The sequence below is a fragment of the Eubalaena glacialis genome, chromosome 11, assembly GCF_028564815.1.
Source record: "Eubalaena glacialis isolate mEubGla1 chromosome 11, mEubGla1.1.hap2.+ XY, whole genome shotgun sequence".
Classification (NCBI taxonomy): Eukaryota; Metazoa; Chordata; class Mammalia; order Artiodactyla; family Balaenidae; genus Eubalaena; species Eubalaena glacialis.
Window position 1 is genome coordinate 64,805,437 of NC_083726.1, and position 135,318 is coordinate 64,940,754.

At 40.2% G+C, this 135,318-nt stretch overlaps 2 protein-coding genes across 7 annotated transcripts in view; both read left to right on the forward strand.

Annotated features, from left to right (window-relative positions):
* Nucleotides 1–6,692: 6,692 nt before the first annotated feature.
* Nucleotides 6,693–92,509, forward strand: LIMA1 (LIM domain and actin binding 1). Of its 5 annotated transcripts, XM_061204520.1 has the most exons (12): nt 6,693–6,806; nt 9,431–9,464; nt 36,319–36,460; nt 49,314–49,359; nt 58,901–59,365; nt 70,685–70,769; nt 71,894–72,042; nt 74,699–74,806; nt 79,297–79,354; nt 80,887–80,999; nt 88,523–88,656; nt 90,160–92,509. In XM_061204520.1, the coding sequence occupies exons 3-12, from the start codon at nt 36,342–36,344 to the stop codon at nt 91,166–91,168; spliced, it is 2,286 nt and encodes a 761-aa protein (XP_061060503.1). In that variant the 5' UTR covers nt 6,693–6,806; nt 9,431–9,464; nt 36,319–36,341; the 3' UTR covers nt 91,169–92,509. The 5 variants fall into 5 exon arrangements, with proteins under 5 accessions (XP_061060503.1, XP_061060506.1, XP_061060502.1 ...); XM_061204523.1 differs by lacking the exon at nt 49,314–49,359; XM_061204519.1 differs by lacking the exon at nt 9,431–9,464.
* A 3,108-nt stretch (nt 92,510–95,617) lies between these two features.
* CERS5 (ceramide synthase 5) overlaps nt 95,618–135,318 on the forward strand; it is a 41,489-nt gene continuing 1,788 nt past the window's right edge. The window contains exons 1-10 of one of the 2 annotated variants that reach the window (XM_061204308.1): nt 95,618–95,940; nt 122,325–122,430; nt 123,040–123,170; nt 123,876–123,933; nt 126,170–126,220; nt 126,909–127,001; nt 128,641–128,769; nt 128,871–128,977; nt 129,784–129,940; nt 132,449–132,593. In XM_061204308.1, the coding sequence (XP_061060291.1) occupies nt 95,744–95,940; nt 122,325–122,430; nt 123,040–123,170; nt 123,876–123,933; nt 126,170–126,220; nt 126,909–127,001; nt 128,641–128,769; nt 128,871–128,977; nt 129,784–129,940; nt 132,449–132,593 (1,174 nt within the window). In that variant the 5' untranslated portion in view covers nt 95,618–95,743. Of the gene's footprint in view, nt 95,941–122,324; nt 122,431–123,039; nt 123,171–123,875; nt 123,934–126,169; nt 126,221–126,908; nt 127,002–128,640; nt 128,770–128,870; nt 128,978–129,783; nt 129,941–132,448; nt 133,313–135,318 lie in introns of those variants that run through there. The other variant, XM_061204309.1, reaches the window with a different exon arrangement.

Below are 135,318 nucleotides of genomic sequence, written 5' to 3' on the forward strand. Positions count from 1 at the left end.
GGTGGGAATGTAAATTGATACAGCCACTATGGAGAACAGTATGGAGGTTCCTTAAAAAACTAAAAATAGAATCACCATATGACCCAACGATCCCACTACTGGGCATATACCCAGAGAAAACCATAATTCAAAAAGACACATGCACCCCAATGTTCATTGCAGCACTATTTACAATAGCCAGATCATGGAAGCAACCTAAATGCCCATCGACAGATGAATGGATAAAGAAGATGTGGCACATATATACAATGGAATATTACTCAGCCATAAAAAGAAATGAAATTGAGTTATTTGTAGTGAGGTGGATGGACCTAGAGTCTGTCATAGAGTGAAGTAAGTCAGAAAGAGAAAAACAAATATCATATATTAATGCATATATGTGGAACCTAGAAAAATGGTACAGATGAACTGGCTTGCAGGGCAGAAATAGAGACACAGATGTAGAGAACAAAAGTATGGACATCAAGGGGGGAAAGTGGCAGGGGTGGTGGTGGTGGTGGTGGGATGAATTGGGAGATTGGGATTGACATGTATACACTAATATGTATAAAACAGATAACTAAAAAGAACCTGCTGTATAAAAAAATAAAATAAAATTCAAAAAAAAATAAAACAAACAAACAAGGTCTTGTAAGAAATTAATCTTAGCTAATCTCTTTGCCAAACCAGAATAAAAAGAATGAGAAAAATGCATATATGATGAAGTATATGCCTGACATAGAGCAGTGGCAGTTTGTAAACTACATGCCACCCATCTCAATCTCAGTACTAGATCAGTTTTTTTTTTTTAATTGTAGTTGATTTACAATGTGGTGTTATAGACCAGTTTTAATAATCTCAATTTCAAGGTCTTTAGCTACAGTTTCCAATTTTATTTTTGTTAGATTGGTGATAAATAGAATAAATTTTATCCAGAATATTTTTAAACGATTGACTTCTATTTCAGATACTGAATTGCAATTGATGACTTAGTGCCAAATAATGGCTTCAGGAAAATTTTCTAACAAATTTGCAGCTATTCCAGACTTCCTTTCCACTATTGTACAAGCACCATTAGAACAAAATGCAATTAAGTTTGCTTTCAAATATTATCAAGGCCACAATCATTTAAAGTAGACAATAATGTATTCGAAATACACTCTGTTGTGGTTGACACAAGCAACAAATACCATTACCAATACAGAAATTGATTCAACTGTGCACTGGAGATAAATCACTAGGTGCTTTTCTTCAAACGTGTAGATGCCTGATCAATTATAGTACCTATTTGGCATTCTCTTCTATAATATTCTTAAATATCTTCATATAATTTCTTTTGCAATATGGTCTGCTGTTATTGTTGCATGTAAACAATTGTCTGTGCCTATTCCATTTTCCTCTTTCAACTTTATTACTCCCCTCACTATCAGATAAAGGCCTACTATGTTTTACTAAACTGTAAAGAGTATTAAAAACATCTATGATAGTATCAATATTTTTATTATTTAGTTTATACACTAAATTGGAAATTGAGTCATTAGTTGATTCTTTTAACAAATCTTGAATTTTAGTACAGTCTTCAGGAAAATCATAGTCCCTAATTTTTTTTTTTCAGAAAAGTGTGCCTAGTAGTTTTATTAGTACCATTTGGGGTTACTCCATATGCCCTCCATTCCTTGGACATATGAACATGCTTTTCTGCTCTCCCTCCCTAACGCTGAAATATCAAACAGTCCTTACATACTAGTTTATATTCTTTTATTTCAAGCAATTTGTACTGCTCTGAAAACATAAACACTTGTCTTTTCATTCCAACAATCTGGAAGCACAAGGTTATCTACTTCCTTTGCTAACCATGATGGTGTTTCTTCAATGACTAGTTGTTCAACAACTTTGAAATTTTTTTCCCTTAGCTTAGGTATCCCACAATTTTCACTCCTATCATTTTCTGTGTCTGTTTTAAACTTCATCAGATTTAAAAAACTTAATAAGTCACTGTTACTTTGGCATTTTAGGGATCTGAATCTGAAAAATAATTTTAAGTTAGTAAAATTCACAATAGTACTTGGGGGTTAACAAAATTTTTTTTAATAATTTTAATATGATTTTAGAAATAGCATAAATTTTATTTTTTAATTAAATTTTTTTTTACTACATTGTAATTAGCTAAACCAATATTTTGTACCCTGCTTATAAATGTAGAGCTGAGTAAAAATAAGTCACAGATGGTATTCTTAGCTTTTGGTGTTTTTTAATGCAAACTTCTAAGAATATGTTAATATTTGGTTTCATCTAAAAGATTTAGAAAGTGATATTTTGTTTCCATTATTTTAGAAATAATAGGTATGCATCTGTGGTTTATTTATTTATTTATGGCTGTGTTGGATCTTCATTTCTGTGCGAGGGCTTTCTCTATTTGTGGCAAGTGTGGGCCACTCCTCATCACGGTGCGCGGACCTCTCACTATCGCGGCCTCTCTTGTTGCGGAGCACAGGCTCCAGACGCGCAGGCTCAGTAATTGTGGCTCATGGGCCCATTTGCTCCGCGGCATGTGGGATCTTCCCAGACCAGGGCTTGAACCCGTGTCTGCTGCATTGGCAGGCAGATTCTCAACCACTGCGCCACCAGGGAAGCCCTTTATATATATTATATACCTATGTCATATACATTAGTATATATAAAAATATGTGTATATATAAATATGCATATATATGCCTGTTTTACATCAATTTTTTTTTTTTAACCTTTTGACCCTCTTCACCCATTTGTCCCCCATTCCCGCCTCTGGCAACCATTAATCTGCTCTCTATATCTATGAACTTGTTTTTTCGTTTTTTTTTCTTAAAGATCCACATGTAAGAGAGATCATACAGTATTTGTCTTTTTCTGTATTATTTCACTTAGCATAATGCCCTCAAGTTCAATCCATCTTTTCACAAATGGCAAGATGTCATTCTTTCTCATGGGTGTGTAATATTCCATTGTATATATACCACATTTTCTTTATCCATCCATCCATTGATAGACACCTAGGCTGTTTCCGTATCTTGGTTTTTGTAAATAATACTGCAATAAACCTGTGGGTGCATATGTCTTTTTGAGTGTTTTCATTTTCTTTGGATAAATACTCTGAAGTAGAATTGCTGTAATATACAGTAAGTCTATTTTTAATTTTTTGAGGAATCTTCATACTGTTTTCCACAGTGGCTGCACCAATTTACATTCCCACCAGCAGGGTACAAGGGTTCCCTTTTCTCCACATCCTCACCAACACTTGTTATTTCTTGTCTTTTTGATAACAGACATTCTGACAGGTGTGAGCTTTTGATATCTCATTGTGGTTTTGATTTGCACTTCCCTGATGATTAACGCTGTTGAGCATCTTTTCATGTACCTGTTTACCTTCTGTATGTCTTCTATTGAAAAATGTCTATTCAAATCTTCTACCATTTTTTAATTGGATTTTTTCTTTGCTATTGAGTTGTATGAGTTGTATCTTTATAGACTTTGGATATTACCTCCTTATCAGATATGTATTATCTCCCATTCAGTAGGTTGCCTTTTCATTTTGTTGATGGTCTCCTTTGCTGTGCAGAAGCTTTTTAGGATGATATAGTCCCACTTATTTATTTTTGCTTTTGGTGTCAGATTCAAATAATCATCACCAGACCTATGTCAAGGAGCTTACTGCTGTATTTTTCCTTCTAGGAGTTTTATGGTTTCAGGTTTTACATTCCAGTCTTTAATCCCTTTAAGTTAATTTTTGTTTATGGCGTAAGACAGTTTCCCCAACACCATTTATTGAAGAGACTATCCTTTCCCCATTACATATTCTTGGTAACTTTGTCATATGTTAATTGACCATATATGCATGGGTTTATTTCTGGGCTTTCTATTCTGTTCCACTGATCTATGCGCCTGTTTTTAGGCCAATTCCATACTGTTTTAATTACAATAGCTTCATAATATAAAGTCAGGGCGCGTGATGCCTCCAGCTTTGTTCTTCTTTCTCAAGATTGCTTTGGCTATTCAGGTTTTTTGTTTGTTTTTTGTTTTGTTTTGTTTTGTTTGATTCCATTCAAATTTTGGATTATTTCTATTCCTTTGAAAAATGCCATGGGGATTTTGATAAGAATTGCACTGAATCTGTAGATTGCTTTGGGTTGTATGGACATTTTAACAATATTGATTCTTCCAATCCATGAGCATGGAATATCTTTCCATTTATCTGTGTCTTCTTCTATTTCTTTCATTAATGTCTTAGAGTTTTCAATATATAGGTTTTTCACCTTCCTGATTAAATTTATTCCTAAGTATTTTATTCTTTTTGATGCAGTTGTAAATGGGACTGTTTTCTTCATTTCTCTTTCTGATAGTTCATTGCTACTGTAGAGAAACACAACAGACTTTGTGTTTTAATGGAGTCTTTAGCATGAATTTTAAACTAAAATGCTAACTGTGCTTTTCGGTGTATACCTATACCTTCAGTGTGACTTGCTATTTCTTGAATATCTACTATCAGTTTTAATTCTTTTTCCAACAATATCTCACAAAATCAGACTATGAATAAATTCTTGATTATGTTCTACAGTAAGACCCAACTGTACTAGTACAACGATTAATCCTAAAAAGAAAAAATTCTTGACTATGATTTCATTCAGCAAAAAAAAATGCTCACATCACTGCCAAAGAAGTGTAGTTTGGACATGGATGCTGACTGATATTTTTGTTTAATTTAGTAAGAAAAAAGCAAAACAGTGAACTTCACTGTTGGAGCTTCATTCATATGTCAATGACATAAGCAACTTCTTTACTGAATTGGATAACAGTTTTTGAATACTGGAACAATACTTTCTTAACCTTTTGTGCTACTCACAACGTCAAGGCCACAGATGTGATACACTGTTAAGTTTAGTTCTGCATTATTAATATTTTCTCCACTAGCCTACTGCCTGTTTTTATAAACACAGCTTTATTAGAACATAGCCATGCCCACTTTTAATGTAAGAGTTGAGCAGTTGTGACAAAGACCATATGTACTGGAAGGCCTTAAATATTTACTAATCAGCTGTTTACAGAAAAAATTGCAAACACTTGGTCTAGAAAATCAACAAAGCAATAAACCAAGCCCTGATTTGTAGCATTTGCCAATTTCCATGGTGTAAATACTCCTATTGCAGCCAATTTCATGCTACATATGTGACAAACATACAAACATGAACAGAGTTGAGCAGAAACACATACAACATAATATAGTATTTCCATCCTACAGATACCATAGACAACCTTAAGAGTAATTAGTAAAATGAAGTTTAAAAAAGTGACGTTTTGAGTATTTATTACCTGTTTTTAACATATTTGTTAATTTATATAATTTGATTTTAATAGTGGTTATGCTTAACAACTAGCTCATAAAATCCCCCCCCAAAATAGCAATCAGCCTTGCAAACTGGTAAAAGCCAACTGTGGTGTACTACTAGCTCTATTTTCAAGAGGCCAGGAGAGCAAGGAGCAATTTGCCTGACAAGTGGCTGAATCAAGATTCAAATCTAGGTCCAAATTTCTGACCCCGGTTCGGCTTCTTAATCTTCTTAGCAGAGAATAAGGGCCTTTATTGGCTTGTTTAAAAAAAAAAAAAAATGGGGAGTGATATATACTAGGGGAACTCCACACGTAATAGAATGCATTTTCCGGAGTACCATCCTATATATTCGCCAGGAGTCTCTAACAAAACTGGCAGGCAGCACGGGAATATGAGTCTTGACACTTGATAACTATTCAGAATCAGTCTGGGCTGGGTATCTGAAGGAATAAGAAAAAAACTGATTGGTCTATCCATCATCTGCCGTTGGAAATTTATTAGAAATCTTCGTTAACTGCTTTAGGAAGTGTGAATACAGGTGTTTACTACCACGAGCCCCGCATAGTGCTTATCGACCTACATGAATTCTGAAAAGCTTAAGAAAACTTGTGGTTTGAAACCTTACTACACGTGGGGCAAAGGAAAAGGAAAAGGAAAGGACATTCTCGAAGGGCCCTCATGCAGCCACAGGTACCTGGGGCAAAATGTGCGGGCAGAATGGCCAAGTGCTAGGCCTCCTGAAGTACTCTAAACCTTTAGAGCACAGCTCTAAATTAAGGAATGATAACGGCTAGAGCTGCTGGAGAACTTGGAGATCTGCCCTTGTCCAACCCCTGCATTTACATGAAGAAACTCTGCTCTAGTGAGGTGAGGCGACTTGAACTTCAAGCGGTGGAGCCAGGATGAATTTATAGCTCTTTCCACTACACCCCACGGCCTCCTCTAGAACACCCTCCCTGCGCACAGAACTTACCCCCAAAGCACCAGGAACCTGGTTGGTGACTGGCCTACACTTGAACCTAGGACAAACCTCCTAGTCGCTCTAGAGTCAAACTGTGGAAGCTCTAAGTCAGCGGGTTAAAGCCAAAGTACAGAAGCACAGAGCTCTCGGTCGCGCAATTGCGTAGACCCCCTCAGAGAACAAAGAGTGAGACACGGTTCCTAGAAAAAGCAGCCACGCCCCTCACCACGCCGACGCCGCACCGCTGAGCAACGCGAGCAGCCGTGAGGAGGAGCACGCAGCCGGCGGCACGCACGCTCACCCCGAGGCCGCGCGGGAGACGGTCTGACGTGCGCGCCCCCGCGCCGGTGGGCGGGGTCTGGGGCGGGGCTCTGAGCAGGACCGGGGCGGGGCCGCAAGGAGCTGTAGGTGTTGCAGCTGGGTCGCGACAGGTGCGCGAGGCAAAGCGCCAGGGACCCGTAGCAGGGCTGGTAGCAGCGCAGAGAAAAGACCGCTGTTAGCCAGGTAAGGGCCTTCTTTCTCCACATCCTCCACAGCCGGAGGGTGCGCGGAGACCTCGAATTCCCTCCACACCCTCTTTCTCCCGCGACTTTTGGGGGTGGGGGGAACACAAGGAGCGTGAACCCCTCCCCCTCGAGAAAGGGAGTGGAGGAGCTGCTGATCCTTTGCTCTTTCCTCACTTCTGGCTACTGCGCTGCGGTTGGAGTAATTATGTAGAGCGGAGCCTTTGCTGCCTGAGGGCGGGAACTGATAGGACCCCCTCCTCTTCCAACAGGAACACTCCTTTCTAACTATATATAACAGTATATACTTTTTTGGTGTGGTGAAGGAAGACGGCAGTTCATCAAAATTCAAAATAGTCTCCCAGGGAAATATTCTGATAATTCAACTGCTCTTTTCCATTCTCCATTTTTAGCCATTCTCTCCCTCTTCGATTTTTCTCCCCTTCCATTCAGCCTTTTGAGATATGTTGATAATATAGCAGTCCTTACAGCTGGATGTGTCACCCCAGAATCGCTATCGTGTACATATCGCTGGCACCTGTCAATACGTGGGTGTTAATATAAGGTAACTGTACACCCCTGGCTACACCTACTAAGCCTGAAGCTGTAGGTGCTAGGAGCTAACCATCTGGCACCCTTCCTTACCTCCTTACTGGTGCTTACAATCCTGGTGAGAGATATTTGAAATACTATTATCTTTCACCTAATTCCAGCTTTCAAGAGTCTGCCTAATCCAGATGGTTCTATTGACTTGACTTTTCAAGTTAGTCAAAGATACTTAGGGAGTTATCGGCCTTTAAGACAGTGACCCTTTAAAAGGGGAGAGGTCTTCTTTTGCATTAGGTGTTCTTTCTTTTGCTCTTGATTTAAGTGGTTAAATAGAATACTTTTCATTTGCATAGTTGTTAATACTATTCACAAATAAGTATTTTAGAAACCATGAAATAACGCTTTCTTCTGAGGTCTGATGTAGGCACAAAAGAAGATGACCCTCAATGAGCATTTCCTAAGCTCCTGTGGAGTTATAGCCTGGATGAAGGATGATCATGTTTTAGGTAGACCTTCAAAAACGAGTGTGTGCATATGTATTTCTTTGTTTTGCATTGATAGAACAACACATAACATGGTACTAGGTAATCGCTTTAAGAACTCATTTCATTTTTTTGGACAAAACATTTATTGAGTGCCTCTTGTATTGTCAGCCCTGTGGATTCAAAGTTCTAAATGTTCTTACTCTAAAATAGCTTAAAATCAAATGGGTTAGGCAGGACAATAGATACAACTTAGAGTATTAGTGAGGCCAGTGCTATACTAGAGATCAACCCAGAGTGCTGTAGGAGCACAGAGAATACAGTTTAAAAAAAATTCCCTCTTCTGCTTTTCCTTGAACACAAAACAAAATAAACAACAACAATAACAAAAACCTTTGAGCAATAGTGAGTGATTCTCTTCAGTCCATGTATTTGTGTCAGTCATATTCCTTACCTTATGTTCTGTCAACATTATGGCCTTTTGATAATGGGATTAGGACTTGTCATTAATTCTATGTAGTTCAGTAAATAGTTGGTGGAGCTATTTTCACAGTTCTGAATTGGGCCTAGAAGTGTTGTTATCATGTAGTCCCTGAACTCTAGAGCCTCTGGGAAGAGAATAGTGTATTGGCAACATTAGCAAAGCAGTGCCATTTTGTAAAACTTGGTCCATTATGTAACTTTGTTTAGCTTGGTACATTCAAGTTTTGTTCCAGATTCTGGTTAAAGGTGGGCCAAATTTTAACCACCTAATAATTCTAAGAAAAGAAAGCTTCAGAAGTGAAAACAATTCTATTAACAGCACATCTTGATGACAGAGGATACTTTTTCTTGCTAAGGTGCCCTCAAAATGTCTTTTTCTTTCTCTTTCTTTTCTTTTCTTTTTTTTTTGGAGCAGGGGACAGGGTGGAGGAGAAGAGGGTCAGAAATGTTTGAAGATTCTTTGCAGAGTTTTAATGATCTGAAGTCTGTGGTAGTCTGCAGTGTTCTTCATAAACTGCAGGCATTTAGTAACTGCTTACAGTGTGCCACTGTTCTAGTATATAGAGGATGAACATGCCACAGTCCCTTCTATATGATTATGTTTTTAATATAGAGATTTTTTTTAAAAATGGTTCTGATGAACCTAGGGGCAGGACAGGAATAATGACGCAGACGTAGAGAATGGACTTGAGGACACGGGGAGGGGGAAGGGTAAGCTGGGACGAAGTGAGAGAGTGGCATGGATATATATACACTACCAAATGTAAAATAGATAGCTAGTGGGAAGCAGCTGCATAGCACTGGGAGATCAGCTCGGTACGTTGTGACCACCTAGAGGGGTGGGATGGGGAGGGTGGGAGGGAGGCACAAGAAGGAGCGGATATGGGGATATATGTATACATATAGCTGATTCACTTTGTTATACAGCAGAAACTAACACAACATTGTAAAGCAATTATACTCCAAAAAAGATGTTAAAAAAAATAAAATAAAATAGAGATTTTGAGTTAATAGTACAGATGATGGTTGTTTCATTTGGCAACGAGCCATGGTACTTGATGAACACATTTCTTACCTCCTTTGACATTGTTTCTCTCTGTTCACACTCTAGGAAAGTGGTCCCACCAGGAATTTTTGGAAAGACAGTATGTATTTGCATGTATTTTGTGTATCTACGATGATTTTGTTGTTTACTTATGTTTTCAAGTACAAATTTTAATTATTGTGCCTCTTAAGGTTTCAAATATCTGGATTTCCTCTGGTATTTTTCTTTCTTTTTTTTTTTTTTTTTTTTATAAATTTATTTTATTTTTTTTGGCTGCGTTGGGTCTTCGTTGCTGCACACGGGCTTTCTCTAGTTGTGGCGAACAGGGTCTACTCTTCATTGCGGTGCGTGGGCTTCTAGTTGCGGTGGCTTCTCTTGTTGTGGAGCACGGGCTCTAGGCGCGCGGGCTTCAGTAGTTGTGGCTTGAGGCTCTAGAGCGCAGGTTCAGTAGTTGTGGCTCACGGGCTTAATTGCTCTGCAGCATGTGGGATCTTCCCGGACCAGGGCTCGAACCCGTGTCCCCTGCATTGGCAGGTGGATTCTTAACCACTGCGCCACCAGGGAAGTCCCTCCTCTGGTATATTTCAACATTTAGAGCTTCTGTATCAGAAAGGTTCATCAAAGACATATATACAACACAGACACAAAAGAATGTTGAGAGTGTGGGAGATCATTAGACATCTTTGCCATAAAAGGCCACCTAACCACAAATTGGGAGAATTTGTCATTATTTATGTTGACAGCAACACTAGTTTTCAGGCATTCTAAATTCCATACACTCATAAATAGGTGACTTTCACTGAGATTGGAATTGTACTCTTTCTGCAGATAGGAAAAAGTGTGCCTTGGTTCCTAAGTCAGGAATTTCCATAAGAAAAGACTTTTTTTTTTTAAGGTTGGTATGGTCTTTCACTGTATGTTTTTTGATAGGAAGTTAAAGTACTTTATTTTGGATTGTGTACAGTAATCTCCAGGTGATGTTAAATTACTTAACACAGACTCTTCAAGGTTCTTTAGTAACAAATGAGTGGTTGTAAGTTGAGTAGTTTCTACTTAATTGTTGTGGAATTGAGATTCTATGGTAAATGGTACTCTTGGTAGGGCCATACTGATTTGTTTATTCTGTGGCTGGAGGGAAAGTCCTTGAGACTCAGTCAAGTTATTGTGCTAATGCAGACCTCTTTTCATAAACAGGACGAAGTTTGACCCAACAAGAAATCCATTATTTAGCATGTCAGATGATTTCTTTATATTTGAAAATGTTTCTAGAAACTTCACACGTCCAGTCATAAGAAGTTAACATGGGGAATTCCTTGGCTCCACACTCTCACTGCCTAGGGAGGGCCCAGGTTCAATCCCTGTTCGGGGAACTAAGATCCCACAAGCCGTGCGGCATGGCCAGAAAAAAAAAAAAAAAAAAAAAGGCAAAAAAAAAAAAAAAATGTTAACATGATACTATGAAATTTTACATTATTTTTATTTTTAAAGAATTTCTTTAATACTGCTCTGAAACTAAGAACTTGCATGTTTAGGGGAAAAAAGATAACACCTTTTTGGACTTCTGGTAACGAGTGTGGAGCTGTTTTTTCCCTTATTTATCCTATAATGGAGCTCACTAAATGGAAACTTTACAATCCCTCAAATATGCTTTTTCTTGTACACCAAAGTATTGCCAATTTTTGTTTCATTACCCATAGATTAGTCATCCCGATATGCTTTTACTTGGTTTTAGATTTCCACAACCTTTTTCCACCATAAACTGAAGCTTAAGCAAATAATTTAAGCACAGGACTTCTTTTCCTCACAGTCAATTTTATTGAACAGGTAATATTTGCTCAGATTTGGTTTCCACCACCAGCACTAGAGGAAACTGATCTGTCCATGCGTAGTACCCAGAGATTTCCCTCTAATGCCCCTGTCACTGTCCTCCTCATCACTTGACAACATTTGACCAAGTGGACAACTTTTCTGTCCACTTTCATGTGGCTTTCTTGATGTGACTCTACCTCGTTCTCCATCTAACCATTTCCTTCCATGCTCCTTCACTAATTCACAGTCTTTTTGCCCCTTAAATGTGTGTGTTTGCCATGGTCCTGTCCAGCATCCTGTTCTCCTTATACTCTCTCCCTGAGCAATCTGATCTATTTCCATGACTTCAGCTGACACCTGAATGTGAGTGATTTACAAATTAATCATCTTTAAAACCTCTTTTCATATTATATATATAATTCTTGTTTTATTTTCACATATACAAACATCCATACATATTTTGAAAATAAGAATTATATATGCTAGTTACAGAAAACCTGGGAAAAAAATAAATTATGAAGGAGTCAAAATAGTCCATAATCTGTTCTGGAGAGAAGTACTATTTGGTGTATTTCCTTTCAGTCTTTTTTTTTTTTCCTTTGATACACACAAACACACATAAACACACAGGTAATTGGGTTCATTTTATTACAGTAGATAGAGTTTGTTTTTTTTTTAAATTAATTTATTTATTTTTGGCTGTGTTGGGTCTTCGTTTCTGTGAGGGCTTTCTCTAGTTGCGGCAAGCGGGGGCCACTCTTCATCGTGGTGCGCGGGCCTCTCACTATCGTGGCCTCTCTTGTTGCGGAGCACAGGCTCCAGACGCGCAGGCTCAGTAGTTGTGGCTCACAGGCCTAGTTGCTTCGCGGCTCCGCGGCATGTGGGATCTTCCCAGACCAGGGCTCGAACCCGTGTCCCCTGCATTAGCAGGCAGATTCTCAACCACTGTGCCACCAGGGAAGCCCCCAGTAGATAGAGTTTTGTATCTGCTTTTCCACTTTACATTATGCCATGATTTTCCATGGCATCAAAATTATTTGAAAACAATTTTAATGGATGTTTAACACCCTATTGTATTGATGTTGCAAAATTTAACTGTGTACTTGGGTGTTTTGATTTTTACACCATTATTAATAAGTGAAAAACTGAGAACAAATTTATGCATAAATCTTTGTACGAATCACTCATTATTTCCTTAGGTTAGATTCCTAGAAGTTTAATTACTGGGTCAAAGGGCATGAAAATTAAAAAATACTGCTGTCAAATTGTGTTTTCATAACGACTAGATTAATATTCTCACCTATAGTGATTGTGAGGGCCTCTTAGTGCATCCTTCGTTAACACTGAATCTTATTTTTTTATCTTTACTAATTTGATAAGCAAAAGTGATTTAATTTGTATTTCTTTAATTACTAGTGAGAGTGAACATTTTTTCATACCTTCATTTCCATTTCTGTGAATTGTCTTTTGGTTAATCTGTTCCCATTTTTAAATGTCTTAATATTTTAATTATGTTTTTTATTTGTTTGTTTGGAGTTCTTTCATTTATTTGGGGCTTTGGGGGAGGGAGTACAGGTTTTTATTAGGCCAAACTGAATGAGTGGAGTGATTAAAAGTGGAAAGTGTGTAGAAGTTGACATTATGGTGTTTTACATGTCCATTATTTTGAGAATCCAGAGCTTGTGATGGCTGGAGCAGCACTGCAAAATGGAAAGGGTGCTGGCTTAAGAGTCAGGACTCCCAACTTAGTGTTGGGAACCAACCACTTAGGTGATCTTGGGCAAGTCATTCATCCTCTCTGAGCCTCATCTGTAAAATGAGAGGGTTGGGCTATTGATCCCAAAGTCCATACAACCTGTGTATCGAAAGGATGACTTATGAACCACTGGTCACTAGACATTGTGAAATTGTTTTCTGTCCCATCCCTAACCCTGCACACATTTTAAATAGATAGAGCCAAGGAAAGACTGGATGCAATAAAGGCAGTTTCCCTTGGGGTATCAAGGCTTAGTGGAGCTTGGGGGCAATTTAATGTATTTGTACCCTCAAGACAATAGAAGTTACAACAATCGGTATTTTTAGGCACTCCCGTAGATTGACACTTGATTACCTGGTAAAGTACATCGAATGAGCCCTGCTGATCTATGCCACAAAGCCCGATCATCTCTAGTGCATATAAAGCAAGTCTCTTTATGACAAGATGTTTAAGCTACCAAGCCAAGTTATTTAATAACTTCCACTATTCCATACAGAAACTATTCTTAGTGTTTTTTTCTTTGTGATTTGTATAAGCTCTTCGGTTTTTTGTTTGTTTGTCTTTAATTCTTAGTTCCGCAACCAGGGATTGAACCCGGCCCTGGCAGTGAAAGCGCTGAGTCCTAACCACTGGACCGCCAGGGAATTCCCATATAAGCTCTTCGTTTTAAGAATATTAATTCTTTGTTCTATGGTCAAATGTTTAGTTATTTTAATTTTGTACGTGGTATATTATTTCTTATCTATAGATCTTTTTCTTTGGTATTTCTTTGTTGCTTTTATGTTCAGAAGTCTTTTGCCATCCAGAGATGGGTTAAGTATTCACTTCAATTTCCTTCTAAATTTTATGGTTTTACTTTTTATATTCTTTAATTTGTCTTGAATTTACTTTGGAGTACCTAACCAGTATGTTTAGTGCCTTTGCATATCTTCTGAGCCCAGATTCATATTTCCAACACCTGGTAGACCATGTGGACGGTCCCTCTGCACCAGGCACCTGTGTCCACCTAATTTCCCTAAGGACAAGGCTAGAAGTTGTGTTGAACACTTCCGTCTTTCTCTCCTCCCACATTTAATCACCAGCTTTGGTTGATACTATCCCAACAGTGATAATGGCTCTTTTATCACTCTTCTAATTCAGCTCCCCCTTTTCTTTTTTTTTTTAAATTTATTTATTTGATTTCTGGCTGCGTTGGGTCTTCCTTGCTGTGCGCGGGCTTTCTCTAGTTGCAGCAAGCGGGGTCTACTCTTCGTTGTGGTGTGCGGGCTTCTCATTGCGGTGGCTTCTCTTGTTGCAGAGCATGGGCTCTAGGCACATGAGCTTCAGTAGTTGTGGCTCACGGGCTCTAGAGCGCAGGCTCAGTAGTTGTGGCACACGGGCCTACTCGCTCCGCGGCATGTGGGATCTTCCCAGACCAGGGATCGAACCCGTGTCCCCTGCATTGGCAGGCGGATTCTTAACCACTGCACCACCAGGGAAGTCCCCAGCTCCCCCTTTTTTGTTAGAGTCCTTGAGCAATCCTTAGAGTTGGCTTCAGTTTTTCCCTTTCAGTCCAGACTTGTCATAAAAAAATAGAACACTGATTTTCAAAGTATGGTTTCCTGATTATCTGTTTCAGAATCACCTGGGATGTTGGTTTAAAAAGGAGATTCTTAGGTCCCACCTAGACTTACAAATCAATGTATCTGGAGGGATGGGGCATGGGAATCTGCAGTTTTAACAAGTACCTGAAGAGATTCTTTTACATACTTAAGGGGAACCAAAGCCCAAGTAAATCAAGTCTGAATTTCTCTGCATGCCATTCAAGACCCCAACTCCCACACCCTGACAGCCTATTTTTTCCAAGCTTATCTCTCACATCACTACCCACCCACCTGGCACTGTAGCCATACAATGATTCACGGTTTCCTGGACCCACCCTGTCCCTTCCTGCCTCTGTGCCTTTGCTCATGCAGTTCCCACAGCCTCAGACTCCCCCCTCTTCCCCCCCGCCTCCCCCACTTAAATCCTTTTTCCTTAAGAGCTCAAATAAAATGCTACTTTAAAAAAATGAGGCCTTTTCTAAAGTCTTCTATTTGAATCAGTGGCTCCCTCCCCAGCCTTCAGTTGGCACTTTATTTTTACTTCATTTTTTACCTTAGTGCTGTCACTATTTATGAATTATTGCTTCCTTAATAGATTGTAAACCTTCTAAGTGTGAGAACCTTGCGTTTCCTTTTCATTTTGCAACCATTATACATGTAATAAGCAATTAAATACTCATAGAATACATTAAACATATCTCATCTTGCAAACACTATTGTCTAACAATGTTTGACTTCACATCACACTTAGAATAAAATTAAAATCTTCTACCATTCCTTGTAAATCCTATTTAAACTGGCTCTGTCATCATTTCATACTTCTCACTCACTCCCTAGCCATATTATTCCTGCCTCAGGGCCTTTGCATTTGCTATTTCCTTTGCCAGGAAAACTCTCCCATCTCTTCTCTTCACCTGGCTGGCTGCCTGTCTCCTCCCCATCATTCAGGTTTCACCTCAAATGTCATTCACTCAAATGAGAGGCCTTCCCTGACCAGTATCTAAAGTATCTGCCCCCTTTCCTACCACCACTCCAGTTACTCTCTTTGTATTTCCTTCACAGTACTAATCACAGTGTTTAATTGTCCAGCTTCCCCAGTGGAATGGAAGCTTCATGAGAGCAGAGACCTTGTCTGTCACTTTTAGTGTTATATCCTGAGCAAATAGAGCACTGCTTGACACATGGTAAGTGCTCAGATATTTGTTGAATGAATGAATGAGCCTTGAAGAGAGACTTCTCCTTTTAACAAGTCTTGTTTTGGTTTGCAATCCAAAGTTTTGTTGTTTTTTTTTTTTTTAATGGACAACAGCTTGAGATAGTTCCATCAGGGTTCAAATCAGGTAGCAGTCTCTGAGGATTTCTGAAGGTAGCAGGACAAAGGTTTGGATACTGTGATAGGCAGGATTCAGTTCCACCTGAGTGCAGGTTTTCCAAGATGTTCCCAGGATCCAGGCCACTATTTTACTACCACTGTCAGCATCTACTTTCAGGGTTATTACTGCTGGCCAATACTAGTCTATTAGCTCTCATTACATTTTTAAAAGCAAGTATAGCAAAACTAGAGCCAACTGACTAGAATTTTCAAGCAACCAGAAATTTTATTCTGCTTTCCTTCTCTAGGAGAAAAATAAGAAAGCTACCTAGAATCCTCAAGGAAAGATGAAATTATTTTCATTATACTTACTACATGCCCTGAAATAGGACAGTGTATTGATTAGAGAAGTTTTTAGCAACAGTCTTAATTAACCAAGGGGTTTCTTGTTAACATCTAGCCAAACCAGACAATGTTAAGTAATCAGTTCTAATTTTTTTCCAATTTCTCCTCATTGGGTAGAATAATTTTTAATCCCATTAATTTTTTTCCTTGAAACTGGCTTGAAATTTTATTAAAAATTATAATAGTTTTTATAGCAATTTATACTTTTCAAAGTAGTTATACTTTTATTTTCTCACCTAATCCTCATAACCATCCCTTGTGAATTATTATCTGTTTTTGAGATAAAGAAACTGAGACCTACCCAAAGAAGCTGATTGACTTTCCCATGGTGAATAAAAGACCACTACTCAATAAATGCCTCTCAATGGCTTTTTAAAAACAGCACTGTAATTTGATGTAATTTTAGAAGGTAAACATTAAAATGTAATTAAATCATTAACATTAATATGTTTGTAACCAGTCCTTAAGAAATATGATGCATAGCATTGGTTCACATAAGTAGCAAAATTTTATCACTTCCGTGACTGTGTGATTTGGTAATTCTTTATGTGACCAGCCTCGGCTATGCTTGTCCTTGATTAAAGCATTGTTCTGGGTTAGCTTCTCAGATTTTTACAGAAAGGAAAGATTAGAGAACTTGCCTAGAGAAGAGTCACTTTTCAGTAAACCCGTTTTAACTCTCCTACTTGAAGAGATTGGTTAAATTGATCTGAACTGGCTTTTAAGATTGAGCAAGTCCTGAAAAAAATACATCATCTAAAATTTCAGATAAGAAGAATGGAAGCCAGGCCCTTCCTGGAAATGGCCAGGAGTGAAACTAAGAAGCCCTGTATTTGGAGAAAACTTGATTAATTATTAAGGACAAAGGACTAGTATAAGGAGGTTATATCTTTAACAGATGCAACCTTCTTAAATAAGTGTATATATTTCTTCTGCTTTGACATTGCAAAGAAGACTCTTTAATTAGCCACTTTGTCTTAATTAGCATGTAATTTTCAAGACCTGGGAGTATGTAGTTCATAGGCAGACACTCAATTATGTAGGTGGGCCTTTGTCAAGATATGTGGGAACTGAGAACTAGGATAATACTGTTTTTCATTCATATAACAGATATTTATTGAGCTCCTGCACTGTACCAGGAACTGATATTTGATGCATCTGATGTTCAAGTATGAAATGGTACAAAGGTTAAAGAAGAAACAGGAATTCAGAGTAAATCCATGTTTTGTGTAATGGCCTCAGTCAACTCTAAATTTCTATATTCTTTTTCCAATTAACTGTACTTTTCTCTAATTTTCACTTTAAATTTGAAGTTATTGACATCATTATCTGTGGGGGTTTTGTTTTGTTTTTTGGGTTTTTTTGTTTGTTTTGGTTTTTTTTACTTACTTGGAGAGATTTTCCTTGCTATGTGTGAAAAAATAGTGGAAAAACACCTCACTGCATTGGACTATGTTTGTCCTTACAGTGAGTTAATTATCAACTGGGGTGAAGGGGGAAGAAGAACCTAGTGAATAAATAACAAATTAGATTTGAGAGAAGAGATAGAATGAAAATTGGATTAGATCTGGTAATTCCTTAATTTAAAGAAAAAAAAAAAAGATTAGAAAGGTTCTTGGTCGGTTCTTCATGACCTAAAAATTGTAGAATGAAGTCAGTTTGTAAAGGCCATAATTGGGGGTTACTCTTTAAACTATCTAAATAAGCTTTGTGAAGATTACCGCAATTATGTAAAAAGCTAATGTGGGTTTCAAAAGTACAAGAAGATAAGATATTCAAATGAATGAATAAAGTAATAGAAGCATGTAAGAAAATGATAATTATATCGTCTTCAACTTAGAGTTTTTACAGAGGTGTTGAGAACACCTAAAATTTGGCCCTTTCAAGGTACAATTTGACAGAGGTTTAGACTTTTTGGTGCAGAGAAATGGTGTCAGGGTTTTGAGCAGCTGTAGTTTTTCTGGTTGTAACTACCAGTTTCTCAGAGACAACATCAGAGATGCTCTTTTTTTTAAATTGCTGATTTAACAAAAATAAGTAGACCATGAAGTACAGTGTGCATTGGAACTGCATTTCTGGTTTATCCTTTGTGCCTGAGATCATTTTGTTTCCATCCCAGCCTTCTAAAAAATGAGTAAGAGCTAGGATTTATTTAACCTCTCTGGGCCCCAGTTTCTTCATCTGTAAAGTGGGACAATACTATTCTGAGTGTGTTACTATGAGGATTAATAAATTTATATTTGCAAAACAATTAAAACAATAGTACATGGTAAATGTTCAATGAATGTTAGCTATTGTTATTACCACCACTACTGTCAATATTTATTAAGCACTTATTTTAGCACTAAGCTAAAAGAACATCTTAGAGATGATGAAACTAAGGCTTAGAGTGATTTTCCTAATTTTACTTAATAGATAAGTGGTTGGGAATTCCTGGCAGTCCAGTGGTTAGGACTTGGTGCTTTCACTGCCAGTGGGCCCGGGTTCAATTCCTGGTTGGGGAACTAAGATCCTGCAAGCTGGGTGGTGTGGCCAAAAAATAAATAAATAAATAGATAAGTGGTAGGCTCAAGATGTGGACCTGAGCTGAAAGAAACTGGGGCAAAATTGACTTAGAGGTGGAACAGGCTGGGGTATGTGGCCCAGCCGTTTCCATTTCTAGTTTTGAGACACTTTGAGACTGGCCCAGACCACCCCCAGATACAGGGAGGATGTGATTTTCAGTAAATCGTCAGAACACAGACATTAGGGTCTGTCAGACTTTTTCAAATCCTGGCTCTGCCACTTACTAGCTGTGTTACCTTGAGCAAGTTATTTAACCTTTCTGAGCCTCTTCCTCTGAAAGACGAGAATAGTATTTATTTCATGGTATCATTAAGGATTAAGTGAATAAGATCAAATGGAATGAATGTCTTTGCATATAACTGATCCCTATGCTAAGGTGGCTCAAACTTTTACCTGATTCTGACACAGTCATCTAGATGGTGGGTGATTAAGGTCAATGTCTGCCTCCCTGCTCTGACCTAATGACCCCGGGATCAAGCCAAAACTGCACTCCCAAAGCTGTTTTTACATTGGAATCATAGGGGACCCTTTTCAGAAAAATTAGACGTGTTTGGACTCTGCATGAGAGATTCAGATTCCAAAGATGATCTTGATATTCAGAGCACCTTTCCCCTCACACGACTAAGAAGCCTTAGACTGGCTAGTTGAGGGTAGCAGCTGAAGCACAACCAGAGAGAGTGATCTTAATGCCTGGATTGTCACATAGTGTCAGTCAGGCTTCTCACAAGGTTGTGCTGTGCTGTACTGTGTGGGTGCCCTACAGAAGAGAACTCTACAGAAACGAAGATCTCATCTGTATAGTGAAGCAACATTTCTATTTGGAAAGAATATTAATGAGATCTGGATAGGAATCAGACACCAGGAAAGACAGCTGCTGTGAGAGGCAATTTGAATTGTACAAGGAGTTACACATGATATTCAGAAGGTCCTTGTGCAAATTTAAGAAGTAATTAAGTTGTAGAGATAATAAACAATTTATAAATGACCTTTTAAAAATAAATGTAGTTTCAGAAAGTAAGTGTATTAAGTGGCCAATATATATTTAAAAATATGCTCAACTTCCCTTATGATTAAAAGAATAAAAACTAAAACACTGATGTACCATTTTTCACATATCTAGCAGATTGGAAAAAATAAAAGTGATTAATAATGCTCAGTATGGGACTTCCCTGGTGGTCCACTGGTTAAGACTTTGCCTTCCAGTGCAAGGGGTGGGCGTTCAATCCCTGGTGGGGGAGCCAAGATCCCACATGCCTCGCGGCCGAAAAGCCAAAACATAAAACAGAAACAATATTGTAACAAGTTCAATAAAGACTTTAAAAAATGGTACACATTAAAAAAAAAAACTTAAAAAAAATAATGCTCAACATTTACAAGGATGTAGAGAATAAGCTTTCTCATATAGCTAATGGTTCAAATATACATTGATGCAAAATTATATATAAATTGATACAACTTTTTGTGAGGAACATTTGGAAATGTCTATTAAAAATTTTAATACATAGGTCTTTTGAACCTATGAAATGCTGTTTTAGGAAGTTACACCGTAGATGCACACCTAAAAGTAGGCAATAGTAGAAGCATGTTCACTGCAGTCCTGTTCTTAAAAATGAAGAACCTAAAACAACATAAATGTTCATTGGCACGGGCCTCATTAAATAAGTCATAAACTGTTGCAGAGTGAAATAGTATGTGGTACTGAAAGGTTGAGGTAGATCTGATCTGTACATCTTAATGTGGGAAGATGTCCAAGAAGAAATAATTACTGAATAGCACATCAACATAAAACCATTACAATTTTTTAAAATGTATGTTCACGTGTGACGTGTGTTAACTTCTCTGTGCCTCAGTTTTCTCATTTGTAAGATAGGCATAGTGATAATAGCTTCCTCATGAGCTGTTGTGAAGATAAAATGAGATAATGTGTACTGAATGCTTAGAACAGTGACTGACACATAGTACTATGTGTTTGCTGTTATTAACATATAGAGGCAATATCAGAAAATCTTTACTCCAAACTGTGACAGAGGTTACCTTTGGGAAGTAGAATTGGCTTGGGAGAAGGGGTGGACAAGAGCAGGTAGAGACTTCTGTTTTTTTTGGAGTTAAGCCAGCATTTTATTTATTTATTTATTTATTTATTTTTTGGGCTGTGTTGGGTCTTCGTTTCTGTGCGAGGGCTTTCTCCAGTTGCGGCAAGCGGGGCCACTCTTCATCGCGGTGCGCGGGGCCACTCTTCATCGCGGTGCATGGGCCTTTCACCGTCGCGGCCTCTCGTTGCGGGGCACAGGCTCCAGACGCGCAGGCTCAGTAGTTGTGGCTCACGGGCCCAGTTGCTCCGCGGCATATGGGATCTTCCCAGACCAGGGCTCGAACCCGCGTCCCCTGCATTGGCAGGCAGACTCTCAACCACTGCGCCACCAGGGAAGCCCAAGACATCTGTTTTGTATGTTGTATATTTACACCTAATTGTTTATGATGAGCAGGCTCACCCCTTGACCAGTCACTCTGACCAAGGAAGCTAGACAGTGAAGAAAATGGCAGCTTGAAGTGTTTGTTGGGACCAGCGGAGGAGACGTTCCCCAAAAGGAAGGAGGAGGGTGAAGGAGGGTGGCGGTGTGGGGAAATGGGAGGGACGCCGATGGATTACATCTTGGCTGCTGGAACTATTTTTGAAAACTACTGACCTAATTAAAGAAAAAAAATTTTGATTGCACATTCCAACATTTATATATGGACTCATCCTTTTTGCAGTTTAGTTACGTTTATACTAAAAAAGTGAATAATGTTTAATTTGACTTTTTTAAAAATTTTATTTATTTATTTAGTTATTTTTATTTTTGGCTGCGTTGGGTCTTCGTTGTTGCGTGTGGGCTTTCTCTAGTTGCAGCAAGAGAGGGCTACTCTTCGTTGCAGTGCGTGGGTTTCTCATTGCGGTGGCTTCTCTTGCTGCGGAGCATGGGCTCTAGGCACTCGGGCTCAGTAGTTGTGGCTCGCGGGCTCTAGAGCACAGGCTCAGTAGTTGTGGCGCACGGGCTTAGTTGCTCCGCGGCATGTGGGATCTTCCCAGACCAGGACTCGAACCCGTGTCCCATGCATTGGCAGGCGGATTCTTAACCACTGTGCCACCAGGGAAGCCCCTAATTTGACTTTTTTAACTTTTTATTTTATATTGGAGTGTAGTTGATTAACAATGTTGTGTTAGTTTCAGGTGCACAGCAAAGTGATTCAGTTACACATATACATGTATCTATTCTTTTTCAAATTCTTTTCCCGTTTAGGTTGTTAAATAAAATCTGGTATGTATTTTACACTTAAGGAACATCTCAATAGAAACTAGTCACATTTCAAGTGCTCAATAGACTTTTTTTTTTTTTGGCCACGCCGTGAGGCTTGTGGGATCTTAGTTCCCCGACCAGGGATCGAACCCATGCGCCTTGCAGTGCAAGCACGGAGTCCTAACCACTGGACCACCAGGGAATTCCCCTAATTTGACTTCTGAATAGAAACTACAAAAAGTAATTGCTCAAAGTGCCCAAAACAAACATTTGAGAAGAGATGGGTAGCTTTTCTAATAATTATGAAATTAAAATTTCAATGTTTTAAAGAGACCACTAATTTCTTTCCATTATACAATATTATAAAGAGAGTAATTTTTGCACTAAAAAAAGTCAAACAGCTGAAGCAAAAATTACATTTATGAATTATTTTTTATCAGAGTCTAATGACATAGGCCTTGTTAAGACAATGTGACACGTAAACTAAGCCCAAATATGGATCCTGTTAATGAAGCCTCTGGAATAATGTTTATTGAATGTGTCTTAGACACGGAAGCATACGGAGACTGACAAGATCTGGCTGTGACCTCAAGCTATGTGCCAGGCATGGTATACATTTATTATCTCCTTTTATGTTTAGAACAACCCTGTAGGGTAGGTTATCGTCCTCATTTTACATAGAAGAAAAGGGTAGTACAGAGAGGTCACCATGTATCTGGTTAGCACTGGAATCAGAATTGGAGTCAGTTGGTGTTTCCATGATAACTTACTGCCCTGCCTCCAAATAACCATTGTGGGAGGATGGGTGAAGTGAGCCCTGTATGGGGGTACACTGAGAATTCTCAGGGACCTCAGTGATATCTATCATCTAGTCTAGTGACTTTCAAACTATAAGTTTTTAAAATAACAGTTTTATTGAAACATAATTCATGTAACATACAATTTACCTATTTAAAGTGTGCAATTCAATGGTTTGTGGTATATTAACAGAGTTGTGCAGCTATCACCACAGTCCATTTTACAACATTTTCATCACTTCCTGGAAAAAACCCATAACCATTAGCAGTCAGTCCCTTCTCCCCCACCCGCAAGTGGTAGGCCACCACTACTCTACTGTCTGTTTTCTATAGATTTGCCTCTTCTAGACATCTTATATAAATGGAATCATACAATATGTACTCTATTGTGACTGGTTTCTTTCACTTGGTATAATTTTTTCAAGGTTCATCCATGTTGTAGCATGTATCAGTACTTCCTTTTCATTGGCTGAATAATATACCTTCATATGGATAAACCACATTTTGTTTATCTGTTATCAGTTGATGAACATTGGGAATGTTTCCACTTTCGGAAACATTCGTGGACAAGTTTATATGTGGATATGTGTTTTCATTTCTCTTGGAGATACACACACATACACACATACATACATACCTAGGAGTGGAATTGTGGAATTGCTAGGTCATACAATAATTATATATTTAACCTTTTGAGGAACTGCCAACTCTTTTGCAAAGCAGCTGCACCATTTTAGATCCCCATCAGCAGCGTATGAGGGTTTCAGTTTGTCTACATCCTCGCCGACACTTGTCAAACTATAATTTTTTTTTAACCACGTGCCACAGTAAGAACTATTTTACATTCTTACCCAGTTTATACACACACAAACTGAAACAAAAGCTTTATAAAAGAATATTTACCTCTACTATGTGTGATGCACTGTAACATTTTCTGTCTCATTCCATTTTTCATTAATATAAACAAACAAGCATGCTGGTTCTGACCCACTAAAAATGATTTCATGACTCATTAATTGTGACCCACAGTTAGAAAAACTAGGCTATTTTAACCCCTTCATTTTACACAAGAGGAAATTGAGGCCCTGAGAGATGACTTGTTAAGCAGATGATAGTGTTAATTAGTGGCAGATTAAATAAAGATTAGAGCTCAAGCCTGTTGGCTTCTTGCTTTAACTTTAACATGTCAATAAATTTTAGTTACCCTCATATTCAGTAGATAAAAATAAATTGGAATTTCTATTCAGATACCGTATTTTTAACCATGTATATTTTTCTCAAGCAACATTTTAAATTCAGCAACAAACCAATCTAGAGAGAAAAGAGTAAAAAGAATTCAACTTTGGGAAGTCCCCAGTGGTCCAATGATTAAGACTCTGGTGCTTTCACTGCGGTGGGCCTGGGTTTGATTCCTGGTCGGGGAACTAAGATCCTACAAGCCTCGAGGCATGGCAAATAAATAAATAAATAAATAAGCCGTTAAAAAAAAATCTTCAGGAAAAAAAATGAACTCAATTTTATTATCATGAGTTATTGGTCTGCACAATATTTATTTATTTATTTATTTATTTATTTATTTATTTATTTATTTTGGCTGTGCCAGGTCCCAGTTGTAGCACGTGGGATCTTAGTTGTGGCATGCGAACTCTTAGTTGCGGCATGCATGTGGGATCTAGTTCCCTGACCAGGGATGGAACCCGGGCCCCCTGCATTGGGAGCATGGAGTCTTACCCACTGGACCACCAGGGGAGTCCCTGCACAGTAATTTTGTGCCATCTGGGCAGGGAAGTTCTAGATGAACCTAGATAATGGGCAACAAATTTATCAGTTCAGTGACCCAGGTTCATTCTGTCCAAACCTCAGTTAACCTTTGAAGGGCAGCCATTTTTCTTACACTGCCAAATTTGAATGACAATGTAAAATTTGAAATGAACAATATAAAAACATTTTATGCTGCTGTTTTTCCATTTTTCTTGGAATATGTATAGATCTTAGACCTTTTTACTTCAGTGTTTTCCAGCATATGATGGGGAGAGACTTCCAACACTAGAATCACTTCAAGGTTCTTGTTAAAATGTGGTCTTCCTGGACCCTACTCCAGACCTAATGAATCAGAATTGTGGCATGGGACCTGGAAATCTGTATTTTAAACAAGCTTCCTGGGCTTCCCTGGTGGCGCAGTGGTTAAGAATCTGCCTGCCAATGCAGGGGACACGGGTTCGAGCCCTGGTCTGGGAAGATCCCACATGCTGTGGAGCAACTAAGCCCGTGAGCCACAACTACTGAGCCTGCGCGTCTGGAGCCTGTGCTCCGCAACGGGAGAGGCCGCGATAATGAGAGGCCCGCGCACCGCGATGAAGAGTGGCCCCCGCTCGCCACAACTGGAGAAAGCCCGCGCACAGAAACGAAGACCCAACACAGCCAAAAATAAATTAATTAATTAATTAATTTGAAAAAAAAACAAAAAAACAAGCTTCCTGGGTGCTTCTTATGAACACTTGAGTGTGTGACCTACTGAATTAAGTCCACCCCCCTTTATTTCTCATCTTAGCTCTCTTTTAGTTTCTAGAATTACTATTTAGCTTTATTACCTGAAGAGCCAGTTATTTGTAAGAAATAGCGTTTGTAAGAAAATACCTGAAATATTCCAACAGAGAGAGTGAACTAAAACAATCTATACAGATAAGGTTACGTTGTATTCTGCCTGAGTTTAATGCTAGAGACCATTTTTTCGGTGGCTATATCCACTGGTTTCCCATTATTTGGAATGATTTATCGTGGAATAAACAAACATAACCCACTGTTTTGTTTCACTTTCTTTCCCCCCAAAGTACTAGTTTATAAAAATAGGTGAATCCAACAAATGATTTCAGATACTTGGTAAACCTCCCTTCATTTAACAAATACTTGAGTACCCACCCATGTGCCAGGCACTGTTCTGAGAGTTAAAATACAATGTGATCCAAAAAATACAATGTGATCAATGTTGGGGTAGGTATAGTCCCTTGGAAACTTGAGGAGCTTCTTAGCCCAGTCTTCGGGGTTAGGGAAAGCATCTGGAGGAAAGTGTCATCTAAGCTGGGATCTATATCGTAAGGCCAGGGAGGGTCTGAAGTATTTTCAGACAGAGGGAGCAACATGTACGGAGGAAGGCCCAGGCTCTTAGCCCCTATGCCATTCTCTCTTCACTATGTGTCACATATTAGGCATTTTTGATGAGCTAAGGTTAATGATGGTGTACTCTTCAGAGAGGTGAATCAAGTGCCTGTGGTCAACACAATTAGAAAGAGGCAGAGTGAGACCCTGGAAGTCCTCTTGTTGACTTCAGACCTTGTACACATTTTGTTACCGTTATACTGTCTTTCATGCTGTATTATTTATTTTATATAAGCAAAAATTCATATGCCAGCTCATCTTTGGAGAAAAATTATCTGTGGTTAAGTAAACTTAATTTGAAGGGTAATGGTAAAAGGATGATACATATGATTTAGGCTGTATTATGTTGTGTATTTATGTGACACATGAAGCTATCCATCATGCAGTGGAAAGTCAGGAAGGTTAGGGCTTATGATACAGCTTTGGGAATCATTTGGTGTAAGTGACCTTTGATGACTTCAGCATAGGTGAGCTTACCCAGAGAGAGGAGAGATACTGACCCTTGAGTAATGCCTAGGAACAGGGGTGAGTGGAGAGAGAGAGGGAGAGAGGATTCCATGAGAAAATTGTGAATGATTTAAAAGATAGGAAAGGAAGCAGGAGAGTTCCATTTAAGAAAAAACAAGGGGAAATACAATTTCAAAAATGAGGGATTAATCAACAACTCAAATGTCAACAGAGAGTGGTAAAAACTGAGACATGGTCCTTGGATTTGATAGTAAGAGATCTTCAGGAGAATAATTTCAACAGGATGGTGGGAGTGGAAGCTACACCCAAGTGGGCAGAGGGATGAATAGAGGATGAGGAAGTGGAAACAATGAGGACCCGGAAACTAAGGTTCTAAAGATGGGAGCAAGGTGAGATGGTAGTTTGAGGGGGGAAAGGGCTTAAGAGAAAAAAGGATTATTTCTTTAATCCATATATACAAATTTCCACACACACACACCCCAGAAATGTGAGCATGTTTTTAGGGCAAAGTCAGAGGTGGAGGTAAAGTTAGGGTCTGGGGAAGATAGAAGAGTCAGTATTGTGACACTTACTTTTCTCCTGACATAGGTCAGGTAGGGGGAAAGATTATATCTGAGGGTACTTTCTTCTTCTTTTATCTCTGGAACAGTAACATGTGGATTGCTTAGGGTGAATATTTGTAAGTGCCTAGTGAAGATTGCTCTGATTCTTTGGTGAGCAGTTTCCAGTGAAATTGCTTCTCAGTTTTACAACTTATTTTTTCGTTACTTTTGCCCTGGATCTTAGTGCTTTTCTGTTTTGTTTCGTTTTGGGTTTTTTGGGCCGGGCCATGCAGCTTGAGGACCGACCAGGGATTGAATCCCGGCCCTCAGCAGTGAGAGCACGGACTCCTAACCACTGCACCGCCAGGGAATTCCCTTAGTGTTTTGTTTTTGTTTTTTTTTTAATAATACTTTTTTTTTTTAATAATGCCTTTTTATTTATTTATTCATTGGCTGAGTTGGGTCTTCGTTGCTGCGTGCGGGCTTTCTCTAGTTGCAGCGAGCGGGGGCTACTCTTTGTTGCGGTGCACGGGCTTCTCATTGCGGTGGCTTCTCTTGTTGCGGAGCACCGGCTCTAGGCGCGCAGGCTTCAGCAGTTGTGGCACGTGGGCCCAGTAGTTGTGGCTCGCGGGCTCAGTAGTTGTGGTGCACGGGCTTAGTTGTTCCACGGCATCTGAGATCTTCCCGGACCACGGCTCAAACCCGTGTCCCCTGCATTGGCAGATGGATTCTTAACCACTGCGCCACCAGGGAAGCCCTCCCTCTTAGTGTTTTTAAGAATAAAATATTCTTATAGAGGATATAAGAAAGAGGCTAATGTTATTGAAGTGACTCTGTCCTTATGCAAATATCCATATCCTTGCTGACCTGTGGGAATTTGGTTATTGTTACAATTTCCCTATTGTCTAGGATATATGTTTCTACAGAGACCTGTCTGAAGCTCTTCCAAGAACAGTAGCAATGATTATTCTAACATGCTATAGACTTGTATGTCACCATGTTGCGGAATAATAGAGTAGTGAGCCTTTTATGTATAGTATTTGAAGTTATTTAGTGGTTCCATTTTCTTTTTTCATATCATTTGAGTGTATCTCAGAGTTTGAATAAGCTAAAATTACTGACTAATTCACAGTTCTGAAAAATGATATTTACCATCTCAACTTGCCTTAGGACTATATAATGGCAGTCATTTTTTGTACTAATAGTGTTTTGGATAAAATTTGAACCTTCGTGCAGTTTTATTCAAGACATATTTATAGAGTTCCTTCTATTTAAAAAAGCAATATACTAGATACTAAGAGGGCAAGAGGCAAAGTAGATCTGTCCTCTCACCTCAAGAATCTTGCTTTCGAGTATGATTTATAAAATTATTATAAGGCAGAGGAAGTGACTATGCTGATTGGGGTAAGGCTAGGGCAGTTCAGGAAAGGGTTCTTTGAGGAGGTAGTCTTTTCACTTGAGTCTTGAAAGGTGAATATATTGAGGAAGGGATAACTGTCTAAGTGTAAAGAAAAAATATATGGTGTATCAAGGGAGTAGAAACTGGCAATGGCATCATTTTGGAGATTCTAGATCTCTCTCCACATTCTATGAAATTAGGCTTCTCACCCTCAGAGAAAGAAGTTACAAATAAATAAAAGGGAATACTAGAATGAATTTTGTGATGCTAAATTGGAGTCAGAAGTATCACTATGAATTTATAGTTTAAAAATATATATATATTTATAAATTTATATATAAATATAAATATATATAGGTAGATATAGAGATAAATATAGAAATATAGATGTGTATATATGTGGGTTAATATACATACATATATTTCCTAGTTCTGTCCCCTGAGAGCCTAGAAGCAGTGACATCTCAGTAGCAATGAGTACACCTAATGTCCAGGTCTTGGTTTCTCCAATAAAAGGAACCAGACCTCCTTGGAGAAGTGGTTGATTCCAGAGCTGGGGCAGAGCAAGCACAAGATGAATCTGGAACATCTTACAGAGCTAGAAAGTGAGGAAGTGCTTAAAAAAAAAAAAATTTGATGGCATCTTGAAAGACACCAGAGCCAAGCTGAAAGAGCTCCAAATGGCCAAGGTAGAATAATCTATGCAACAAAATAACATAACCCAGGGAATAAAATAATCCAGGAATTATCATAACCCAGAGAATAAAATAAATATCCATAAGTCTATACTAGTATATATAAGTGATTGAATAAATAAATGAGGGAGAAAGGATAATTCTTCCTTATAGAATAATTCCAATTAATAAATGTAGAAGGAATGAGGGCAGTAGAAAATCACCATTGGAACACCACAGTATGGGACTTCCCTGGTGGTCTGGTAGTTAAGACTCTGTGCTTCCACTGCAGGGGGTGCAGGTTCGATCCCTGGTGGGGGAACTAAGGGATATAAAGGGAAGAAGATAGTCACTGTACAGTGGAGAAGCGTGGCAGCTACCACCTTCACCAAGTGATCAAGGTTAACATCATCAGTAATAAGATATCAAAATCATGTATCTTCTGATACGATGCACTGAGGAGGCATATCAGCTCTGTAGCATTCTTCCCCAGATTCTATAACCTCAATCTAATCTGAGAAAACATCATATTTTTTAAAAAAACAAACTTTTTTTTGAGCATTGAGAGATGTTCCAGGCTTATCTTGTTTTGTTTCATCTCTTTTTTAAAAATTAATTAATTTATTTGGCTGTGTTGGGTCTTGGTTGCGGCATGCGGGATCTTTTGTTGTGGTGCGCGGGCTTAGTTGCCCCCTGGCATGTGGGATCTTAGTTCCCCAAACAGGGATCGAACCCGAGTTCAGCTGGAAGGCAGATTCTTAACCACTGGACCACCAGGGAAGTCCCTATCTCTTTTTTTTAATTGAAGTATAGTTGATTTATAATGTGTTAGTTTCAGGTGTGCAGCAAAGTGATTCAGTTATACATTTACATATAATATCGATTCTTCTTCAGATTCTTTTCCCTTATAGATTATTATTAGATACTGAGGATAGTTCCCTGTCCAGGCTTATCTTGTATTTGCCCTTCCCCAGCTCTGTATCAAGCACTTCTCCAAGGAACCCTGGTTCTTTTTATTGGAGAAACCAAGAAACCCAAATTAGGGACAGTCTACATAATATCTGCCAGTACTCTTCAAAGTGTCAAGGCCATTCAAGGCAAGGAAAAACAGAAGAACTGTCAGAGATTGGAGGAGCCTTAAGGAGGCACAACAACTAAGTGCAGTATAGGGTCCTAGAATAGAAAAAGGACATTAATGAAAAAACTGGTAAAATTTGAATACAGTTTATAGTTTATTTGGTAGTACTGTACCAATGTTAATTTCTTAATTTCGATAATTGTACTGTGGTAATGTAAGATAAAGCTAGGTGAAAAGTATATGGAAACTTTTTACTATCTTTGCAACTCCTGGGTAAATCTAAAATTATTTCAACATCAGGACTTCCCTGGCAGTCCAGTGGTTAAGACTCTGCGCTTCCACTGCAGGGGACTAGGGTTCCATCCCTGGTCAGGGAACTAAGATCCCACATGCCGCACGGCCCGGGTGAATTTAGTCACTATTTTTTGTACAAAAATATACCTTAGAAATAAATGTAGTTTATATTCTAAAAAAACATTATGTGGGAACACATTTCATGTTGCTTTTGCTTACAATTTCCCTTTGCACCTTGAAGTTTTTTAGATTGTTTTTTTTCTTTTAATTAAGTCTACAATCTATTTCTAAAAGATAACATTTTTTCTTAACAAGTGAGTTTGTACTTTGTTCTCTGTTTTGAGGTTATATTCAAGCAACTGTGCCTCTTGCACAAGCAACCATCTCAGGAGCAAAAAAAAAAAAAAAATAGAGAGCAAGAAAGATATGACTGAGATTGGATTTTGTTTTTTAATTGGGGTATAGTTGCTTTACAATGTTGTGTTAGTTTCTGCTGTACAACGAAGATAATCAGCTATATGTATACATATATCCCCTCCCTCTTGGGCCTTCCTCCCACCCTACTCCCGATCCCACCCATCTAAGTCACCACAGAGCACCGAGCTGAGCTCCCTGTGCTACTGTACAGCAGGTTGCCACTAGCTGTCTATTTTACACATGGTAGTGTATATATGTCAATCCCATGAGATTGGATTTTTAAGAACAGGATTTTATTAGTGGCAGCTCATTTGCTTTTGTCCCAGCCTTGTTTCTGGGAGACAATTTGCTTGGTTAGATAAAGCTATAGATGAATTTATTAGAGCTGTTTCCCAAGCAGCTCCAGGCCTCACCCTAAGCAATCTCTTGAGGAAGCAGATACCTGGGGCCAAACTTCCCAGTGTGTCATTGCCCAACCCTTTATTTTCAAGGACCTTTGTTCAGAGATCTTTATATCCAGGCTATAGCTCACCCAAAGGGGTTTAGCTGTTCCACCTCAAGCTACCTGGTGTGATAAAAGAACTTTGAACTGGGAATAGCTCTGGCTCTCATCCTGACTAGCTGGTGAGTTTGGGAAAGTTATTGGGTGTTTATGTGGCTTAATTCCCTTACTGTAAAAAGGGGGATTTGATTACTTGATTTCTAAGCTTCTCTCTTGATGTAAAAATCTGCCATATGTATCTGAAACTGAAGGCATCTTCCTCTTAACAAATAGTTCCCCTTTCTATGTATGCCATTATTACTTGCTGTACCACTGTCCCAGTCTCTGAGGCTAGGTTAATCTTAGAGTTATTTTTGTTATATCTGTTTCCTTTAACTCTTGCACAAAGTTCCACCAATCCAGCAGTTCTTCCTTCACGGTTGAAGTTTGGGTTTTGGAGTCTGAACACTGGATTCTGCCTGGGCCATATGTTAGCTAGATGACCTTAGGCAAATTATTCAACCTCAATAAACCACAGTTGGCTTTTTTGTTTGTTTGTTTGTGTTTGTTTTTTAATGGAAATAGTCTGTCTCCAGGAGTGTTGTATGAATTAGAGTTAGTAAGTGCCCGATAAGTGATAGCTGCCGTCATTATTTGTATATGACAATGCAATGGATTGGATCTTAAAGTCCACTGGGCCTCTGGAAAAAATATTCAAGGATATTGTAGCCCAAACCGAATACATCCTTCTGGAAGAGTTTTTTTAGGTGTTGTACATGCCCTTTTCACTCTTAACAGGATTTCTAGGATTAAGGAAGTTGTCCTAAAGTCTGAGAATGGGACTGTCATCTGAGACAGAGTGGGTGAGTTGGGGGAGATATCACACATTTAATGCAAGCCCAGAAAGCCGAGATATTCATGATGGGAGAGTATTTCAAGCAGGCCCAAGGTAACTAAGTTTCTCTGAAATTCTTGTCAGAGAAACTTAAAGTTACCTCTGATGCTAAACTTAAAGTTATCTCTGATGCTAACCATTCTGGGAAGATACTTGCCACCACACTCTTACCGAAAGATCATTTGTGTGGGTTGCAGCTAGGTGAGTTCAGAGATTTTGCTGCCCGGTTTTCGACCTTGGCTAAAGGTGATGGTCTTAATCATTACTCATACTCGTAGTGGAAAGAAAATTGACTTTGGAATCAGACAGAGTATGAATTCCAGCTCTGCTACTTTATAGCTAAGTAATCATTGTAAAGTTATTTAATATCTCTGAACCTCGGTTTCTTCATCACAAATGTAAGCTAATAAAACCAATCCTTTAAAGTGGTTGTGAGGATTGAGACGTGTGCTTTGCATAACTAGATGTTTTTAGATGTTTTAAAATGTTCCTTTCCTTCTAAGAGTCTGATTTTTAACCTTTCAGCTCCCTGCTGTGTATCACTAGGATTTTTCTTGCTGACATGTAGATCTCAACATGTGTAAAGCACAACTCTTCATTCCCCCTCGTCTTCCTCTGTTTACTCTCTGTTAGTGGCATCAACAACCTTCTAATGGTTCAAGTTCGATGATGCCACCTTTGATTCCTTCTCTCACCCTAAGTCCATTTTATTCTAAGAACTCTCAATTCTTTCTTCCCACTTTTCCATTCCCACCTATGCTAATTTAAACCTTGATTACCTTTCACTTAGACAGTTTTAGGATCTTCTTGACTACTAAATAAGACTCCAATCTTTTCCTGTCTTATCAAGTTACACACTGCTGCAGAATCAGCTTTTATTTTTCAATATTTTATTTATTTATTGTATTTATTTGGTTGTGCTGGGTCTTGGTTGGGGCAGGTGTGCTCCTTAGTTGTGGCAGGTGTGCTCCTTAGTTGCGGCTCGCTGGCTCCTTAGTTGCGGCACGTGTGCTACTTAGTTGTGGCCAGCGGGCTCCTTAGTTGCGGCAGGTGTGCTCCTTAGTTGCAGCTCGCTGGCTCCTTAGTTGCGGCATGCATATGGGATCTAGTTCCCTCACCAGGGATCGAACCCAGGCCCCTACGTTGGGAGCACAGAGTCTTAACCACTGCGCCACCAGGAAAGTCCCAGGATCAGCTTTTAGAACATGGCTTTTATTATGTTACTTGCTTTTTCAGAAACTCCCAGTGTTCCACCATTGAGACTGGGTAATCCACTACAGAGCTCTTTTCTTACAGATGTGGATGTTGAGGCTCAGGGAAATCTTTTTTTTCATTTGCCATGAAGGTCACGCATGTGCTAGGGAATGACACATGACAACTAGACCTCATCTCTGCTCACCCACAGGCTAGTTCTTTCCGCTGTTGGAATATGGTCCAGATTCCTTAGCATTGTTTTCTTTGTTGTTGTTGTTGTTGTTTTGGCCGTGCCGCTCGGCTTGTGGAATCTTAGTTCCCCAACCAGGGATTGAACCCCGGGCCCATGGCAGTGAGAGCACTGAGTCCTAACCACTGAACCACCGGGGAATCCTATTAGCATGGTTTTCAAGGCTGTTCCCAGTATGTCCTCATTCTGTCTTTCCCTACTTTAACTTCTCTTGCATCTAGAGTCTAACTCCATTAAAGTATCTTTTGTTGTTTCAGCTCCCTAGCAGTGTAATGCTGTTCCCCCTATCTGAGATGCACTTTCCACCTCCTGCCCTCACTTGATGAAATTCTGCCAGTTTTGTAAGTCCCTAGTCTTCCCTTCTCTCCCACCATGCCAGGAAATCAAGTCCTGTACTCCGAGACCATTCATTGCCTCTAACCACATTCTGTCTTGTGCTATAAGTATTTGTGTGCATTAGCAAGCCCGACAGATTATATACACAATTTGGAAGTAGTTACTCAGTAACCTGGTACCAGAGTCTATCAAAAATCATGTACTGATTCTCACCTTTGTATGTTTCACAGGGTGGCTAATCACATTGCTAAGACATAACAGTATGCTTCTGTGAAGATGTGGTCAGGGTGTGAGCCACCTCATTCCTTGAGTATAAAGTGTGCTTATCCTAGCCTTATACCAAGATAGTTGTTCTGATTTACCTTGGCTTTCTGGCGGAGAGTAATCAAAATCACAAAATTGGACTTGGGAATTAAAATCCTTTTTCTTTATCACATTCAGTCCCTCAAATAATTAATGCTTTTCCTTTTTTAATGAACAAGTATGAGAACATATATTCTGTATTTTGTTTTTTTTGATACAGAATTGATCCCTTTAGAACTGACAACATTTATACCTGTACTTACGTTGGAAGCATAATTGTACCAAATAATGTCTAAAGGTGTTGTTCGGTATTTCGTGGACTTGGCTTAAAGGGTCATTATTGTGGTTATACATAATTATGTTTAGCTGAATAAACAGCTGTGTCATTTTCTTGTTAGAGAAAGGCCTGGCAAGGTCTGGTAGGTCTGTCAGTTACAAACTGGAAAGCAGATAGACAAATGTCATATATTATTTGATACACGCAGGTTTATTTCAAAGAACATGTGTAGAATTAAGGTTATTTTATCCAGGGAGAAGAGATAATACAAAAAACTAACACTTATTGCTTACTTATTCTATGTCAGGGTCTTTTTTTCTTTATCTTATTTATTCCTCATAAAGATACCATGAAGTAAGTACTGTTGTTATGGATGAGAAATCTAAGTTTTAGGGAAGGACACACAGCTTTAAGTAATGGGGCCAACACTCCCATTTAGTGCATGTGTCTCTTGACACCAGAGCTCCTTACCATAAGAGGGTTCAATGTTGTCTTACAACATGGGGATTTAAACAAACAAACAAAAACAACAAAACTAATGTTTTCAGACAAGGCTTTAGTGGGGAGAACAGGTACTACAAATGGGAAAGTAGTGTGGTCTTTTTGGGTCACTTATCACTTACTTTGCATCACAGGACTTTTAGTGTGAAACGGTAGCCCACATTGCTTGGTTAAGCACATTGTGTGTTCTGCTGTTGTCAAGGCTGTTGGAAGCAGTGCCTGATGAACCGTATATTCTACCAGATAAGTTATGCTCTGTGGTTGTCAGGAGAGCTGCAAGTAGCACTTTCATTTATATTGTTCAATCTTCAAATAAGGAAACTATTGACTCATTTCTAATCTCACCTCCAACAAAGGTTGGAACTCCTTTGATAACTACTGGGGCAAAAACAAATAATCCAGTTAATGGATAGGGTCTAGGTGATGTCAAGGGCATGGCTTTATGTGTTCTTTGACTTGAAGCCAATACTAATATATTATACTTAAAATGTTCTTCATACTACTATAATATGCCTAGTATTTTAAGTATATTAGCTCCTTAAAACCCACATCAAAAACCCTGTAAGGGTAGGTATTCTCATTTTACAGTGAGGCAACTAAAACTGAAAAGGTTATATAATTTGTTCAAGGTTACAAAATTTTGATTTCATTTGAAGTCTACCTTGCCTTAAAGCCCATGCTCTTTGTATTATTCTATGCTGTATCCACAGCTCTCTCCCCAGCACCAAGTGGTCATTGCTACAGAACTTGGGGAGAGAGGGCAGCCAAAAAAACTTGGATGTAGGTAGAACCTAATTTGGACCTGACTCTACAGAGATGCCAGTTGTACTTCCCCTGGGATGTAACTCAGAAGAGTGGGACATTTCACTCCAAATGTGACTTTGGAACAGGCTTAAGTTCAGGGAAAGGCCAATCACTGTTTGCACAGTGGGGTCAGTCATAAAATGATGGAAACTGAAAGGGACCTTAGAGATTACCTGATCTAACCTTCTCGTTTTACAGGAAACTACAACCCAAATTCAATCATCTGACCAAGGTTACAGTTTTTGAGAGAACCGGTAGAGGACTACAGTCTGCTGCTCCAGGGCTCTCTGCTCTCTCACTTAACACCACACCGCTGCCAGTCCTTGGATGCTGGAGAATCCTCTTCTGTGTCTGATATTCTGACTTTCTTTATCACATAGGTATTTCAGTATCTGTAGACAAGATGGAATCAACTCCATTTACTAGACGGCAATGGACTTCACTATCATTGAGGGTTACGGCCAAAGAACTTTCTCTTGTCAACAAGAACAAGTCATCGGCTATTGTGGAAATATTCTCCAAGTAAGTGCTGATCCTGGTCCAAAAGGACCATCTGTCTTGAGCAAACATTACCACCTGTCAGGGAGATTGGTAAAGGAAGTACATGGTGTAAAATGGCTTTTCTGAGCACCTTCTGGATTTTAAGTACCATGCAAGGCTTTGTGGAGAAGGAAGATGATAATAATCAGGAGACACATTCTCTGTATTTGAATTTTTGTTCAGTTGGGGAAAGAAAGAGTTATAAACACAAAAGATAATTATCAAACACATTAGTTATTAAGCAAAATGTCAGCAAGTCCAGAATGAACAGGAGTAAGGACTAGATATAAAATAAGAGAGGGAGAGTGACCACCATGGGCAGAAGCTAGTCAGGAAGGCTTTCTGGTTGAGATGAATTTTGAGGTAAGTTGTTTGTTTTTTTTTAAATGATTCTTTTTAATTATTATTTATTTATTTTTGGCTGTGTTGGGTCTTCGTTTCTATGCGAGGGCTTTCTCCAGTTGCGGCGAGCCGGGGGCCACTCTTCATTGCGGTGCGCGGGCCTCTCACTGTCGCGGCCTCTCTCGTCGCGGAGCACAAGCTCCAGACGCGCAGGCTCAGTAGTTGTGGCTCACGGGCCCAGTTGCTCCGCGGCATGTGGGATCCTCCCAGACCAGGGCTCGAACCCGTGTCCCCTGCATTGGCAGGCAGATTCTCAACCACTGCGTCACCAGGGAAGCCCTTGAGGTAAGTTTTTAGTTGAAGGGAGTATTAGGTGCACTCTATACCTGCATTGTCCAATAGGGTAGCCACTACATATGTGGCTGCTTAAATTTAAATTAATTAAAATTAAAAATATTTAAAATTCAGTTCATCAGCTGCACTAGCCACATTTCAAGTGCCAATGGCTACATGTAGCTGGTGGCTACCATACTGGACATCGCAGAGACATTTCACCATTGCATAAGGTTCTGTTAAACAGTGCAAACTATGTAGGCAGACTACAGCCTACTGGCTGCCTATTTTAGTAAATAAAGGTTTATTAGAATATAACCATGTCCTTTTGTGTATTGTCCATGGCTGCTTTCGTGCAGCAGAGTTGCAGCAGCAGAGTTGCAATAGAGACCATATGGCCCTCAAAGTCTAAAATATTTACTATCTGGCTCTTTAAGAAAAAGTTTGCTGACCCCTGCTCTGGACCATGAGTTTTTTGGTATGAGGGCCCCTTTCCTGTGTATTTTATATCCCTAGTGTGTAGCATGGTGATTAGAACATAGTAGGCACTCAACAAATGTTGAGGGAATGGTATAAGTTAATAATATACCAGAGATGGTAAGCACATTAACTTCACTCAAATAGAGATGCCATAGAGCTTAGGGCAGAGCTTACCTCACTAGTAGAGTTTGTTAATTAATAGGAAGCTATGATACATTTAAGAGAAGAAAGATGGTAAAGATTTGAAGAAAGTGATTCTGTAGCTATATCTAGAATACAGCTAAATACCAGTAGGAAGTTTCTGTAATCTGCATTGTCACCTTTTCTTCAGTGACAAATCCATCAACCACCTGCTCTGTGGAAAACACTGCCCTTCCATCCTGTTGACCATGGTTATCACTTAAGGTGGCATGGAGGTGGGGTGAGACCGCATAGCTCTTTTACCTTCTATGTTATGCTTTTTACATTGCTGTAATTTTTATGTCAAATGTATTATTCTTATCAAAAAAAGAAAATCAATAAAGCTATTTCAGAAAAAAGGGGTCAAGCTCTGGAAAGCTATTAAGACTTAATTCCTGACCTCAAGGAATGTAATACTATAGTTTAGTATAGTTTGTATAGTAGAGGAAGTCCCCAAACTTCCTTCATCTTAAGAATCACATGAGGGGCTTCCCTGGTGGCGCAGTGGTTGAGAATTTGCCTGCTAATGCAGGGGACACGGGTTCAAGCCCTGGTCTGGGAGGATCCCACATGCCGCGGAGCAACTGGGCCCGTGAGCCACAACTACTGAGCCTGCGCGTCTGGAGCCTGTGCTCCGCAACAAGAGAGGCCGCGATAGTGAGAGGCCTGTGCACCGCAATGAAGGGTGGGCCCCGCTTGCCACATCTAGAGAAAGCCCTCGCTCAGAAACGAAGATCCAACACAGCCAAAAATGAATAAATTAATTAATTAAAAAAAAAAAAAAAGAATCACATGAGGTACCTGTTAATAATATGGTGTTCCAGGGAGTTCCCTGGTGGCCTAGTGGTTAGGATTCCAGGCTTTCACTGCCATGGCCCGGGTTCAATCCCTGGTTGGGGAACTGAGATCCCACCAGCCAAGTGGCATGGCCAAAAAAAAAAAAAAGGGTTGGGGGGAATAATATGGTGTTCCAGTTATTGCTACACAGGAAAAAAAATCTTCAAAATTTAGTGGCTTGCAATAATGACAGTACTTATTTTACTGTGAATCTCCAATTTGGGCAGGGCTTGCCTCTGTTCCCCTCACCATCCCCGGTATCTCAGAACTGGGGGCCATAGTCATCTAAAGGCTTACTCACAAGTCAGGCAGTTGATGCTGGCAGTCATCTGGGGTCTCAGCTGCGGCCATGATCAGAACACCTACATATGGCTTTTCCATGTGGATGCTTGGCTTGCTTGGCTGGGTTCCAAGGGCAAGCATCCAGCGAGGGAGGGAAGGAGGGAACAAAGAAGGAAGGGAGTCAGGGCCAGGGGTTGTGTAGCCTTTTATGACCTAGCCTCAGAAGTTATACAGTATCACTTTTTCCACATTCTCTTCATTAGGACCAAGTCACTAAAGCTGGCTCATATTCAGAGGGAGGGGAATTTGACTCTACCTTTTGGTGAGAGAAATGTCAGAGATTTGGGGGGACATGTTTTAAAACCATCCTAAATGGCTTCTTAGGCTCCTCCCTTAAAGATTCTGATTCGATGTATCTGGGATGGGACCCAGGAGTTTGTGTTTTTAACAAGTATCCTAGAGATTTTTACCTTCAGGGAAGTTTAAGAAGCACTGGTAATGGAAGAGAGGGACTTACGAACTCAAAGCCGTGAACCTGAACGTAAAGCAGAACAAATAAGGTTTATTTGTTCAAGTTAAGGTTCAAGTAAAGGCTTGTGGAAGCTGAACATGAATAAAGGGAATAGGAAAGCAAGGAGTCAGTCGAGCATGGAGAAATACAGAAGGGAGAAAGGACTGGAACAGTTCAGTTAGGGCCAGATGCTGGAAGGCCTTGAGTGCCATGCTAAGTTTAGGATTTAGTTAGATAAACAACAGAAACAATGGAAAGTTTTTATGATCAGGCTTGTATTTAGTGCCTTTTTTTTTTTTTTTTTTGGCTGCGGCATGCAGGATCTTAGTTCCCTGACCAGGGATCAAACCAGTGTCCCCTGCAATGGAAGTGTGGAGTCTTAACCACTGAACCGCTAGGGAAGTCTCTATCAGGCTTGTATTTAGAAAGATGCTTCTGGAAACAATGTAAAAGGTATATTGGAAAGGTGACAGATTGATAGCATGGAGACAAATTCTGAGGCTCTCTTGAGAACCCAAGTGAAAGCTATTGAGGGTGGGGGGCAGGAGGAGTGGAAAGGAAGGGAAGGATTTGAGACAGTGCTGAGTTGTGATTAATGGGACTTGGAAACTCCCTGTTCTGCAGAGAAACTTCTCCACATTCTTACCCTTTTCACCCTCCCTAGCCCCACCTCTCTTTCACTGAACTTGGCTTTCCCTCGCCAGGCATTCTGTTTCTGAGTAGCGCCTGCTCTTTCTGCACATGCTTCCCTGAAATATTCTGGGGCCAGGAGTCAGGGGTGCTACATCTCCGCTGCTGTTTCCCATCCATTGTTTTTTTTTGCCTTGTTCTGAGGTTGTAAACCTGTGCTTTGAGCTCACATCTAATCATAGTATTCTTATGCTCCCCTTCAGGACAGTGGTGTGCCAAGCTCCTTGCCTTCACTGGGGACACTAGCTTCCAGCTTCATTTTCTCCTCAGTGTTTCTCAGTGGGGGTGCTATTAGCATTTTGGATTAGGCAGATCTTCCTTGTGCAGGATGTTCATCTTCTTGCCTTCCTCCAAATGCTAGTAGTACCCCATGATATTGTGGCAACCAAAAAAAAGGGGGGGAGAGACCCCAATAAGATTCTCACACATTTCCAAATGTCCCGGCCAGTAGTGCCCCCGGTGTAGAATCACTGGCCCACATAAATGACCTGTCTGATACTTTGGACTCATCATTTCTTATTTATTTATTTATTTATTGGCCACGCCACACGGCTTGCGGGATCTTAGTTTCCCGATCAGAGACTGAACTCAGGCCCTGGCAGTAAAAGCACTGAGTCCTAATCACTGGACCCCCAGGGAATTCCCATGGACTCATCATTTCTTGATCTTCCCTACTTCTTCAACCTGCACATTGTCTCCCATGCCCCTGCATCTAGTCCCAACCTTTTCATCACCCAGAATCCATCTCTGAAATGTGCATCTGGAAAACCTACTCTCTGATTAGAGCCTCCTTTTCTACTTGTTCCACTTTCTTATTCCCACTGACCCTGCTCTTTGGCCAAACCGGGACACCCAGGCCATGGATGTCAGTCCCCTTCCTGGCTTCACTTCCTTCCCTGCCTAACTCGTTCAGTCACTTCAGTGAAACTCTCACCCCTTCCTCAGTTCCCATTACACTGTTTTATTCTGTCATTGTCCATTCCAGCCAATTCTCAAGATAGAGGATTTGGGTCCTATAGTAGCACTGATGAGAGGAAGTTGGAAAAAGCTGCTTATTTTAGGGGCTTCTTAATCTTGCAGAGAGAAGGTGCAAAGGGACCTTAAGAGGCCACCTTCTCATAGAATAGTAGGGTGACTGTCTTTTCTCCACAAAGGTTATAAAGGCAAATGGCAGTTATGCAAAACTGTAAATCCTGAAGCCATTAATCAGAATCAATATGCCAGGTACGCTAGACTCTTGATGGAAATCGATACTATTTCTAATCCTAATAAAAACTATATGAGGGAGGGACTTCCCTGGTGGTCCAGTGGTTAAGACTCCGCACTTCCACTGCAGGAGCCTCGGGTTCAACCCCTGGTTGGGGAACTAAGATCCCGCGTGCTGCATGGTATGGCCAACAAAACAAAACAAAACAAAACAAAAAAACTATGTGAGGAAGGGACATTATCCCTGTCTTATAGTTGAGAACACTGAGGGGTAGAGAGTAACCTGCCCAAGTTAATATTTTGATTTTTTTCTGTCTAGTATTTTTCTTCTGATGCATAGGTCCTACTATTGAACTGGTTTTGAAGGATGAATAGAATTTTATTTGGTAGGCCGGGACCATGGTGGTGACATTGCAGAGGAAGGGGAGTGATAGGAGGTAAGACACAGAAATGGGACAGGACATGATGTGCACTTAAGACAGTGAAAACCAGAGAATCAGCCTGGATTCCTTCTCCAGGTTTCATACTTGGTGGAGACGTATTGCCGACACGGCTTAAGGCTTTGAGGATTCACACACAGTAGGTTCCCAAAGCAGATTGCAGGACTGTTTTCCACAAAACATACATTAATTTTGACTTCTAACACAACTGACCTGATTTTCTTTTATTTTGAAACGATCTCTATTATGGGGTTTGGAATTAATAAATCCTATATAAGACTAGTTAAGAGACTGTAGGAAACCTCGGGAGGTTTGTGACCGGAGACTAATATAAAAATGGTATCTGGAGGAAGCTTAATCTGGCTGCTGTTTGTAAGATTAGCTGGGCTTTACTTTCTAACTGTTGATAATGTTTTACATGGATATATACATAAGAGTGGTTTTTCTAGCATCACAGCTTGTGTCTTATGAGTGCTTTATAACTCCAGACTTATTTCTTTTACTAAACCTCTATACTATATAAAGCATTAAATTTGAGTAGGGAGGATGCTCTTGAACAGTCAGTTTGAACAGCTAGCTTTGGTTTCCCTCACAAATGACTGCAGCATAGTATAATCCTTTGCTTGATTAAAATTTGACTCTTTTGGTAGAATTCGGTTTCTTTGCAGAAGGTTCCTCTTTAACTCATGTATTTTTAGAGTTGAAGGGAATCTAGCCCAGTGGTTTTCAAACTGTCTAAATTGAGTTCTTCAGAGGAACCTCAGGGGCCAGTTCTGGGAAGACGGGAAGATCTAAAGGGCTGAGCCTGTGACCTTCCACCCCAGCGGTCCTGCTTTGATCCCTTTTATATGTGAGGTTCTAAGTTATCATTTGAAAAGAGGATTCTCCAACAAGAAAGAACTACTGATCTGGCTAACCTTTGTCCCATTCCTCTGACAAATAAGGAACTTGTGGTCCAGCAATTATGACTAAAGATCACATCCCAAGATAGTGGCAGAGCTTAATCCAGGACACTTAATTCCTCCACCACCGTGCCTGCCCTCCTGTCACTGCTCCTCCCACTCTTGTTATAACTTTACCCATTCCACAGTCCCAAGAAAGAACAGGGTTTATATTTAGTTTTCTGTGACCAGTTTTCCTTCATTAAGAAAAAATTTGACCCTCAGATCTCCCTGGTTAACTTCTTTGCTTCTCTGTAACATTTTGGTGGTGAAATTATTCCAGAAGAAAATACATTTCCTAAAACTTGGGAGTTTCTTTTTTCCTTTTTTGGCTCAGTGAGACCTTTGCTCTATTTGAAGGCATACAAGTAAGAGTCATGGCTCAGGAACTCTGTTTTCTGGTCTCAGAAAAGGTTGAGACACTGTTATTACTCCCCAGATAATTTTAGCATCCTCCATCAGCTGCCTGCCTCACAGCTGAGCATTAAGGAGCAGTTGCAAGATTAAATTCTTTGTGTGAAGAGGAGACTGGAGGACAAGAAAATCTGGGAAGGGAAGAGGGATAAGATTTTAATTATAGAAATCTCATGGCAAATATTTTTTCCCTCAGATTTGGATCTTTAAAATGCCTTCACTTCTCCCCCTATCCAGTGACCTTCACATTTTTTGTCAGAATAATGCTAGTTGCTCCGAGCATCTTTGAGGAAAGTCTAAGGCCTGAATCCTGATCTAACACTTAATTCGGAAGTATTGTACCTCAGCGTCTCTTAGCATTCTGAGAGTCAAAATGTAAAAGTACCAAGGACCTAACTTGGAAGAAAGCAGTGGTGTGGAACCTTTCCACACCACTAGTAGTGGTGTGTATCTACTATTTAGCAAGTACTTCATTACAAATAAAGGGTGGTGATATTTGAGTGGGAGTTTCAAAACAATTCAAGACAACCATCGGTGTATACACCTGTATCTTACAGATGCCTCAGTGCTAAAAGGGTAGGACTAAAGATGGAAACTATTTTGATCTTCCTTTAAATATACATTTCTGTTAAGACAGTAAAGGGAAGGGAACCTCTGAGCTTATTTATCCAACTAATCACAGTGTAGATTGTTCTCCTTGCCTTGGAGAACAATTGGCTAAGAATAAACCTGTCTGCTGATTGGCTCCAGCTTTCATATATTGTATTATTGCTGTAATATACTGTAGATGATTACCCAACGGGTGTGGAAACATAAGTTCAAGGCCAGTCCTAAGTTTCTTTCTAGCCATAATCCACTGTGTTTCTGCATTTCCATTTTTAGGGACTCTTAGATACAGTAGTACAAGTGGGGAAAAAAATATATGTACAGGGCCATTCATCAAAGCACTATTTGTAATGATGGATAACTGGAAATAATCCAAATGCCCATTAAAAGGACTATGGGTTAATAAATTGTATTTATAACGGAAGAGGATTGCCAGGGTTACCAAAGACTTCTATGTTGCTAAATCAAGGAGATGTTTGTTAGCCTTTGTCTTAGATGACCCCTTGCCACTTCTTCCCACATTTTTTCTTCTCTTGGCTTCTCTGGGAGTCTCTTGGTTTTCCTGTTACCTCCATCTGTTCCTTCTCATTCTCTGTTATCACCTCTTCTTCATGTTCTGACTGCTAAATGTTAGAGTCTCCAGGACTGAGTTCTGGGCTTTTTCTTGCGCTACACACTCTTCATAGATGATATCATATACTTTCATGGCTTTAGTATCATCTGTGGACAGACAAGTCCTAAATTTATATTGTTAGCTCAGATCTCTCTTTCGAGCTCTGATTAGGCAGTGTATCTAATCACTGCCACCACCAAGTGGATGCTTTAGTTAACACGGCTAACGCTGAACTCTTGGTCTTCCCCATCCCCAATTTTGCCCCTCCTTCCATTGACTCATCTGCTGGAAACCTGGGAGTCATTCTTGACTTTGTCTTCCTCATTACCAATCCTGTTGATTCTGAAATATACCTCAAATCTATTCATTTTATCTCTAGTGCCACCACCCTGGACCAAGCCAGCATCTTCTCTCACTATTGCTGCCTCCATTCTCAGCCCCCTCCAGTCCATTCTCCACACAGCATCCACTGCTCTTTTAAAAACATGGCTTGGGTCAGTGACCATTCAGTGTACCTAAGATTACATTCAAAATCCTTAGCATAGGGGCTTCCCTGGTGGCGCAGTGGTTGAGAGTCTGCCTGCCGGTGCAGAGGACACGGGTTTGAGCCCTGGTCTGGGAAGATCCCACATGCCGCGGAGCAACTGGGCCCGTGAGCCACAATTGCTGAACCTGCGCGTCTGGAGCCTGTGCTCCGAAACAGGAGCGGCCGCGATAGTGAGAGGCCCGCGCACCGCGATGAAGAGTGGCCCCCGCTTGCCACAACTGGAGAGGGCCCTCGCACAGAAACGAAGACCCAACACAGCCATAAATAAATAAATTAAAAAAAAAAATTTAGGCATAGACCCAGCTATACACACCTTGCCACCATAAAAAATCTCAGAGTTTCATTGAAAAGAAAGAAAAGGGGGATGTCTCTTGGAATAATAAACATATTATAAAAAAAAAAAAAAAAATCCTTAGCATAGCCTGCAAAGCCCTTGCCTCCCAGCATCATCTCCTGACCTCTGCCTTTATCGCAGAGTGCTTCAGCAACATTGGAGTTCTTTGTATATCTTATACACGTGAGACACTGTCTTGCCTTGGGGACTTTGTGTGTGCTCTTCTTCTGTGCCTGGAATGCTTTTCTTGCTTCGTTTTGCTTGGCTGACTCCTTCTGATCAAACTTCAGATCTCAGCCTAAAGGTCACGTCCTCAGCAAGGCTCTCCTTCACACACACACGCACGCACGCGTGCATGCCCGCGCACACACGCACATATACACACCCCACCCACCACCTTCTCAATTTGGTTCCTTTGTTAGGTTGTTGAATAATACTGTCCTTTTTCTTTGAAGGATTTACACTATATATGTGTGTGTATGTATGTGTATATGTATATATTTGTGTGTGTGCGTCTGTGTGCATGTACGTGTTTAATATTTAAGCTATAAGCTGCCTGAGAGCAGGAACTATGTCTCTTTTGGTTATTTCTTTCACTACTTTTTCTCTAGTGCTTAGAACATATTTCTTTTTTTTTTTTTTGGCCTCGCGGCACGGCTTGTGGGATCTTAGTTCCCCAACCAGGGATCGAACCCGGGCCCACTGGCAATGAAAGGGCCAAGTCCTAACCACTGGACCACCCGAGAGTTCCCTAGAACATACTTCTTTTTTTTTTTTTTTTTAAATCAACACTGATACATTTATTTATTTATTTATTTTTGGCTGTGTTGGGTCTTTGTTTCTGTGCGAGGGCTTTCTCTACTTGTGGCAAGCGGGGGCCACTCTTCATCACGGTGCGCGGGCCTCTCACTATCGCGGCCTCTCTTGTTGCGGAGCACAGGCTCCCAGATGCGCAGGCTCGGTAATTGTGGCTCACGGGCCTAGTTGCTCCGCGGCATGTGGGATCCTCCCAGACCAGGGCTCGAACCCGTGTCCCCTGCATTAGCAGGCAGATTCCCAACCACTGCGCCACCAGGGAAGCCCCTAGAACATACTTCTTGAGCAATATTTGTTATTTTTTTTAAATTTTGTATATTTTGGATGTTAATCCCTTATCAGATATATGATTTGCAAATATTTTCTGCATTGCCTGGGTTGCCTTTTCACTCTGTTGATGGTGTCCTTTGGTTCACAGATTTTGCTGAAGTCCAATTTATCTATTTTTTCTTTTGTTGCCTGTGCTTTTGGTGTCATTTCAAGAAATCATTGCCAAATTCAATATCATAAGGCTTTGCCCTTGTTTTCTTCTAAGAGTTTTATAGTTTTAACTTTTATACTTAGGTCTTTTTTTTGCATGTGGATATCTAGTTTTTCCAATATCATTTATTGAAAAGACTGTCTTTTCCCCATTAGATGGTCTTGGCATCCTTGTTGAAATCCTTTGGCCATATATGTGAGGGTTTATTTCTGGGCTCTCTATTCTATTCCGTTGAACTACATGTCTGTCTTTATGCCAGTATCACGCTGGGTTGTTTTTTTTTTTTTTTAATTTTGGTAATATGTACATAACATATAATATACCATTTTAACCATTTTTAAGTATACATTTCAGTGACATTAAGTACATTCACATTGTTGTGCAACCATTACCACTGTGCTTTTGTTCTTTATATAGTTGCATAGTATTCCATTGCGTGAATACATTATAATTTATTTACCAGTCCTCTGTTAATGGACATTCAGGTTGTTTTCAGTCATTTGCTATCACATTTAATGCTATGACAAATAATCTAATGTAAAAGTCATTTTTGCTTGTGTGAGTATACCTATAAGATAAAATTGGCGAATGGTAACATTTGTGCTTTTGTGATTTTGTAATTCTTGTAAATTGACAAAATGCCTTCCATAGAGGTTTTATTAATTTACCCTCAGTATGTTAGCTTTTTTTTTTTTTTAAAGCTTTTTCTACTTGATGGATAAAAAATGTTCTTAGTGTTGTTTGAATTTTTGAGGCTGAACATTCTTATTTTTTATTTAAGAGTCATTTGATATTTTCTGTGAACTGTATGTTTATGGTCATGCCCATTTTTCTATTAAGTTGTTTACCAGTTTCTTATTGATTTGTAAGAGTTCTTTGTATTTTAGGGAAATCAGCCTTTTGTCTGTAATGTAAGTTTCAAATATCTTTCTAGCTTGTCATTTGATTTATAGCAGTTCTAATCCCATTTTCTTCCATAACCTGTGGTCAATGAAATCCCAGAAAATTTTGGAAGTCCTTTCACCCTACCCTATAAGAAAGTTCTGCTCAGTTTCAGAGTATTACCCAGCCTGGTGAATGAGACACTGATATCTGATTACTGTTAAAATTTAAACAATAATAAGACCGGAAGAGACGTTAGAAATCCTCTCAAATACACTTAACTTCGTCAATGAGGCCCAAGTAAAAGAAGTGATATAACCCAGGTTACATAGCAGGTAAGCAATGGTGCCAGACCTAGGACTTTCCTCTGGCTTCCATTTTGGATGAGGTTGTTCTATTTAACACACACAATAAGGAAGTTCTGAGCTTGTGAAGGTTTTTATGAGTTGAACGTTGGTTTTGATAGAGGAATGGGCCCTTTCCCATACTGCTCTTTACCTTTTTGTCTCATCTCCTTTTCCTTGCCCAAATGCCTTGTGAATTCTGAAATTCTACCTTAAGGCAGGAACAAATGGCCCGTTGAATGTGCCCTTTTCTAGGGTTGGGTTGGTGAGTTCTAGGCATGCAGGCACGCGGTGGGGATTCTCCATGTGATGGTGCTGCCTTCAGTGCTTGACTCAGAGGCTCTGAGGAAGCCAGGTTAAGATGGTTCTTAGTGGTTTGGAGATTTGCTGTAACCTGGACCTCCCAAGCCTTCTTTGTCTTCAAATGCAGAAAACCTGATCCCCCCTGAAAAGCCCTGGGACTTCAGTTGTTTCTCAGGGATCTTCTGAGCAAGTAATAAAAATTATAAAATAAAATGATGAAAGTAATAATAAAATTAAAATAATAAAATTATATAAGTCTGTTTATCAACTCTAAGATGCCACTGACTGTAGGCTGGGCCATTATTTTATGCATCACTAAGGAAAAAATACTGCTAATTAAAAGGACCAATGCTTGCTCAGCACAGAAACTTTTCTCACGTATCACTCTTACGCATAAGTTATAAAAAGTAAAACAATTTTTCTTTAAATGGCAAATCGTAGTGTAATCTCTCTGAAGACATTTAAGTGGCATTTAAAACATGTATAGTATCATCAAATACATTTAACTGAGCAAAAGCAACACTACCAACAGCATAGACTAAGTTCACACACATACAGGCAGTGTGACTACCTCTTGATCATTTGGCCGACAGGAATTGTAAGATTTCAGAGGCTTGAATGAGGGGGAAATGTGCAACCTAGGATTAATGCAATGCTATATCCTTTGACTAATTCCAAAGCATTTTTATGCATGTGATCTTGTTTAATCTTCCCAGCTTTATAGTACATCATTTTCTAGATAAGGAAACTGAGGCTTAGAGAGGTTGACTTGCCTGAGATCACAGTGAATAAGTGATGAAACTGGGACTTTAAAACCCCAGGCTTGGGACTTCCCTGGTGGTCCAATGGTTAAGACTCTGCGCTGCCAATGCAGGGGGCCCGGGTTCGATCCCTGGTCAGGGAACTAGATCCCTCATGCTGCAACTAAAGATCTTGCAGGCCCCAACTAAGACCCGGAGCAGCCAAATAAATAAATAAGTATTAAAAAACAGAAAAAAGCCCCAGGCTTTCTGTTCTATCCAGTTGTTTACTAGCATTTGACCTCATTGTCTTGGGTCTTTCTCTTAGAGCAGATGACTGCAACAGTGCAGGAAGTGAGGGCTGCTCTGATTCTCTGCTTCTTCTGATAGAGTTGATTAAAGATAATCCCTGGCAGAGATAGGTGTGCAGAAGTGGTTTTCTTAAAGTCTGAAAGAGTAAAAATATAAGTTTAATTTGAGGACATTCTCTTTTTTCCCCCCTCTTCTCTGAAGGTACCAGAAAGCAGCTGAAGAAGCAAACATGGAAAAGAGGAGAAGTGTAAGTATTTGGAAGCCCCGGGACATGTGGAACTTCGCAGGCAGAGCCCACGTGGCTCAGCCACCTGCAGCCTCTGTGGGGCGTGGGCTCCGAGTCAGCTGAGCCGGGCATTTGTGCCAGCTGGTCTGACTGGTGAATCATTTGCTCAGGAGAACTTGGCTCAGGTGCAGAGAATCTTATTTTTTTCCCTGAGGTTCTCCTTTTGAGCCACTTTTTCTTTCCTGAGTTAAGGATAGAAAGCCAAGTACTTTGCTTGTGGTTATAAAATGGCTTACTGCTTCTGCTCAAATTAGGCTACAGGGCTTCCCAGGCTGTTTCCTTTTTTCCAAATCAAACAACCAGAATGTTTCTCTGCATTTAAATGGCAGCAGCTGTGCAGCTGTTGTCATCCCCCTGGGTTCTTTGTTTTAATCAAACTTCTTGACCCAGTCTAGTTAGCAAGTTTCTTAGCTGCAGGATCCACCAAAGGTGAAAACCTCAGAACCAGCTCTGAGCTCATACCCATTTGTACTCTCCCGCTGGCTAACTTCCAGCTGGGCTGGATAGTGTTTTTCTTTTGAGATCTTACTTGATTTAATGGTATGAGGAAAAAAAACCTCACATATTTGGGCAAGAATTCTTTAATTTGGCTGGCATTACGAAAACATCCTCCTGGCAGCTTTCAGTACCTAACCTATTTAAATTAGAACATAACATGCCCCTGTCACTTTGTTTTCTCTAAGGAGGCAATGCTGACGGGTCTTTGACTTAATTTTCCTGTAATTCGAGAATGGATCCCCTCTGGTGCACTGTAAGAAAACTTACCATCATTTCACTCAACTGCTGTTTTCTTTTCTTTCCTCCTTCTCTCTCTTGCGTGTTACTTTTCCCCTTTCTCTTTTCTTCCTTCTTTTTTTCCTTTCAGTTATTCAATTAGCAAGTATTCATAGAGCACCCACTATATGCCAAGCACTGCTTTAGGCACTAATACAGACTACATCTCTGCCACCATGGAGTTTATATTCTGGTGGGAGAGGCAGACAATAAAGATGTGTCAGGTATGAAACAACATGAAGCAGGTAAGAAGGATGAGTATAGAGGTCAAGGAGAGATTTGAGCAGAGATCTGAGGACATGAGCTAGGGAGAAAAATAATTCAGGCAGAAGATAAGAGCACATGCAAATGCCTCGAGGCAAGAACATTCTAAGTGTGTTTGAGGAATAGGAAGAGAAATGTCATGTAGGGCCATTGTGAGGACCTGGACCTTAACTGTGATCGAATGGGGGCCTTTGGAGGGTTTGTGTGCAAAGGAGTAATGTGATATGACTAAAATTTTTAAAAGAGGAGGAAGAGACTAGAGGAACAATGGCAGAAGCATGAAGACAAATTACGAGACAATTGCAGTGATTTAGGCAAAAGATGATTATGGATCGGACTGGAATAGTAGCTGTATAGGTGATGAGAAGTGGCAGGATTTATAGTGAAGGTAGAGAAAAAGAATGGCAACAATGCTTTTGGCCCAAACACCAGGAAAAATGCCATTGAGATGGGGAAGATGGCAGTAAAAGCAGGTTTAGAGAAGGGGAAATATTTATTAGAAGCTCAGTTTTGGACATGTTAAATGTAAAATTCTTTATTAAGATATCCAAGTGGAGAGGTCAAATAGGAACCTGGATGTACAAATCTGGAATTGGAAGAGATCCAGGCTGGAGGTGAGATGTGTGTGTATCAAAGTATCAGTGGTTTGTAAAGACAAGAGATGCGTGAGATCACCTGGGGAGTAAGTACAGCTAGAAAAGAGGTCTGAGTACTGAGCTCAGGGGCACCTTGTTGCTTAAAGGTTGGAGATTGAAGGAGGAACCAGCAAAGGAGACTGAGAGGGAGCAGCTGGTGAGATAGCAGTGGAAATAAGAGAATGGAGTGCCAGATGTCCAGTGAAGAAAGTGTTTCTAAAAGACATGTTATCAACAGAGTCAAACACACAGATAGGCTGAGAACCGACCATCAGATTTGGCAATATGAAGGTCATTGGTCACTTTGTGCTATTTGGGAGTGATGGGATAAAGGCCTGATTGGACTAGGTTCAAGACAGTAGGATGACAAAAGTTGATACCACAAGTATGGATGAACATTTATGGAGCATCTTTTATGTGCCAGGTGCTGAAGGCACAAAGAGGAATAAGATGTGGTCCCTGCCTTCAAGGAACTGCTTAGAGTTTGGAAAGTAGAATTTATAATCCCAGTGGTATAAGTACCATATTAAAGAAATATTCAAGGTGCTGGGGGAGAATTTAGGAGGGACTATGACATGTCAAGGAAGACTTCCCAGAAGAAGTAGTGCCTGACTGAGCCTGAAGGATGACTAGGAATTAGCTAAGCAAAGCGGGCAAAGGAGTGGCAGGGGAAGCAGCACGTGCACAGCATGGAGGCATAAGAGAACAAGCACATTGGACAGTTGAAAAGATAATTGTCCCATTCACCAAGATGGAGAATTCAGGAAAAGAAACAGATTAAAGAGTGAGGAGTGAACGGAGGAGAGGCGAGACTTCAGCTTTAGACAAGGATGAATTTAAGATGTCTATAGGATTTCCAGGTAGAACTGAGAGGTAAGGAGAGGTATCTGGCTAGAGTTAATAGGGCATGAATCATCAACAGACAGCTGGTGGGTGAAACCAGAAGGAGGACATCATCTATAGAAAAATACATAAAGTGAGTAAAGAAGGTAACCTAAGGCAGAACCTTGAGAGACCCCACCAATCCTCAGGGAGGGACTGAGGAAGAGAAACCTATTAAAAAAAAAAAAAACAAACTGAAGAGTGCCAGAGAAATGGGAAGAAATCTAGGAAAAAGGGATGTCACAGAAACCATGGAAGGAAGGAATTTTGTTAAAGGGGGGAGTGGTCAGTAACACCAGATGCTATAGAGAGATCAAATAAAATAAAACAGAAGTGCCCTTGCAATTGGCAGTTAAAAGGTAAAAGGGTATGAACAGGTAAATAAAGAAGAAACAATAAATATACAAAAAAATGCTTAGCCTCACTAATAATCAAATATAAAGCAACTGTGAGATATAAATTGTAACCTAAACAGTTGGCAGATTTTTTTGATCAATAATATTTGGCATGTGAGGAATATTCTTATCCACTGTTAGTGAAAAGTCAATTAGGCAATGCCTATTAAAATATTAAATATGTTTAGTACGCATTGATCCTGCAATTCTACTTCTAGGACTGATCATTGAGAAAAACTCACTAGTGAAATAAAATAAAAGTAAAAGGATATTTATTGCAGGATTCTTTGTAGTACTTAAACATTTGAAATAATGCAAATATCCATCGGTGGGGTAGTAGTAAATTATGGTACGTACTACATCCATCATAGTAATATATCATATATAATTTTTTTTAATTGATTAATTTATTTTATTTTTGGCTGTGTTGGGTCTTCGTTGCTGTGCACGGGCTTTCTCTAGTTGCGGTGAGCGGGGGCTACTGTTTGTTGCGGCACGCAGGCTTCTCATTGCGGTGGCTTCTCTTGTTGCGGAGCGTGGGCTCTAGCCGTGTGGGCTCAGTAGTTGCAGCATGCGGGCTCAGTAGTTGTGGCTAGCGAGCTGTAGAGCACAGGTTCAGTACTTGTGGCACACGGGCTTAGTTGCTCCAATGGCATGTGGGATCTTCCCGGACCAGGGCTCGAACCCTTGTCCCCTGCATTGGCAGGTGGGTTCTTAACCACTGTGCCACCAGGGAAGTCCTCATATATGTTATATATGATATTATACTATGTGGTTAAGATTTTGTGTAACATGGAAAGGTCTCAAAAGCACATTAATGATTAAAGCAAGGTGCAGAATAGTAACTATAGTATGATTTTGTAGAAAAACATTACAGATAGTGTATAAAAATAAGGAAAAAATTGAGAGCATGTGCACCAAACTGTTGGCAGTGGATATCTTGGTTGGGAGGAGTGGGGGAGTCAAATAGGAAAATTAAAGCATATATTCAAGGCAAATATACATTCCTATCTTGACTATGACTTCCCCACCAATAAGTTTTGGGTCTTTTAAATAAATTTATTTATTTTATTTTTGGCTGCGTCGGGTCTTCGTTGCTGCGCGCAGGCTTTCTCTAGTTGCGGCAAGTGGGGGCCCCTCTTCTTTGTGGTGCGCGGGCTTCTCATTGTGGTTGGTGGCTCCTCTTGTTGCGGAGCACGGGCTCTAGGCACATGGGCTTCAGTAGTTGCAGCATGCTGGCTCAGTAGCTGTGGCTTGCGGGCTCTAGAGCGCAGGCTCAGTAGTTGTGGCGCACAGGCTTAGTTGCTCTGCGGCATGTGGGATCTTCCTGGACCAGGGCTCGAACCCGTATCCCCTGCATTGGCAGGCGGGTTCTTAACCACTGTGCCACTGGGGAAGCCCTCCCCCACAATACGTTGTTTTTTTTTTTTTTTAAAGGAATTCCTTTATTTTTATTATTTATTTATTTATTTATTTTTAGCTGTGTTGGGTCTTCGTTTCTGTGCAAGGGCTTTCTCTAGTTGCGGTAAGTGGGGGCCACTCTTCATCGCGGTGCACGGGCCTCTCACTATCGCGGCCTCTCTTGTTGCGGAGCACAGGCTCCAGATGCGCAGGCTCAGTAGTTGTGGCTCACGGGCCCAGTTGCTCCGCGGCATGTGAGATCTTCCCAGACCAGGGCTCGAACCCGCGTCCCCTGCATTGGCAGGCAGACTCTCAACCACTGCGCCACCAGGGAAGCCCTCCAATAAGTTTTTTAAATTACTTTTGTAATTGAGAAAAGTAATAAGTTAAAAATAAGATAATGAAATGAAAAATGTAAAGAAGTAATTGATGATCCTGATTGGTGCTACTTCAGAAGTGTTTTGGTAGTAGAATTAGAGGGAATGGAAAGTAGTCAAGTGGAAATAGCAACTACACAAGACTGCTTTCAAGACCCTTAACTGTGAAATGTGGGAGACAGCAATAGCTGGAAGAAGACAAAGTTGAAGGATGGTTCTTTTTTTTAACAAATTTTTTATTTTAAAATAATTTTGGATTTACAGTAGAGTTATTAAGATAGTATAGAGAGCTCCCATACACCTCCACCTAGCCTTCCCTAATTTTAACATCTTCTATAGCTGTGGTACATTTATTAAACCTGAGAAATTAACATCGGTGCAATGCTATCAGCTAAACCACAGGCTTTATTCAAATCTTACCAGTTTTTCCATTAATGACAGACAGTTGCTTTTAAGATCCACCAGACTTGTAAGAGACCTAATTTGTCTCCTGAAGAATAGGGAGAAATGTACATATAAATTTATAGAGGTGACTCTCCAGGTGAAAGAATACTCACTTGAATACTCCAGGTGAAAGAATACTCATGGAAAGCAAGGTAGAGAAACATTCAGGAGCAAGTGGGTAAATTTGTTCCTTTAGCAAATACTAGGATCAGGTTACATGATAGCTTGGACTCCCAGAAATTCAGCCCTCCTTTTCTCTTCCTCTTCCACTTGCATCTAGGACACAGAAGCACAGACCATTAATACGACCGTCAGTTATATTTTCAGGTTCCTTTTAAGCATGGGATATGTCACTTCTTGAAATCTGTGCTGTTTGGGCATTCATCTCCATAATGACTGGCTACCACTTTTCTGAGAAGCTCTTAGCCTAGGAATTTATTCCCTTCCTTGGAGGCTGTACATCCAGGTAGTCCATGTTTCTAGCCCCACTGCTGTATCCTACCAAATATCCTCCTGCTTTTAAGATGAAGATTCCCCTGCCAAGATTTCAACGTTAAAGCTCATTTGACTCAGCCTCTTCATTTTGTGGGTGGAATAACAGACCCAAAGAGAGGAAGGGACTTATCTAAGGCCCTTTCCAAGTTGAATGCTCCTGCAGAAAGGACACTGCATTGCATCTCCTGAGTGTGCCTGATCCGGATTTAGGCAGCCAGTTATGGTCCAGAGGCAATGTCTGCAGAGATTCTCAGCCTTGCTGGATAGGATGAGCAGCATGCTGGATGTCACCTTGAGAAAGGAGGATGTGGTAGGCCAGCAACCAATGGGGCCCTTGAAAACTTGTACACTCCTTGACCTCCCACTGCCTTATTCTAGGAAAATACTTGGGAAAAAGTTAAAACCCTGACACAAATGACATCGACTAAAATTTCACCTTATTTTGTAGCCCCCCCGCCGCCCCAGCCCTACTCTGAAACAGTAGACACTGTAGAGAGAGTAGAAAGAACAGTAAGTGACTATAACCCAAGTTCAGGATTTGAGAGATGACTGGCTACTGCGGTTGATCACCGTTGTGAGGTATGGCTGGAGAGTGGGGAGGGCCACTCATTTAATAATAGTCACCGCTACTGGTCAAATACTACATTATGTGCTTTAATATAGTCTCATTTATTCTCCACAGTAGCCCTGTATGGAAGTTTCCAGAAATTAAGAAACTTGCCCAGGGTCATTTGGCTGGATGGAGCTGGATTATATACGTAATGCATGTTCATTGTAGGAAATACAGATACTATATATAAAATAGATAAGCAACAGGGATTTCCTGTATAGCACAGGGAATTACATTCAGTGTCTTGTAATAACCTATAATGGAATATAATCTGAAAAAAAAATCACTGAATCACTTTGCTGTACACCTGAAACTAACACAATATTGTGAATTAGCTATACTTCAATTAAAAATTAATTAAAAAGAAAATACAGATAAAGAAAGAGAAGAAAATGTAAGTGGCCCATAATCCACTATCCAATGATAACCCAGGCTATCTCAGTCCAGTACTCTTTTCATTGTGTTGCCCGGTCTGCTTTCAGCTGTAGCTTTTGTTCTGTGCCTTCTTCCTTCTCTTTCTTCCCCAGAAAGACTGTAGCCACTGCTTCTGCCCCATCTTTGCTTGCCTCAAGCTCTAGGAAAGGCCTGGAAAGCTGGCATGACCTGGGTGGTGCTGCCAGGAGTGATGGCAAGTTCTGGGGCCTTTAATGCTGTCAGACCTTACAGCGCTATCCCTCCCGTACTTGTCCCCACCCCAGCACTTTTGAACTTGTATCCTTAAGAACTCCTTTTAATAAAAGAGCACATTCACTCCTCTGTTAAAATGCCCCCCTAAGGGATGTCCTCCATCCAGGTCCTTGTTTGGGACATTGCTGGTACTCCGTCACACAAATCCCTCTCTTCCAGGTCATCACAAGTAAAGTAGAGATGACAACTTTCAAGCTGTTTACAAGTAACATCAAAATTATTTGATATTCCATAGAACCTTTTTCTTGTGATATGAAGACGATGCATAATTTTATTTTTGTATTCATTTTTATTACACAATGAAAGCACATTTATCCTAAAAAGAAAAGAAGAAAATACAAATGCCCGCGGCAACCTGTTGACATCCTGATGTCTTTTCTTCCAGACTACTTTTCTATGTTTATATTTAGAAACATATATGTGTATTATAAAATGGGATCATGCTGTCTTTTTTTTTTTTTTTTTTTAATATTTGGCTGTGGCTTGCGGGATCTTAGTTCCCCGACCAGGGATTGAATCCAGGCCCAGGCCCAGGCCCAGGCCCACAGCAGTGAAAGCTCCAACTCCTAACACTGGACTGCCAGGGAATTCCCCATGCTGTGTTTTTTTTTAAATTTTATTATTATTTGTTTTAATTTTTGGCTGCGTTGGGTCTTCGTTGCTGCGTGCGGGCTTTTTCTGGTTGCAGCGAGCGGGGGCTACTCTTCTTTGCGGTGCGCAGACTTCTCGTTGTGGTGGCTTCTCTTGTTGCGGATCACGGGCTCTAGGAGCTCTGGCTTCAGTAGTTACAGCACACAGGCTCAGTAGTTGCAGCACGCAGGCTCAGTAGTTGCGGTGCATGGGCTTAGTTGCTCTGCCGCGTGTGGGATCTTCCAGGACCAGGGATCAAACCTGTGTCCCCTGCATTGGCAGGTGGATTCTTAACCACTGCGCCACCAGGGAAGTCCCCCACGCTGTCTTATAATTAGCTTTATTCACTCAAAAGTATCTTATGAGCATCTTTGCATGTCAGTAAATATACTTCGATCACATGATATGTCTCTGAGAAAAGTAGTGTCCAGTTACCAAGGCAAAATGCCACTTTGATTCTCAGGGCTCCTGTTTAGGCAGGGCAGAACAGAGCAGGTGAAGTTGGAGACCCAGATGACTCATCCACTGTGTCTCAGGAGGGTGCACAGAGCCAAGAGTGCTTCTGGCAGTTAAGGTAGCACCAGCTTTTAAATTCTCTCTTTTCCGACAAGAAAACTTTTCTTGCTGCTTATATTTCTGGTCCATACATGCTTCCCCCAATGAAGCATCTTGTCAGCTAAGATTTAAACACAAATATCAAGCAGTTGTTCTTCTGTAACTTTCTTTTTTCCATGCCTTGGTGCTACTTGATGAAGTGGCTGTCAGAGAGTATTCAGAAGAGTAATAGGGTGAGAGACTTAATTCCCAATATAGCCGCTAATCTTGTTTAATTCCCCAGAGTCTTTCAGTCCTAGGTGGTTTGTCCTTTCTTCGTTGAAAGACCGGTGAGCCACAGACTACAGGAATGGAGGGCAAGAAGGTACTGGAGTTTGTGCTTTGTTGGGAAGGTGCTGCTGCTTAATTTATTTAGGAGTGCTTTCAGAGTCTAGGACATTGAATTTTACTTCACCCAGCATGTCTCCTCTATTATTGCGGAACAGCGTTGACACTTTCCAGGTTGTTTTCAATCTGTCTTATATGTACAAATTAATTCCAGTTTGACCCACGTGAAAGAGAACTGTCTTAGATGTGTAAATGTGTGTCCTTCCATCAAGAGAGGGGGTGCTAGTAGTGTTTCATACGAAGCCTGGGTATTTTTCAACCAAAGGATCTGGAAAATAGTGAATTTTCTGAAAACTGAGGATTTATACATGGACAAACATGTAGAGAAGTACAGGGGGAAAAAAGGATTAGGTTCTTATGTAGAAATAAAATTTGACTGTTCATGTAAATTATGTCGGATATGATGATATATACATGTAAAAGTCTGGTGGCTGCTTTAAATTTCCACAGAGAGTTTCAATTCTTGATGCTACTGTCCACAATTATTGGTATTGTGTAGTTTAAGCTATACTGCATCTTTGTCTCATTTAGAAGAAAAAAAACCCAGCCAGGATGTAATTTTGTGGCATGTAATGATGAACTTTTATTAGTGCATATTTACAGGGTTTAAAGTAACTGGTATTTTGCTTTTTCTTTCTGTTTTCCCTATTAATCTCTGGATAAAAATCCCTTGTCTCCAATGTAACTATCATTAGATCTGGGCTCTCCTTTCTTCTCATTTTGTCCTTATAAGGCTATCCTGTTTTATCACTTCCTGCTTTAGCTCCTGACTTTTTCTCTCTTCCCCTCTCCCTCTCTTGCGGTGGATGCTTTCTCCATGTGGCAGGGCTGTAACTGTTCACAGCTGTCTGAAACGCCAGTGGACCAGGAGCAGCTTGGAGTTTTAACTTTCATTTTACAAAGAACAGCATGTTTGAATGTTTCAGCAGGCAAGTTATAACTGGCATTCACTTTTTGTTCTTCTAGAACACTGAAAATCTCCCCCAGCACTTTAGAAGGGGGAACCTGACCGTGTTAAAGAAGAAGTGGGAGAACCCAGTGCTGGGAGCAGACTCTCTCCCAGACTCCGTGCGAAACAGCAGCACCGAGGTCAGGCATAGAGGCGACCCTCCTCCCGCTGAAGTGGCAAACAGCTCTGCCTCTGGGGTCGAGGCTGAGCAAGAGGAACGAGTCCACCCCAGACCTAGAATCAAATCGCCTCCTGAAGCTCTTATTCAGTATCCGTACCCCCGCATCGAGGACAGTGAGCATCTTAAAGACCACTCAGCAGAAAGTAAAAAAATGGAAAATTGTCTGGGAGAATCCAGGCATGAAGTAGGAAAACCCGAAATAAGTGAAAATGCAGAAGCTGCAAACAAAATAGAGAAATACAATGTTCCGCTGAACAGGCTTAAGATGATGTTTGAGAAAGGTGAACCAACTCAAACCAAGGTAAGGATTGGGTGGGTTTAAAACTTGAAAAAGCCAATTCAAGTAACTAAACAAAGCTGTTTTTCTAGTCTAGACGGTTTGTGTAATGGCGAGTATGTGGTCAGTATGTCTTTTGATTCAAGTTAGACGAGTAGTTAATAAAAAGTCTCAAATGAATTATTTACAGAGATGCTAAGATTTGTGAGTGTGACCCAATTTCACATGAAATCAAGTGCACACTGGGATTCAGGGTGATATCGAGAAATGAAGAGTTTGATGCTGATTGGGTTATGTGTTTTTGTACGCTTGCCCTTTTAATTTGTCTTCCTGTGCCTTTTGTCATTTGTAGCTTTAGGGGGTGGAATTACTGCTGAATCTCTCTCTGCCTGGACACAGCTGCAGGCTGAGTGTTAAGGCCAGAGTTTAACATTAAGACTGAGGCTTAGTTGTCTCCTTGCTAGCTGAATCCTTTCTCTTCTCAACTTCCTCATCTGTGCCTTCCAACAAATGTTTTCTATCAGCTAAAATCCTATCCCAGGAAAAATCAATGAAGATAGCCAGACTAGCCATAGCCTTCAGGAGTTTTGACTTGCAAATGCAGAGGGTTGCATTTTCCTACAACTGCTAATGAAACTTGATCCTTCATGTGGAGTGCAGACCAGGTCCCCAGAGGGAATTACTTAACTAGAAAATGAGTTACATATGCTGGTGACTTATAACACAATCCAGGGGCCGCAGAACTGGTAAATTTTTCCAGTTTTCTCATACTTTCCTGCATATCTGGCTTTGTACATGGGGTTGGTTTGTTACAACAGTCATTATAATGAAATAAACAGATCTGATGGGGAGCAAAGCCATCATTTACTCTAGATTCCCTTTAGATGGGAAAGCAGATTTTTTTCAGCTAAGTATTGGCCCAAATTTCTACATTTGTGAAGTAATGGTATGAAGCATTTCTTCTGAGGTAAAAATTAGATATCTTATCCTAGAATCCTCAGTTATGTTTGGTGTGATTTAGCCATCTCTTCTTGTATCTTGCGGTGCCTGTTGCTTTTCTACCTGGAAAAGTTCTTTAGTGTTCAGCGATCATCTGTTTGAGGATGTATCGATAGAAAGAATTTTTAAAGATTTGCAAAGCTAGAACCCTTTTCTCTGCATGAGTTTTTACTCTGTTTTAACACTGAAACCAGTTGGCAAGAGATGTAACCACAAAGCATTTTATGACTTTTCTTAAACTCTGATCCCTCTCAATTTTGAGTCCTCTAGGCCTGCCAACTCCCTCTTTCCCCTTTATGGTCTTAATAAAAAAAAAAAAAACTTAAAAAAATTTAAATGGGAAGAAGAATTTTAAATGGAAGGAAAAAATGTCAGAAATCCTAAATAGAGAGGAAGGGGCTTTGTTGTGAGTCAAAGCACCATTGTAAGTCTCCTCCTCTCAGACCCTGTTAGGGGCAGGACGGCTGATGTCATGGCAGCACACACAATGTAGATTCAGTGCAAAAGGCTGGTACATGTCAAAACTGGCCCAAGGTAGGAAATGATTGGGACTGCAGCAAACAAAATGCTGATTATGTGTAAGGATCTGGTGAGAGACTTTTTTCTCGTAAATGTCTAGTGAAAGATGGGTCAGAACAAGCCTGTCTGTTTGTGGCTGGTCAAAGCAGAGAAAAAAAATTCTCATATAAAGAAAGATCCTACCAGATCACACTGGCACTCAGCCTGATTGCTAACGGTCTAGGAAGATGGAGGGGTTCTAAGATTGACCTGGGCTTTTTTTTTGGGTGGAGGCGCTTTTTAAACTTCCTGATTAAATAGTCATTTGTCATTTAATGGACTGCTTAGGGAATGTAAAACACAACTGCCCTTGGTTTTATAGCTGCTTCTAAATAAGCATCATTACCCATGTTGGAAACAGTCTAGATTACTTTAAAAATGTTTGTCTAGTATTTCAGTAAAACTGTTTAAAAAAAAAAGTTTTGTCTACTTTAGTTTAATGAATAACTAATCAGTTTGAAACTAGGTTATGGTTATTCTTATCATAATTTCAGCTTTAATATGGATAAGGCTTTAATCAGGAAGTTACATAATTGGATCTTTGGAAGGAAGCTCTGAGAAATATGGTAGAGACACTAGCAGTCCTTTTAGGAGCAAGAGTATACAGGTAAGAATGATTACCTCAGAGCTAAAAAATTAGTACTTCTGTGAGACAAATGCATATATTAGGTACAAATCATGTGAATCTTTGTCTCCATAATAGAATTTTAAAGAACTGGACTAAATCTCAACTAACTAGCTGAGCAGGGTCAGGGAGCACATAGATAATGGAAATGCTGATCTAAATCTTTTTATCTCCTAAATCTTTTTATCAGAGTTATTTACAGGAAGCCAAGTTAATTGGCTTGAGTTCTACTTTTCTTAGTCTCTCTTACTCCCTTTTTGTCTGAGATGGTTTCTGTTCTTGTCCACTTTTCTTCCTGATCTCTTCTCTGCAGTCCTGTTTTTTTCTCCCTCCCTGTGTAGTCTCATCTCTTTCCAGGACTCCAAGAGATGGATCCTAAAACTAGATTCTAATCTTGAATTCTTAACCCAAGCTTCAGCCCCAATTTTGTGGTTGCCTGCCAGATCACACATCTCTTTGTGAATATCCCTTAAGCACTCAAATTCAAGAAGACTGAAAAAGAATCCATTATCTTTCCAACCAAAACCTGCTCTACCCCTGGTGTCCCTTAGTGCATCACCATTCACCACATCTCCTCGTCTGTAAAGCTTGGGATCAGTTCTTCTTTGTGCCTGCCTCTTCTCAGTCAGTCACTTACTAAGCCATCTACATAAGTCTACACATCTCTCAAGTATGGGCCATTCTCTCCAAGAGGTCCCACATCTACTTCTGTGGTTTAGCCTTATTACATCTTGCCTTGTGGTATTGCTGCAACCTTTCCTATTAGCCTCTCATTTTTTTCTTCCCTTCCATCCTCCACACTGTTGCTATTTATTTTTCTAAACATAGTTGTAAATTATGTTATTCCCTTGATCAGAAACTTTGGATGTCTCAGAATTAATCCATATTTAATATTTGGGTCTTCTACAGTCTGAGCCCAACCTACCTTTCCAGTTTCATAACTAATCTTATACTCAAACCCTGGATTACTCCTCATTTTAAATTAGTCATATCTTTCCCCTAATTTCTACCTCTTGAAGTCTTACTCCTCAAGGTCTATGAAGACTGTGAGACCTTACCTCAGTTTTTTCCCAGATGAAATTACCTTCACCCTCCTGACCCTCCTGTAGAATTTTCTTTTTACTTCTCTTTGGCCACTTATATCATGCTTTCTTTAATAGTCATGTATGAATTTGTACACTCCCCAGTCTATAATTCTTTCAAAGTAATGATGTTTTTATCTCCCAGTGGTCAGCACAATGACTTGGCTCTTAGTGTTTATTTAATAAAAAGGAGAAAAGAAGCTTAGAACTCAAATAACTTATAAATAATGAGAACTGATTAAAGGCTGTTCCTCACTTATCCTCTACCTTTGGTGAATAGATAGGTTATACTGGTCAGATGTTTTAGTTGAACATGATAGTTCTAATTCCAATGAGCAAATGAGCAGTGGATGGATTAATGTAACCTATAAGTTATGAGGAAAAAGAAGCCCCCCTCCCACCCCCCAGTGACATACATTGAATGTGGCTTAGCATCCCTAGCTCCATGTATATGTTGATCTGGGTTTTAGGTAGCCAAAGTAACTATTCTGTGCGTTCTTTTATGAGAAAGCTGATCAGGCAGTTATAACCAATATTCAGTTATCATCATGTTGACATTTGAATCCATAATCTTCAAAGGCCTTGATGTGGTTATTCAAATCACCAAACAATGTAGGGACAGGCTCCGTAAGTCTCAATTCTTTCTGTTTGGTTCCTAACTTATTTGGTTCACACAAATCCTTGGATAGGAGAATAAAGACCAAATATTTGGAAGGTGTATTTCTACCTTCATAACCTACTTAAAGTATTGTCTTTTGCTTGGGTCAGGATTAAACCAATATATATATATACACCACATCTTTTTTATCCATTCATCTGTCGATGAACTCTTAAGTTCTCAGCGTTATTTTGACCTCTCTGTAGCGGTACATTTCTCGTAAAGACCTCCTACTCGTATAAATTAAGTTTTATTTACCGTAGTTAGTAACTCTGAGTAAACCTTTGGTCTTTTGTGGTAAGACAATAATGGATCCAGGTATAAAGATGCCAGTCAGGAAATCCTGATCTTTCTGTTTGTTGCCCTAAGTGGCTGTCTTTGACGTGTCAGTTAGAGACCAGTCATCTCTTTTCTGCTTATTTTCATGCCAGTTAACTACTTACTGGTTTCTATCCGGTTCCATTAAAATAAAATATGTTGAAAAGTAATATCAGGAGACTGGAATATTCTCTAAGCATTGGTTGGCTACATTAGAGTTTGTAGGGGCCAGAAGGACATCATTTGCCCCACAAAATCACCTTTTCTTTCTGCTATTGGACTCACTCCTGGATTAAACAACATAGGTGTGTATCCAGATGAATTTATTAGTCATTTCCTTTAGCCTTCTAATTCATTAACGAGTTACAGTGAGTGAGAAATCCCTATCAAGATCGTTGACATAAATCCTAGAACTATAAGTGATTGTAAAAGGTTCTTTAATTCAGCTCATTGTTCGCAGGATATTAAAATCCCTATTTTACAGATGGAAACAGATGACGTCAGAGAAATTAACTGATATGCCCGATGTCATGTGGCTAATTAATATCAGAACAAGAACTGAAATTGTGTAGTACCTGTTCTACCATAAACACTATCTTCATGGATATTGTAATAGCTATTTATTAGATAAAAACATCTGACCTTACTTTTTTTTTTTTTAGTTTAATGATCTATTTGTTTAATCCAATATATCTATTTATTTATTTTTTTATTTATGGCTGTGTTGGGTCTTAGTTTCTGCGGGAGGGCTTTCTCCAGTTGCGGCAAGCGGGGGCCACTCTTCATCACGGTGCGCGGGCCCCTCACTATCGCGGCCTCTCTTGTTGCGGAGCACAGGCTCCAGACGCGCAGGCTCAGTAATTGTGGCTCACGGGCCCAGTTGCTCCGCAGCATGTGGGACCCTCCCAGACCAGGGCTCGAACCCGTGTCCCCTGCACTGGCAGGCAGACCCTCAACCACTGCGCCACCAGGGAAGCCCTGGCCTTATATATTTTTGAAATCTAAGGAAACCAGGAAAGAATTAAAACATATTAACAGCCGGCTTCTCAAAGACTTTAGCTTTCTATCTGTCCTCTTCCTACGTTTTATAGTCTTTTTACTGAATAAAAAACATCAGGGCAATGAAGAGAAGTACACTGGAATGCAAGAGATTTGTACTAAAACTCTTGAGTTAGAAGCTTGTTGAGTTTGGGAGGTTTGTTTTTCTTATATAAATTAGTCATCTGAACAATCACACACACACACACACACACACACACAACACAGTAAACCAGAAAAAGCCAAGTAAACCTGGAAAAAAGAGTAACCTTTACCAATTGTGCCCAATGATATTCTTATCGTTGCATAACTAGATTTTACATGGTTTTAGGTACTGTGTGCTCACTGTTTTGTGTGCTTTATCTTTGGTTTGGTCTTTTTTATATAGACCTTCCTTTGTATCTTCCTAGTTCATGTAGTTATCCTTTTATGGCAATATGTTACTTCATTATACTTTTTAATCATTCCCCAGTAATTAGATTCTCTTCCAGCCTAATAAAAAAGCTCTAAGCATCTTGGCAGAAACATTTTATTTTTAATTATGGGGGGGCTATATTACTGAATGATGTTATCGTGGTCAAAAGACATAATTCTATAACACTGCTAGCACAATCTAAGGACCTATTTAATTCCCTAGCAGTTCCTCATCAGCATTTGGTTTTACCATTCTTATCTATTTATATTAATTTTAAAATATGAAGTATTACCTCTCCTTCCTTTCTTTTCTTCCTAATTGTAAGAGTAATACGTACTTTTTTTTTTAATTTATTTTTATTTTATTTATTTTTGGCTGAGCTGGGTCTTTGTTGCTGCGCGTGGGCTTTCTCTAGGTGCGGCCAGTGGGCGCTACTCCATAATTTTTATAGAACACTTAGAAATACAAAATATGGGAGTTCCCTGGTGGTCTAGTGGTTAGGATTCGGGGTTTTCACTGCCATGCGCAGGTTCAGTCTGGTTGGGGAACTGAGATCCCACAAGCCACGCAGTGCGACCAAAAAAAACAAAATAATATATATATATATATATATATATATATATACACACACACACACATATATATATATAAATATTTATATATATATATACACACACACATATATATAAATATTTATATATATATACACATATATATACACACACACACATATATATGTAGAGAGAGAGAGAGAAAAATCCCCCTGCCTAGAGATAAGTGCTCCTTCTGTGTGTATTTTGTACTTAAATGAGCTGTATTTTTTCTGCGAGGGTTCCTGGAGAAGGAAATGTTTCTCTCTCAGTATTTTGAGAAATTAAGGCCAGATTTTATCTACACCGTATGATCTCCATGCATAGTTCAGCAAAGTCCCATTTTTCCCTAAAAGTCATCCTTCCTCCACGCTTGACTTTGGAGAGATGAGAGAGTCTGAAGGAAGGTCAAAGTTGAAAGGTTGAAGGAAGTGGCTCTCAGTAAATTAAAGTGTTGAGAATCAACTTTTAAAGAGAATTTTTCCTGAAAATAGGGGTACACAGGACAGGAAATCCTGCTTTTTACTTGACATTTGGGACCTAACTTACTTTATTTCTTAAAGAAAACTTTGCAGAGAAAAGAAATTCTACAGACTACTGGCTAAAAGCCCCAGACTCTTATTTTCTTACTGGTAAATGTTGATGCATTTGGTTTATGGATTTAATGAAAATATTTAAGGGGTGGTCACACTAATGAGAGTTACTGCAGTCAGCTGACAGGAAGGAGGACTTGTGGGGTGGGGTGAGGCCAAGCTTTAGGAAATTCCAGAAAGTCTTAAAGTGTCTTATCTTTTCTCTCTTCGCTTAACAAAGTATGATGATTAAGGCTGCCTCAGCCATCTGAATAAAAAAGATTGAAATGTAATAAAAATGTGTTACAGAAGAGTACTTCCATATCAGAATTCCTGGTGTTAGGGTTTTTTTTTTTTCTTTTCTTTTCTTTTTGTGCTCCTCTACTTTCCTTGAGAAATATTGGAGGAAACCCCACCTTCTTCCTGAACCTCAGATTACCACTTGTAAAATGAGGATCAAAAATTAATAGTAGGGGCTTCCCTGGTGGCGCAGTGGTTGAGAATCTGCCTGCCAATGCAGGGAACACGGGTTTGAGCCCTGGTCTGGGAAGATCCCACATGCCGCGGAGCAACTAGGCCCGTGAGCCACAATTACTGAGCCTGCGCGTGTGGAGCCTGTGCTCCGCAACAGGAGAGGCCGTGATAGTGAGAGGCCCGCGCACCGCGATGAAGAGTGGCCCCCACTTGCCACAATTAGAGAAAGCCCTCGCACAGAAACGAAGACCCAACACAGCCATAAATATAAAGGAAGAAAGAAAGAAAGAAAGAACAGCAAACTTTAAAAAAAAATAATAATAATAATAATAGTAAATGAATTTGAGATCTTGGGGTTTTGGTTTTTTTTTTTTTGAAGTATAGTTGCTTTACAATATTGTGTTCATTTCATTTCAGGTATGCAGGGATCTTGTCATTCTTTATATTTGAGTGGTTTGGAGGTGGAAAGGTATTAAAAGAAATGCATAATGCTTCACCCGGGAGCTCATTAAAAGCCATCTAATCTCCGAGCTGTATTCCTCCTCAGAACCAGTGTCAGTATAGCTTTGATTTCCAGAGACGTTTTTCTATTTTTTTCTAAGACCAAATGACTTTGCAGATTCACTTTTTTAATAGTTGAAAGAAAATAATTCAGAGTATTGAACCCTCATGAATTTTTTTGGGGGGGGAAATGGCTCTTTATTTAACCCAAAGATTTAAATAAAAAGCTAGTGAAGATGGGAAATTTTATGCATCTAAAACCAAAGAACCTTGCAGGGCATGTGTTCTGGTTCTAAATGGTCTTGCTCTCAATAACACCAGTGTAGGAACTTCAAGCACAAACAGAAAACTAAACTCCTAGCAGGTTGCAACATGTAACACATACTCTTGGAATTGTGCTTAAACTTTACCTTTGACAGAATGTAAATATTTGAAATATTGCTCCAGTGTTAAGACTGCAGAACCCATTACCTTTTGGTTTAAAAAAAAAAAAAAAAGTATTTCCAGGCTTTCTCCCTTTTTGAGCCCTGAAAATTTTAGTTTTTATAATGATCATTTTACAGTGCAGCAGCGTTTGGAATAAATCTTTGGAATTTCCTTTAACTATCTGCAAATGAGAAATGTTTTAAAAACAGAAAAATGTGGATGGAGGGTATTCTGCCAAACTTATCTTTTCACTTTGGCTGATGATCTTCATTTCCAAATGGTAGGCTGCTCCCAGAGCAAGAATGTGTTGCATCATAGGAGTCATGTGGATGTGACTGATGTTGGTGCAGCTGACCTGAGTATGATGTGGCAAGGTTAGAGTTGCTACAGCTTCTTTTAGTTTTTTTTTTGTAAATAGAGTCAACCAATAATGTAAATAGCAAAGCTGACTGGAGATGCAATGCATTAAATATATATCGAATTTGCTAGAAACTGTATTCTTTTTGGTAGGGTACAAGCAAACCAAATCCTTGGCTCTGATTTCTGAAGTGGCGTATTTTCTATCTCCAAGGAGAGAGAGAGGGCTGGGGGGCGGGGGGGGTGGGGGTGGGGAGGACTTGAAAAAGGGATAGTTCACTGTCTTAAACTTTATTGTTGGTTGATTAGTCCATTGAACTTAAAGGTTTAATAATTATTTATTAATGTTGAATTCAAAAGGGAGCTAAATGTTTTACTCTTGTCTCCTGTCATACTGGATTTCAGACATCTTTTCCACGTTAAGTTATCTGGAAATAAACTGAGATTTCAATGATAGGATCTGCCTGAAGGCTCTCATTGCAAGCTGAATAAACATGACATACTGTCTGTGTATTATGTCTGGGAACATCCTCTGATACTTACTAAGTGGCTTTCTTGAGTTACTTTTCTAGTCTTAAAATTAGAATTTGGAACTTTATTAGAGATCTACCCTAAATTTGAGAGATACAAATGTAGTAATTTACAGGAATCATTTCTTTATTACATAAATCTGTACCTTCCACTTTTCTATTTAAAAAATAAAAAATAGGACTTCCCTGATAGCGCAGTGGTTAGGAATCCACCTGCCAATGCAAAAGACACTGGTTCGAGCCCTGGTCTGGGAAGATCTCACATGCCGCAGAGCAACTAAGTCCGTGCGCCACAACTACTGAGCCTGAGCTCTAGAGCCCGTGAGCCATAACTACTGAGCCCATGTGCCACAACTACTGAAGCCCATGTACCTAGAGCCTGTGCTCAGCAACAAGAGAAGCCACTGCAATGAGAAGCCCGCGCACCACAACCAAGAGTAGCCCCCGCTCGCCGCAACTAGAGAAAGCCCGCGCGCAGCAACGAAGACCCAACACAGCCAAAAATTAATTAATTAATTAATTAAAAAAATAAAAGCATGGTCTCTGCCCTCAGTAAACTAAGATTCCAGTCCAGTATAGGGATGCACAACAATTTGATAAGCATTGTAATGGAAGTGTGACCAGGTCCTTGAGAACAGAGAAAGGGCTATTTAGATTTATGGAAGAGAGGTAAGGCAGATGCAGAGGGACTGTTGCTTAGCTTACACTGAGTCTTGAAGGAACAGGCACTGTTAGACAACAGAAGGATAAAAGAGTAACCCAGGTGGAGGGAACTCATTTACAATATCATGGACCTCCCAGTGGTTTGCTTTTCCTGGAGGGTAAGCGGTGAGGAAGAGAATACCCAGAGAGGGTAGGAAGGGACCAGATCTAGAACTGGTCTTTTGTGACATACTAAGCACTTTAGATTTAATTCAAGGAGTGATTAGGAATCCTTAAAGAATTTTGAACAAGAGAGTAACATAGATTTTTTTAAATTAATTAATTTATTTTTGGCTGCATTGGGTCTTTGTTGCTACGAGCGGGCTTTCTCTAGTTGTGGCGAGCGGGGGCTACTCTTCATTGCAGTGCACAGGTTTCTCATTGCAGTGGCTTCTCTTCTTGTGGAGCACGGGCTCTAGGCACGTGGGCTTCAGTAGTTGTGGCACGTGGGCTCCAAAGCACAGGCTCAGCAGTTGCGGTGCATGGGCTTAGTTGTTCCACGGCATGTGGGATCTTTCCGGACCAGGGCTTGAACCCGTGTCCCCTGCATTGGCAGGCGGATTCTTAACCACTGCGCACCTGGGAATTCAAGTAACATAGATTTATATTTGGGGATAATTTTTTTGTTTTACTTGGGATAATGGCAGCATCATATAGCCTTGATTGGAAGGCAGAAGAACCGATTAGAAAGGTAATGCAAGGACTTCCCTGGTGGTGCAATGGTTAAGAATCCACCTGCCAACATAGGGGACATGGGTTCGATCCCTGGTCCGGGAAGATCCCACATGCTGCGGAGCAACTAAGCCCATGTGTCACAACTACTGAGCCTACGCTCTAGAGCCCATGAGCCACAACTACTGAAGCCTGCGCACCTAGAGCCTGTGCTTCGCAACGAGAAGTCACCGCAATGAGAAGCCCATGCACTGCAATGAAGAGTAGCCCCCGCTCGCCGCAACTAGAGAAAGCCCGTGTGCAGCAACGAAGACCCAACACAGCCAAAAAATAAATAAATAAATGTTCCTTTAAAAAAAAAAAAAGAAGAAAAGAAAGGTAATGCAGTAGTCCAAGGAAAAGATGATGAAGACATGAATCAGGCAGCAACAGCAGGGATAAAATGGGACGGAGAAGACCAACAGCAGATACTGCCATCGGGACTTGGCAGTTTGGAGAGACATCATTTTCATCTGGGACATGAGGATTCTGCTCCAATGACTGTTAAATTCTGAGGCTTTCTGGTTAAGGTGGTTAGGCAGTGATGTTTCACAGAAAGCATTACCTATATAGAGTTACTTATTTTCCCCTGGGCACCTGTGAATATGTAGTGCTTGATATTTATAATACTAAAAACACACTCTGTTGTATATAAAAACTAATATAAAATATAATCTCTACTGGATTTTATTTATAAAGGAGATTTGCAGGCCTCCTTTTTGAACATTGCATCAAGATTTCCCATCCTCACTGCAAAGCTTATTGCTGGGTTTTGTTTTCCAAACAGATTCTTCGGGCCCAAAGCCGAAGTGCAGGTGGAAGAAAGATCTCTGAAAACAGCTATTCTCTGGATGACTTGGAAATAGGCCCAGGTAAGCAGAGAGTTCCACGTGTGGGAAGTTTTCTAGGAAGTACTCATTAGTAACAATACCTTTTGACCTCAAAGCTGATGCTTTTAAAGGAAGAGTGGTACAAATTAAAAGAAAGGCTGCTAGATACAAGCCATTCCCAAATCTCATTGCTTTTTCCAAATAGCTTCTCTGTATTTTTAATCCAACTTTATCAACGGTAACCTGTGTTAACCAAAGGGTAACTTTGCAGGATTATAAGGGAAGTACTGTTACCGACAGTTTTGGCTCCATGGTCATCTGGGGCTTGAGGGCTCCCATGGATGGACATCATCCCCTGTCAAGATTGGTTATCCTGTATTACTGATGCTAACATAACACCTTGAGAGCAGAATTATTATGTTTTAAAGGGGGCATATACAGGCACTTCACAAAAGAAAATAAAATCAATTAATATAGGAAAACCATCAGCCTCCTAGGAATCCAAGAAATGCAAATTAAAATGGCATTGGCATCTAATTTTTTCACGTGTTAAATGAACGAAAAATTTAAAATATATAACACTCAGTGATGGTAAGGGTTCTCCTTTTAATGTTAGGAAAGTGAGTGAATGTTACCTTATAAGTGACAGTTATAATCCTGATTTCCTTCTTTGTATTCTTTTTTTTAAATTAATTAATTAATTAATTTTATTTATTTTCTGGCTGCGTTGGGTCTTCGTCCCTGCATGGGCTTTCTCTAGTTGGGGCGAGCAGGGGCTACTCTTCGTTGCGGTGTGCGGGCTTCTCATTGCAGTGGCTTCTCTTGTTGCGGAGCACAGGCTCTAGGCGCATGGGCTTCAGTAGTTGTGGCACGTGGGCTCAGTAGTTGCAGCTCACGGGCTCTAGAGCGCAGGCTCAGTAGTTGTGGCGCACAGGCTTAGTTTCTTCGGGGCATGTGGGATCTTCCCAGACCAGGGCTTGAACCCGTGTCCCCTGCATTGGCAGGCTGATTCTTAACCACTGCACCACCAGGGAAGTTCCCCTTCTTTGTATTCTTAATAGAAGAGGTTGATTATATTAGATTACAATAGCCCAAAATTTAGAATCTTGAAATCATTCAAATCGCATTTTATCTTCTAATAAAGCACATTGTTTGCATGCTTGCAGGTCAGTTGTCACCTTCAGCATTCAACTCAGAGAAAAGCGAGAGTAGGCGAAATCTGGAGTTCCCACGCCTGTCAGAAACCTCCATAAAGGATCGAATGGCCAAGTACCAGGCAGCTGTGTCCAAACAAAGCAGTTCCACCAACTATACAGTATGTGTTCAGCATCATTCATTCGTTCATTCATCCAGCAAATGGTCACTGAGCACGGGAACTAGAAGTGTCTCCCAGACCCTGACCTGTGAGCCTTGGCTCCTTACTGGTCCCCAGCCATTCTCTCTTCACATAAATCCTACCCTAGCTTCATTCGTAATCCTTACCATGTTCTAATCCTGACTTTGCTTTCCTAGGCCTCATTCCCACCCCGCTCATTTTTTTGTGTGATGTTACCATCCAGTAATGTCATTGAGAATTTTCCTGTCTCTTTTACTTAATCTTGTTGTTGTTAAAGAAGTATTGATAGTATTTTATTAGTTTTAACATAAACACTTATTTTTGTTTTTGAGAAAAGGAAGGGGGAATACTGGAGAGAAATATTGAATATATTCAACATTAATGTGGGATGGGGTGTTTTTTGCAATTTTTATTGGTATATAATTCACCTGACATAAAAATCACCATTTTAAAATATGCAATTCAGTGATTTTTAATATATTCACAAGGTTGTGCAATCATCACCACTGTCTAATTCCAGAAATTTTCCATCACCCCAAAAAGAAACCCATACCTGTGCAGTGATTCCCAATTCCCCACTTCCCTTATCCCCTGGCAACCCCTAATCTACTTTCTGTCTTTATGGATTTTCCTGTTCTGGACATTTCATGTAAATTAAATCATACAACATAGGGTCTACTTAATCTTTACTTCTTATGATGTAATAATTTTCTAAACAAATAGAATAGTGGATAGGAAAAAGGGAGAGAAATGACAGGAAGATGACGTACTCAGTAAGCACAAAAATGTCGTATTCTAAGTAGAATGGAGGGTCTTTCCACTTTATACTTTCCTAGGCTTAACTGGCAGGAGGACACGACCGAACTGTTTATTTGAAGTTGCCTTTTAAATGCCATTTATTCATAAGTACACACACGTATATACACATGTACACATACATATATATCTTTCAAACAGTTGTTCCTTCTAAGATTTCAAGTGACAAATTATTAATCTCTTGATTGTTATTTTTTAGTAAAATTGGAAGAACAGTATTGACTTTTATTTGGCAGGCTGAACTAGTGCCTGTTAGAAATCACAATGTATATTCCAGGAGCTGAGCCTTCTTTCCCCCACATTATGAAGTATGCATTTTCCAATAGTATTTATTGGTGGACTAAGTCTCTGGGCAGTGAGTAATCTCATCTTGATTTTTCAGTATTGATTTAAGAAGAGATATTGTGTGTAAATCAGTAGTGAAGTGGAACATCACAGGCTTGTTATTCACTGAGAGTGTGAAAAATAGGCAAATTGAGACTTCTCTTAAAAGGCAGGTCAGGAGATACAGCAAACAGATGATCTGTGGAGCTTAATTCCCTCTGTTATAGGATTTTGGTGCTTCTCAGTGCCCTCCTGCTATAAACATTCTTACCAGGTGACTCCCTAAGTGGAAAAACCTGTTCAGTGACTTTGTTTTTTAACTCCTAAATAAGAGTTTCTGCATTGTGGTTCGCCTGCTCTGTAAATTTTAAGAGTTGAAAAGTCTTAAGGAATTCTTGTAAAAAGCACGTTTTGTCTCATCCCCAAAGAATTTCTCAGGCCCCTTATAGAGCATGGTTGTAGCAAGGCTCACTCTCTCTGGCAGTGATTCCAGAGGCTGGGCTTTGAGGTGGGGTCACGAATGAGTTTCGGGCTCTTGTACTGTTGATTTCTGTAGTGCTAGCTGCCAGCTCCCCCTCATAGACGCACCTCCAGAGCTGTAGGCCTCAACCTGGAATTCCACACCTGCGTCAGTCAGTCGCACTCACGCTCCCTTCATTGGCCTTGTGGCCATAAATCGCTCTTTTTCTCCCATGCCTAAAGAATCACAGAGAACAGAAAGGTACTAGATTACTAGCAGACTAAAGGTAGGAAATGTCCATATTCATCTACCTCTGTACTGATTATGGATCTAGTAATAAAGTCAATTTTAATATTTTGCCCCAAGTGTTCTTTGCAAGGAAAACAAATATGTTTACACTTACTCCTTCTGACTCCTTATGCCTGTTTTTTTATGTTGAAGCTCTATTATGAGAAGTAGAATAAGGTATGTCTTTAGTATACTGAATGAATTTTATGCTAAAAACATGTCTTTGAAAGTCTCACGAAGAAAGGCTGTTTTATGGTATCATTAAGTATAATTTCAATTTTTATATGTATACATCATTGCTGTCTCTCTTTCCAGGCCGGGCATTTATATATATATGGTCAGTATATTTTCTTAATTATTGGCACTTGGCATCTCCTTTCCCCTGCTCCAGAATGGTCTTTTCTGGTAAAACTCACCAGCTTTGCATTCCCACAAGCTCTGCTGCTAGAAGAGTGAATCACGAGAACATTGTATGCGGGGGGTGGTCTGTGTGTGTGTCTGTATTCTAATGAGCATCCAGTTTTAGACTAGTTATATAAATATTTAACTCTGAGGTATGTGTCCACAAAGCTGCTTTTGTCATTTCACAAGTCAGTGGGTTTTGCTTGTGAGAGTTAGGGGGTTGATTTGACTTAAAGCCTCTTAAAATAATTTCTTTTTTAACATTCCAAGTTTATTTAATAGATGTGCTATGAAGAGAATCGTGAGACTTTTTTTTTTAATTCACAGACTATTTTTATTTTGTAGAATGAGTTGAGAGCTAGTGGTGGTGAAATCAAAACTCATAAATTGGAGCAAAAGGAGAATGTGCCCCCGGGTCCTGAGGTCTGCATCGCCCATCAGGATGGAGAAAAGGTGGGTTGGAAAGTCTGATGTCCATTTGCCAGGGAAGCATGTGTTCTAAATTAGATGCTTAAAATTAGAAACAACTCTAACTCTAGGCTGTAGAGTGTCTGGGAATTTGGTAACAGCTGCCAGGATAGATTGTCTTTTTTGGAGGTCACATAATTTTGGTTGGGGAGCTCTGCAACTTATAGCTGACCAAATAATGAACCTTCATTGGAAAATTCTTTTGCTCAGCAAATGCTCAGAGGACGTAGAGCTTAAGTAATTTTTTTTTTAATTTATTTATTTTATTTATTTATTTTTGGCTGTGTTGGGTCTTCATTGCTTCACGCACGGGCTTTCCCTGGTTGTGGTGAGCGGGGGCTACTCTTGGTTGCAGTGCGCGGGCTTCTCATTGCAGTGGCTTCTCTTGTTGCGGAGCACGGGCTCTAGGCGCGCGGGCTTCAGTAGTTGTGGCACACGGGCTCAGTAGTTGTGGCTCACAGGCTTAGTTGCTCCGCGGCATGTGGGATCTTCCCAGACCAGGGCTCGAACCCGTGTCCCCTGCATTGGCAGGCAGATTCTCAACCACTGTGCCACCAGGGAAGCCCAACTTAAGTAAGTTTTTAAAATCTGTTTTGAATAGAGGTATCATCTTCAAAGTTATTTGTATATTATTAATTTAACACATTTTATGCAAGAAAATGTCATTCTTTCACTTCAAAGTATTTTGAAAGCTAGGCACTATGCTAAGCACAGGCAATGCTGAGCTTAGCAACTAAATGTGAACAAACCATTCCACGTGGTCTTTACCTGCAAGGAAGCTAACAGAGTAGGAGGGAGATGAGTGTAGGTTGGCTATTGTAAAACAGTGTAACAAGTGCCGTGAAAGGGCTATGAGGGGCCATGGAAGCTTGGACTAAGGACCCTTAACCTGACTTCCTCAAGAAGGTGATATCTGGGACTTCCCTGGTGGCACAGTGGTTAAGAATCCGCCTGCCAATGCAGGGGATGCGGGTTCGAGCCCTGGTCCGGGAAGATCCCACATGCCGTGGAGCAACTAAGCCCGTGCATCACAACTACTGAGCCTGTGCTCTAGAGCTCACGAGCCACAACTACTGAGCCCCCCCATGCCACAACTATTGAAACCTGCGTGCCTAGAGCCTATGCTCTGCAACAAAGACAAGCCACCGTTGTGAGAAGCCGGCGCACCGCAACGAAGAGTAGCCCCTGCACACTGCAACTAGAGAAAGCCCGCATGCAACAACAAAGACCCAACGCAGCCAAAAATAAAATAAATAAATAAATAAATGTTAAAAAAAAAAAAGAAGGTGATACCTGAGCCAAGTCTTGAAGGATGTGTGGAAATAGGCCAAGTGAATAAGGGGAAAGTTGAGTAAAGAAAGAGAAGTGTATTCCAGGCAGACACAACAGAGGTTTGGAAACCAGAGAACCCAACCAAGATGACTTGGCTGGAGCATGAAGTACCTGTAGGCAATGGTAAGAGACAGGTGGAGGGAGAGGGCCAGGGTGGGTCTTGAAAAACCCTTAAGAGTATGATTGTAGTCCTGCGTCGGAGGAAAGCCATGGGAAGGTTTTAAACAAATCAGGTTTTATACATTTATGGTTAGATGGGTGGCTTAGTTGGATTAAGTAACAGTATATATGTCAGGTTAATTTATCATTTTCTCTGCCAATCCATTACCCAGTCTCGTTGGTCTTTCAGTCAATATGATAATCAAATGTTAAGTTAGATGAGGAGAAAGAGCTTTCAAGTCTATTACAGTGACTAATAGGAGTATAGTCATTGTTTCTGTTACACATATTAACACCCTTGAGGCCATTCTACAAAAGGTGAGGAGATAATTAAAATGGGTTAAGAGCAATAGTTCTCAAACTTATTTGATTATAACAGACTTTAAAATAGATATATTGACAGCATACCAACAGGAACTCATGAGATGTACTACACACTTGGACCAAAGTAGGCACACAGAAAAATAGTCTCAGATTAATGGCTACAATATTTGACTCAAAGAACAGAACAGGAAAAAATTTAGGAACATTAAATCGCTTTATTTTACAAAACCATATCACAAATGTATTTTGAGATAATAAGACAAACTACGTGGCAGTAATGTGTTTCATAATCATAAAATAATCAAATTACATACATCCTTGCAACAGTGGGCTCAGGCATTATTTCCATGTCACGTGTCATGTATCAAGGGAGTCCTCTCATTAGACTGCCTGGTTTTCCCATTTTTTAAGTGGGAGATTATGTCTTATGTATAAGTGATATGTTTGGAATTTTTCTTATATACTGTAAAAAAGACATTTAAGAGAAAAAAATATTCCCAGCCTTGAAATCCTCCCATCTGTCCTTGGAGCATAATTTGAGAAATGATCATCCGGAAAATCATGTTTGGATTGTCCCTATATCTAATTTCATGTTTCCTTCTTGATTGTCTTCATATTGATTTGAACCTGGAACTCTGAGCTGAATTGGAGGATCAGAACATTTTAATTATAGCCTAAAAGGGTATCATTGCAGCTGAATCACAAATTGGGAAGTGGGTGGGGAAGAGAGGAGATAAAGATAGTACATAGTCTTCAAGTGTATACTGTAGGTTCATGAACCCTTGGCTGCCTTAAAATTCATAAAATTTTTCAGAGCTTCAGCTATCCTTTTGGCTGTTTGCCTAGCTTTTGTTAACCAATACCTGAGAACTATTTGAACTTCAGTTTGTTACAAAAGGACATTAATGCCAGGGTAAACTTGCCTGAAATAGGATATTTTGTCAAGGTATTGTTCTTCCCTTTCTCCTCTTGTGAATGAATTTGTGCTTTTCTTTAATGAAATGTTTGAGCAAAATCTCACATGCTCACTCCTGGCTATTCCTGCAGTGAAGTCATCTGGTTGGGCGTGTGCAATGATGTCATGACTGGCATTAAGTTTACCCTGCAGGTTCAAGGTGACTAAATTGGAGGTGAAAGAAGGACATCCTGGGATGGGTGCACCTCCTAATTTAGCAAGAATTGAAGAGCTTTTTATGGCCATGCACAACTTTCAGAAAATTTATTTCGTATCATTAAATGAAATAATGCATGTAAAGTGGTCATTCCAATACCTGGAACATAGTAAGCATTTAATAAATGTTAACTGTTATTATACTGGTTTGTTTTATACCATGTCAGAACTCCTGTAATGAACAGAGAATAAAGGGAAAAAAATGACCACGTTGCAGTCAGCCAACAACTTAATCTCCATTGTAAATTTATTCAGTACATTAGACATCCTGATATAAACACTCAGCATCACCCATAAAATCCCTGACATCTGAATGAAAGAATATTCACGAGGAGTGCACATTGGGTCACCTCTTGACCCTTAATGATTTTTTTTGGCAGGGGGGGGAATTCCTTCCTCATAACCTCACTAGAAGTTCTCTGCATTTCTTTCTTTCTTTTTTCTTTTTTCTAATATTATTTATTTATTATTTATTTGGCTGCATTGAGTCTTAGTTGCAGCACGTGGGATCTTTGTTGCGGCATGTGGAGTCTTTCCGTTGCAGTGAGTGGGCTTCTTTAGTTGCGGCGTGCAGGCTCTAGAGCACGCATGCTCAGTAGTTGGGGCGCACGGGCTTAGTTGCCCCGCGGCATGTGGGATCTTAGTTCCCTGACCAGGGATCGAACCCGCATCCCCTGCATCGGAAGGCGGATTCTTAATCACTGGACCAGCAGGGCAGTCCCGACCCTTCATGATTTTGAGTGTGGAGAAAGATACCAGGATGGCCTAGGGGCCAGTAGAAAGGAGAGAGCTGGTAGAAAGTACTTTTATTTAAATTTGATGCCAAATGGGGAAAATAATCACCTATACATAAGATTTGCCATCTTGTTAAACACTGCCATTTTGAGACTGGAACTAAAAAGGGAAACTAACCTTGAAGATAATACCAAAGGTTGGTTTTAGATAAATTTGTTTTATAGCTATCAGAAGGTCTTCTGTACCAGCAAGCTTGTTTCAGCAGAATGCATTTGGTTGGGAAATAAGGAGTTAGGAAAATAAAAGAATAGTTCCTATATGTAAAGACTTTATCTTGCCTTGGAGTGAGTTATAGTTATACGGGTTGTGGTTTGTGGTGAGGAGCTTTGCCCTCCCTGATAGAGGGTTTTGTTTTGTACCCTCCCCACTCCCCCTTTTTTTTTTTGAGAGTACAAAGATATGGTTTAGAACTTCTTTTATAAAGGAAGATAATGCACACTTTTGGCAGTTGCTTGCAGTCTGTTATTTGAGTTACTCTGTAATTGAGAGGCATGTTAATTTCCTCGTAAAAGACATTTTGCTCCCTCTTGTTTAAATGCTCAGCTGTTCTGGGGGCCATTATTTCCCCCAGGCAGCCAGTGACTGACTGGAGTCAGCAGGTTTTAATGGCATTAATAGCAGTTTGCTCTTTTATTTTTAATGTGATTCTTAATCCACCCCCCCCCACCCCCCAACCCTGCCTTTCTTTTTCTAGGTTTCTGCATCTGAGAATAGCCTGGCAGCCCCTTCCACCCCTGCTGAAGATGATTCCCGTAAGCTTTCATTCTTAGGTCTGGTGGAAGAGGGTCTTGTTCTCTAGCCCCTGTTTGGTTGGCGGGGGTGGTCCCCAGTTCTGTCAGTGCTGAGAATGTGTAACATATTAAACCCAGTAATGTAGCTGATCAGATCATTCACTTGGTTTTAAGGACTGATGCTTGAGTACCCTTCACACATCCCATGCCTAAGAGAGAAGTTAAATTCAATGAAATATGATTAACTTGTGGCCAGCTGAATACTTTTGATGCTTCTCTCATTGAACTTATCCTGTCTTTTGTACCAAACCTTTTCAGGGTTAATGCTATAAAAACTATAATTTTTAAGTTTCATTTTAGTAGAAGGTTGGCCAAGAAGGACTTTATTCATTTACAGGAATAAAGAATTGGTATTTGAGTAACCTTTAAAAAATATCTTTTTCTTATTTATCTAAATATGTACTATAATCCTCCCTCTGGCTAGATTCTAGACATTTTCCTGTGGGTGCTGAATTTGATCACCTTTTCATCCTATTTTGGAATCATTTTGAGCCTCTCTTCTCCCAAAGACAAAAACCTTAGTTTTTTAATTTACTATGTCCACTTTTGATTCTGATGTTCAGTGTATTATTTTTTTAAATATATATGGATTTCTAGCTTCTCCTCAGGTTAGTTTACTAGACATTGAAAACTCAGCAAGAAGTTGAAGTATCAGCCAAACAGATCTCTAGTAAACCCTGCCTTAAAATTTTAGAAACTTGCTGCTTGAATCCAAGAACATTCCTTTTGCAGTCATTTTGCTTGGACTAGAAATTTTTCTGAGTTTTGACTAGGTTTGCAAAACATTTTTTTGAAAAATAAGCCTTAATCTTTCAGTACTTTGTTGACATAACTCTAGATTTTAGGGATTCTTTTATGGTTCCTTAGCAACTATGTGAATGACTTCTCTGTGCCTCTTCTGAGTTTTCCATAAAACAAATGTATTGGCAGGAAATTAACTTATGCAGGTGACACGTCAATGACTATGAAAAACACTTTATGGAGTCTTTTTCCATAATCTTCATCCATGGATGTTCACTATAGGACTGACCAAAAAGATGGTGTCAAATTATACACACTCATATACATGAGCACATCTTATGAAATTTCTCCCCTCACATTCCCCCATTTTCCCAAGTTCAGTTGAAACGCCCCAGAAGGAGTTGTTGGGATTGCTAACTACCAAAAAGCCATCAAAGTCTATAAACAGCCTTAAAAAATGACAAATGCTACAGGGCAGAAGTTTCCTTATGTAGGGTGGTTTGGATTCCCGCTGCATGTGGCAAAGGGTGAGAAAGCCTCTGAGTTGACACCCTGACTTGTGAGAGAACAGAGAACGTAAGAGCATAGTTTTTAGCGTTAGAATAATGCTTTCCTTCAACAGAAAAGCTATGTTCTTCCTGGTGTTGAAAGGACCTGGCCTTAGTGGAGGTGCCTAAAATTTGCTTTGGGGAGAAACCTTTTCTGAGCCTTCCCTTGAGATACTGTAAAATGTCTTCCTTTTGTAACTCAAGCAGGTAACTCCCAGGTTAAGAGTGAGTTCCAGCAGCCTGTGCATCCCAAGCCACTAAGTCCAGATGCCAGAGCCTCCGGCCTTTCTGAAAGTTCTCCTCCCAAAGCAGTGAAGGTATGATGGCAGTTTCTCTTGGAGCCTTGTAGACATTGGTTTACTAGTAGAGCTCATTGCATCTTTTATCTTTATGTTCATTATAACCTGTTTTTGCTTTCCTGGGGATGAAAATGCCAAATAAGGGCACACTTGAGCCAGTCACTTTCCCTGGAAATCTTGCTGCTTTTGCTCAGGTGTTTGAGCCAGGAGTGGGAAGCCTCACTGATACCGCTCCAGTCTGAAATCTGGAAAGCTCATGAAAGAAAACCCAAAGTTAAAGAAAATAACCAGACTTTTTTTTCTTGTTAAGTCCAAATTCATAAATCTATGAATGGGTAAAAACCTATAAAAAGAGCAATATGAAAAATCTGTTAAAATCAGCCCATTGGATGGGAATGTGCAGTGTTAAAGATTTAGTGGCTCCCTGGTCTGAGGAACTTGACCATAACATGATTGGTGGTCAGCACATTTAAATAAAGAATGTGTGCATTCCAGTGGGGGTTGGCCAGTCCATTTGCTATAAAAATGACCATTCAAATAACACTTAAACTAGGTTATAATATTAGATGTTAAGGAATGTCCAAAATGTTTGTACCCTAGGAAAATTTTACTAGGCTACTCAATCTGTGGTCTCCTTTCATTCACTAATTTTTAAAAGCAGTATTTTCCCTTTCTATGAACAAGTAAATATTCCCATAAAAATAAACAAAGATAAAAAAAAAATCCAACACCTCTTTTAGGCTGCTCACCTAACTTGTTTTAATTGAATGCTTTGCTAATGCAGTGCTGATTTACCCACTTGGTTAATAACAAACATATCTTATACTTCTTTAGTGTCTTCCTCCTCTGGTGCTCTCTTAAGTAGCTGCGTTTTGTTTCAAAGGTTTTAACATTTGAGAGAAACTCAATAGGTAGAATTAGTTTTAAGGTGGTTTGTACTGCCTCAACCTCATGCACACATCTGCCATGTTTCTATCGCACAACTGTAGGCATGATTGGTCTCTTGATGAAAGTTCTAATGCACAGAAAGGATGGAGATACTCTGTAATGACCTAGATGGGAAAAGAATCTGAAAAAGAGTGGATATATGTATATGTATAACTGATTCACTTTGCTGTACAGCAGAAACTAACACAACATTGTAAATCAACTATACTCCAATAAAAATTAATTTAAAAAAAAAAAAGAAAGGATGGAGGTTAAGACATAGGTGAGGGTTTGGAACAAAGGGAGGAAAGGGGAGAATCCAGGAAAGGGGAGGTCAGGGGAAGAAGGTAAACATGAAAATTTTAAAGGAAGCAGAGATGTAAGAGGGGAGTAAGGTTTATTGAAAGGAACAAAAAGTGAAGAAAGTAGCAAGAGAAAGCAAGTAAATGAGGGAGAAAGAACTGAGCTGCGTGATGGAATCTGCACATGTACTTAACATGACCCTCTCTTCTGGCCTCGAAGTTCTGCTCATGCTGGCATCAGCACTTTTTTTTTTCCAGTATCTGAATTCCAACAAAGTAGCAAATGCCACAGGGTTAATTTCTTCTCCAGCAGCAACCCTGCCCAGATGTGAGTCCTTGGGTTGTGGTTCTGGACGAAGAACACCTAACAAAGCTGACTTGGCCATGGATTCTGTGTGACTGAGGGACTAGGGAAATTCTGTGGCTGATCTAAGAACTAAAATCTGTTCTCAAGTATATTTGAATTCTCAGTCCAGTCTTGCTTCCCTCCCTCAACTGCTGGGCCAGATCTCCTGGTCCTGGGTTGGACCTTTGGGACTCCTCCTGATTCATACTCCAGGGTCTGAGCTGAGGAGCAGTGTGTGAAGGAATGCACCTCACTTAGGTCTTCCTGGCACACCAGGGAGAGGAGATGGAGGAAAAGCTCCCTCTGCACCTGCCCCAGATTCATGCCTGCCTCTTTGGCTCTGGTCACTCAGCAGTAGAATGCAGACAAGCCTGCTTGCACCAGACATACACCTCAGGTTTTGAACATTGTATAAAGACTGGGGTAAACTGGCCTCACTGCCTATGTTTGCCCATGGTCCAAAGCTCAAATGGTTATGGTGCACAGAGCTCGGGGTGGTACCCAATCACATCTCCACTTTATTTACAGGCCATTTATTTTCTCTTCCTCAAAGTTACTCTTTACATTCTGCAGGCAAGTATATAGATACTTTAGTGTTTATAGGAAGACCTACTGGCATAACTGGTCTTGTGGCTATAGACCATGCAACAGAAGTTGTTTCTCCAGTCTGGGAAATTACATACAGCTAAGAATAAACTTGTTCACTCAGAATAGATTTGTGGGTCCCACACATCCTGGTAAAACTGCTCCTTGGTGCCTGTGTGTTATTGAAAACAGGACATCTAAGGTAAAGACTCAATTCATTTCAAATTTTAGCTTAATAAAGTAAAAATACAGAAAACAAAAAAAACACCCCACAAATGATACTGGTCTTTAAAAGTAAGGATTTTATCTATTTTGAACACTGGCCAGATAATTCAGTTGATGAGACTTGGCACTAATGAAGTTGACGTTGCAGGTTCCTTCTCAAAATAGGTGTTCTGGATCTAGAGCTCAGTGGGCCCTGTCGGAAGGATCAGAACCTTTCAACTCAAGAGGCCCAGAGATCTCTTAAGCTTTATGTCCTCCCATTGAAATAAGTTACTCCCTAAATGTTTCTGGGGGGAGGATAAGGAAGGAGATGTGACTGGCCCTGGGAACACCTACTGGTCTAGGATAGCCCTATCCCAGGTTCCTAGACTGGTCCTGCTGATGGATGTTTAGAGAAAACATGGCAGCCTGCATGAGAGGCTGTACCCTCTGTGCCCTGTCCCTTCCTGCATGGACAGGGTAGGAGGTTTTATGCTATTTTGCAAATCTACCAGAATTATGCTAGAAGGGCATCTAGAATCTTTTCTCACTACCTACATCATTACTGCTTTCTCAGAGTACTAACCTTTCCTCTACATGTAGAGCGATCTGTTTAAGGTGTGAATATCTCCAAAATGCTTTCATAAAGAGTTTCACAGAAAGCTAGGGGAAGGGTTAAGGCTGTTCAGAGCCAGCCCAACCATTTACTATATGGTGAAGAATTTCAATTTAATTACCCAGATATTTTGTACAAATTGAAAGGAGGAAATGAAAGGCTTTTTATAGTGTTCTATCTGAGGAATGGAGGCCTGACTTCAATACAGATTTTTCTTTTGATTTCACTGTGTCTAAAGGCTAATTAGCTTCACCATTTATGGCCAGCTGCTACCTGCTCCCCTCCCACACACAGACGTGTACCCCAACTGGAGCCTTCATTAGACTAAAAAATATATATGAGACAAGAGAGTGAAAGAATGTAGATGAAGTCATAAAAATTTATTGTAAAAAAGCTTTAAGTAGATGCTGATCTACAGAAGGCCTGTAACATCCCTCAGATGGGAAAGACATGACAGTGTTTAGGGACATCAATTATTTATATATTATCTCACTCATTCCTGAATATCCTGAAGATATTATCTGCATATTTTAATTTGAAACAAAGTGAAGACTGTCGTTTGTTCAAAATGCTGTGGTGAAATTATGTTCATTTGGGTTAGTTAGCATCTGCTCCCTTCCCCGAAGAGTTTCCTTTAGTTATGGAAATTTATTCCAGGACAATTGAGAAAATACTCTATTGGTTTGTGAGTCGGGAATTCTGAGTTTAATCTTAATTCTTTTATTGACTGTGCAAACTTCTATAAGGCATCTGACATCCTGGTACCTTAGTTTCTACATTTGAAAAATGGTGAGGGAGGGGAGACGAAAAAACATCTTACTAACTGAAAAAATATATTGGAAAGATAAAAAATGTCTGACATTCTAATATTGGCAGTGTTTTAAAGGTGGCTGTGCAAGTTCAGGCATTACATGACGGCCTGGGCGGGGTGTGGGCCAGGCCTACCATAACGGTAGAGGTTTGGGCACTGACTGTGCTTGCTGCTGTCTGAATAGACATGGGGGCGATTACAGAAAAGTGGCTGAGAGCCCAGGACAGAGGAAATAAAGGGAATGCACAGCCACAGCCACTGTGACTTGGCATATTACCATGTTGGGCTCCTCTTGTCTTTATGATGTTATAAGGGCCCTTGGGCAGCTGCCGCATCAACCTTCATTAAATAATATTGAAAAGGGTGTATATAAAAAAGGAAGAGGAAAAATGGGAATCTGGTAGGTCTGGCGAGGTAGAAGCTTGTGGTTAGTCAGATATTTGAGCTAGCAGTCCATTAATTTGATGTTAGGGAGAGGAATGCCTTTTCACTTGTGGGTGAAGGCTCCATTCAAGAGGGAGCCACGGGGTGGGGGGGGCGGGGTCAGGTGTGGGAGGTAGAAAGACACTAAAGAATTGTTAATGAGACACTCCTTGGGTGAAGGCTATAAAAGCTCTCTTTTCTGAGCTGGTACTCTCATCTAGCCTCAGGTAGATGTGAGTGAGGCTGATTTTGCCACGATTAGCAGAGTTACTTGAAAAAGAAAGAAAATGTGGTCTTATTCTTGGATGTGAGTCTGTAACTGAGTTTCAGCTCAGCTGCAGAAAAAAGCCCTCCAGGGCACACCAAATGCTGTGTATTCATTGAAGGTTCCTGTTTGTCTCTTCCAGCTTCTGCTTCCTGCTCCCGGTACCTAATTTCTGCTCCTGCCTTCCACTTTCCTCCTAATGTGAGCTCAACTTGCAGCTTTCTCTCAGGTTTTCCTTTCTATTCACTGGGCTGCACCCTTCTCCTACCGTGTGTTCTCTGTGTGTGTGTGTGTGTGTGTGTGTGTGTGTGTGTGTGTGTGTGTAACAGAGGCATGCTCTGTAGGCCTCCAGTCCCCTTTAGCAGAATAATACCCATTTCCTCCTCTACCATGGGAAATTTCTGTCTCCTGCTCTGTCTTTAGCGACCAGAATGAGCACTTATTCTCCTAAGTATTATAAATACAACATTCATCCTGCAACTGAAAAAGATTTTCAATCTGATAAGTAAATACATCTGTCCTATTACTTTTACATTGTCTGAATTGTGATTTGTACAGCCGCTCTCCAATGGCTCCAATTGTACTATTATACCCAAATTTTATTCTGCCTTTTAATGTATTTCCTGCTTGCTAGACAAGGACCTAGTCCTTTTAGAGAAACCTAATTAAATTATGCAAGGACATCTCCACTTAGGTCCTATCTTGTTAGATGTGTCGATCCATATAAGAAAAAACAATTTCGGAATTCCTTGGCGGTCCAGTGGTTAGGACTCCAAACTCTCACTGCTGAGGGCCTGGGTTCAATCTCACAAGCCATGAGGTGTGGCCAAAGAAAAAAAAAAAGCAAGAGAGAGAAAGAAAAAACAATTCTACAGTGAGGTCCTACTGCATAGCACAGGGAACTATGCTCAATATCCTGTAATAAACCGTAATGGAAAAGAATATGAAAAAGACTATATATATGAAAAACTGAATCACTTTGCTGTATACCAGAAACCAACACAACATGGTAAATCAACTATACTTCAATAAAATAAATTTTAAAAAAAGAAAATGAAAAAACAATTCTGAGCTCCAAATAGCGCCCTAATATCTGCCAGCAGCATTCAATACAATAACATTTGATCATATTTAAATTCCTCCCTTATGCTTGGTAAACTTAAGTTGTAGCTGTGGTCTTTGATTCTTTTTTTCTTTTCGACTCTAACCCTAGGAATGGAGGGGCTGCTGTTAACACTCAGCCCTCCTCCTTCATTTTTAAATTCTTTGGTGCTATTTGGGAGCACTAATTTTATTAAACTGCCTTTTATACATATTAACCTTTACTTCCATTTTATGCCCATTTTCTACTCTCATTTTCTGTCCAAATCTACTTGGAACACCATTCCTATTTTTGCTTTACTTCCTAGTGAATCATGTGGCAAGTGAACCAGCAGTCTGAATTTTTTTTATGGGTCTATTTTCGGATTTTTTAATCAAAATTCTGTCTTACCCATAAGCTGGTTTATCTTAGGCTTACCTTAACCATTCAGGCCCTGGGCTTTGGGACTAAATGGTATTATTTACCACCATACCAGTCTTGGCGGCAGAGGCCACCAAGGTGCCTGAAAGAGCTTCCAGGCCACCTTAACTAAAGCTGCTTCTGCATTTAGTGGTTGAGCTGTTTCTGTTGGGACAAGTCAAGAGTCACACACACCTAGGGACTTCTCACCCCCACCTCTAGTGGCCATGTAACTATTTCTTTTTTTTAAATTTATTTTTGGCTGTGTTGGGTCTTCGTTTCTGTGCGAGGGCTTTCTCTAGCTGCGGTGAGTGGGGGCCACTCTTCATCGCGGTGCGCGGGCCTCTCACTATTGCAGCCTCTCTTGTTGCGGAGCACCAGCTCCAGACGCACAGGCTCAGCAATTGTGGCTCACAGGCCCACTTGCTCCGCGGCATGTGGGATCCTCCCAGACCAGGGCTTGAACCCGTGTCCCCTGCATTGGCAGGCAGACTCTCAACCACTGCACCACCAGGGAAGCCCTATTTCTTATCATGTAAAAGCTTATGGTTTTGGAATTCTAGCTTTCATCAGTGCTAATACAACCTACTTTATGTAGTTTAGGACTGAGTTTACCAGCAACAGCTGTGCTCACCCCGCCCATATTCCACACTTTACAAACAGTTCATGAATCCCCATTGTGACTCACCCGCCTACCCAGTACCTTAGTTTTATTCTCCATTTGGTGTTTTAAAAAGATTATAGGATCTATAGCTTTATTGGGCTATGCTTTCTTCTGGAATCCTAATAAAATAGTTTGTGTCTCTTTTAAAATGTTCCATTTATGTGTCAATTTTGCTTTATTTAAAAATGTTATGTCTAGTGGATTGAGCAGTCAAGATTATATGCAGAGGGGACTGAGAGATGCTTTATCAAAGTGTCTTTTCCGAATATTAAAGAAAATGTCTCTATGTGTATAACTGAGTCACTTTGCTGTACAGCAGAGATGGGCACAATATGGTAAATCAACTCGACTTCAATAAAATAAGTAAATAAATAAATAAATAAAAAAGATGTTTAAAGTCTTTTCCTACTTCCCAAAGCCAAATGCTTTCTCTCCTTGAAAGTTACCCCCTTCAGAATCTGGTCTTTAAAAAGTCTGTTCGGCTTCTTATTTGGCACTTGGATCAAACCATCAAACTTCTTTCTTCTGTATGTGTATTTTCTCCTCATTTCCTGTGCGCGGAATCATTTTGTGTGTACTTGTGTGTGTGTGTGTGTGTGTGTGTGTGTGTGTGTGGTGGTTTGTCTAAGCCTTTCTCTGCAGTCCAGCCCTAGCTCCACCCATCCTCAGTGGCTGCTGCACTTATGGCAGCCAGACAATCTGGGTAAGGAATTCAGGAGAGCCTCTTGGCTTAAGAAAGTCAACCGATAGAATTGCAGTTGGCTTAGTGTTCCTCTGAGAATTGACAGACCAGGTAAGGGAGCCCTTAGATAACAAAGTAAATCCCGGGGCCCACTTCAGCAGAGTACTAACTCATCGCTGCCTTTGCTAGCTAAAGTTGTCCTTTTCTTTTCCTAGAAGTTTCAGGCACCTGCAAGAGAGACCTGCGTGGAATGTCAGAAAACAGTCTACTCGATGGAGCGTCTCTTGGCCAACAAGCAGGTGTTTCACATCAGCTGCTTCCGTTGTTCCTATTGCAACAACAAACTTAGGTAAGCCAGACCAAAACAAGCCATCTCTCTGTGTGGTTGGACCTCCAGAGGGAGTCTTTGGTTTTTAGAACACTGGTACTAAAATCTGTGGTGCTAATAGTGTGTGCTGTTGAGGGCCTCTGAAGAAAGTAAAAAGTACCATTTAATGACAGGCATTTTATATCAAATGATAATGGTGTTCAGAACTTCTTGGTACTCTCACATGTTAATTTACATGTTAGGACTGAAGCTTAAATCATGTAAGTTGCAGGTAACTGCCCCTGTGACCTAATTTAGTAGAATGTTTTCCCTTGGTATCATAGAATCATACAGTTAAGAAATCCCAAGAGGGTACTTGTTGAAGCCCTTGAAATTATCCCAAACACTATATATATGGTAAAAATAGCAATAATAATAGATCCTGAAGGGCATATATTTTTCTGTATATTGCTTCATTTTATTTTCTGAGAAAAGAATTATGTATCATTTCTTCCAAGTTACTCAAAGTATGGATATAAATGTGGCAAATTGGGGAAATATTCCGTATTAACTCATTTTAACCATAGAACCTTGGAGGAGGAAGTAACCAGGATGTCATTTCCTCCAGCCTTCCTTCCAGAGCAAGCACCCTTTCCAGCATACTGTTGAAAGATGTCCTGGCACCCGCGTGGCACTTCTGCGGGGGTTAATACCCCACTACAGCTAGTTCCAGTGTTAGCGCTAGCTTGAAAACTTTCCCTTCTGTTGAGCCAAAATGTGCCTCTGTAACTTCCACACAGTGGTTCTTTTTCTGCCCACTGTATTTTTTTCTCCAGAGCACATTTTTCTAAATTTTTGAATTTTTATATTTCTTCTGTGGAAATGCTGTTGTTTTTATACCCCCCTTTAAAATGTGTTACCCTGCGAGAGACACCAGATGTCCTAAAGGCCTGTCCAGTACTCCTGTTAGGGTAGACTGACTTCTGGCTACTGCTCACCGTTCTCCTATTAACCATAGCTTTCCTTTATTTAGTCACTGACGTCTACTCAGTGCCAAGCGTTGGCAGAGCATTATACCCATTCCGGTAAAAACATGCTTTTAAATTATAACACGAATGGGAAACTAGGAGGGAGAAGACGCAACTTTTTACAAAGGAATATCATTAAAAGTAGTTATAGGTTAGAAATACTTAGGAAATATATGAATGATCAGAGCTAGGTGGGATTACCTAGGGAAGACTTCCTGGAAGAAGTAACTTTTTCAACAGTTTTGACAGAGGGGAGTGGAATCACTTGAAAATGGGAGCATGTACCAGGTGGAAGAATGTCTTGTGAAGGTTCAGACCTAGAATTGAGCATGTTTTTTATAAGGATAATAAAACAAATGTACTTAAAAGGACATCCTCAGTGACTGATGTGCTTTTAAAGGTATTTTTCTCACTTAGCATTTTCTGAAAATACTGGAGTTGCCAGGTTTCAGCCTACTGGTGTAAATAAGAGTATACAGATTTGTTAACTTTATGCTCTTTTTTTTAAAAACAACAGTCTAGGAACATATGCCTCTTTACATGGGAGAATCTATTGCAAGCCTCACTTCAATCAACTCTTTAAATCTAAAGGCAACTATGATGAAGGCTTTGGACACAGACCACATAAGGATCTGTGGGCAAGCAAAAATGAAAACGAAGAGACATTGGAGAGACCAGCCCAGCTTCCAAATGCAGGGGAGACCCCTCAGAGCCCAGGGGTAGAAGATGCCCCCATTGCTAAGGTTGGTGTGCTGACTGCAAGTATGGAAGCCAAGGCCTCGTCCCCGCTGGAGAAAGAAGACAAGCCAGCTGAAACCAAGAAGCTGAGGATTGCCTGGCCGCCCCCTACTGAACTTGGCAGTTCAGGAAGTGCCTTGGAGGAAGGTATCAAAGTATCGAAGCCTAAATGGCCTCCTGAGGATGAAATCAGCAAGCCTGAAGCTCCTGAGGATGTAGATCTGGATCTGAAGAAGCTAAGACGAACTTCTTCACTGAAGGAGAGAAGCCGCCCATTCACTGTAGCAGCTTCATTTCGAACCTCTTCAGTCAAGAGCCCCAAAACCTTGTCCCCACCTATCAGGAAAGGCTGGAGCATGTCAGAGCAGAGTGAGGAGTTTGGAGGAGGTGTAGTAGCAGAAAGGAAACAAATGGAAAATGCCAACGCCTCCGAGAAGAATGAGAGTGTGGAAAAAACAACCTGGCCAAACAAGGGATCTAGAGGAGAGGAGGCAGGAAGGAGAAGTAAGGAAGTTCACAGTTTTGAGATGGGGAGTGAAAATCTTATAGAAAATGGTGCAAACTTAGATGAAGGTGATAGAAACCTTCTCACACAGCAGTCTTCACTAGAACCCAAGTCTAAAAATTGGTCTAGCTTTGCAGACAACACCTCCACTAAAGAATTCACTACTCAGAATCAGAAATCCCAGGATGTGGGATTCTGGGAGGGAGAAGTAGTCAAAGAGCTCTCTGTGGAGGAACAGATAAAGAGAAATCGGTACTATGATGAGGATGAAGATGAGGAATAACAAATTGCAATGATGCTGGGCCTTAAATTTATGTTAGTGTTAGTGAGCCACTGCCCTTTATCAAAGTGATGCACAAAACAGCTGTCTTAGCATGAGCTGTAATTTATGTGGAAGTAACTTTGGAAAAGAGTTCTTGCTTCAAAAAAATCCCATACTGTGCAGCTTAAGTGAACCAATTCTAAATGCTAGATAACATTACTTAAATCCTCTCTTTTAGCAATGATGATATACACAACTGCTTTAAGGTCTTTTGGGGGTTGGGAGTGTGTGTGTGTGTGTATTGGGGGGGGGATATTCCAACTGATATGGTCCAGCTTCCACTGTACTCCCAAAAGACAATATGGAAATGGAGAGATGATTAGTAGTACATTGTTACACTAAAAATTCAATTGTGGAATTAGGAAACATGCAGAAGGGATTTAGGGGCCTAAACATTGTGACTGAATGCACTTTAGTATAAAGGGCACAGTTTGTATATTTTTACATGAATACCAATTTATTGTTTAGTATTCCTCTGTTAAGAGATCAAATATTTAGTCTTTTAAAAAAAAATTTAGGTTAATTTTCTTACTCTGATATATATGGGGAATTTATTGCTTGCTCCGATATATATGGGGAATTTATTGCATTCTGCTTTCTAAACCACATCCTGAACTGGATTATTGAGATATAGCATAACCATCTTTTTGGAGCACCTTTTGAGCACCCTTAGTGCTTGGAGAGATTCATTGTGTCCCAAATAAGCTATGGTATTTGCCAATGAGTTTGACTACACCCCCAAGTGATTGCTTTCTTCTCTGGTGGTATCTGTGCTTCTCATAATTTACTGTAAGCTGCAATATTTTTATAAGATCTTTTGTATTGCTGTTTGCCATGTTGCATATTAGAGCAAAGTGATGAGTTTAAAGGAGGAATAACAGAAAAAAAAAAAATGCCTTAAACCACTTGAGCTCAGATCCCCAAACCCTATATTCTACTTCTGATATCCCCTTTCTGGGACACTAGTTTTTTAATACTTATAAGCTCTGAAATGTATTGATTTTTATGGCAGACAGTATTCCTAGGGTGCAATTAAACCAGTTTTAGGCCTTTTTTGGGAGATGGTTTTCTAGTATTAAGGTTTTGGAACAATATAAACTTGAGTACATTTGTTGTACATAATTGATATTCCAAATTGTATGTTGGGGGAGAGAGGTGTTTTAAGGTATAGGCTTTTCTTTATACTGCATTTTTAGAGATTTAGCTCTGATATTTTTTAGAGATGTAAAATATTCTGCTTTCTTACAGTCTTGCTTACTCTGAAACATTTTTATTCAATAAAGCTTTTAATTTACACTTGAACTTTTCAATGTTCCTTTTCCATTATTATTTTACATTGTTACAGTCTCCCAGGACCTGCTTTTACCTTAGCAGTTTGGGTAGAAAAGGCAGATGGGTCTGATGGGTATCAATTGAAGAGACATGCAATGTATACCTCTCACCACTAGGTGGTGGTGTTGGGCTGATCTTAGGCTTTCATCCGCCTAGAAAACAAATTTTTCTTGAAAATTGAAAGCAACTTGGCAAGAGGATTATTGTGTACATTCAAAATGAGCTGTTTGTTGTACCAATTCAAAATGCAGTGGTGGTTTTTTTATTGTTAATTGTACTCCGCATTTAATAATTTACCTTACAAGTATACCTAAATGCTAAATGGAATTTCCAAATGCCTCTGCTGAAAATGGACTTGTTTTCTACCCTGGGCAGAGGCATAGTTGGTTGTTTGATTTCCTTGCTTGCAGAGGCAACTGCCCCAATTAAGGTACCTTTTTTAATGGGAGTGTAGATTTCCTTGGAGATAGAAATGCTTTTTGAGTCATCTGTTAACATTTTCCAGGGTCACTGAGTGTTCCAGCATCTTGCCTGGTCTTCTAAGTGCATGTCCGGGTACTACTATCTGCTCTTGGCCCCAACACAGGCTGAAGTCATTTAGAAAGCCCTGTTCACTGAACAGTTAATCCAGAAGTTCCTGCTGACATTTATAAACTATCCAATCTTGGCTTGAGTTTAGCTATCTTTACTCTGTGACTCACTGCTTGCTGCTCTAACCCATCCACATTGTACTCCCTATATCTACTAACCTTATACAAAAAGTCTGAGTGCCTATGGCTGGCATTAATGGGTATCAGTTGAGTATGTCACCCATATATCAGGTACTTGGGGGCTGAGATTACCCTTGGAAGAACTCCTTTCTGTGCCTTTCAAGGGCTAAGATAGACATAGGTACAGACAGTAGAGACAAGAATTAGCTCCATAGTCAATATAATAAAAGGATATTCTTATCAAGAGAATGACCAGATAACACTAAACATTCTTAGCAAACAAAAGAACCTACAGCCAAATAAAAAGTGCTTATCATTTATTCTCTCAGCTCTGTAAATGAAGGCAACTTGTTGGACTATGTCAATGTTGACAATAGGATGATGTGAATTTTTCTGTTGGTAAAGCAGGAAAAGGGGCCAGCTTGGGACTTGAGATGGTTAAGGAGACTCTGTCCATGACTGCTACAGGGGCCAACTTAGTTCTTTTACCAGCTTGCTGGTCAGATCACTCCTGGCCAAAGTGAAACCTGTACTAAATTTGCTTTCATTACATATTTTGTCAGCAATATGTTTTCTAACAGTCAAGAGGTTGAGAAATGGTACACATGTGTTTTTCTGGGACTAGATCTTGAGACCAAGATCATTGTGTGTTGGTCTCTGCATGCTAAGTTAGCATGTTCTTTGTTCCTTGGGGCTCTGCTTTGAATTCCCATGGGATCAGAGAGAGTTTACTTCTTTTATTTATTTATTTATTTATTTTGGCCACACCACACCACACGGCATGTGGGATCTTAGTTCCCCAACCAGGGATCGAATCCATGCCCCCTGCAGTGGGGACGTGGAGTCTTAACCACTGGACTACCAGGGAAGTCCTGTGAGTTTACTTCTTTTAAAACATATCTTGAATATAGGGTAGTTACCATTAAGCTATTTCTGGCTTTGGACGAAAATGGCTTCAGGCAGTGTGGTTCTCAGACCAGCAGCAGTGGCATGACCTCTGAGTTTGTTAGAAATGAGAAATGCACATTCATGGGCCTACCCTGAACCTCCTGAATCAGAATCTCTTTGGATGGAGCCCAGAAAACTTTTAGCAAACCCTCCATGTGGGAGATGAGAGAAGCTAATGTCTGAGCTGTGGCACACTAAGGTTTGAGAACCACTGAACTAAAGCAGACCTTCTAGTCTACTCCTTAAGGTGGCTCCTTTCTTTTTCTCTTCTTTCTCTCCCTTTGAAACTCTTTATCTTCTGCTGCAAGCATGCCTACTAGTATAAAGATACTCTGTCCTTGGACAAGATTAGTTCTTTAATCTTTTTTCAGATCATTCTAGGTAGCCTGTGGTAATTAACCTTGTAGCCAGGTTTGAACGGTTGGCACCCAGGGTTCAGCATTCTCCAGCGGTTGAGGGACAATTTAGAATTCAATGTTTTGAAGGTTTCTTGTCTATGGCTCCCCTCCCTGTTTATGTAGATCCACAAAAGAGTTCAATGTTCAATGTGGAAATCTAAAATTAAGGAGCTTTATAGGATAAAGCCTCAGGGTTCTGGAATCTAAAGACTTTCTAGTTCAGAAGCTCAGCTCTACCACTTGTTTATATAGCCTCGGGCAAGCTGCTCTCTGGACCTCAGTTAACTCATCCATAAAATAGTAAATAAAACACCTACTTCATAGAATGAGGAAGTTAATGTGTGTAAATGTTCAGTGCAGTACCTGGCATATAGTAAACCTCATTAAACATTGGCCATCATCTACTTTTCTTTTTCCTTTATATTTTCCTTTGGATAGCTTCCATTTCCTTTTCCCCATGAGAAGAATAAAAGGATTTTTAAAAGTCCATTTTGAAGGATATACAAGGACAGGGGGTTGAGATCATGGAGGGGCACGAAGAGAGAAAAAGGGTGGGGAGCAAAAAGAACGCTGCTAGTAGGCGGGACCAGCTGAGATGGCGATAAACCCTAGTGAGAGATGGGGGCTGTGAGGGAGGGGGGAGAGAGAGAGCGAGAGAGAGGTATGGCCTTCCAGGGAGCAGGAACAGCTTAAGCTGGCTGGACTGAGAAGAATGTCCCCATAAGGGAGCTATGCCTGAAATAAGGGGTGTAGCCGTAGCTGGACGGGAGAGTGAAGGAGGAGGAAAATCTTGGCCGAAACCGGTAGCAAAAAGGGGCGGCACAAGCGTTGACTGGCTGTGCAGGGTGGGACCAGGGCGGGGTGGAGGCGGGGCGGGAAAAGGAGGGGCGTGGCCGGGGTCGGAGGGCGGAGTTCCGAGGAGAGACGGCTGGGGAGGCTGCGGTGAGGGAGGTGGGCGGGGAGGCGGGATGGGCGGTGAAGAAGCCCGGCCCCGCAGAGGAGGCGGGCTGAGACGTAACGGGGACAAGAAGGGGCCGGAAGGGGGTGGCCGCCGGTCCGGCCCCGCCCCGGGGCCGCCTCCCCGCGGGTTCCGTTGGCCGTGGCGGCAGCTGAAGCTGTGGCGGCGGTGGCCGCGGGGTGGGCGTAAGATGGCGACAACGGCGGCGGGAGCCCTGGGCCTGCTGTGGGGCTGGCTGTGGAGCGAGCGCTTCTGGCTGCCCCAGAACGTGAGCTGGGCCGACCTCGAGGGGCCAGGCGACGGCTACGGCTACCCGCGGGCCCGGCACATCCTCTCGGTGTTCCCGCTGGCGGCGGGCGTGTTCTCCGTGAGGCTGCTCTTCGAGCGGTGAGAGCCCGCGGGCGAGCGGCGCGAAGGGCTGTGGGCGCGAGCTGGTGAAGCCGGCCCGGGGGGAGAGGCGGAGGTCGAGGACCGGAAGACGAACTGCAGGGAAAGCCCGGAAGCAGGGGGCTGGGAGAGCCTGGGCCGCGCGCGGGATGCTCCGAGGGTGGCCGAGGTGGTCGTGGAGCCTAGGTAAAGACAGGGAGTTTGGGGCTTGGACATTGAAAGAGTGAGAGTCGAAGGGGACACTGGACCCATTCAATTTGAGAGCCCGGGGTGGGTGTCTCATAGGCCTCGCCCCAACCTCCAAGGATTCTGCAGACCAAGAAACAGGTTGAGTGTGAGCTGCGACCGAGAACCCGAGGCGGGAAACAAGAAAGGGCTGCCAGAACCAGAACTAGTTGGGGGCATGGAAGCTGAAGGGTCGGCGCAAGAGCCAGACGTTCCAAGCCGAAGGAATGGGTTCATGGGAAGATAAGATTTGTGAGGGCACTTTAGTTCCAGAGAGTTGAGGGGCACAGGATTAGTTAGGCCCTAAGCCTTGGTTCGTCACACCGCATGGACGCGTGTGTGTGTGTGTGTGTGTGTGTGTTTAAATAAAATTCTGCCAGAGCCCGTAAGAGAGTAGAAATCTGGTAGGGATAGGGTGTGGTGGAGCCTGAGGCTTCCAGAGTATGGAAAGGTGTCAAATTAGTTGCAGAACAGGCCTTGGAGGCCTGAAATGGAAGGAGGAGTGGTCATGTTGAAAGGATGGAGAGCCTTAAGGCGTATGAGACAACAGCTGTATTGAGACAACAGCTGTATTGAGCCAGCTTCTAAGTGACCATGTGTTCTTGACAAAAAGTGTTTTCACTTTTCATTGAGTGAGCGGCTCCTGTCTGCTGTCTAAGATAAAGATATTCATTGAGGACTTGTGGTGGTGATTTTACAATGTGGACTTATAGCTGTGAGTGATTTTGATCGAGTCTACTCATACCCCGGGAAAGGTGACTTCTTTCTGCATAGGTCTCAGGTAATGAGGATGGCACTTTGACATCTTTTGTTCCTTTGGCCTATAGAGCAGGAATGCCCTTTCGAGGACAGGACTATATTGCAGATAGACTACTCTGTTACTGTCTGAAAATCTAATATTATCTGTTTTGGATTACTTTGATTTGCCTGCTATTTCTGACACAGAAATCTTTCAAAATATATGTTATATGTTTCCCACCATTCATCCATTATTTAACAGTGTTTATGTATTGTCGTCAAAGTGCTGTGCCAGAAGTTTAAGTATAGTCATTGTATTAAGTATTCCTGGGGTGGAGGCACAAACCACTTGTCCCTCTTAGGAGTAACCTAGGTCCAGGTACTCGCCACCTTCGCATCTGTATATGAGAGCTAAAAAAAAGAGAAAGACAGTATAATGACTGAAAAGGAAAATACACAATTCAGGAGAGAAAAAAAAAGTTCATTGTCCTAGGAAAAGATTCTCTGCTTTTCATATAAATATATACTAATATGGAAATTTCCCCAAGTTAGTGGTAAGAGGAACTAGCTTGTTGCTTCTAAACACTCATTTTATATAAGCTTGCATATATCTTCAGATTTCCCAGGAGTGCCCCCAGGTGACTGTGAAGACGGACATATCCCCTGGCACAGCCACTGGAAAGGATCCTTTTTACCTGTGGGAATTCTATCTGAATGTTTCTATGGTGCTCCAGTGTCAGGGGAGAAGGGGTGGATGGGAATACTGATGTGAAAGCATTCTAGCATGATATTCCTTGGTTAGTAAGGACAGGTACCTTGTTCATGTCATGTTTGACCTTAGGAAAGTTTAAGCCTAGAAGCAGTCTTGCTACTTTGTTTCTCTTTAAGACCTACCACTTTAGTTAGCAATAGAAATTACAGCTGGATTACCAGTTCTTCTCTTACTGTGCTGGACTTCCATAAAGGTAATAGAAGCCACTTTTAGAGTGTAGAAAAAGATATATCAGAAATATTGGTTCAGTTATTCTCTTTCCTACATTTTCTCCTTTCTCAAATCCTAACCACTTAGTTTCTAAAAGTGATTCATATAATAATCATAAACTGTTAAGAGCTAGAACTCCAACCTCCATTTATATAAATAGTAAACTAAGGCTTAGAAACATTTTGCAGCTTTTCAGAGGCTGCATACTCACCTGGGGGAGGAGGTAGAACCAAGATCCAGAGTGTTTTCCCCTGCCCCATGCTCTTTCCACTGTATGATGTGGACACTTTTCATATTCCTTAAAACCCCCTTTCAAGAGTTAAGATTTAACCTGCCATTCCTACTATTCTAGGATTTGGAGAACAAATCCATGTACATCTTATTCTTGGTTATTTAATATAATGTATTTGACCTGAAATTTGCATTTTTTGTTTCAAATTGTTCTGCATATATTAATGTCTTACACTATGCCCTTTGATAAATTATCTCTGTGTTGTTTTAAGAATATCCTAAAGAAAAAATACAGAGTTTACAGTTTATCCTTACTTTCTCTTTCTTCTCTTCACACCAAGCATTTGTTTATTTTATTATTATTATTTTATAATTTTATTTATTTATTTATGGCTGCGTTGGGTCTTCCTTGTTGCGTGCAGGCTTCCTCTAGTTGCGGCGAGCGGGGGCTACTCTTGGTTGGGGTGCGCTGACTTCTCAATGCGGTGGCTTCTCGTTGCGGAGCACGGGCTCTAGGCATGCGGGCTTCGGTATTTGTGGCACGTGGGCTCAGTAGTTGTGGCTTGAGGGCTCTAGAGCGCAGGCTCAGTAGTTGTGGCGCACGGGCTTAGTTGCTCCGCGGCATGTGGGAGCTTCCTGGGCCAGGGCTTAAACCCGTGTCCCCTGCATTGGCAGGCGGATTCTTAACCACTGCGCCACGAGGGAAGTCCCCATTTTATTCTTTAAGTTCCCACATTCCCTGGAGAGCTGTAGCCTCGTCTGATAGGGACGATTTGAAAAGCCACCTGACCATATATTAATGTGTCTAGCTATTTCGCTAAAGAACTGCAGATAGGAGATTATTACCTACTGAAGAACAGAGGCTTTTTCCTTTGTGGGCTTCTGCTAAGTGGTTGCATTATGGTGGCCTGCACCTTGCAAAATACCTTAGATATGGCATGTGGTCAGTAAATTCTGATTGAATGTTTGAGAAGGGTCCACCCTCGTCTACTCAGATGCTCAGAGGAGTAACCGGAATCTAGATCTTCAACATGAAATAGATGTTTGGCTTGACTGAGAGAGACAAAACTATAATTCCTTTGTTTCTGTTAAATTTCACCATACTATATTTGCATTCTGTGCACCTTTCTGCAGTTTCTTTTTCTTTTTCCCCACCCCCCATGCACACACTCATGCTACCCTATACCCTATCAAAAGAGAGATAAGAAACTCTTCCATCTGTTCTTTAAAACTTCTTTTAATATTACACTGATGATTGAGACCTGAGGGAATGAATAGTCCAAGCTAGGTCTGCCGTGTCTTACTTAAATTGGATCTTAAAGATAAAATTGTTTGAAATTTAATATCTAGTCCCTGAGCACTTATTCCTTGGGATCAAGTATGAGCTTGAGACTTAATATTGATATCATCAGAGCTACATAGGCTCATTTATTTTGAATATGGTATTGCAATAGGAGCTTTATGTTGCCAGGAGAAAGAGAAAATTGTTTTGTGAATTATATAGGAGATAGATTAGAGCTCTCCTTGCTGCTCATTCATTATTCCAGTCCCCTCTTCTCTCCTGCTACTTCCAAGGCAACCTCACTGGCATGTCTAAGGAACTTTCTCAATACCATTCTCTGGCACAGGGGACTAACAGACTCACTTACTGGCCTATCTTGTAACTAGAAACAAGAGCAGTGACTCATTTTTTTGTGCACATTTCTTAACCACTCATTTCATCTTCCTCTTGTAAACCTTGCTACCTCTGCTGCATGCTGCCTTTTTTTTTTTTTTCCTGTTCGTCCCCACTTTTGCCAAGTGGAGGAAGAAGAACCTTTTTCCTCTTCCTGACAGACCTGCTGCCTTCCTTCTAGGTCCATGTCATGTCACAACATTGTGACCCAGTATTAGTAGGTCCTCCAGACTGGAGAGAGGCGTTGGGAGGAATGGACGTAGCTGCTGACTAGGTTGTAAGGGAGATTGCCCATTCCACTACATCCCTGAAGGTATTCTCTTGGGCCTTATTGAATTGTAAATCACAGAATTAAGTCAGGTTTGCAGATCCAGCAGAGTGAGATTGAAAAAGGTGGTCACATGGCTCTGCCCTTATCTAAGAACCCACCTCTTACTAAGCTCCAGATGATCAGAAGCCTTATGTGTCCCTCCTCTCTCCTGGAAAAATTTCCCCAGCCCTTTCTGTGCAGTGGGTGTTGATGCTCTGCAGACAACCCTGAATACTGTCATGACTGAGGTCAGGTTCCTGGCTTACCCCTGGAGACAATATATTTGTCACAGAAAAGAAACATGTCAGATATTTTTGCTTTAGCCACTTCCTGATTCAGAAAACTAGGGTCTCCTAGCTGGGTAAAGAAGAAATTAATGGGGAGAAGAGGAGGCATCAAGTGAACTCTGTACCCTCCTTATAGAGTGGGGAGGGGGAGATGTACCTATTTTGGCTTCCTCACCAGAGGTAGTTTTAGGCAGATAAAGCTGCTTTCTAAAGAATTCACTGAGTTATGGGCTCTGTGTGGTCGAATCCACTCCTACTTTATCTTTGGGGAAGTTAATTGAGGTGTTGCTGCAAAAGGAGTTAACCATAGTCACTTCTAACTAAAAAAAAAATCTGAAACTAGTTTTCCTAGATGCAAAGGCAGTTTTCCTAGATATGAACTCTCTCTGAATTATCTAGTACTGTGGTTTCCAGTATAGGAGCCACTAGCTAGTACAGTAGCTACTAGCTTTTGGGGATTTCAACTGTGACTGGTCAGCATTGAGATGTGTTCTAAGTGTAGAATACACACCGGATTTTGAAGACTTAATGCAGGAAAAAAAAATGTAAACTATCTCAATTTTTAACATTGATTACATATTGACATGGTAGTATTTTGGATATATCGGGTTAAACAAAGTATATTATCAAAATTAATTTCACCTGTTTCTTTTTTACTTTTTTTAAAGTGCCTATCAGAAAATTTAAAATTACATATGTGGCTCACATTATTTCTATTGAGCAGTGCTGATGATAGTGATTCAAATAAGTATTAATAACCAAGAAGAGAATTTTAATGTAGATTCACATTTGATTTATTTTTTATTTTTTAAAATTTATTTTAAAGTATGTTTTTTAAAAATATTTATTTATTTAATTTTTTTTTGTCTGTGTCAGTCTTAGTTGCGGCCCGCAGGATCTTTCGTTGCAGTGCACGGGCTTCTCTCTAGTTGTAGTGTGTGAGTTTTCTCTCTCTAGTTGTGGCGCGCGGGCTCCAGAGCACGTGGGCTCTGTGGTTTGTGGCATGCCAGCTCTCTAGTTGAGGCACGCAGGCTCAGTAGTTGTGGCACGCTGGCTTAGTTGCCCCGTAGCATGTGGGATCTTAGTTCCCCGACCAGGATCGAACCCGCGTCCGCTGCATTGGAAGGCGGATTCTTTACCACTGGACCACCAGGGAAGTCCCTGATTTTGTTTTTAAGCACCAGAAGGTGATTAGTCCTGAGTATATTGGACCAGGTTTTAAACAGTGGGGCTTTCTAAAAAATTATAGTAATAATGGGATTTTAAAAATGTAAATCATTTTCTGAATGATTTAAATGACTAGTTATAGTCTATTTTGAGTAACTGTCGATTAACAGTGCCTTCTAGCCAAGTATTGCTCTGGAGTTTTTTTCTTCTGCATATATTTCCTCAGTTGAGTAGTTAATGATGTGTAAACAAATAAGTTTGTCAAGTAGTTCATTGTACATGAGGTGCTACACAGCCCTGATAAGGCAATGAGAATAATCAAACTATTGTATTCTTCTCAAAACTATGGAGTTTCTTAAAAAGGGTATATATCTTGTAGTCTTTAGTTCTGGGGTAGTGTCAGCATTTGTAAGAAGTCTCAATTATAGGCACAAAGGGTCTCAAACTAAATCAGATTGTTGTGGTTGTGTTTAATACTTCTTGGGGAAATCTACAGTTATAGACTGAAATTAGTTAACTTGAATTTCTACTGATTCTCCAGAAATCATTGACCTCCTACATGTAGCTGGTAGGTTATCTGATGACCCAGGAGGACAGGTGGCCACATTTCCTTGAAACGCTTTACCTTTTAGTTGAGAATTAAGTTTTTACCCATTTGTTCATCTGTTCATTCTTCAACAATTATTTATTGGGAGCTTAGTATATGCCAGATATCAAACTAAGTGCCAAGGGTAAAAAAGTAAGTCATGGTGTCTACCTGCAGGAAGAGAGCAAGAAAACCAGTGGTTAAAATAGAGTGTAATGAATGTATGCACAAGGTTAAGTCATGGGAATTTGGAAGAGGTGGATTCGGTTCCTTTTAACAGTTATTAACTGAAATACAGGCTTAATGTCCCACTAACAAACACTTGTTTCTTGAATTATGAAGGATGGTAAAAACTTCTTAAGAAAAAGCTTTTTGTTAACCTTTTTCTCTAATCCACCTCTTATTCAACATGCATGCATTTGTGTTCCTACTTTAAGCAAATGCATTAAGTAGTATAATTACTCACCCATTTAAAAGATAAATATGTTTAATGAAAGAAATGTATGTAGGTAGTTGGAGGAGTTCTTAAACAATGAGAGTCTTAGGGACCTCCAACTGTTCTCCAGCCATACTTTGAGAACTGCTGCTACTTGCTGCTCTATAGCAAGTAAAATATTCATTAGCTACTGTATAATAAAGCTACAACTTAGTCTTAAATTAGTTTGTGTCTGTGAAGCATTTTAATATACTTATATACTCTAAGTAATTCTTATTATCTCACGACTTACTTCTCTCATAATAAGGTAAGGTGTAAGCAGAATGCTGATCCTTCTTTCTCATCACAGTACCAAGTAGGTTCATCAGATTGCACAGTTATTAGTCATCTTAATTCTTTAAGGCCCTCTTATAGGTCTAAGTGAAGATAACAAATTGGCCAATTAAAAAAAAATAGTCCTTAAAAAAACCTGCAAAGATTACTTGCACACCGACCATGCAAGAAATGTTGGATTTGGTGGTATAGGTGTCCTTGAGAAGTGCAGTACCTCGTACACAGCAAGCACATATGTGTACAACAAATGTGTATAACACATTTGCTTGTACATAGCAAATCCTGTCCTCTTAAGAATTTACTCAGAAAAATACACTGATGTGCATGCATATGTATAGGGAATATACAAAATAATATATGGTTGGGAGTCAACAGCACATAAGTGAATAAATAGTATAATTTAGTAATTCTTAAATCTTTTGTTCTCAGCATTTTTTTTTTTTACTCTTAAAAATTATTGAGGATCCCAAGGAGTTTTTGTAGATGTAAGTCACATATACCTCTCAATTTTTTCATGTTTGAAATTGAAATCGAGACATTTAAGAAATATATTTATTATTTCATTAAAAATAACAAAAATAGGACTTCCCTGGTGGCGCAGTGGTTAAGAATCTGCCTGCCAATGCAGGAGACACGGGTTTGATCCCTGGTCCAGGAAGATCCCACATGCTGCGGAGCAGCTAAGCCCGTGCACCACAATTACAGAAGCCCACGTGCCTAGAGCCCGTGCTCCGCAACAAGAAAAGCCACTGCAGTGAGAAGCCCGCGCACCGCAAGGAAGAGTAGCCGCCACTCGCTGCTACTAGAGAAAGCCCGCGCACAGCAACAAAGACCCAAGCAGCCAAAAATAAATTAAAAAAAAAAAAAAGCCTATTATGTGTTAACATAAATAACATTTTTGAAAGATAATTTTCTAAACAAAAAAAATATTTAGAGGAAAACATTGATTTTATATTTTTGCAGATCTCTTTAATGTCTGGCTTAGTAGAAGATAGCTGGATTCTCCTCGCCAGCTTCTACATTCAACCCCTTGTGATATGTTGTTTTGGTTGAAGTGTATAAATAAAAGCTGGCTTTACACAGATATGTTATTGGAAGGGGGAAGTATTTTATCTTTGATACTACAGCAAAACACAAGGAGTAGTTTCTTAGAGGTTGGTTAGAATCTGAAACCATATCAATGAGCTTTCCATTCATGTTAAAATCCACTGGTCTGTCTTACACTTTGAATGGACATCATGTATTGGTCACTTGAAAAATACTAGTTCACTAAGTTATACAGATATCCTAAATGTCAATACATTTCATTATACAGTATTAAAAAAATCATATAGTTAATCTCACTGTAACAATCTCATAAGAAAAACCTTGAAGTATTGGGACGTTGTCAAGCTCAAAGGCAGATATATGGTCTCTAAACTTCTAATTTTCACTTGAAAGCTTGAATTTTATCAATGGCAAGAGTGTTTGTTTTTTGAAGTGACATGCTTATTTCATTCATCTTTAAGAAAATGTCTCTGAAATACCCAGTTCCTGAATAACCGTAGTTTGTCTGTCAGTCATTCTTTTGGGTAAAAATGGTGTTCTTTGTAAAAAGTGATTTTAGTTCAGCATACAACTCAATCAGTCAAACAAGTGCATTTCTTTGAGACAACCATATCCGTTGGTATGCAATAAAAGTGCTTTCTGTGTACTTCCCATTTTATCACAGAATACTTTTTAAGAATGTACTCAAGGGTTGGCATTTAATAAAATTAATCATTTGTATTGCTTCATCAAGGACATTCTTTAGTGAAACTGGCTTTGTTGTTGTTGTTGTTAAGTAAGAGGCTATAGCAAGAAAGAATACAATAACTACTACTGCAGTTTGGTGCCACTGCCCTGATTTGTGCTCAGCTTCCATAAATTTACCCACCATTGCTTTTTTTGCATCATCATTGTAAATATCAACACCATAACAAAGGCAAATGTCTTAATATTATTACGAAAATAGTTTTGACTTTATGAGCCCCCAGAGAGTATCTCAGGGATGCTCTGGGGTCTGTGGACCATACAGACCCTCTGCCGTTATTGAATGAGATCACCCAGGGTTGAGTGTGTAGAGTAAGGTAAGAATCTGCATAGAACCCTGAGGAAACACTGTGTTTTAGGAAAAGGCAGAGGAAAAAGAAACCCAAAAGAAGATAAGAGGTATGACAGCCATAGAGTATTTGATAATATCAGTAGTTAGCATTTAATAAGTACTTACTTTTCCCAGGCACTGTTCTAAGTACTAAACATTGAATCTTCATAGTAACTTTATGAAGTAGGTAGATACTGTGGTTATCCTCATTTTACGGATAAGAAAACTGAAGCAAGGAGAAAGTTAAGTAACTTGTCCAAGGTGACCCAACTAGCAGTGCACACCAAGAAGTCTAGTTCTACTGCCAGAAAGATAGAGGGAGAAAACTAGGAAGAGTGTGACAGAAAGGAAGCTAAGAGGAAAGAGCATTTGAGAACATGCTCAATAATGTCAAATGGCACTAAGTGGTCAGGTAAGATGCAGGCCTGAAAGGCATCCATTTGATTTCACAATAAGGAGATCATTGATGACTTTGGCAAGAGCAGCTTCAGTGAAGTATATGGTCAGAAGCCAGATGAGAGAGAGAGGAAGGTTGAGGAATGAGTCGGAGTTAGAAGGGAAGTCATGAGAAGAGGACTTTTTCAAGAACTTTAGTTGTGAGGTGGGTGAGAGCCAGAGGGTGTGAGGGACAGGAAGCACTGTTTTAAGATGGGAAAACTTGAGCATGTTCAAGGTCTGATGAGAAGAAACAAGTAGAGAATGAAGCCAAAGGTAATAGAAAAAAATAGGAATAAATAGAATGAAATTTCTAATCAGGAAGAGAATGGATATAAAGCACAGGGATATTAGTTTTAGATAAAGTGGTTCTGATGCAGGAAGTGAAGGCATTCCCTTCTCTTCTTAGTGGAGAGTCTTGAGAGTCTTAGCTATTTCCACTTCTTTCTTCCTCCCCTTTATATCTTTCACTGCTATAACTCATTACTATCTTTTAGAGTCTCCATTTTATTGGAATTTCTTTGGTGAAGGTTACCACCGGTCTCCAAATTGCCAAATCCATTGGATACTGAAATCCTTGTCTTACTTGATCTCTACCTCATTTGATACAACTCGACCTCTGACATTCCTGTCCCCTAAATTCACCTTTTATGTTGGTGTTTCCCAGTATTCTGACCTTGGTTCTCTTTTTAGTTTATATTCCTTTCTTATGTAGTCACATCCACCCTCACAATTTTAGCTACCACCTATATTCTCATTCTCTCATTCTCTTTTTTTCTCTTTTCTCATACCTTTTTGTCTGTGTCTGTGTGTATGTATCTTAAGCCCTTTTTCCAAGCTTATTTGCCTACTAGACTGTTGCATTTCAATGTTCCATGGGTACTTCAAATTCAGCATGCACACAACTCATCTTTCACTCCCAAATTGCTTTTCTTATCTTATTCTCTACTTGGTTGAGGCTCCATAATCAACTTAGTTTCCCAATCCGGAAACATAGAAGGCACCCTTGATTTTTCCTTTTCTTTTGCCTCCTACGTCTATCCGGTCACCAAGTTCTATCGGTTTCACTTTCTCACCATCAATTGAATCTAACCTTGCCTTTCCATTTCTATAGCCTTACTTAGTTCAGTGCTTTATTACTTATAGCATGGATTTTTTACAATAGCCTAAAGCCTTTCAGTGACTCTCCATTAACTACAGGATAAAGTTCAAGCTTAGCATAACATGCAGGGTACCTGTGACCTGGCCCCTAACTACTTGTATAGTTCTATCCCCTGTCATTGTCACCACCTCTATTCCCGATTTGTACATTGCATACTTCTCTAAGCCCTTTCTTATCTCTTTGCTTTAGTACATGCTGTTCCCTCTGCCTGAGTGTCCTTTTTATTTTTTTAATTTTTTTTAACTTTTAAAAACATTTATTTTTTAACATCTTTATTGGAGTATAACTGCTTTACAGTGTTGTGTTAGTTTCTGCTGTGTAATAAAGTGAATCAGCTATATACATACGTATATCCCTATATCCCCTCCCTCTTGCATCTCCCTCCCACCCTCCTTATCCCACCACTCTAGGTGGTTGCAAAGCACCGAGCTGATCTCCCTGTGCTATGCAGCTACTTCCCACTAGCTATCTATTTTACATTTGGTAGTGTATATATGTCAGTGCTACTCTCTCAGTTCGTCCCAACTTACGTTTCCCCCTCCCCGTGTCCTCAAGTCCATTCTCTATGTCCATGTCTCTATTCCTGTCCTGCCCTTAGGTTCATCAGAACCTTTTTTTTTTTAGATTCCATATATATGTGTTAGCATACAGTATTTGTTTTTCTCTTTCTGACTTACTTCACTCTGTGTGACAGACTCTAGGTCCATCCACCTCACTACAAATAACTCAATTTCATCTCTTTTTATGGCTGAGTAATATTCCATTGTATGTATATGCCCCATCTTCTTTGTCCATTCATCTGTCGATGGCCACTTAGGTTGCTTCCATGTCCTGGCTATTGTAAATAGTGCTGCAGTGAACATTGTGGTACATGACTCTTTTTGAATTATGGTTTTCTCAGAGTATATGACCCATTGCTGGGTCATATGGTAGTTCTAGTTTTAGTTGTTTAAGGAACCTCCACACTGTTCTCCACAGTGGCTCCATAGTGGCTGTATCAATTTACATTCCCACCAACAGTGCAAGAGGGTTCCCTTTTCTCCACACCCTCTCCAGCATTTATTGTTTGTATATTTTTTGATGATGGCCATTCTGACTGGTGTGAGGTGATACCTCACTGTAGTTTTGATTTGCATTTCTCTAATGTTTAGTGATGTTGAGCATCTTTTCATGTGTTTGTTGCCAATCTGTGTATCTTCTTTGGAGAAATGTCTATTTAGGTCTTCTGTCCATTTTTGGATTGGGTTGTTCTTTAGAGAAATATCTATTTAGGTCTTCTGCCCATTTTTGGATTGGGTTGTTTGTTTTTTTGATATTGAGCTGCATGAGCTGCTTGTATATTTTGGAGATTATTCCTTTGTCAGTTGCTTCATTTGCAAATATTTTCTCCCATCCTGAGGGTTGTCTTTTCGTCTTTTTTATGGTTTTCTTTGCTGTGCAAAAGCTTTTAAGTTTCATTAGGTCCCATTTGTTTATTTTTGTTTTTATTTCCATTTCTCTAGGAGGTGGGTCAAAAATGATCTTGCTGTGATTTATGTCATAGAGTGTTCTGCCTATGTTTTCCTCTAAGAGTTTTATAGTATCCGGCCTTACTTACATTTAGGTCATTAATCCATTTGCAGTTTATTTTTGTATACGGTGTTAGGGAGTGTTCTAATTTCATTCTTTTACATGTAGCTGTCCAGTTTTCCCAGCACCACTTATTGAAGAGGCTGTCTTTTCTCCATTGTATTCTCTTGCCTCCTTTATCAAAGATAAGGTGACCATATGTGCGTGGATTTATCTCTGGGCTTTCTATCCTGTTCCATTGATCCATATTTCTGTTTTTGTGCCAGTACCATACTGTCTTGATTACTGTAGCTTTGTAGTATAGTCTGAAATCAGGGCGCCTGATTCCTCCAGCTCTGTTTTTCTTTCGGGGTCTTTTGTGTTTCCATACAAATTGTGAAATTTTTTGTTCTAGTTCTGTGAAAAATGCCATTGGTATTTTGGTAGGGGTTGCACTGAATCTGTAGGTTGCTTTGGGTAGCATAGTCATTTTCACAATGTTGATTCTTCCAATCCAAGAACATGGTATATCTCTCCACCTGTTTGTATCATCTTTAATTTCTTTCATCAGTGTCTTATAGTTTTCTGCATACAGGTCTTTTGTCTCCTAGGTAGGTTTATTCCTCGGTATTTTATTCTTTTTGTTGTAGTGGTAAATGGGAGTGTTTCTTTAATTTCTCTTTCAGATTTTTCATCATTAGTGTATAGGAATGCAAGAGATTTCTGTGCATTAATTTTGTATCCTGCTACTCTACCAAATTCATTGATTAGCTCTAGTAGTTTTCTGGTAGCATCTTTAGGATTCTCTATGAATATTATCGTGTCATATGCAAACAGTGACAGTTTTACGTCTTCTTTTCCAATTTGGATTCCTTTTATTTCCTTTTCTTCTCTTATTGCTGTGGCTAAAACTTCCAAAACTGTTGAATAGTAGTGGTGAGAGTGGGCAACCTTGTCTTGTTCCTGATCTTAGAGGAAATGCTTTCAGTTTTTCACCATTGAGAACGATGTTGGCTGTGGGTTTCTCAATATATGGCCTTTATTATGTTGAGGTAGGTTCCCTCTATGCCCACTTTCTAGAGAGTTTTTATCTTAAATGGGTGTTGAATTTTGTCAAAAGCTTTTTCTGCATCTATTGAGATTATCACATGGTTTTTATCCTTCAATTTGTTAATATGGTATATCACATTGATTGATTTGCATATATTGAAGAATCCTTGGCATTCCTGGGATAAAGCCCACTTGATCATGGTGTATGATCCTTTTTTTTTTTTTTTTAAACATCTTTATTGAAGTATAATTGCTTTACAATGGTGTGTTAGTTTCTGCTTTATAACAAAGTGAATCAGTTATACATATGTTCCCATATCTCTTCCCTCTTGCATCTCCCTCCCTCCCACCCTCCCTATCCCACCCCTCTAGGTGGTCACAAAGCACCGAGCTGATCTCCCTGTGCTATGCGGCTGCTTCCCACTAGCTATCTATTTTACATTTGGTAGTGTATATATGTCCATGACACTCTCTCACCCTGTCACATCTCACCCCTCCCCCTCCCCATATCCTCAAGTCCATTCTCTAGTAGGTCTGTGTCTTTATTCCCGTCTTGCCACTAGGTTCTTCATGACCTTTTTTTTTTTTTTTCCTTAGATTCCATATATATGTGTTAGCATACTGTATATCTTTTTCTCTTTCTGACTTACTTCACTCTGTATGACAGACTCTAACTCCATCCACCTCATTACAAATACCTCCATTTCATTTCTTTTTATGGCTAAGTAATATTCCATTGTATATATGTGCCACATCTTCTTTATCCATTCATCCGATGATGGACACCTAGGTTGCTTCCATGTCCTGGCTATTGTAAACAGAGCTGCAATGAATATTTTGGTACATGACTCTTTCTGAATTATGGTTTTCTCAGGGTATATGCCCAGTAGTGGGATTGCTGGGTCATATGGTAGTTCTATTTTTAGTTTTTTAAGGAACCTCCATACTGTTCTCCATAGTGGCTGTATCAATTTACATTGCCACCAACAGTGCAAGAGTGTTCCCTTTTCTCCACACCCTCTCCAGCATTTATTGTTTCTAGATTTTTTGATGATGGCCATTCTGACTGGTGTGAGATGATACCTCATTGTAGTTTTGATTTGCATTTCTCTAATGATTAATGATGTTGAGCATTCTTTCATGTGTCTGTTGGCAATCTGTATATCTTCTTTGGAGAAATGTCTATTTAGGTCTTCTGCCCATTTTTGGATTGGGTTGTTCGTTTTTTTGTTATTGAGCTGCATGAGCTGCTTGTAAATCTTGGAGATTAATCCTTTGTCAGTTGCTTCATTTGCAAATATTTTCTCCCATTCTGAGGGTTGTCTTTTGGTCTTGTTTATGGTTTCCTTTGCTGTGCAAAAGCTTTTAAGTTTCATTAGGTCCCATTTGTTTATTTGTGTTTTTATTTCCATTTCTGTAGAAGCTGGGTCAAAAATGATCTTGCTGTGATTTATGTCATAGAGTGTTCTGCCTATGTTTTCCTCTAAGAGTTTGATAGTGTCTGGCCTTACACTTAGGTCTTTAATCCATTTTGAGATTATTTTTGTGTATGGTGTCAGGGAGTGTTCTAATTTCATACTTTTACATGTACCTGTCCAATTTTCCCAGCACCACTTATTGAAGAGGCTGTCTTTTCTCCACTGTATATGCTTGCCTCCTTTATCAAAGATAAGGTGACCATATGTGCGTGGGCTTATCTCTGGGCTTTCTATCCTGTTCCATTGATCTATATTTCTGTTTTTGTGCCAGTACCAAACTGTCTTGATTACTGTAGCTTTGTAATATAGTCTGAAGTCAGGGAGCCTGATTCCTCCAGCTCCATTTTTCGTTCTCAAGATTGCTTTGGCTATTCGGAGTCTTTTGTGTTTCCATACAAATTGTGAAATTTTTTGTTCTAGTTCTGTGAAAAATGCCAGTGGTAGTTTGATAGGGATTGCATTGAATCTGTAGATTGCTTTGGGTAGCAGAGTCATTTTCACAATGTTGATTCTTCCAATCCAAGAACATGGTATATCTCTCCATCTATTTGTATCATCTTTAATTTCTTTCATCAGTGTCCTATAATTTTCTGCATACAGGTCTTTTGTCTCCTTAGGTAGGTTTATTCCTAGGTATTTTATTCTTTTTGTTGCAATGGTAAACGGGAGTGTTTTCTTAATTTCACTTTCAGATTTTTCATCATTAGTATATAGGAATGCAAGAGATTTCTGTGCATTAATTTTGTATCCTGCTACTTTACCAAATTCATTGATTAGCTCTAGTAGTTTTCTGGTAGCATCTTTTGGATTCTCTATGTATAGTATCATGTCATCTGCAAACAGTGACAGCTTTACTTCTTCTTTTCCGATTTGGATTCCTTTTATTTCTTTTTCTTCTCTGATTGCTGTGGCTAACACTTCCAAAACTATGTTGAATAATAGTGGTGAGAGGGGGCAACCTTGTCTTGTTCCTGATCTTAGTGGAAATGGTTTCAGTTTTTCACCATTGAGGACAATGTTGGCTGTGGGTTTGTCATATATGGCCTTTATTATGTTGAGGAAAGTTCCCTCTATGCCTACTTTCTGCAGGGCTTTTATCATAAATGGGTGTTGAATTTTGTCAAAAGCTTTCTCTGCATCTATTGAGATAATCATATGGTTTTTCTCCTTCAATTTGTTAATATGATGTATCACGTTGATTGATTTGCATATATTGAAGAATCCTTGCATTCCTGGAATAAACCCCACTTGATCATGGTGTATAATCTTTTTAATGTGCTGTTGGATTCTGTTTGCTAGTATTTTGTTGAGGATTTTTGCATCTATGTTCATCAGTGATATTGGCCTGTAGTTTTCTTTCTTTGTGACATCTTTGTCTGGTTTTGGTATCAGGGTGATGGTGGCCTCGTAGAATGAGTTGGGGAGTGTTCCTCCCTCTGCAATATTTTGGAAGAGTTTGAGAAGGATAGGTGTTAGCTCGTCTCTAAATGTTTGATAGAATTCGCCTGTGAAACCATCTGGTCCTGGGCTTTTGTGTGTTGGAAGATTTTTAATCACAGTTTCAATTTCAGTGCTTGTGATTGGTCTGTTCATATTTTCTATTTCTTCCTGGTTCAGTCTCGGCATGTTGTGCATTTCTAAGAATCTGTCCATTTCTTCCAGGTTGTCCATTTTATTGGCATAGAGTTGCTTGTAGTAATCTCTCATGATCGTTTGTATTTCTGCAGTGTCAGTGATTACTTCTCCTTTTTCATTTCTAATTCTATTAATTTGGGTCTTCTCCCTTTTTCTCTTGATGAGTCTGGCTCATGGTTTATCAATTTTGTTTATCTTCTCAAAGAACCAGCTTTTAGTTTCATTGATTTTTGCTATTGTTTCCTTCATTTCTTTTTCATTTATTTTTGATCTGATCTTTATGATTTCTTTCCTTCTGCTAGCTTTGGGGTTTTTTTGTTCTTCTTTCTCTAATTGCTTTAGGTGCAAGGTTAGGTTGTTTATTCGAGATGTTTCCTGTTTCTTGATGTAGGCTTGTATTGCTATAAACTTCCCTCTTAGAACTGCTTTTGCTGCATCGCATAGGTTTTGGATCGTCGTGTCTCCATTGTCATTTGTTTCTAGGTATTTTTTGATTTCCCCTTTGATTTCTTCAGTGATCACTTCGTTATTAAGTAGTGTATTGTGTAGCCTCCATGTGTTTGTATTTTTTACAGATCTTTTCCTGTAATTGATATCTAGTCTCATAGCGTTGTGGTCGGAAAAGATACTTGATACGATTTCAATTTTTTAAAATTTACCAAGGCTTGATTTGTGACCCAAGATATGATCTTGTATGATCCTTTTAATGTGCTGTTGGATTCTGTTTGCGAGTATTTTGTTGAGGATTTTTGCATCTGTGTTCATCAATGATATTGGCCTGTAGTAGGGTTTTTTTGTGACATCTTTGTCTACTTTTGGTGTCAGGGTGATGGTGGCCTCGTAGAATGAGTTTAGGGAGTGTTCCTCCCTCTGCTATATTTTGAAAGAGTTTGAGAAGAATAGGTGTTAGCTCTTCTCTAAATGTTTGATAGAATTTACCTGTGAATCCATCTGGTCCGGGGCTTTCATTTGTTGGAAGATTTTTAATCACAGTCTCAATTTCAGTCCTTGTGATTCATCTGTTTATATTTTCTATTTCTTCCTGGTTCAGTCTCGGAAGGCTGTGCTTTTCTAAGAATTTGTCCATTTCTTCCAGGTTGTCCATTTTATTGGCATATAGTTGCTTGTAATAATCTCTCATGATCCTTTGTATTTCTGCACTGTCAGTTGTTACTTCTTTTTCATTTCTAATTCTGTTGATTTGAGTGTTCTCCCTTTTCTACTTGATGAGTCTGGCTAATGGTTTATCAATTTTGTTTATCTTCTTGAAGATCCAGCTTTTAGTTTTACTGATCTTTGCTATTGTTTCCTTCATTTCTTTTTCATTTATTTCTGATCTGATCTTTATGATTTCTTTCCTTCTGTTAATTTTGTGTTTTTTATTTCTTCTTTCTCTAATTGATTTAGGTGTAAGGTTAGGTTGTTTATTTGAGGTTTTTCTTGTTTCTTGAGGCAGGATTGTATTGCTATAAACTTCCCTCTTAGAACTGCTTTTGCTGCATCCCATAGGTTTTGGGTTGTCATGTTTTCATTGTCATTTGTTTCTAGGTATTTTTTGATTTCCTCTTTGATTTCTTCAGTGATCTCTTGGTTATTTAGTAGCGTATTGTTTAGCCTCCATGTGTTTGTATTTTTTACAGTTTTTTTCCTGTAATTGATATATAGTCTCATAGCATTGTGGTCGGAAAAGATACTTGATACTATTTCAATTTTCTTAAATTTACCAAGGCTTGATTTGTGACCCAGGGTATGGTCTATCCTGGAGAACGTTCCATGAGCACTTGAGAAGAAAGTGTATTCTGTTGTTTTCGGAGGGAATGTCCTATAAATGTCAATTAAGTCCATCTTATTTAATGTGTCATTTAAAGCTTGTGTTTCCTTATTTATTTTCATTTTGGATGATCTGTCCATTGGTGAAAGTGGGGTGTTAAAGTCCCCTACTATGATTGTGTTACTGTCGATTTCCCCGTTTATGGCTGTTAGCATTTGCCTTATGCATTGAGGTGCTCCTATGTTGGGTGCATAAATATTTACAATTGTTATATCTTCTTCTTGGATTGATCCCTTGATCATTATGTAGTGTCCTTCTTTGTCTCTTGTAATAGTCTTTATTTTAAAGTCTGTTTTGTGTGATATGAGAATTGCTACTCCAGCTTTCTTTTGATTTCCATTTGCATGGAATATCTTTTTCCATCCCCTCACTTTCAGTCTGTATGTGTCCCTAGGTCTGAAGTGGGTCTCTTGTAGACAGCATATGTATGGGTTTTGTTTTTGTATCCATTCCGCCCATCTGTCTTGGTTGGAGCATTTAATCCATTTACATTTAAGGTAATTATCGATATGTATGTTCCTATTACATTTTCTTAATTGTTTTGGGTTTGTTTTTGTAGGTCTTTTCCTCCTCTTGCATTTCCTGCCTAGAGAAGTTTCTTTAGTATTTGTTGTAAAGCTGGTTTGGTGGTGCTGAATTCTCTTAACTTTTGCTTATCTGTAAAGGTTTTAATTTCTCCCGTTGAATCTGAATGAGATCCTTGCTGGGTAGAGTAATCCTGGTTGTAGGTTTTTCCCTTTCATCACTTTAAATATTTCCTGCCACTCCCTTCTGGCTTGCAGAGTTTCTGCTGAAAGATCAACTGTTAACCTTATGGGGATTCCCTTGTATGTTATTTGTTGCTTTTCCCTTGCTGCTTTTAATATTTTTTCTTTGTATTTAATTTTTGATAGTTTGATTAATATGTTTCTCGGCATGTTTCTCTTTGGGGTTATCCTGTATGGTACTCTCTGTGCTTCCTGGACTTGGTTGACTATTTCCTTTCCATGTTAGGGAAGTTTTCGACTATAATCTCTTAAAATATTTTCTCAGATCCTTTCTTTTTCTCTTCTTCTTCTGGGACCCCTATAATTCGAATGTTGTTGTGTTTAATGTTGTCCCAGAGGTCTCTGACACTGTCCTCAATTCTTTTTATTCTTTTTTCTTTATTCTGCTCCCTGGCAGTTATTTCCACCATTTTATCTTCCAGCTCACTTATCTGTTCTTCTGCCTCAGTTATTTGGTTATTGATTCCTTCTAGAGTATTTTTAATTTCATTTATTGTGTTGTTCACCATTGTTTGTTAGCTCTTTAATTCTTCTAGATCCTTGTTAAATGTTTCTTGTATTTTCTCCATTCTGTTTCCAAGATTTTGGATCATCTTTACTATCATTATTCTGAATTCTTTTTCAGGTAGGTTGTCCATTTCATCTTCGTTTATTTGGTCTTGTAGGTTTTTACCTTGCTCCTTCGTCTGTAACTTTTTTTTTGTCGTTTCTTTCTTTTTTTTTTTTTTTTTTTTTGATGTGTGGTGCTGTATTTCTGTCTTATTGGTTGTTTGGCCTGAGACGTCCAGTACTGGAATTTGCAGGCAGTTGGATAGAGCTGGGTCTTGGTGCTGAGATGAGGACCTCTGGGAGGCCTCACTCCAACTGATATTCCCTGGGGTCTGAGGTTCTCTGTTAGTCCAGCGGTTTGGACTTGGAGCTCCCACCACAGGAGCTTGGGCCCGACTTCCGGCCTGGGAACCAAGATCCCACAAGCTTTGTGGCACGGTTAAAAAAAAAAAAAAAAGGAAGAAAGAAAGGAGCAGCACAACATGAAAGAGAAAAAAAAATAGAATTAGAAAGATAAAAATTATATTAGGAAAAATAAAACTATAATTGAAACAACTGCAACAAGGTAAAATAAAACCACAACAGAAAAAAGAAAAAAAGGGGGGGGGGCAAGCCAAAAGGAGAGAACAATAACAAAGTATAAAGAATAAAATTAGAAAAATAAAAGGTTTATTAGGAAAAAATAAAAATATGAAAGAATCAACAACAATGAATCAACAATGTAAAACAGAACCCCAATCTAAAAGAGGAAAAAAGAAAAGAAAAAAAAAAAGCCTTGGCCATGGGGGCGGAGTTTAGGCTGAGGTGGCACTTAGGCAGGGGCAGTGTTTAGGGTGGGGTGGGGCTTAGGCGGTGGGGTGTGACGTTTGAGCATGGGGTGGGGCCTAGGTGGGTGACGTTTAAGCATGGGGCGTGGCCTCTGCTTAGGACCTGTGGGGAAGAGGAGAGGCAGCATGTGGAAAGGAGGGCTTCAGGAGTGTGGAGTTCCGAGTTTGGAGGTAGGGCGCTGAGTGAGGGTGTGTGGGTGGGGTTTAGGCCCAGCTCGTTGGAGGGGGTCTCCGAGTGTAGAGTCGGGGCCCTGGGTAGGGGTGTAGCAGCGGGGCTTGGGCTCTGCACGGCAGGAGGGAGGCTCCGAGGGCAGAGGATTAGGCCGGAGAGCCCAACAGGCTTCCCGGTGCCTAAGTGGACAGGGTAAGCACTGGCTCCATTCCTTCGTGCCCCTCCCCCACCATCTCCCCCAGGGTCTCCCCCGTCGCCACTGGACCCCTAACCGTGGGTGGGTCCCGCTGGGTGTAGGAACTCCTCCCCTCCCCCAGCCACCCCTCGGGGTGCTGGTCCTGGAGGTCTGGCCTTTACTTTTGCTCCCCCTTCCCTCCCTCCCACTCCCTCAGGACCCGCCGGGCTGGAGGGGGCCTAGGTGGGCAGAGGATCAGGCCCGGGATCTCAGCAGGTGGGCAGGGGAAACCTGGCCACGCTCCCTTTTGATCCTCTGCCCTCCCAATGGTCCCCCAATTTCCCCCTTTTCCCCTCCCCCAGCCACCCTTCTGTCCCAGTCCCATCCTGCCTCCACTTCTCCTCCCCCTTCACTACCCCCACGCACTACCGGATCGCTGGGGCTTCCTCCCGTCCCTTTAGGTGTCTGTGGTCCCCCTCTGGTGCCTGGTAGGTGCCCTAGTTGTGAGGAGACGGGAATTCCGCGTCCTCCTAGTTCGCCATCTTGACTTCGCCCCTGAGTGTCCTTTTTACTTTTTCCTTCTCTTTCAACTCTTTAGAAGCTACTTACATTTTTTAATGTGATTGGTTTATTAAGAATTCAGTTGTAGGGAATTCCCTGGCAGTCCAGTAGTTACGACTCTGCGCTTTCACTGCCAAGGGATCGGATTCAGTCCCTGGTTGGGGAACTAAGATCCCGCAAGACGAGTGGCGCGGCCAAAAAAAAAAAATTCAATTGTAAAGGGAAAAGACTTTCTGAATGTTTTCTGTGAGATTCTGCATTTGCCTCTAAATATCTCAGCTATCTTCTCTCCATGTTTGTGTGTGTGTGTCTGTCTGTCTGTCTATGTGGAGGGTGGTGGAGGGAGTATTCAGGTTCAAAATATTTAGTTACTCAATACTCTTCACCTAATGATATACCATCTTCATCAGTCTGTATAAGACCTTTCTCTTTTTATTGTATTTTTCCCTTCATCTTGTTTTCTATTTCAGTTTCTTTGATGGTTATTTTTCTTCTTTATATATCAATTTTGACATTTTTATGTTTTTCCAGAAATTGATCTAAGCCAGTGCTTCCCAACCCAATCATGTTGCTGCACACATAGAAAATAATATGTGCATGCACAGTGGGATATATGAGACCAAAGGCTACAGACAAGGGTGTCTGGCTACCACCCACCCCGTGGACCACCCTGAGAGCTAAGAGCAGTATCTCAACATAAGTATAGCCCATCTGTGTTACTTTCCATGACACACTAGTTGAGAAGCTCGATCTAGACTTTTCAATGTATTTGTGTATAGTTCATATCCGTCAATGATGTTACAGTGGGTCACAAAGATAGAATTGTTGATATAGCTCCTGTCTTTGGTATGAAAAAGCAAAGCAGTGAGTAATTTCATCTTAATTAACCCAGGCTTAGGTCAGCTGCTGCCATGTATCTGGAGGACAGGAAAGGGGTAGAATGAAATGATCTCCATAGAGCAGGACAGATACAATACAATCAGGTTGGGTCACTAGACTTATGTTCCTGGAGTGGCAGGTGGAAAGGAGTAGTTTACCATTATAGACCACTAGATGCCTACTTATTCAGATATTCAGGCAAAGTGTAGTCTGGTCTTACAAATTATTTCAAAACTTGGGTAACATTGATACTGGAGAGGACAGAAAATCACAAGATGAGTTTGACAATGTCGTCCAGCACAGCAGTTTTCAAACTATGATGTCAGGAATCTTTTACACTATTAAAAATTATCAAGGACCCCAGAGAGTTTTTGTTTATATGGATAATATCTACCAATATGTACTGTTTTAGAAATTAAAATAGAAAATTTTTTAAATTGTATTTATTAATTCACTTATAAGTAACAATACATTGATTGTATTGGTAATATAACTAATGTTTTATGAAAAGTTACTTTTCCAAAACAAAAAAAAATGTGAGGATAGCATTAATTTACATTTTTATGAGTCTCTTTAATATCTGGTAGCTGTAGTCTCATATCAGTTCTGCATTCGATCTGTTGCTATATGTCATGTAAGCTGTGGAAAATTCCACTGTACACTCATGAGAGAAAGAGAAAAGAATTATTTTGAAACTATAGAATTATGAGAATAATTTTGACCTTGCAGAGCTCCTGAAAAGGGTCTCAGAGGTCTCCAGGCACGCTTTGAGAAGTGCTGATTTAACAGAAAGGATGAAAGCTAATGCTGGGCTCTTTGGAGTTTGACCAACCTATTTTACAAGTTATACTAAATGCCAGGTGAATGATGTGGAATGAACACATGACTAGGTGTGAACTTTCTCAAAGTTCTGATTTGAATTTTTTTTTTTTTTTGGTTGCGCCACAATGCATGTGGGATCTTAGTTCCCCAACCAGGGATCCAACCTGCGCCTCCTGCAGTGGAAGCATGGAGTCTTAACCACTGGACCGCCAGGGAAGTCCCCTGATTTGAATTTTTTTATCACAGAAAAAATTCTTGGGACTTCCCTGGTGGTCCAGTGGGTAGGAATCTGCGCTCCCAATGCAGGGGGCCTGGGTTCGATCCCGGTCGGTGAACTAGATCCCACAGGCATGCGGCAACTATGAGTTCGCATGCCGCAACTAAGAAACCCGTGTGCTGCAACTAAACATGCCACAGTGAAGATCCTTCGTGCTGCAGCTAAGACCTGGTGCAGCCAAATAAATGATTAAATAAATTTTTTTAAAAAAATTCTTTTCCAATCATAAGTCCTTATTTTTGGTTTTGTGCTTCATGCTATAGCACAAAATCAGTGCCCAATAAATATTTGTCAAATAAACAAATTTTCTTAGAGTCTTACAGCTGCCACTGACTTGATGCCAGTAGCTTTATGTCTTTCATTGAACTCTGAACTAATGAGGGCAGTATGTGAGCTTATGACAACTCTAGGATATTAAGTCTGCTTCAAGGTCTAGATAATAAAGCAATCTTGGCTTCACCCAAGTGATCAGGGTACAAACCCATCCCTGTTGTGTAAAAGAGGGTTTCTTGCTCTTCTCACTTTGCTGGAGGTACCGTCGGGGAGTACCCACACTGAACTATCTGTTCCTAGTAAAAATAATAATAGCTGCCTTTTAATGAATGTTTACAAAGTGTCAGGTACTGGGTTAGGCATGCATCATGTCATCTCATCTTTAAAATAAACCTGTGAAGCAGATATTATTATCCTCATTCTGTAGGTGAGTAGCTTTCACAAAGTCTCTTAGCTGGTAAAATCTGTCTAACCCCAGGGCCTTTAATCACCTGACTGCATTGAGGAAGAGGCCTGGATCAGGGAGTAAGAGTAGGAATTGGAAAGGCAGTTTTTTGTTCTTGGATCTACCTCTTCATTCAATTAACATAGGTGAGAGGAGACAGGGAGAGAGGATTCAGTGCTTTTATCTCTGATACGGCACCAACTCAACAGCAGAGAATGGCTGCCTTTTTTTTTTTTTAATTTTTTTCTGGCCGTGCTGCGGCACGGCACGTGGGATTGTAGTTCCCGGACCAGGGGTCAAACTTGAGCCCCTTGCAGTGGAAGCGCGGAGTCCTAACCACTGGACTATTAGGGAAGTCCCAAAAATGGCTGCCTTAATTACTCTTCTGGATGCTGATCAATGCTGGGTCCAAACTGAGCTCCAACAGAATAAGGGTGGAATTCACTAGACCTGTTCCTTGTCAATTGCTGAGCAACTACTGAGTACAGAACCTTGATAAATACAAAAACAGAATTCTCTGTGTTCACAAGGAGTTTAAACATGAATGGGGGTTTAAAATATTTGTACACAGAATTATATACTAGGAAGTATAAATTAAAGTATCTGTTAGCACTGGCATTTGAATGAAACTTTTATACCACTGGTGCAAAAGAGAGAAAAGAATGGGTTGCAGATGTGGCTTACTTTATCTGAATCAACGCTTCCCCATGGCTCAGGAACTTTGGTGATAAAGGTAAAAGAAGTTTTCACAGAGGAAGACAATAAACAAAGTTTCTTGTTTTCAGTCCCTCCCTTAGAGATAAATTCTGGATTCGAATGCAGATCAAGAAAATAGGTCAAGAGCATTCCATCTTACGCCTCCCAGTTATAATTTCATGATGAAACTCCCTGAGATGCTAAGAGAGCTAGAACTGGTTTTGACTTATTCTGAAAGTGACTACATAAAGCTTTTCCTAGAGCTGAGGCTCATAAAAATCTATGGTTGTGGAGAACACAGAGATCTTTCTTGAAGAACCAAGGAATAATTCCTCAATTTTCAAAGATCTAAAAGTTATGTTAGTTATAATCAATGATATAACCATGGAATCTTAGAAAAAAATCTTTTATTTTTAAAATTTATTTATTTATTTAATTTATTTATTTTTGGCTGCCTTGGGTCTTCGTCGCTGCACGCGGGCTTTCTCTAGTTGTGGCGAGCGGGGGCTACTCTTCATTGCAGTGTGCGGGCTTCTCATTGTGGTGGCTTCTCTTGTTGCGGAGCATGGGCTCTAGGCGCGTGGGCTTCAGAAGTTGTGGCACGTGGGCTCAGTAGTTGTGGCTCACAGGCTCTAGAGCTCAGGCTCAGTAGTTGTGGCACACGGGCTTAGTTGCTCCGTGGCATGTGGGATCTTCCCGGACCAGGGATCGAACCCATGTCCCCTGCGTTGGCAGGTGGATTCTTAACCACTGCGGCACCAGGGAAGCCCGAGAAAAAGAATCTTATACGTCATCTCATATAACCCCTTCTTTTAGACGACAAAACCAAAACCCAAGAATTAAGTGACTTGACCAAGTTTATGTGACTTATTAGTGGTAGATCTGGGACTAGAATTGAGTACTAATAGGTAATTTCCTTCTTACCACTCTTTGTAGTTTCCCAATTTCTTTCTTCAGAGCTCCTGAAAGTTCTAAGTATTTCCGTATAGTCTTTTGATTAGGCAGGAAGGTGACCATGACCCGGGATATTTGTGTTTAGGAAGAGCTCAGTCTCAGTTCTACGTTTCCCTCCAATTAAGATCTTCTTGATCATTTGATATAAGGAAAATAACCATTTATTAAGCACTTTCCTTGTGTCACGGTCTTCATATATGTAATATCATTGTACCTGCAAGATTCATGTAAAGTAGACCCGCTTCTAACATTTTAATGGGAATATGAATCCCCTGGGAATCTTGTTAGTGCAGATTCTGATTTTGCTGTTCTGAGATGGGGTTCAAGATTCTGTATTTCTAAAAAGCTTCTAGGAAAAACCAGTAATGCTGTTTATCTGTTGGCCTTATGTTGAGTAGCAAGAATCTTAATCTTATAGATGAAAGAACTGAGCTTTAGCAAGATTAAATAAGTTGCCCAAGTTCATATAGGCAGTAAATGGTAGACTAGTGATTTGATCTAGCTCTCTCTGACTCTGAAGCTCAAGATGTGATAAGGGAAGCCAGGGAAAAATGGAAAGAGAGCTTATGTTCCAATATTTCATAAACAGGTCACTTCTCAAATGAGTCAATGGCAGAATCCAGGACTAAATCAAAAAGTCCTGGCTCCCAGCCAAGTGTTTCCCTTTTTGCCTCTTATCAGTCCCCTAATCAGAATCTTTGCTTCATGCTTAGCAAACCATTTTTAGAATTGGCTTTTGGGTTTTCTCCATTACAGGTATATTGCCAAACCCTGTGCACTCCATGTTGGCATCCAGGACAGTGGTCCTTATCAGGCCCAACCTAATGCCATCCTTGAAAAGGTGTTCATATCTGTTACCAAGGTAAGTGGGCAAAGAAACAGAGGAAGATTCGTGTGGGGGTTTATCCCATAGGGCAGGGGAGGATAAAAGAGCAAGTATTTCCAAGGGTAGGGATAGGATGGGATGATCTTTCACATTTGGGTAGTCCATAGAGCTATTAGGAAAACCATCCACTCAGGGAAATACCTTTGGGCCAGGATCCCTTAAATAAGTCACGTTTACATACATTTGAGTTTTAGGCCTAGCAGCCACCACCACCCCTCCTTCTCCCCCAGACACACATCATATTTTGATTTTGTTTTTCCCTGCTCCAGCTCTTGTCATTACCTAGTTGCATAATCAAATGGAGATGGTACTGATAGCCTTTGCGGTTGGGTTTTAATATCTCTTTTTACTTAGCTTGGGCTGGAGGGAGAAGACCAAACAAGGATGTGTATAGATGAATGGTAAAGGTCCTTGATGTGTAAAATAGTACTTCGTACTAAAAATGACTTTGGGGATGAAAGCTGGAAAGAAAAACATTACTTAAGTCACTATAGTTATCGCCGCTTTGCCACTCAGCTAGTCAAAGGGATTTAATGAGAGGTTTGAAGAAAAAGGGATGTTCTGACTCTGGTCATACATCTGCAGTATCCTGATGAGAAAAGGCTGGAGGGCCTGTCAAAGCAACTGGACTGGGATGTCCGAAAAATCCAATGCTGGTTTCGCCATCGGAGGAATCAGGACAAGCCCCCAACGCTCACTAAATTCTGTGAAAGCATGTAGGTGTGCAGAAGGAGGTGGGGAGTGAGGAGAAGGGTGGAGTATGACTGGACTTAGGTTTTCTTTTTGGAAATCACTTCTCTTGTTAGGATAACAGTCAATAGATGTGGAGGGCTAACTCTATTATAGGCTGGGAAGAAGAGAACTGGAAGCCTGATCACCCTTAGTTTCTTGGACTTGCTTGTCCCCAGGCTAGATGTAGTTCCATTTTGTGCCCCTTTCCCAAATAAATTGGGAATGAATTCCTATACCGGCACTTACATAGGTAGATATGCATACCCTTGTACACCTTGGTAGAGATAATACCAGCTTGCTCTAAATTGACATTTTAGTGGGAAACATCCCTTTTCTGGACATACTATAATCCATTTCACTGGGTTTTTGCCGATTATCCTCTGGACACTGAGCACTGAATTTCTCATTGTCATGCAAAAAAATAATAATAATAGGCACTATCATCAGGGAGTCTAATATGGAAGAAAAATCTACTAAAGCCAGTATACACTTGTGGAAATCTATTTTAAACAGAGGCTGGAAGATTTTTATCTCTTTGGCTTTTTCGGTAACAGTATTTTTCCCTATTATGGGAACTTAATTTCTTACCAGTAACTGTCTTATCCCCAAATCTGCTATCTTGACTTCTTTACTTCACAGACTTTCTTTTGAGTGAATATGTATCTAACTTCTACTTCTTGCCCATCCAGGTGGAGATTCACTTTTTATTTATGTATATTCTGCTATGGAGTTAGATTTCTCTGGTCGGTGAGTCTGAACTTTCTCTGGTTCTCCTTTGGGTTCTAATCATGCCTACATCCCTGAAGATAAGAGTTAAATACCTTTAGATTTTGTCCCTCACTCCCTTTTTTTTTTCTTCTTGTGATTTTTTTTTTCTTGTGATAAGCTAAATAGATTGTCTTCTGTCTGGGGCCTGACATCAGTAACCTCGTGACTACTGTTTCTCCCATAAATAATGCTAATAATAAAAAAATTAATTAAATCAGCATAGTACGTGATGGTTTACAAAGCACTTGACAAAAGTTCTGTTCTTTCAAGGAGGAGACATTACAGAAATGAAGTTAGTAACTCATTAAAGTGGGTAAAACAGGTATTATTCCTGCTTTTCAGTTAATTGTCAGTCAAAGAAGAATTTCAGGCTTTTTGATTCATGAGTCCTTTTTTTTTTTTCACTGTACCACAGTTTTCCTTTAAATGCAATAATTGAGGCTTCAAAATACATGAAACATAAAGAGGCAGAAAGAAGGGAAAAGGAAAACAATAGACAAATATACAATCATATTTGGAGATTTTAATACTCTTCGTAATTGACTAAATCACTAGACAAAAATCACTGAAGATGTAGAAGATTTAAACAACACAATCAACCAGTTTGGCCTGATTGACATATATAGGACACTACACCAACAGCTGAAGGATATGTATTATTTTCAAGTGCACATGGAACACCAACTAAGACCATATGTTAGGCCAAAAAATTAGTCTCAGCAAATTTTATTTATTTATTTATTTTTTATTTTTTAATAAATTTATTTATTTTTATTTATTTATTATTTTTGGCTGCATTGGGTCCTCATTGCTGCGCACGGGCTTTCTCTAGTTGCGGCGAGCGGGGGCTACTCTTCGTTGTGGTGCGCAGGCTTCTCTTGTTGCCGAGCACAGGCTCTAGAGCACGTGGGCTCAGTAGTTGTGGCTCGCGGGCTCTAGGCGCGTGGGCTCAGTAGTTGTGGCACATGGGCTTAGTTGCTCCGCGGCACGTGGGATCCTCCCGGACCAGGGCTCTAACCCGTGTCCCCTGCATTGGCAGGCGGATTCTTAATGACCGCGCCACCAGGGAAGCCCTCAGCAAATTTTAAAATATTGAAATCTTACAAAATATGTTCTCTGACCATAATGGAATTAAAATAGAAATCAAATTAATAATAAAAAGATATCTAGAGAAATATTTGGAAGTTAAACAACTCTTCTAAATAACCCGAAGATCAAATAAGAAATCATAGGGAAATTAGAAAATATTTTGAATTGGATGATGCTGAAAATACAACATACCAAAATGTGTGGTATGTAGCTAAAGCATACTTAAGAGGAAATTTATAACTTTAAATGTTTATATTAGAAAAGAAGAAAGCTTTAAAATCAATGATCTAAGTTTTCACTTTAAGATCCAGAAAAAGAAGAGCAAAGTAAAGCCAAAGTAAGTTAAAGGAAAGGAAAAAGAAAAAAAAAGCAAAAATCGATGAGATAGGCATTAGGCAAATAATGGAGAAAATTAATAAAGCCAAAAGTTCGTTCTTTGAAAGGTTTAATTAAAATTGATAAACGCTTAGAAAAAAAACAAGAAAACAAATTACCAGTATCAGGGAGAAAAAGAGGCTATCACGGGGATTTCCCTGATTGTCCAATGTTAAGACTCCGCCTTCCAATGCAGGGGGTGCAGGTTCGATCCCTGGTTGGGGAACTAAGGTCCCACATGCTGCGGGGTGTGGCCAAAAATTAAAAAAAAAAAAAAAAGAAGCTATCACTATATATCCTGTAGACATTGAAAGAATAATAAGACAATATTATGAACAATTTAATAGTAATAAATTCAACAACTTAGATGAAATGGACTTAACTGAAACTCCATTAGAGATTATTACTTTTGACTTGTGAATCTTTGGCATGGAGATCTCTCTTTCAGTTATTAAATGAAATCATTGTCTTCCTGCCTCCCAGTTTCCTATATATTCCAGGTTGTGATGTTTCCAGAAACTATCCTAGAGCTCTCATTGCTCTTACGTACCTCAAAGCATGGTTTCTCTCTTTGTAATAACACTTTCTTGTTCTAGAAGAAAAGTCTAGCCGTTTAGTTACCCTAAATCTGTCAAGAGGGATTCCTTTTTCTTTCCCAACTCTTTTGCCCCAAGCATAGAGAGAAAGGGATTATATAGATGAGCCAGGGGAGAATTCTAAAGGCTGACTTGGATTGTCTGTTTTCTCTTAGTCGCCTTGGTTCTGGGACACCCGACAATGCTGGCACAGTTACCCTTATCAGGTAGGATCTGAGCCCTTTCAAGACAGGGGTCTTATGTGTGTGTGTAAGATGGGGTTGGGGAGAGTACATTGACAGTCCCAAGGGAAGATGGCACATTTCCTTGGGATTCTTGAGGGATTAGGGACTGAGTCTCTTTGAGTCATATATTCAGGGTATCTATTTTTGGGGTCCCCATAGCAGTGAAATCCAGTGATCTGTTTGTTCCAGGTTCCTATATTCACCCTAATTGGGCTGGAAAGAAAAACAGCTTCCTGGCACTTAATGAGGTGCTTTCTGGTTCATGTGTCCCTTTTGAATCCCTCAAGATTTTCTACTATGGTTCTAGTCCATAGTAGAAAAATGTCAGGGGGCTGCTAACAGTAGAAGAAAGAAAGGCCTCAGTGTATTTAATCCCCTGAAAAGCACTAATTGCCCAGAATTCTAGACACACTGATTTGATTGTGCTATAGTATGTGTTAACCTTATCTGATCTCTGAAAAATGAGAGCTGAAGATGTGTATGTGGAAGGGAAGAGGTTTAAGTCTCCACACCAATCCAAGGTCTGTTAGCTATTGCAGATCTTGGAAGATGATGGAGAGGAAGGTTATTTAATAATTTGGGGTATGGGTCCTCTGAGACGGAGAAATTTGGGGAGATGGAATGAGTCTTTGACTAGCTGGTATTCTAACTACTTCTTTCTCTCTTCCAGCCTCTCACAAATGGGCTTTATTACTATTATATCATGGAATTGGCTTTCTATTGGTCTCTTATGTTTTCTCAGTTTACAGACATTAAAAGAAAGGTAAGGACATTGGCTCCCTCAACTCCCTGACTTATTGCATCCTCCTTTCCAGCAGCTATCATTATTGTCATTGTGATAGATTCTCTGCCCTGATTGGGACCACAAAAGAGGGAGAAAGTAGGTTTAATGGGACTTTTAGCTCTTTGTAATGTTCTCAGAAGTGAGACCTGACTAATGATGAAGTATATTTGAGGCATTCAGGGCAGCCCAGGATGAAAACAGTTAACCATCTAAGAAGCATACCCTTTTCCTCATTTTCTCCAAGGTTCTTACCTGTAAAAAGCTCAGGAAACTTAGTCTGAGCTTTGTCCCTAAGCTCAGGACATAGGGATAGTAAGGCCTAATCCAGGAAAAGCCTTGATTCCAGAAAAGCTAGATCTGGCTTTTGTTTGGCATTAGGGACCCTTGTTCCCTCTCTGTTCTCCCTTCTTGGTGACCCCACTTACTTAAAGAATGTCAGTTGGAAGGGGTTTTAGATGATTTAGTTTACCCTTTTCTTACTGTTTAGGAAACGAAGATTCAGAGAAGTGAGTTGACTTGCCCACAGAGTGGCAAAGTTGGAAATGACTTAAGTTTTTTATAAGCAGACAGAAAGGGCAGCATCTTCACCTTTTATTGGTGTCCTGACATAACTGACATAATGCAGTTCCAGCAGCTCTAACCCTAATCTGTCACTAACTCGTTATCTTTGGTAAGGAAAATCAGGGTTAGCCTTTGTGGGAATGGATTGAAATTGATCTGGGTTATTAGTTGTTGTGTAACCTAGAAGCTTGATACACAACTCAGATGCCTTTCACCCTCCTACGATTAGGAGACACAGGTCTCCTTACTAAAATTTTATTTTAATACATGACACATATAAAAAGGTTTGTAATACCTATGTTGGTTTTAAAACATTCTAGTATGTGTATTTGTAAACTCATCCCCAACTCAAGAGCTAAAATATACCATTGTATCTGTCTCTGTGGAGAGCACAGACTTTATATCCTTGCTTCTCTGATGCATATTTACCTGCCCTCTCCCACCCTCTCTCCCTCACTGGGCTGGGAAGTATTTATTAGATATGTCTAATAACTCAGGTATTTAGAGATTTCTCCAGGACTAACCTTGGCATTTGAACCCAAGAGGAAGTTTGAGCTTTAAATCTGAAAGCAGGAAGTGCTTGTAGTAAGATGGATTGTTTAGCATGTCTCTGAAATGTTTTGGAATAGTTTAGCTTTGCCCCCTTCACAAACCTCCCCTTTCTGTTAGGTCCCTTTGGTTGAAATTTCCTTCATCAAAGCAGAAGAGTCTTAGACTTTCAAGGATATCTGAAATATCTAAGGCTTGTATGCCTTACTACCACCTGGGAAATTATTTCCAAGTGTCAGCTCAGCATCCAAGCTCTACATGTTCTGCAACTACCAAAGGAAATTGTTCTTTTCTGTGTTTTGAGCTATATTAACGTAGATTATGGGTCAGTCATTGACGTAGAGAGTTTTGGGTCAAATGTTAGGCAGCTCCTTGAGGGAGAATTTAAACAAAATGGAACTTCTAAGGGGTGGGATAAGACCCTCTGAGAACAGTGCAGGACACTGAGTTGGCCGGCAGCTCTACGGCCTTGCCTTTACCTGCCTGTTTTATTTCCATTCCTTCCTAGGACTTCCTGATCATGTTTGTGCATCACTTGGCCACCATTGGGCTCATTACCTTCTCCTACATCAACAACATGGTTCGAGTGGGAACTCTGGTCATGTGTCTACATGATGCCTCAGACTTCTTGCTGGAGGTAAGACCCCAATCCCCCTTTCCTCACTATTCCTCTTTCTTTACTTTTCTTCCTGAGAACTGGCTTTCTCTCCAGCTCAATTCTTGTCTTCCTTTCTCCAGGCAGCCAAGCTGGCCAATTATGCCAAGTATCAGCGTCTCTGTGACACCCTTTTTGTGATCTTCAGTGCTATTTTTGTGGTGACTCGTCTAGGAATCTATCCATTCTGGTAAGTGTTAGGGCTGTGGAGCTATGGTAGATACGTAGCCATAAACTGGTGATACCTTTCACCAGTTTAGGGAACAGACCACCAAGGTTCCCTAACCCTAAATATTGCTCTGCTTCTTCCTTGACCTAACCTGACCCTTTATGGACTCTCAAAGGACCTCATTTCCCTTGCACAATATTTCTAGTGAGGTGTGATCTAGACTGAGAGCATCCAGCTCACTTAGCTGTGGCTCTCCTGACTCATCTCTGAGGAGCAGTCTTCATTTTATGCCTAAGTAATTCCTTTGCCTTCTTTTGTACTGATTACAAAATTCTCAGGCTCTTGCTTGTTTTCCTGGTCTATACCCTGTCTCCCACTCTGACCAACACACTCATACACCACTCTCACTTCTACACTCACTACTTTATGATACAAAGTCATTTGACTCTGGGGGTTGGAGATTCTCCTTAGTCTGAGGGAATCAGCTACCAGCTGTCCTATATGTGCCTGAGGATCTGAGTAATTCCTAGGATTATGATTAAAATTGGTGTCCCAAATTTGTGAAACTCTGTATATTTGACGTGATTAATAATATGACTTATTCTATCAGTTGCTAAGATTTCTATATCTTTCCTTATCCCTAAAGATAGAAAACTCCATGGGCCCCTTTCTTTATTCTTTTCTCACTGTGGATGAATATCTCTGGAACTTCAACTGATAGAAGGTATGGGGAGAAAACACAAGGTTCTGCTTTCCAGGGAATTCAGCTTCATCCCTATCTGTCTGGCTTTGACTCTGGAATCTGACCATTGGCCTCCCTCTTACAGGATTCTGAACACGACCCTCTTTGAGAGTTGGGAGATGATCGGGCCCTATCCTTCCTGGTGGCTCTTCAATGGCCTTCTCCTGATCCTACAGGTTCTCCATGTCATCTGGTCCTACCTAATTGCACGAATTGCTTTCAAAGCCTTGATCCGAGGAAAGGTGAGGATGAAAGATGGCTTCTTTCTTTGGGGCTGGGTGGGAAAATTGGTATTACCCAGCAAAGAGCCTAGGGCTCCAAAGTTTCCATCTTTTCTTTAAGTATGAGTGTTTAGCCATCTAAGACATGACTTAGATGTCAGAGGAAGGATCTGCCTTCTTCCTGTCCCTTAGGAATGACCATTGTAAAATAATAAACAGGATTAGGTTTGGAGATGACCTCAACCATTTCCTACCCCTTACCTACCTACTTCGTGGATTTCATATTTTTGTTTTTAGCATGGGAGCCTTTTTTCAAAGGAAATCATATGCAGAGCTCCAAGATATAAACTGTATAAAAGCAGAGATGTTAGATTGCCTAGGAGTAGTTTGGTAAGTCGCAAGCCACCCCAAGATGGCCACACTGTGATGTTCAAGATATGGTTTATGTAAGGGACTAAGTACCGATCTCACCTTACTGTTGTATGAGGCAGGGGTCTTAAGTGAGATAGGTCTTTAGGGTTTCAAATACCCATCTTATGCCAAGAGCCCAAAAGCACAAAGAAAGATCATTCAGTGATAAAACTCATAACTGAATTTTGCAAATTCTGAAGCAGTCCGACTGTGATTAGCCTGCGGGCTGGGGATTCAGCCTTCGGTAATACACAATCCCAAGGGGAGGGGCTCTGGTAGAGGATACACTGACTCTAGGACAAAGGGATGGAATGTTTCCCAGGAGTATATGATCCCTTGTGTCACTATTCTTTATGGCTGCAATTGGTTTCAGAACTTGCTCAGTGTGCCTGTGCATCTTGCTGTAGCTACTGGACATCTCTCTTCTCCCCTGCTCTTTCCTGACCAGGTGACCTATCCAGGAAGGATTAGACCCAGACTCTGTACTCTCCACTCTTTTCTCACCTCCTTCCTTTTTTCTATGCCTGGTGGGAGCAGGACAGTTTCATCTCTTGCATGTAAGTGTATCTGTGCTTCTAGTGTTCAGTGAAGCATGTCTGTCTGAATGTGTTTCTCTTCCTTCCTGCTTTCCTTTCTGTTTCCCTGGGTTGTATCAGAGCATGTATCTCTGCTGACTCCAGCCACGGTGCCGGTTGGGTGAATGGTCACATGGGAGGCAGCTACTGGCTGAAGAGTGAGGTGGTTGGTATGGGGACTTCAGCATAGACGGACTTGTAGGGCTGCTGGCAACCTACTCCTCTGGGCCTCCCCGCATCTGCACTCCTGTGACTAGGGGGTGTGCAGGGCACTGAGGAGAATCAAAGAAGCAAATATTTTCACTTCTTTAAAAAACTCTGCCATTTTATACGGAGCTCAGGTTGGGCCATTGTTGAATGGAGCTCAAGTTGCCAGATTCTTTTTCCTAAATTGAGGCAAGATTAGAGTCTACTCATTTTTTTTTCCCTTTCTGTTTTTCCTTTCCTTCCCACCCACCCACCACCCCCCTCCTTTTTGAGCCTCCCTTTCCCTCAAATCTAGACACACTGCCCTCTGGTGGAAATTTCCTAAAGATCAGATAATCAATTCGTTATCTGGGTTCAGAGGTCGATAGCTATAATAAACCATAGAATCTTAGAGCTAACCAAAGCAATTACCCCACCCCTTGGCAACAGCAATTGTAGTTTTGTTTCCTTCTCACCCCCTTCTCTTAGTTACTTTAAAACAAACAAAAAAAAAACCCCACACATTTATTATCCTTCAGTTCGGGAGGGCAGAAGTCTGACATAGGTTTCACTCCTTTACTTTTATGGTCCACGGTAGAGAATCTGAAATACTTTGCTTGGTATGCAGGATAGTTTAGATTGAAAAACACTGCTCTAATCCAAATCCTTCGTTTGAAAATATAGAATAAAAAGCTGAGGTTGAAAGGTAAAGATTCATAGAGAGTAGCATGATTGGGACTGGGATTTTTTTACTCGCTGACTGCCAGTCTACTTTTCTTTTCACCATACTGTGTATCTTGGGGTTGCTCAAGAGGAGTAACTATCAACACCCTATGACATTAGTCATAGGGTGTTGATAGTTGAGCCCAGGAAGAGCCCAGTTGTGGATCAGCTTTGGGGATAAAGCAAAACTCTGGATAACCAAAACTGCAGTGGCCACACCACCAGAAGATAGAAGCAATGATGATAGCCATATGTATTGTTTTTGTGGCCTTTTCTTTTTTTGAGGTACAGGAGGAGAAAGGGTGTCTGTGGAGTTTCCTTCAAACCTAAACCATGACTGGGTGAATGATTTCAGCTCTTTTAGGCTGGTCCTGAAAGATAAACTCCTTTACCAAGATGGCTACTTATTCCATTGAGAACGGAATTAGAGATGATGAGAGAGAAACCCAGAAAGCAGGCAAAGGATATTCACAACAGTCTCTGTGGTCCAGATAGTATTTTGAGTCAGGTGCCACCAGAAAGTAGGCCAGATTGGGAGCAATGCCCAAACATGGGCTCTGTGGGCTTTGTCTGTCTTATGATTCTAGAAAAGTTCTGTCCTTACCTTTTCTACCTTTGGCCCCATCCCACCCAGGTATCTAAGGATGATCGCAGTGATGTGGAGAGCAGCTCAGAAGAAGAAGATATGACCAGTAGCACAAAAGGCCCCTGTGGCCGCAGCTCCAGCAATGGTGCCGGTCGGGTGAATGGTCACATGGGAGGCAGCTACTGGCTGAAGAGTAAGGTGGTTGGTATGGGGACTTCAGCATAGATGGACTTGTAGGGCTGCTGGCAACCTACTCCTCTGGGCCTCCCCGCATCTGCACTCCTGTGACTAGGGGGTGTGCAGGGCACTGAGGAGAATCAAAGAAGCAAATATTTTCACTTTTTTAAAAAAAACTCTGCCATTTTGTATTTAATAGCCTCCAGGTTCTTTCAGTAATGTTATTTGCTCTGTGTGTGTGCGTGCGTGTGTGCATATGTGCATATGCGTGAGTTTCGTTGCCTAGGTTGGGGCACAAGCCTGGTCCCCTTTGAACCCACCTCAATCCCAGATTTGGCTGCATCTTGAATTATGCTGGCTCCAGAGAGTCCCCTCCCTTGTTGCCCATGGCTCTTGAAGCTCTGGCCATCTGAATGGAGCAGCTAAGTTCAGCTCCAGGTTTCTGCACTGTTCCTCCTTTGGAGCTGGAATATTTCACAGGACGTTATATAGAAACAGACAACCATGAATGGATGGCCAGGATTGCTGTGGCCCCTAGTTAGGTCCCCTTCCTGCCACCTGGTAGTGATGGACAGCTGCTGATAGATACCCTGCTCTTTATTCAGTGGTACGCAGGGAGTGGGGGGGTGGGAGGAGCAGGTGAGCTGAGGGCTGGAGGACAGCAGCCACTGGGTGAGCTGTTAACGGTTTATACTATTGTTTACTCTTCTGTGATTAAAAGTGCTTCAACCCTCATCTGCTGTCTCAACCTCTTTAGTGACTCTGTCCCCAATCCCCTGAACCCATAATCTAATTAAGAACTTTTTCAGGTCTGATTCTAGAGGCCATTGGACACCAAGTTTTTCCTTTCTGTGCATGCTGGAAAGAGAGTGCCTGCATTTTAGGGCTTTATATTTTAAGAAAAAATAAACATGTGTAGTGACCATAAGAAAAAATACTGAGCAGATGAAAGCATGTATATTACTAAAGCAAGAAAGGCTGTGGTTGAAGAGCTAAGACACCTTGAGTATTTCCTGTATTTCCCATTTTATTGAATACAGAGACTGCCAGTTAACATCTTAAGATTGCGATAAGTGAGTCTAAGCAGATGTTTTCTCTTTTAGTTCTGTTTTCTCTTTTAGCCTATGGAGAAACAGTCTTCCTAATCTAGATTTTTCTCTAGTTGAGGTCAAGGCAAAATTACTAATAGTAGTATTCATCTCTTAGAATAGTTTTCCATTTAGTGAATATTCAGATTACCAAAATATTTCCAGATGCTCTTGTGTACATTAAGACATATGGTGTGCTTCATTGTTAGGGAGATGGATAAAAATTGAAAGAAGTAGGTTATTCTAAGAATCAGATACTCATTTGATGTTCATTGACATTATTGGGATATTGACTCTACTAAACGTACTGAGTGGCTGGATTTTAAAAAGACTTACTATAGGGCATGGAAAAATTAAGTTCTAAAAAGTCTTACATAGTTATTTGGTCAGAGCTAGTCAGGAAGACTAAAAGACTAGGGTCTTACATTTAGTTCCTCAATTTGCCGTATTGTTGAATAAATTAGTAATGAAATATGAATGAAAATGCTTTTGAAAGTCAGACAAGGTATGTATATTGCCTTTTGAAATTTGAACAATTGCTTTGTAAATACAATCTGAATTAGTTGGCCCAGTTAATCTGACACAAGATGCAACCAAGTGGTATAATAATTCAAGTAATAATTGCTAACACATAGCTCTTTATTACATGCCAGGTACTGTATTAAGCACTTTACATATGATTAAAATACAGCAAAATAGGTTAACTTGCCTAAATTCAAACAGCTAGTAAAGAATCAAACTCAGAGTCTCTATTCTTAACCACTATACTGTAACACTTCCCAAGACTTCATATGAGGAAGAATAGTTGTTGAAGAAGCATTTAGCCAGAGGCATAGACTGATTAGAGTTAGCCTTGGATGAGTGAATTGAGATTAGGGTCAGTTATAGGAACAGGGTCTTGTTCTGAAGAGGAACTATATGCATATAGTTAGAGTGGGAGATGAGAGAGAGGTTGCTAGGGAGTTTGAATACAGAGCCGGAAGATAATAGTGTTAACGGGGGGCAGCAAGACTGTCATGAGGCCAGTTTTATAGATGGCCTGGGAAGGTTTTATGCCTGAGAGGAAGGCCCCAAATCAGTGCAGAGCAGGTTAGATGCAGACCCATCATCCCTACCCGAGAACTAGGAATATTTGTAAGAGAAGCAAGGCATTACCTCTCCTCTGTTGAATGTAAAAGAGTTTTAACTTTATTATTTATTGAAAAGATAACATGTTTGTATAGTGCTTAACTGCTTTGAAGATGATTTCACAACATCAAAAAGTGAACTTCAGAACACTTCTGTAAAAGTAGGGATTATTATCCCCATTCCATAAATGAATGTTCTGATTGTCTATTACTATGTAACTAACCACCTGAAAACATAGTGGCTTGAAAGAACAATTTATTATTTCTCATGGTTTGGTTGGTTGAATGAGCCCAGTTGGAAATATCTCATGTGGTTGCAGTCAGATGGCAGCTGGGAATGGAGTAGTTTAAAGACTCAGCTGGATGTCAAAGGTGATTAACTAGTCTGGCTAGAAGTTAATGCTGGCTGTTCCCTAGGAACTCTTTCGGGGCTGTCAACTAACGTACCTAAACATGACCTTTCCATGCCTTGGGTGGTTGCATTCCATGATGCAGGGAGCAGAAGTCACTAGGCCAATTAAGAATG

Excerpts from the sequence above, each read along its gene's own strand:
- LIMA1 (XM_061204520.1), top strand. The coding sequence starts at position 36,342 with ATGGAATCAACTCCATTTACTAGACGGCAATGGACTTCACTATCATTG. Across the intron at positions 59,366-70,684 it reads GTGAACCAACTCAAACCAAG|ATTCTTCGGGCCCAAAGCCG; the intron begins GTAAGGATTGGG and ends TTTTCCAAACAG. Across the intron at positions 70,770-71,893 it reads TGACTTGGAAATAGGCCCAG|GTCAGTTGTCACCTTCAGCA; the intron begins GTAAGCAGAGAG and ends GCATGCTTGCAG.